Here is a 144179-nt window from a genome sequence, read left to right on the forward strand (position 1 = left end):
CTCAGTCAGCCGCTTATAAAACAAGCACCTTACCTACTATTCTATCTCCCCAGACTCCCCCCAAAATTTTATATAGTAAAAAATTTAAATGGGAGGAATAATCAAACATAACATGGAAAAATAGCTATATAATATATCTCAAAAAAAAAGAAATTTTTCCAAAGTTGGATAAAGAGACATTAATGTGTATTACATTTTGGCAAAAAAATAAGCTTTTGAGTAAGGAAATTTTCAATAGATTCTTATAGAAATAATGGAGCAATTCATGCAGGTAACAAATGTTCTGGCTGGAGCGATAGCACAGCGGGTAGGGCGTTCGCCTTACAAGCGGCCAACATGGCCGACCCGAGTTCGATTCCTCCGCCCCTCTCGGAGAGCCCGGCAAGCTACCGAGAGTATTCGATATGCCAGACACAGTAACAACAATGTAATTAAAAGAAGTCAATATTATATACGTTGAAAATCCAACATTTGAGGGAGCCATTACAGCATCTGAATAAAAATTTGTTCTGAATACTTGTACTATGACAGAGAATATTTTCCTAAGAAGTAGAGATGTTTGACATTCTGCAGACCTTTCTATTAATTATAATACTGATTTTATGCTGTCTACCACAAAAGAAAACTTACCTTTTGAGATCAAAGCTGATGTATTTAAATGTTTTTAGTATGAACTTGAAATGAGAAAAAATAAAGGGTCTGATGTTCAAGGCAAGCATGTGGCTTACCCATTTTTGCCTGAGGTGATGCCTTGCACAATCTCTGTGTGTAGACGTTGTATTCTGCTTTGCTTTCTGTTCTACCCCAGCAATCCTTCCCCAAGTCTGGACACTGGGGTGTCAGAGAGGATTACCAAGTTCCTGAAGACTCTTACAAAACTCTCCCAATGGTTCTTTTTTTGTTTGTTTGTTTCTGGTTTGGGAGTCACATCCAGTCAGTGCTCAGGGCTTATTCCTGACTCTGTGCTCAGGTACAAGAGGTAATTTGAGGATTGCTTATCACTATTGTTCAGATAAATCAGCTGTTTTCAATAACTCTCTTCTTTCAGTCACTAACACCAGGCTGATCTAGATGACCAAGGGTGGCATCACTCCAGGCCTTTGCTTTATGCTCTGCGTCCAGCTACCTGAATACTCAGCCCATTCTTTAGCTTTTCTCTTACTAAACTACACCAGATACATTAACATTAAGCTTTACTCCTCTTACCAAGTTGTCCCTTGTGAGAAACGTGGGGGAAACAAAGCGAAACGAGATCAAATTAATCATTCTGGTTAGAAGAAAAGCATGATTTAAAAAATAAGTGATAGAAGGAATTTATGAAATAGCTTGTTTACAAATTAAGCTAGCCTATGAAGTTCTTAGAAAAATAAATGACAAATTGGCCATTTGGAGATCTATTTTTTCAATAGATACTTCTTGAACATTTACTGTAAATTAAGTTTATGATGATATCTAGAATCAAATGTTTATTTCAGCATATATTCACTGTCTGTTGAGCTAATAGGTCACATAAACACATGAATTATTACAATATAGTTTTTGTAAACGCTCAGTTAAAAGTTTGTGTAGTGAAAGAGAGCTGCTTAGAATTTGATTAAGAATTCTGGTAATTTAGAGTGTCAAAGCCCAGGATATTCCCTTTCCAAAAATTTAAATTGCATAAATTTAAATTGTCCCATAATATGCATGTGCTCAGATGCCTGTCCTTTAATTGTGTCATTAATTATATCAAAACAAAGGGGGCAGCACCTCTTCCGGCCATTCCCAGAAGTGCTCACCTCCTCCTCCTCTTTCTTGGCCAGTGGTTTTTCCAGTAATAAATGACGACATGGTCTCAACTACTTACAATATATAAATTTGCAGACCCATTCCTGGAAATGCTACATATAGGGATTGACATATGATCAGAAGCCTGGGGAAGCAAATATTTCACTTGTTCTGCTTGGACCCCTGAAAATTATCTTTCAAAGCAGGAGCGTTGGTCTCTGGAGGGAACTTGATCAGACTTCTACAGTGAAGACACATTTCAACTAGATTCTAGGGTCCTGTTGATTTCTGCTGCGATTTTCATCTAAAGAGTGGATGAACATCAATAAAGGCTCATTCACGCTGAACTTTCAGTAATCGACTCATAAGGAACTTTAATGTAATTTGTTTTTACATAATGCAGGCTCATAAAATGCATCATTTTTCTTGCCCAATTCATAGTTGGAAGATTTATCATTAAGAGGTTTTATTCAAGGCCAGACCCTTTAAAAATATGAACTTTTTTTTTTCTCATTCTAGCCAAATCCTCCTGTTAAAGAACCGAAGTGCTTCAAACACTCTAGTAATGGTACAGTAAATTACATTTTCTCATTTGGAACATTGTAATAGATTTCTCTACAGAGTGATTTATCATGCAACAATTAGGAACCCAAGGGAATTAGATGACCATTTTAAATTTTATCAGCTTGTTTCAATAAACTGTTAATGTGACCCTAATGTTTGGGAAGCACTTTAATATAATCAGATTTTGGTTGTTCAATCTACTGACATTAATGGCTACCTCATTAATCATAGCGTTCTCGCTGAGACCTTGGAGGCTGAGCTAAGTTCAGTGGACCAATTCTTACAATAATAAAAACAGGCAATTTTCAACAGGGAAATATTCTCATTTTAGCTACAAAATGTGTTTTGTTATTTCTTAGGAATTGACAGGGGTAACTGGAAAGTCTAAAGGCTTAGAAAATAACAATTAAAAACCCTTTAGGCTTAATTCCCAAATTGGTCCATTAAACCAAGACCTCCTATAATCATTACCTGTAATGATTTTCTATTATTTAAAGGTACAGAACTGCACAATAAGATCTAAAATGGGCTAAATGAAAAATACCTAATAAATGTCTGTCTCCCACGTCAGGGAGCATCTGATCGTTTGCACAAATCCTGCAGAAGTGAAATGCGCCTTCATTTTTCAAAACCCCTTGCTTCGTCTCTCAGTGATCTTTTATGAGGAATATGAGAAAGGTACTACAAGGTGATTTTTAAGACTTCAGGAAATTGTGTGTAAATGTTGAGGTTGATTTTAGTACTTCTGACTTTTTGGACTGCAATAACAGACACTCTGTCAGTCTCTTAAATGTCTATGGAACTGAAAGAAACAAGTTGTTTTTTTTTTTAAACCACATCACTTTAGTTTCCTGCCTGGGTGACTGTTATAAAATGCCTTTGTATTATGTGTCATGACTGGGGAAATAGGACATAGTAACATCTGTTTCTAAAGTTATGGTTTTGTTTTATTAATTTTTCTTCTTACACTTAATAGGATATGATCTTATTGGAAATACAATTTATAAAGCCATTATACAGTGAACTGGAAGGAGGAAAAAATGGTTGTCTTAAAGTCAGCCTTTTAAAATAATGCTTTTTTTAAAAAGCATTTTTGGCTTTCAGGGTATCAAATCATTAAGTGTGTGGTTTGCATTCTGGGTGTTTTTTTTATTTTCCTCAAGGCGTAAACTATAGAAAACAACAGTCTAAAACCATAAAAATTGATAAAATGCAACTGAAATATCTCCTGAAGAGTTTTATTTTTTTAGAAATGTAGCATAATGAATTATTGTACATAACTTCTTTAGATTTCAAACTTTTTATTCACTTTGAGTATCTTATAACGAATGAAGATTCTGGGGTAGAGATGATTAAGATTTGTGTATCCTGGGGTAGTATGAGAGCTCAGCAAATGTTCTAGTGCAATGCATCTTTCAAGGTGATTGAATTTCATGGCACAGGATGCAGTTACCAAATAATAGTGGAACACTTAAGTTTTTCTGGTGAGTTGTTCCCTCAATTCTGTATTTTGAAAATAGCTAGCTAAGTTAAGTGCTTGCTTCTTAGTACATAAAAATATTTGATTTGATTTTTTAAAATTTTTTAAAATGGATCTTTTTGTTTTGTTTTGGGGGGGCCACAGAAGCAATGCTTAGGAATTACTCCTGGTTCTACATTCAGGAGTCACTTCTGGTGGTGTTCAGGGGACCATATGAGATTCTAAGGCTCGAACCCCAGTTGGCTATGTATGAGGCTCTACCCACCATATTATCCACTGTACTCCGGCCTCCAGAAAAAATATCTTAATAATTGGACAGAAGTGATATTTTTGCCTAGCAGCTGGCAATTATTTCAGTGTGTTGTGTCTATTCAGCAAATAAATATCTTACTGGAACAACTGATTTTATAAACCATGAACTATGTAACCCTCCATACTTCTAGAGTTCCCTAATCAAAAGACTCTGTTTTAGGACAACTTACTTGTCGAGAAAGATCATGCAACAAAAAACAAGAGAAAGGAGACTTATTATCCAGATGATTGCAAGACCTAGGTGAATTTATTGTCAGCCAAGTTCAAGTTTTTAACAGTTCTTCAAATGCAGTTTCCCTATTTAGAACATTCTGGTGAAAGAGGACGGCACTGCTTGGATAATTGGACAAGTTATTGGGGAATGAGCACCAGCCGACTGAACCTGCTCTGCCAAGACTCAGTTTCCCCAGATGCTCACACCTGGGATACCGTAGAGGTTTCATGGCCTATGGGCATCCCTGGAGACCAACACTGACTTGGCCTGGGTTAAAACTGTCTTGGAATATTTCTTCAGCAATCTGAAAAAATCTCTTTTGTTCATTTATTTATTTGTTTGAATTTTGAGGGACCGTATGTGATGTGGTGAGAAAAAAAAAACGGATCTGAGCCACGCAAATGCAGGGTCCCTACAGTATCTCTCTGGCCCTCATGGAAGCCTTTCTCTCTACCTCTCAGTTTCCAGGCCCTAGGCCGCCTTTGGTCAGCCCGCTCACCCCGTCCACTCCTGCTTTCTCCTCTTCATTCTTCTCCTAACCTCCCTACTGGGCATCCCACTCTGTTCTCTATGTGTCAGAGGAGTCAAGTGCAGAAAAATTGGTTAGTAATCCTTGCGAGTTCTTCGAACATATGTTAGGAAATTGGGCAACACTTTGTTTGAATGAGTACTAATTGCTATTGCAAGGGTGCAGTCCTAATAGTGAATTGTTTCTCTCCAAAATGTGAAATTAAAAATACTTATCCCTTAACCTTATACATTTTATTTCATTTTTATTAGTGAATTTTTTTCTTCTGGGAATATTTTCTATGTATTTTGTGCTGAAGTGAAGAGCACAAAAGGAAAACCATTTTCAGCCACATCATAAAATTCATGTTGATCAGTTTGAGATGCAGAGCTGACACGTAGCAAAATCACCTGCAGTTGCCAGTCTATGATCCACTTTAGGCTTCAGAAAACATAAATCTTAAAGAATACTGTAAACAGATAAAATGATTATTCTTATTAAACACGACTTCTATTCTGCTAATGCTTGTGTCATATAATTTCTATTGACAATATTTCTCTCATTACACCTCTCCGTGAATAAGTCCAGTGATTTTTCACAGCTTCCACCCACCCTCAAATAATCCTTACTCATGAAACAAAGTGTTAATAATTAAAGTCCTGGGCATTCAACCATTCAATCTCTCTTTTCCAGAGACTTGCAAATGTCTACCTTACACTTTGCAAACCACCATTTAGATTACTGCAATCTTTGGGATCACAAACTAAATTTATACTCCCACATGCTGTAGGAAGGTATTTACGGACCTTGTTCCATATGGTGTCTTTTTTCAACTGTGACAGAACTTTCTATGAATGACAGTGGGAATTACATCTCTGAAGTGGGAGAAAAACTAATCTCAGCTGGCACCAAAATTTTTCTTTGGAGATAATTGTCTTTGTTCTGGAAAATACTTTGATAGGTCTTTTAGAGAGTTCGGAGATCATCAAGTCCGGTACTTCAAAAAATTTAAAACAAACTGCTCTGCAAACCAAATATAAAAAGACAGGGGTACCAGGAGAGATGAAAGGATTGGGTGAGAACTGAGACAGAGAAGAATCAGGCAAAGAAATGGGGGATAGAAACCTGTGTTGTATTTGTAAAAGTCAAAATGTATATGACAGCCTATTTAAATTTCAATTACATATTATGATTACACGAACTCCTACTTTATGGGATGTAAGCTGTCAGGACAGAGGTTTAAATGGTTTGTTCAGTTTCTGATCTATGTAATAATCCCATAATGTATGGCACACTCTCGCTTCAAAGATAATATGATCAGGACTCTCCCTTTATGTATCCTCTACATCGAATAAATATTTATTGACCACTTGTACTAGTTGAGAGATACTCTGGAGTTAGTTGTTGGGGACAGCTAGCCGAGAACAAAGGAAGCAGGAGTTTCTGGTCTTGGGAAATTCACATTTATCTGTTTTCTGCTGCTGCTGAAAAATTCAGTTCTAAGTTGTTGGTTTTCTAATAGCCTCTAATTAGCCAAACTCTTCAAGCAAGGCCACGGTGTAAGAAGTTAACAATCTTGACTTTTCTACTTTTTTTTCCCCCTGTCTAATAATAGACCCGAGGTGGGTGGGTAACCTACTAGAACTGCATACCTTACCATGTGTTATTGATTACTTCAGGCACCTCTCATGGAGACTCACAGGACTTGGAACGGTGCTTTGAATTTCAAATGTCTTCTTCTGTGCTTGGTGTGCCTAATTATGTCAGCACCAGCTGGAAGGAGGTATTGACGAGAGAGTACAGCGCAGGGATGTTCCCCACGTAATTCAAATTCAGTGGCAGGCGCCCACCTCTTCCTCTCCCCATTCGCAGACAGTTGAGCAGACCAGTGCTCCATATTTAAATGCAGACGAAGAGAGGGCAGGCAAAGACAGGATCTTTTATGCTTTTAATACTTCAGTTGCAAAGGTCTCTTGTATCAAAATTAGCATTAATAATTAAATTACTTAATAGCCACAGGAAGTGGATAGCATGTTAGGTTACAAATGATATCTTAACACCTTATTAAATGTGTTCTTCTAATGACAAATTTTGATCTTTCCCCTTCCTGGGGTACAGCAGTGAAATATCCTGTCTGATTTCATCATCTTTGGAATATAATGACCTTCTAAGCCAACAGCGACTTAAGAAGCAGTTATTCAATGGGAGCATTTAGATCCTGACCCAAGCACACAAAGGAAGAATACCATTGACAGTTCTTTTAAAGGCTAGTTTCATAGATTTCGTTCAATTTTTTCTAAATATAGTGTAATTTAACAAATATTTAGTGAGTGCCTACTTTTCTCCCATTGATAGGAGTATAAGATATAGGAAACATAGCTATTCTATAGAAGTTTAAAACCCAGTCAGGGGACTAACAATTGGCTAATAAGTTAATCGTGTAGATAGAATTTCACAAAATGCTTAGGAGAGCACTTGAAAGGATAACCTACCCTTACAGTGTCTTCTTAATATTAAAATTTATTAAAGAGAAAATGTTAAAATACATATTCATCTAGGTTACAAAGCATTAGTTATTTAAATGGGATAGTCTTCAGAGAATAATTTTAAGTAAAAGAACAAAAACTTAGATTATGACTTCCTAATAAAGTTTGTCGAATATTTTATAGTATCTGAGATTAATTACTTTTCTAACATAGAAACTAAAGCACAATGGAACTGAAATAAATTCTGTATACTTAAATCTGCATAATCTTCACAGTGAAAATAAGGGTATTATTTTAAATGAAGGCAATAAGGCTAGAGATATCAAAAAAAGGGCTGAGCATAAGAACACATGCAGAAATCTGAGTTTTTAGTCCTTGCTGTTGTGTATCCCACGAAATCCACATGGAGTGACCCCTGAGTATGGATCTGCCAGAGGTGTCCAAAATACCAGAAATCAAAATAAATCATTGATACAGAATGAAACAGTTGCCCCAAGTGAAAATTAAATAAAGCTATATTAATAATTATAACTTGGAAAAAGTATAAAATGTCTATGCATTATATCTAAGGTTTTAAAAGGTGCACTGATTATCGAAATATACTCAAACCCCTCCCCTATAAATTAGGCATGGAAAGTAACCATTTACAATCTAAAAAGGATAAAAGACTGTCCAGTGTCAAAATGCCATAACTGAATCCTTTCATAGTTGAACATAAAGCACACTAATCAACTGCATTAATTTGTTATATATTCTCAGTCCCAAAGTTCACTGTTTTGAGCTATTTTAATTGCTATGTGGGAGCTTTTGTATTCAAAGAATGGAGACTCACTTGGGTCACCTCATCCGGGAATCCTTAAAAAAATCTGGAGAACGAGAATCTCAACCAATCCTCAAGGAAAGCAAAGAAAGAAACAAACAGAGAACAAGTTCTTTTTAGTCGGAATAAGAAGTGCATGTCATCTGGATCTGTGGCCAATGGAACGCATCCTTTGGAGGCAGCTGTAAGGGACACAGTGCTTCCTCAGAGACCTGGGCTCATTTCGCATTGCTCAGGGCTCAGTTTCTCCCTGGCCTGGTCTCTTTGTTGTGTCTCCTTCTGCCTTGGTCCCCCAGGGGTGACCTGTCTACCTGCCCGAGTCCAGGCCCATCCAGGAGGAAGTCCTGCTGAAGTCAGGTTCCCGTGCCCATGTGAGGGAAAACCCGCACAGTATGTCCACTCCAGCAGTGCAGGACTCAGTGAAATCACTGTGGGTCACCGGGGTCAAGAGGGAGAGGGCAAAATTTGCCATGGCTAAACTGTGCCTACAGTTCCTGCTTGTGGCCTTTAGTTAAATGACCACTATGAGATTCTAGTTCATCCAGGGTATTACACTGCTTCATTGTCATATGCCAAAAGGGTCATTCTTTATGTAATAAAATGGTGGATTATTCTCAAAAATCTTCAGTCGACTCAGGAAAGTCAAATGGCTTATAGACAAAATTGAACTAAAGCAACTTTATCTATATAGCACTGTAGCACTGTCGTCCCGTTGTTCATTGATTTGCTCAAGTGGGCACCAGTAACGTCTCCATTGTCTCCATTGTTGTTACCGTGTCTGGCATATCGAATACGCCACGGGGAGCTTGCCAGGCTCTGCCGTGCAGGCAGGATACTCTTGGTGGCTTGCCGGGCTCTCCAAGAGGGAGGGAGGAATCGAACCCCGGTTGGCTGCAGGCAAGGCAAAGGTCTTATCTGCTGTGCTATCATTCCAGCCCTAAGACATTTTTAGGTAAGATAATTATGTGACAATTTTAAAGACTTTTTTTTACATCTCAAAATCCTCAAAATCCAGATACAAGATCTCTTTTATTTTATGTTTTTGGACCACACCTGACAGTGCTCAGGAATTATGCGGGGGGATATGGGGGTGCCAGGGACCAAACCCCGGTGTCATGTGCAAGGTAAGGACCTTATCCTCTGTACTATGGCTCTGTCCCTAAAAGATGATTTAATATTTTAATTTTGTAGCATTAGACCTGGAACTTAATAATATTCTTCCACAAATGAAAAAAAAATCATCTATGGGGCCAGAGCAGTAAGAGAGCAAGCAGGGCATTTGCCTTACATATGGCCAACCTAGTTCAATCCCAGGTACCTTATATGGTCCCCTGGATCCACCAGGAATGATTCCTGAGTAGAGCCAGAAGCAAGCCCAGAGCACCGCTGGGTATGGCTCAAAAACACAAAACAATAAAAACAAAAAACAGCTAAATTAATAAACCAAGCTGTGTTTTACCAAAAAAAATTTCTAAGAGAAATAAATCATTACACTCATAAATCACTGCCTTTCAAAAATCTAACTTCAAAAGCGAAATGAAAATGAAAATAAATGATGCTTATAACAAATAGAAAAATTTTATTACCACAGTATAATCATTTTTCTCTTTTACTGGGGATTATCAAGCACTTTCAAGGAGCCTTGGGACCATTTCTACTGAAACTCAGCCAACCAGGTCAGATCTATATAAAATAACAAAAATAAATGGTAGTGAAATAGTAGTCATTAGCTGGAATTCTAATCGAGTAAATGAAATAAAGAATAGAACTTTAGGCTTGGGATTTACCAGAAAACTTTTTATTGATACAGAATGAGCTCCCCGCCCCCCCATGCCTGGCTGTCCTCACTGGGGCCCCTTGGAGGAGGGTGGGTTGAGTTTCCCTCCCCGCCCAAGCAGAGCCCCGGCAGCTGAAGTCCTCTGGAACCAGCCACAGCCATGCTTAAGACTACTCTCCACAGGCTTGGACGAGCCTCATGCATGAAGGAATGGCAGGGGAACCCAGATGTGCGGCACCCAGGGCTGAGACCTCCAAGCTTGATCGGATCGGGACTGGGCCTCCTTCACTCAGATCCCCCATCTTCCAGTAGCTAGGCGTTACACCCACAAACTCCCCCCCCCCCCCCCCACACACACCCAGCACTGTGTAATCCCAGCAACGGCCAAGACCCAGAGACTATAAAATCAAGCTCCCAAACATGAAAGCTTGTAACTATCTGACGGTGATTCAATAAAATTTAAAAAAAAAAAAAAGCTCCTGGAAGTACGCTGCCTCTTAATGTACATACCTCTTATTGTCTACTTCTTGCTCTTGGAGAACCCGGCAAAGGACCAAGAGTATCCTGCCCGCAAGGCAGAGTCTGGCAAGTCCCTGTGGCGTGTTTGATATGCTAAAACCCAGTAACAATGATGGGTTTCATTTCTCTCTCTCAGACTTTGAAAGAGCCTCCAATGTGGCACTTGCTAAAATCTCAGGGCTAGGACGAATGGAGACGTTACTGGTGCCTGCTCAAGGAAATTGATGAACAACAGGATGACAGTGAAACAGTGATACAGAATGAAACAAGTAGTTGCCTCAACTGAAAAAAACTAAAAAAGACCAAGAATATTGAATTTAAATCAGCATATTGGTTACTTCCTGTTTTCTTTGTGACTTATAAGCATGGCTGTTACAAATTCTCACTTAAAATAGCTGGTTCATAAATGTGTAAAGTCATATCATCTATTATTAATAATTAAAAATGTCAATAACTCACTTTATGACATTTATTCACTGTGAACCATGTGTTACATTCTCAACGAAGTTATTTTGATATGTTGATTTATTTCACATTTCACCCCAGTGAGTGGGCAAGTATAAATTAACCCCATTTTCAAGTGCAGAAACTAAGTCATAGAGAAGTTTAATTATTTGTTCAAGGTCAACTTTAAAAATATGTGAGTGTTGAGACCATCTAAGTTCAGACTCAATTTTCATCACAATCAGTCACTGTCACTGTCACTGTCCTCCTGTTGTTCATTGATTTGCTCAAGTGGGCCCAGTAACGTCTCCATCCTGAGAATTGTTACTGTGTTTGGCATATCAAATATGTCATGGGTAGCTTGCCAGGCTTTGCCATGAGGGTGAGATACTCTCGGTAGCTTGCCAGGCTCTCGGAGAGGGGCAGAGGAATCGAACTTGGGTTGGCCATGTTGGCTGTGTGCAAGGCAAACGCTCTACCCGCTGTGCTATCGTTCCAGCCCATCACAATCAGTATTCCATCTTAATTCTTACTAAGAAGATTTTAAAAGAATATCCCATCCGAATTCTTCTTGCTTCCCTGTGTGATGTTTCTTCCTTCAATTTTAAATATCTAAATGACAACTAGTGTGCAAGAAAAAAAAAAAGAAAGAAAAAGAGAACAAGACAAAAGCAGGAAACATTTGAAGAAATTTTAGAAAGATTAGGTTGGTCTTCCAGTATTAAAACTCTCCCCAATTTTTAGACTCTACACACACATACACACACATACACACACACACAAACACACATACACACACAGACGCATTATACCATACAAAGTACCTTCCTTTCATCATGCTATTATACAAGGGTCCAGTGACTCTAACTGTTGTTAAAAACCATTTTTTTTTTACTGACCTTGGCAGCACATACACTAAAATTGGAATAGCTCTCCATATGCTTAAAATTAATTAAAGCTAATCATTTCTCTATGCATAAGGTTTTTGCCTCATCTGCTATTAGTACTACTGAGTTCTGTATTCCCCAATTTGCTGAAACTGGTTCAACTCATTCAAGTTCCATTTTGAGATACAGAAGTAAGGGAAAGCAGACGCGAGGTTCCATGTGAGCGTTACTGGAAATAAAAAAGACGGATGCAGTGTTGGGTTCCCCACACAGACATCCATGATGGTGGTGAGTCTTGATTCAAGCAACCTCAGCTGACTTGAAAGAGAGGAATCAAAAGAAATGAAACTGTCAAAGCTGTGCATTTTGTAGAACTCATTCTACTATGAAAACCTGCTTTTCTTATCTTTGGGGTAAAATAAATCTTTATAATGGTCAGATTATTTCACATATTTTTTCTGGAATATTGACTATTTAGTCTCCAGCAAAACTAAATCACACACTAACTAGTCTCTGGCTATTTTGACAGTATTTTTGTTCCAATACCTAGCTGAAATCAGATGCCTTCAGGGGCCGCATCTTTCTCTACTCATGGTTTCCATGACGAGGGACTTTCCACAAGCACATGCCAAGAATGAGAGCAGGAAGGGTGCAAAAATAGCATCACACTTTGGGCCAAAATTATTTCACCCAAAGTCACTAGATTTCTTTTTCTTTCTCCTCATTTCTGTTCCCAGCAATCTCTAACCCAGGTCCATGAGGCTCAGCATAACTTTGCCTTCAGTTAAGTTCATTGGCTCTTCTTAGAATACAGCCCATCTAGAAAGCTTTCAAGATTTGTTCCAGGCCTACCTTTATGTGCAGCCTCAAAAGTTTTATGAGTAAACTCCAAATCTACAGGGTAAAAATGGTAAAGCAAGGGCTATAATACCTATATATCCCTCATCAAAATAAATGAGTGATAGCATTGTAATGTTTTCTTCTTCTTCTTTTTTTTTTAGTTAAATATTCATAGACAATTTTTTTGAGCACCTGAATGTGTCAGCAGCTCTTCTTGGTTGATGATGATGACTGTGAGCAATCTAGACCTTAATCTTTACTAGTCACAAAGCAGAAAGTGACTGAAAACTAAATTTTTTTTATTTTTAACTTAACTTTTATTTTTTTTTAAATTTTTATTAGTGAGACATCATGAGGTACAGTTGTAGACTTACAAACTTTTGTGCTTGGGTTTCAATTATACAATGATCAAATACCCATCCCTCCACCAGTGCCCATTTCCCACCACCACGATTCCCAGTATCCTTCCCACCCCCCATCCCACCCTGCCTCTGTGGCAGGGCATTGGGTGTTGTGGTTTGCAAAAGAGGCAATGGGTGACAATCATGTTTGGTCTATAGTGTACTTTCAGCATGCTTCTCCCATCATGGGAGGACCTCCCAACACCCTTTATTTGGTGTTCCCTTCTCTATCTGAGTTTCCTTTTACCCTAACATGTGTGGTTGGCCTCCAAGCCGTGGAGTAAAAATCCCTGGTACTAATCTCGGCCATTCTTGGGTAAAACTAAAATTTTTAAATCTTTTTTTTGGATGGTGGGGAGGAGCGTGACCTGGAGATGTGCAAGGGTTACTCCTGACTCTGTGCTCAGGGATTACTCCTGGCGGTGCTTAGGGGACAATATGGAATACCAGGGACAGAAACCAGGTTGGCCACATGCAAGGCAAGTATTCATTCCAGCCTCTAGAAAGTGTATTTTAAGTCTTCTGGAGGAGACACGGTTTTGCTCATTCCTAGTATTTTCTTCTAAGTGACGGTGAGGACCATTGACCATAACACAGCAACTTCCATCCTTTTCACCTCGTGCCTCTCCATTCAAGTGGGACCATTCATGCTGTACCTGAGTCGGGAGATTTGTGCTGGGTGAATGTGAGTAGGAGTCATGGAATACATTCCAACAATCCAACATTAATTTTACAAGTCGATGCTCTTTACCTGTAGGCATAAGAATCCTGGTCCAGAGATGTTCCTGACAGTGTGAGCGAAGCCTATTTAGAAGATTAATCAGCCTCTTTTGTAGCCCTCTTACGTCACAGCTCTGAACCCGTATTTGATTAAAACAGAGTCAATATTTTGCCTTTCAGTTGATACTCTTCTTGTTTGTTTGTTTGTTTGTTTGTTTGTTTTTACATAGTCTTTTAGTTAGCAAAAGAGGCAGCCAATTGTTGAGTGTTCCAAAACTCTCTGGATTGATTTCTCTTCCACCAAATAAAACACAGTACCCTAATATTGCTGCTCAAAGCTGGTCTATGTTTCTTTCCCTTTTTTGTTTCCCTTTTTTGTTTGCCACATTTGTGTAAAGCCATAAAATGCTCTCTTGTAATCTATGGATCTTAAACTTTACATATGTATATCATTATTATGATATATATTATCCTGTAGTCTTTTCCCAAAGAATTTTAGGTAATTAAATGGGAGCTATACTAACCTGTGACTAGCTAGTTTGTTTATACTTGATTTTAAACCCTGCATGATACAACTATAATATTTCCTTTGAGATAGCTCTTCCTTTGCTTGTCTTGGATTTTTCCTTAAGGTGTGACTCATTTCTCTCAATGCGCAGTACTCAGCCCACGACCTCTGCCCTTGCTGCCTTTTTTTTTTTTTGACCAGGGAAAACTTGTTCTCCACAGCCCAAATGTCTGCCACTTAGTTAATGCCAATATGTAACACGCAGCATTGACATCTGTCATTTCATGAAGTCTTCCTCGATCCACATCATGCCAGATATTGAAATCTGTGTTTCCAAAATGAACTTGGATTTGGAAATACTTTGCAAACTGAATTGGTTTCTTTACACAAATTCGCAGTACCTGTGAGGTAGGTTTTAAAAATTATCTACTTTAGATGTCAGCAAAGGAAAAAAGGAGAGGTTGCTGGCTCGTTGGTAAGTTGCATCTCCAAGACTCCATGAGAAGAAAGCTGTTTACTAATGTACCATATGCGTCTCACCTTCTCTCCTGTACACAACGCATGGAATCACTTCTGATTAGAATAGAAAAATACACGGTGATTTAAAAACTCTCAGTGAGATTAATGATGGAGGACACATGAAAAATCAAGAAATTTGTTGTTTTTCAATTAGCAATGAGCAACACTTAAAAAGAAAAAAAAACAGGGCCATTCGCTTTGCAAAATGTACTTTGTTCATGGATTGTGATGACTGTACTCTCATCTAAATTATTTATGATGATGCTTTATATTATATTTTATAGTCAGAGTAATATGAGTCCTCACTGAAGCTCTTTGCTATTAAATCTTTCTTTGTTGTGAAGCATCAAGATCACCAGTTTTTCAGTGAGGATTTCAAGAATTAGTAAAAGAAATGGTAAGTTTTTAGCATAGATGATGAATATGAAGTTGATTTTTGAAGAATACAAATCTATTCATAGCCCAGAGAAATTTTGTTTTGTTTTATTCTTTTTCATTTAGTAGAAAGAGATGTTTTTGTTTCTGATGCACAAGGTGTTTTGTGGGTAACACTCATTAGGGTTAATGGGAGTAAGATGCAAAAATCTCTCCTGCTTTGTGAGAAGTACAGGCCCATAATGTTTCCAGGAGGAATACTCTGAAACCTTCATAAAACATTTATATCAGTTGGATAGAAAAAAAATTTAAAAAACCTCCTTTAATAAAACATTTGCCCCTATTACACTACACTGCCATTAGATTTTATTTATTCAAGAATCACATGCAATAAATTTGCATTACATGTAAATTTTGCAAAGAATGAGAGAAAACCAATGTCTTCCACATTATATAAAGAACGAATTTCTGCAGAGTGAAATAGAAGATTTTGGTAGAAATCTGCACTTTTCTCTACTGTCTTGTTTTATCTGTATGCCATTCCTAGTATGCGTGATAAGGTTCAAAGTGTTGGTCTCAATATAATGATGCAAAGTCTTAAGAAATTTGTGCTTACTAAATTTTCTTAGTGACAGGTTAGTAAAAGTAAAATATGGTAGGAGTAAAAATAAGGAGTTGATTTTAGAAAATGAAATATTCACAGGATTTTGAAATAATCTTACTCTGTGATGTTAAAAATTGTAATTTCGTTGAGAATTTATAAATGTGCTGGAATTTTTTAGACAGTTTTTGAAATAATATAAGAGAGTGTTTAAAATAAAACAAATGCTTAAAAATCACAATAAAATCTATCCTTAGATATTGCTATGTGTGTGAAGAGCTTCCTAAAAATCTAATAAAGTGTTGTTTCTAGTCAGCTTTAGGTAGGGCAATATACAGTTAATGTTTATAAATTTCGATAGAAATATGCCCCCCTTCTTGAGGAAATGTTAAATGTTGAACATCTATGTTCTCCACAAGTAAATAACACATTATATGGCTACATTATGACCAGATTATATCTATTAGTTACTGCTGTGCACCATGTAAATCTCCAGATTCCCCTGGGAAATGAGAAAATCATTTCAGACTTCAATAACTAACAATCAGTTATTGCTCTGGGCAATAATAAAGCTGAATGCAATTACCTAAAGTGAAGTTAGCAGTGTAACAAATGAAATACAGATTTTTTTCCCCTCTCTTAAAATAAATGTAGCATCTCCTCATCTCACACTACTGTGTATTATAATGGGTCTTCAAAACAGTGGATTGTCTGCCTCATCTATTTAATATTTGAAATATATGTGATTAAAAGTTATAAAGTTACTTTTTATGGCATCACTTACTTATTTGGGATTATAAACACTAGCAATAACAAACAAACATTATGCAGTAAGATCCACAACATCAAAACCTGGAGCATTTATTTAACTGAAAAAATTTTACTAGACAAGTTTTGACTTAAGCAAAAACAAACCATATCAAATAAAATGTTAAAACTTTCCCCTAGTCTTTGTTCAGAAGGTGACAACAATAAAAAATTGTTAGCTACAATGGACATACGTGTACATCTTTGTTCAAAGTGCTTATGAAAATTAACATTGAAAATAAAAAGGTAGCTCATACTGGCTAATTCACAAATTTTACTTTTAGAATTTCCTTTCTTCTGTGGCATTATTTATTTATCCAAAATTGATTTCTAATTCATTATTTGCATATATTTCCTATTTGTCACAACAGAATGCAATTATACTGAAACAGATTTCCCAGTAGAAAGTTAATCCTGCTGTTTCACATTTTGTTTAACCATTTTTTATGTATAATTGTAGTCTGTGTTTTGGCATAGAGCACTCTTGAAACAGTAGATTTTCTGGCAATTTGGCTGTTAGCATACATTTGATGGTGAATATAGCCTTTCATTAGCTCTGTATTCAAATAGCACTGCCAAAGTATTTTTCATGTTCTTTACTCATTTCTGTTTATAATAAATCCTTGGAAGCTTGAAGCTGACATCTGTTTTCTGAAGTAATCCTTTCTCTTCCCTCTGCCTTGGCACACACTGACTTATTATTGTAGGGTTGTTTATTAGAGTTGGGCTGCTAGCAATTATTATTATTTAAGAAAAATGAATTGTTGAGCGGGAAGAAACACATAGGAAAACTACATGAATAATGTTACAAAAGGATATGTAAGAATTGGCACCTACAAATACTGACAACATCTGCTTAACCACATATTTACAGTCTGGAGTGGTATTATATGTTGTATGATTGGAGGGATGCCTCTATTTCATAGACCATACACTATTTGAAAAATCAAATTTATCTCTCCGAGTCAAATGCTTGTTAAATTTTCTTGTCTAAAAACACAGTTTAATTATGTTATCTCATGCAAGTTGTTCTTTCTCTTCCACCCTGTCTCTCTCCCTTTCCTCGAACTTCCTTCCTGCTATTAGCATTAATTGCGACATACTATGTCGACTCTATCGTAAACAATTGTCAGTCAGACATGGTCCCTAACCATGAGATGTTCACAATCTACTATGGACAATGGTTTCAGGAATAGACGATGACAAATTTTGTATATTGAGAAAGTAGAGTCCAGGGGCTAAAGCACTGCTCAATAAAGCCTTATTCAATAAGCTGAGAAGCTCTTTGAGAGTTTTCTGAAAATGGGACATTGGAGACATTGAGCATTTCCTTTTCCTCCATGATCTGAGTGGACAAAAGTTCTCCTAATTTAACATTTTTCCCCTCAGTGTATCAGGATAATTCTGGAGAGATTCCACCAAGCCTCTTAACATGACTGTAGGTCTGTTATTACCATCCTTGGCACCTTCACTGTGCTACACACACACACACACACACACACACACACACACACACACACACACAAATCCATTACACTGGAGATTTTCAAATTTATTGTATGATCACCTCGAGAGCTATGGTAAGGTCCGAAAATATGCTCAAGTTCTGTGGGTGCTGCTGGTTTGAATGCAACACTTTTGAGAACTTCTCTCCTGTGCCATTTAGGAACATTTTCTATCTTCTGATAGAGAGGGTTTGGTAAAGAAAACAAACCTATTGACAAAATGCCACTAGAGTTCAATATTTAAGCAAATGTATCACCTTACTGCAAATTACTGCCACTTTACTTTCTATTCTAATATCAATGTGAAATGAATGGCATGCTTCAAAATACAATTGCTTTGTATGAAAGTTAAAGAATTAGAAAAAAGCAGAGTAAAAAACCATACAATTTTTTCAATAGTCTGCCTTGTCCTATAAATATATAGAATATATTTATATGCTAGGATATAAGTACTCTAGAATAAAAGTTCTATCACATTTATAAAACTTTAGTGAAATTACAATATTTTAAAAGATTTTCTAAAGGTAACAAAATGCATACTGGATATTCATAATGATAACAAAATATGTTGCTCTCCAGAAACCACTGTGTTCATTTCCCTCCAGTGTAGGACATTTGGGTGCACTGTGTTTTTCCTGGTCACTAACAAGAATATCTGAAACTATACTGTAATATCTGCTTCCCCCTACTATGGTCTGGGAGACCCTTCAATCCTCCTCCTCTTGGGAGTTCAGTTCTGTAGACTTGTTCTCAGGTTCTATTTCCTTTGACCATTTGTTATTGCCATATTGTATCTTTATATCCAACGTAGGAGAGAGATAATTCTGTATTTGTGTAAGAGTAGATCACTGGATAAAGAAACTGGTATCTATTCACACAGTGGAATACTGTCTATAAGAAAAAAAAATCATGAAAGTTTTCACTACATGAATGGGATTCAAGATACCATGTTCACATCTGTAACACACTAATTTTCTTAGCTCTTGTTCATAATAATTTTATTTTCAAATAAAATTTAGAATACTGCTTTGAGGACCAGAGAGATGATAGTATAGCGGGTAAGGTGTTTGTTTGGCATGTGGCTGGCCCAAGTTCACTCCATAGCACTACATATGGTTCCCGGTGCACCACTAGGAATGTTTCGTGAGCACAGAGCAAGGAGTGAGCCCTGAGCACCACTAGGTGCGGTGCCAAACATCCTCCGCAACATACACCAAATAAAACTTAAAGTAGTTCTTGTAAGATCACTGTCAAGAATTAATAAATGGTCTGGTTAGAGTGGAATTAAAATTGCAAATATGGAGGAAAAGGAAAACTTCTTTATAATACTTATTTTATCCTGCATTCATTATTTAATAACGCAAGGTATAAAAAGTTGAATTTCCTCTCTAAAATGAAAATCAAAGTCACATTGATACATTAATTCCTGTTGGCAAGGATAACCTATTTTTTAAAAATCAATAATATATGTGGGCAAAAATATGAGAAAAAGGAATCGTTTCCTTCTATTAGTGTGAATACAGACCGGTGGTACGCTAATGTAAATAGTACAGAGGCTTCTCAAAAATTTAAGGCTAGATCTACCATGATGTTAAGCAATTCCCCTTCTAGTTATTTATTCAAAAATATGAAAACAATAATTCAAATGAATATATTTTCTCTTTATTATAACATTGTTCACAATAGCTAAGATAAGAGTCAACATAAACTTCAAAGGATGATGAGATTGCAGTTGTAATGTATATATACACGATGGAATGTATACATATATGATACATATGTTTTTATATATAAAGATTAATTTTATCCTTATATGCTATGGCATATCCTGTGGAATATTTATATATTTGTGATACATTTATATATTTTCCATGTGTGACGACTTACATGAAACGAGATGATTACACAAAGCAAAATAAGTCAAAAGAGAATGACAAAGACAAGATTTCACTCTTACGTGGAATGACGAAGACAAGATTTCACTCTTAGGTGGAATAGAAAGAAATAAAATCAAACCTTTTACAAAATGAAAGAAAAGCAACCTTTAGACTCTGACAATAAAGTGGTGGTTATCAGAGCTAGAGGGGCCAGGGGAGAGATTAAAGAAGTAGAGAGGTGTTGATTAGAAGGTTATTAGAAATTTGTTGGTAGAGGTTGAGTCACAGCATGTTTGAAGAAGTCTGAAATTGTACTCGAAAAACATGCAGTGATATAAACCAGTGTTACTTTGTTTGTTTGTTTTTAATGGATATAACCATTGATTTTCAAGAAGCTAATTGTGAATAAAATTTGCCAACTATTCAAACAAATGTAGTTTTTGGTACACTGAGAACATAGAAGACTGCTAAATGAGTCAAACTCAAGATTCTTGAAGCGTCTGGAAACATGTCGCTGGAGAAGGGCAATTTATCAGGTATAAATTGAACTCAGGTAAATGTTGGAGACCAAACAGAAGAGAAAAAGTGTGACGTGAACTAATACTAGATCATTTAATTTATTAAAAAAAATCTATAGCACTTGAAAATAAAGTTTAAGGGGTCAGACCCATAGTGCAGTGAGTAAGGGGTTTGCCTTGCACCTGGCTGGGGTTTGATCCCCAACATCCCATATGGTACCCTGAGTACCTCCAGGGGTGATCTATGAGTGCAGAGCCAGGAGCAAGCCCTGAGCACTGCTCCGTGTGCCCACTGACCTCAAAACAAACAAACAAAAACTGTGGTGTTGGGAAATGTCCACTGGTGAAGGGATGGATGTTGGAACATTAGATAACCAAAACCCAATCATGGACAACTTTGAAGTGTGTATCTCACTATGGTTCAATTAAAAATAAATAAATAAATAAATAAACAAACATCTGTCTTTCTGTTTTTCTGCTTGAAGCTATATATATATATATATATATATATATATATATATATATATATTATCTAATCAACCCTTGGGTCTTTTAAAATTCAAATGTCAGCTTTTTACAAATGTGGAAAGCTGTAAAGGAGAGCCCCAGCCGGCCGTCCCTGTGTTTAGGACACCTCCTGGCTCTGCACTTGGAAATCCCTTGGCTCAGGTGACTATATGGTGCTGGAAATTGAACCCAGGTCTGCCACATGCAAGGCAAGCACCTTCCCCATTGTACTACAATTTTCCCCACCCACACCCCCAAGTCCCCATTCTTTATATTTGACAAAGACCCACAATAGAACATAATTTCAGGCTGCCTAACATGAAGCATCATACAAATATCATTATAAAAGTGTCCATTGCTATTCAGTGTGGAAATAATGGCCATCTCTCAGGAAAGTCTGGAAAAAGAAAAGAATATATAATAGTCGGATACTAGTCTATTTTTCTTCTCAAAATACTTCATTTCTTGTTTAGAATATTAAGATAAAACACATTTACAAAATAGGAGAAAACGAAATGAGAAAATCCTGAGACTTTAAAGAAATGTTTTTTAAAGAGCCATGGTTTACAAAGTTAACTGATAATTGCATTTTAGGCATGAAATAATTCAACACCAATTCCTCCACCAATGACAACTTCCCTACACCTGTGTTTCCATATTCTGTCTCCCCCAAACCTCACTGTATTTCCTCCCCCGCCCCCGCTGGTATCAACTTGACAGGCACATTACGAAGTTCCAGTGGTTACCACTTAGATCTCATGTTTTCAGTTCTGCTGAGTCTGTGTTTTGGGTCTATGGCTCTACCCCTTACATCATTGGCATAACTGAAGCCCTAATGCCTATTTACCTGTTACTTCCCATTCTCTTCTTTCTCTCTTGATTTCTTTCTTTCTCTGTCCTTCTCCTTTCTGAACACAGGAGTCAAGGGTGATCTAAGCATCCCCTTTTACTACAGTACAATCAATCACAATCAATAACACATCCTGTTATTCGTCGATTGCCTTAAGCAGGCCCCAGTAACGTCTCCTTCGTCCTAGCCCTGAGATTTTTAAGAAAAGTGCCATATTCAAGGCTCTTTCAGAGTTAGGAGAATGAGACCCTTCATTGTTACTGGTATTTGGCATATTGGGTATGCCGCAGAGAGTTTGCCAGACTCTGCCGTGTGGGCAGGTTACATTCGGTAGCCTGCCAGTTTGTCCAAAGTAGGAATGAGATGATGAGATGCCGTGCAGCCGCAAATGCGGCCGCACGCTTCCGGGAGCTGAGTGTGATAATCTCTGGATCCTGGCCGTTGTTGGGGTTACACGGCAGTTGGTGTGTGTAACTGTCTAGCTACTGGCAGGTCCAGTCTCAAACATAGTCCGAAATGCACTACAGTACATTTAAGAGAAACGTACCGGGCCAGAGAGTTATTGCAATGAGTGAGAAACTTGCCTTGCAACCCAGGATCAGTCCTGGTACTGCTTATGGTCCCCTAAGCCCACCAAGATGATTCCTGAGCACAGCCAGGTATAATCCAATTCCTTCACAGCCCAAAGAGTAACTGGAAAACCTTCATGTATTGTGTAGTTTCAGAATTTCTTAAGTGATAATGGGAGAATGAGTTAGAAAGGTAATTATTATAAATTTTGAGAATCCTCATGTATCAGCTTGTCATTATTAAGAAAGACATGCCCACTTATTTTTACCAGTAACGAATTTGCTCCTACAAAGGTGGCAAAGATATTAATTTTATGAAACAATAATTAGATGTTTAGTTTGAAGATCATAAGACGAGAGCACAAAATGAGAAAATATAGAAGAAAAACTTAGAATCGCTGTTCTCATTCTACCACCTCATTAAATGACACCTGTGGCAAAAACAACGTTATATATTTATCATCCTTTGTTTTCTTTCCACCTGGTCACACAGATCTCTCTTTAGGCCTTCCTTCTCCTCATAAATAGATCCATATAACTGTGTTTTGGCCCATACAATCTAAAAAATTAGATTATATATATTAAATGTATATATAAATTATATATGTGTCAGATATGTATATATACACCGATTCTATGTAAGATCCTTGAAAAACAGCCAGGTGATTCTCTTTTCTTTTCATTTACTTCTGCTTTCCAGGTATGATATGTGTTCAAACCCTCAGGAATAGTACACTCAAAATATTTGTAGATTATAGCGTGCAGAATTGTCATTTTCTGAATGATTTCTTGGAACAGAAAGTTCATTGCCTTCCTGTGTCAACTGAGAAATCTGTTACTGTCCTGTCACTGTCCTCCTGTTGTTCATCGATTTACTCTAGCGGGCCCAGTAACGTCTCCATTTTGAGACTTGTTGTTATTGTAAGAAACACAATTTTTACCTTATTAAACCCTAAAGTTTGACACTTGTTTCTCACTGCAGTTCATCTTAGTATACATATGAAGTTATATCCTCTCACTTTAGTCTCTTACTATTATGTGCCTGCTATGACATTATTTCCAATAGATTAGTCTGATGAGACTAGCAGTGCTCTAGTACACAGGTAACAATCTTGTTCTTTTATGAGTCTAGAATTTCTAGTGTTAAAAAAAGTAATCAAAAGTCAGTTTAAACTTAAAAAAAATCTGTGATTCCTGGCTTAAGCCTCATTATACTTCTAGCTCCTCAAATCTTATCTAAATAAAAATTTTACAGCCCACTTATAAACTGGGTCTTATCTAAATTTTATGGATGATCATTCTAAGGCATGGAGACATTACATAACTTGACAAGTCTGTCACATATTGATTTGATCATACTAGCATTTAAATATCATTTGCACAAGTCTCCAAAGCATTTCAAAATGGATTGTAAAGGGAGCAGTGCTCTCTTAATATTTCTTTAGACCCCATGACTTTTCATCTAGGATAAGGTGGATAGAACCTCAGTTTCATAGCCTGCTTTATGCTGCTTCTAGGATTATAATTTGATCTTCAAGTGAGAAGATATTTGGCTCTATAGAAGAGTGTGTAAGTAGCTCCCACTGATATTTGAGATATCTGACTCCATAGAAATAATCAAGAGTTGCTATTTCCATGAGAAAATAAGTGACACTCTTGAAAACGGTATAAAGTTTCTTAACCTAAAAATACCACGACACACAAAGATCAAAAACTCGACTAGGTAAATACTACGTCTTGTGCTTTTATTTCTTGGATTTAAAAATGAAACTATTCTCTTTACTTTTCATGACTGTACTAGAAAATATAAACAAACAAACAAACAAACAAAAACCGGTTTTGGTCTAGAAAATATGTGAAATGACATTTTGTTTGTTTGGGCCACACCTGGTGGTGCTCAGTATGCTCTCCTGGTTTGACCCTCAGAAATCACTCCATTTGGCACTCGGGAACAGGTGAACTTCCAGTACTGAAACTGGGTCTGCCACATGAAAGGTAAGTACCACACTCGCTGTGCTATCACCTCAACCTTATAGAAAATATGTTAAATGTAAAGAACTAGCATTAAATTTGTATAGTGCTTTTGGCAGCATTGCCATTTTGATAATGTTAATCTTCCCTATCCATGAGCAGGGGATGTGTCTCCTTTTTCTTTTGCCCTCTTTTATTTCTTAAAGAAGTGTTTTTGTAACTTTCCTTGTATAGGTCCTTCACCTCTTTGGTTAAGATGATTCCAAGGTACTTGATTTTCTGAGGTACTATTGTGAATGGGATTGTTTTTTTAATGGCTCTTTCTTCTCTTTTGTTATTTGTATATAAGGAATCCATGGACTTTTGGATGTTGATTTTGTAGCCTGCCACTTTACTAAACTGACCTATTGTTTCTAGGAGCTTTCTGTAATCTTCTGCAAATAGTGATAGCTTGACCTCTTCCTTTTCTATCTGTATGCTCTTGATACCTTTCTCTTCCTAACTGCAATGGCCAGGACTTCCAGTACTATATTGAATAGGAGTGGCGAAAGTGGGCAACCTTGCCTTGTGCCCGATCTTAGAGGGAAGGCTTTTAGTTTTTCCCCATTGGGAATGATACTTGCCATGGGCTTGTGGGAGATGGCTTTGACTATATTGAGGAAAGTTCCTTCAATGCCTATTTTGCTGAGAGTTTTCATCATAAACGGGTGCTAGATCTTGGCAAATGCTTTCTCTGCATCTATTGATATGATCATGAAATTTGATTATAAATGGATAGACACGCAGAGTATCATGCTAAGTGAAATGAGTCAGAAAGAGAGGGACAGACATAGAAGAACTGCACTTATTTGTAGAGTATAAATAAAATTTTTAAAAAATAAAAAATAAAAATATTTTCAATATTTTATCTCTAAAAAAATAAATGAAAGAAAATATTCAACCACCAAAAAAAATGCTTCTGCTGTTAGATCAGACTATCTCAGACTTCTCTTTGGCATTAAATATTGTGATTAGTTTTTTTTTTTTAAATAACATGAGGCTGACTCCTAAGGATAGTAGATACACGGGATAGCTGGAAGCTATCCATAGCTGGAAGCCTGCCTCATGAGCAAAGGGGAGAAGGCAGTTGGAATAGAGAAGGGACCACTAAGAAAATGACAGCTTGAGGAACCGGTCAGGATGGAAGATGTGTGCTGAAAGTAGATAAAAGACCAAAAATGATAGCCTCTCAGTGTATTTCAAACCGTAATGCCCCAAAGTAGAGAGAGATTATGGGGAATATTGTCTGCCTTGGAGGCAGGGGTAGGGTGGGAAACTGGGGCTACACCAGGGAGATTGGTGGTGGGGAATGTGCACTGGTGGAGGGATGGGTGTTTGGTCATTGGGTGATTATAACCCAAACATGAAAGCTTGTAACTATCTCATGCTAATTCAATAAAATTTAAAAAAGATATAAGGAACTAGACAGATTAATTTAAATGGAAATACAAAACTCATCTGAGTCACAAAGATTCAGAACTGTTATGACTTCTGTTTTTAACTTGTTTTTGAACAGGATTTTCTCTTTTTTTCTAGATGAAACTAGAAAAAGATAGCATTTGTTAAACAAACTTTAAAATAAACCCCACAAACTATAGTCCAATACCATTGATGAACATTTGCAAAATACGCAACAAAATCTTGCAAATACATTGTAGCACATATCAAGAGAATCATTCATCATATCACATTAGGATTTGTTCCAGGGACATAAGGATGGTTTCCCATTACACAAGTATACAAATCAGTCAATACAATACAAATGCAAAAGACATAAAAGATAACAAGAAAGATAAAAATCACTTGATCATGTCAATAAATGCTAAAAAGGCTTTTAACACAATTCAGTACCTATTCATGATTTTAAAAGTCATTCAACATCAAGAAAAGCAGAACCTTCTCAAGTAAGTAAGTGTTCACATTCACTGCTACCCATCTCAATAGTTTTCCCTAATCAGAGTAATTGGGCAAGAAGAAAAATTTAAAAACCAAAAACAATTCAATAGGAAGAGCAAAACCACCGTTCTTTGCATATTAGAAGATGGTGCAATATACAAACTATAAGACTCACCACCAAACTTCCAGATATATTTAATGAGTAAAACAGAGTATCAGGTTACAAAAACAGCACCTCTCCAAATTTTGTATTTCTTTGCATAATGAGTTGGAAGAGAAATTAAGGAAATGATTCTAATAACAATATAAAAGCAATTCTGGGGCCAAAGAGATAGCACAGCAGGCTGGTGGACAAGATATTTGCAAGCAGGAAACTCCTGTTCAATCCCCACAGCACAAGGTATTCCACAAGTCCCAGGAATGAAACAGAGTTGACCTGAGAACAAGCCTTGAGCACTGCCAGAAAAAAAAATAGAAAAATAAACAAGTCTAGACAAGAACCGTTTGGATCCTAATATATCCAATAGAAAGGGTCTTGGGAAACAAGCCTATCCACAAATTCACCACAAAGAGTAAAGGGAGTCTAGTAAATGCAGTATGATTAGATACAACTGAGATACCTACTCGGGGAAAAAAAATCAATCTCAGAGAAACATAATAGAACCCAAAGTTTCAATAGTATGCATTCCACAATCCAGTAAATACATAAAATACACAAAAGTAGAACAGATGTTTAATTCTAGAAAATCTACAGAAGATTGAATAGAGTTGTCTTCTAAACAAATTTCCCAAAAGGGGCATTATAGAATCTCTCCAGGGGCGGCCGGAAGGGCCCCCACGGCTCTTCCCCTAGCTGCCCACATTTGGGATGAGCCTGGGCTGCTCCACCAGCCCGGGCAGCCCAGGCCACGGGGCAGATATGTACGAAATGAGGGCCAAGCCGGCTGGTTGATCCGATGCCGGTTATTCCATTCTCCCCACATGCCTGACTCAATCTCCCTGAGCCTCCCATTCTATTCCCTTCTCCTTCAGTCTCTCCCGCTCATGTTGCCTTCAGTCTTGCAGCCTGGGCTCTCTCTCCACCGTTCCTGCTCCTATGTTCTTCCACAATCTTCTCTCCCTGTCTCCCTTGCTAGCCTCTCCAAGGTCCAGACTGCCCTGCTCTCTCCCACTCTCTCCTCAGCTCTCTTGTCTCTCCAACGCCCCAGCACTCTGGGCTGACACAGCACCTAGTCTGGTAGCAAAATCAACTTAAGAAAGTCCTTCCTGAGAGCCCACCAAGTTCAAAGGGAACACTACCTAAAAGGTATTCCAAAGCCCTTCTTGATTGCCCAAGGGCAAAAATACCTTCTAAGGTGTTTTTCTCCTTTCCTCAGTCCAATATCTCTATCAACATCTCAATACTAGTTATTTTTGTATGAACACAATAAGAAGATACACCTAGGCTTGTAGGGCAGGTCTCCTGGGAACATCTTGCCACAGACTCAGACTATCACTCTCAGGCCAGATTAATCTTTCCTAACCCTAGCAGGGTCCAAATCTAGTTATTACTTTTTGGATCATGACAGCATTTGTCCATGACCAAGCTCTTAACTTATAGTTAAGCATTATGGCACTTTGGCCAGGCCCATCTCAATGCCAGGGTAGCACATAGCTTACCGCTTGCCCTGGTTCCATCCAGTCCCTCATCGGGACCCTGCTTGTGGGGGTGCTAGGAAGTAAGGGCAGCTGAGGCTTAGGTGAGAGAACAGATGCCCAGGAGGAAAATATCACTGAGAGTCACATGACAAAAGCATACTGTCTTCTTGTGTCCATACAAAAAGGACATTGCTCTGAATAAACTATGCAAAGCACTTAAGGAGAAGAGAAAAACAATATTTACAAGTCAACAGAGCACAAAGAAAGAAGTTACAAATAAACACAGGGGAATGGGAGTACTGTGATGGGAGCAACCCAATAAACCGAAACTACCTGAGGCTATGCAGGAAGGACAAAAACAGTGTTATCCTATAAGGCATGTTAAAGTCTAAGTGGGCATCTAACCTGAAGCACACAAAGTTAATACTTAAAACCTAACACGGCCTCATTGAGGGGCCGGGTAGGTAATGTAAGGGTTAAGGTACTTGCCTTACTGCTGTGGAACCGAAGCAGAGAGCAGGGACAATTCCAGGTCACAGGCAGTTCCCATTTCCTGTCCCCAAACAACAGCAGCCAACTCTCAGTGATGTAGGTGATACTTTTATTATTCAAGTAAGTACGATCCAGAATGAGATGATTGTTTTATAGGCATAACATTACTTTCAGAGTTATGAACAAAAAATTTCCAAGATGCTGACTTACAACAAACTCAAGTAATATAGCAAATTCAATTTAGATAAATGTCCAGAGAAGCATACCTATGCAGGACACTCAAAAGCCACAGGACTTGAAACTAAAAGTAACCCATTGGAAGGGGCAAATGCATAGATTGCAAATAAAATGAAGTAGAAAGCAAATTAACGGCTGATCTCGCAGAGAAACACGGAGGCCCAAAAGACAGATGAATGACATCTTAAAAGGACCCCAGGGAAAATGACTCTCCTCCCAGAATTCTAAGTAGTCTTCAAAAAGGTGACATTTTCCAAAAAAAAAAGAAAGCTGAGAAAAAAAACATTAACATTATTTAAAACAACAACAACAACAACATGCTAATTCTGCAGCTTGATGTGTTTTGGTATCTTGGAAGTGTAGAAACTAACAGTAAGGATCAAATATAGTACATATAGGAAACAATTGTCATAATTTATTTTAAAAATAGACCAATTAACAAAAAGGTGTTTGTTTTGATAAGGGTAGTGCTCCCCAGCTGTGCCCAGAGATATCCTGGTCCTATTCTTCTGAAACCAGGTTCAATATTGGCTGGTGGTGCTGGGGACCAGCAGGTCTCACTTGTTGATGCTGAGTACATGTGGTACAAGGAATCTAGTGGGGGATGCTGTCTGCCGTGTTCAAGTGGCCGTGAGGGGTGTGGTCAGGTGGGGAATGAATGAGCACCAGTTCTTTTGGCCCTGTACTATTTCCTTGTCCGGTAATTACATTTTCAGTTAAAATTGTATAATGTCTTTAATTTTTATAATGTCTTTAAAAGAAAAAAAATATGACTACAAAATATAAAGATGGGTGGGCCAGATAATAGATCATAGGATCACACAGTTACCAGGTTATATTTGTGATCTATGAAAGGGCAATAATTGAATGTGGTAACTGAAACCCTACGAATTCCAACATCATAGATGCTGTGGTTGGGGGAAAAATGAAGATAGAGTGATGTGGAGCGATAGCACAGCGGGTAGGGCGTTCGCCTTACAAACGGCCAACATGGCCGACCCGAGTTCGATTCCTCCGCCCCTCTCGGAGAGCCCGGCAAGCTACCGAGAGTATTCGATATGCCAGACACAGTAACAACAAAGTCTCCAATGGAGACGTTACTGGGCCCACTCGAGCAAATCGGGCCTAGAGTGATATGGGGGCAGAAGAGGATGTCTCTTAAATAACGATACATGACATTTTGTTAAGACTGAGGATACTTTGTTGTTTATTTTGGGGCCACACTCGGGGATTAATTCTGGCCCTGTGAGCAAGAATCACTCCTGGTAGGGCTCAGAGGTCCGACCATATGGAGTGTAGAAAATTGAACCCATGTCAGGAGACACTCACTGTATCTCCCTGGCCCCACTATTGAGATTTTTGACAATTTAAGGACACATACTACTAATTTAGAATAAGCACTAATAAAATAGCACTGTAGCACTGTCCTCCCATTGTTCATCGATTTGCTCGAGCGGGCCCAGTAATGTCTCCATGTAAAGTTTGTTGTTACTGTGTTTGGCATATTGAATACATCATGGGTAGCTTACCAGGACGAATAAAATAATTGGTTGACTTCACAATTTTTTATCTAATGAAATGAAAAATGGAAAGGTGAAATATATAGAAAATATAGAAAGGAAGAGAGAAGATGCATAGGAAAATGTTAGACATAAATGTGCATGTCAATATAACTACAATAAATGTAAATGGAGTAAACATTCCAATAAGAAACGAGCTTTCGTTTCTATACCGGCTGACAGCTAGCTCAACAGTATTGCCTATAAGAGACAGAATGAAATATAAAGACACAGATAACTTAAAAGTAGGAGTGTGGTAATTGATCTAGCAGAAAAATAAACATGAGAAAACTTTCAGCCAAAATAGAATTCAAAGCAGAGTACCAGTAACAGAGGTAGAAAACAGCATTTCATAATGATAAGAGTGGATTCATCAGGAAGTCATAGCAATTTCAGATTCTAAATTCTAAAAGCCTAATAATAGAGCTTCAAAATACATGTAGGGAGAATTAACATAACTAAAGGGAAAAATAAACACTGCATAAGCATAATTGGAGATTTAACACCTGTCTTTCAGCAAGTGATAGAATATGTTAAACACATTAGTAAGGATATAGAGGATAATTGACATTTATAGAACACTACCTGAAAAAAATTGCATAATACACATTCTTTTCAAATACATTGGGAATAGTCATTGAGATAAGCCATATGCTGAGTTATAAAATAAGTCTTAATTTTTGAAAAGTTTGAAATCTTACATAGTACATTCTCTAACAATTGCATTACAAGTCAATAACAACGTGCTGTTTAAAATTCTGAGTCTTGGAAACTAAACGGTCAATTTAAAAAATGATTAAGATAAGAACTCAGAAAACTGAAAAAATATTTCTAGCACTAATTGAAACACACATAACAAAAATTATGAGATCTCAGTAAAACAGTCCTTAGAGAAAATTTTCTAGCTTTAAGTGCTTATATTGCCAATGATACAAGTTTAAATCAATTATTTTGGTTTCTAACTTGAGGACATTTTTTAAAAGCTGAAAATTGAGTAAACGGAAAAATCAAAGAAGCAATAAAGATGAAGAGTGAAGTCAATGATACAGAAAACAATCAAGAAAATATTAACAAAGCCAACAGCCGATTTTCTAAAGAGATTGGTGTTTGAATCTCATAAAAACTTTTATTTTGAGGGGGGGAAATACAATACCTTGAGAAAATTAATTTGGTACTATATTTTCCCTTAGAACATGCACAGTTTACAAATCTGTTATTCTAATCTTATATTACAAACTGAAGAAGAAATCGCAAATCTGCATCAAGAAAGCTCACAGAAGACTGTTTGTTGACCACCCATTTGTTGTAAAACAAACCTAGAAATTGTTTAAAAGTTCTACAAGATAGGATAGGTTGGCCTAGATGCAACAACTTGCTTTGCATTTCTGAGATCCCAGGTTTCATCCTCCACCACCTCACACCTTCCAGCTCGCCACAGACACTAGGGTGTAGATGTAATCGGGCTGACACAGGTGCTTGAGTATTATGAGGACAGCTTTGGGGGAATCACAAGAATTTCTTAGATTCATATTCAAAACATTTAAAGTCATTCTTCCAAGTATTTTATTTTTCTTTTTGGGTCACACAGGGGTTACTCCTGCCTCTGCACTCAGGAATCACCCCTAGTGGTGCCCAGGGGACCATAGGAAATGCTGGGAATTGACAAACACCCAACCCGCTGTGCTATTGCTCCCGCCCCATTCTTCCAAGTATTTTAAACAAAACTAATCCGAATTACCTTTCTGATCTAGAATGAATCCAAAGAAACAGTGAGTCATGTGTCTTTGATCTATTAAGTAACCAATTCCAGTGTGAGAACTACATTGTATAAATCAATTAAAAAATTGAGACAGGGGCTGGAATATTAGCACAGCGGGTAGGGCGTTTGCCTTGCACGCAGCCAACATGACCGACACAGGTTCGATTCCCAGTACCCCATATGGTCCCCTGAGCACCGCCAGGAGCAATTTCTGAGTGCATGAGCCTGGAGTAACCCCCGAGCATCGCCGGGTGTGACCCAAAAAGCAAAAAAAAAAAAATAATTGAGACAAAGGACTGCGAAAAAAGATGGATGCATTTAAAATATTTATTATTTTTAATATATTCAATGTATATCAAATATTTTTGACTGTCAAGTTTCTAGAAATGACCCAAATCAGTTCATCCAAATTTTAAGCTTATGCATACTTCTTTGGAAGAGAGATGTTAGCATGTCAAATGATTAGATTTTCATTTAAATAACAATTTATAAAAATTTGAACTGAATGTCAAAATTGTCATGGCAAAGAAATAAGCATATTCATAGGGCTGGAGTGATAGCATAGAGGGTAGGGCATTTGCCTTGCACGTGACCGACCCAGGTTCGATTCCCAGCATCCCATATGGTCCACTGAGCACCACAGGAGTAATTTTTGAGTGCAGGAGGCAAGAGTAACCAGTGTACATCGCTGGGTGTGACCCAAAAAGAAAAAAAAAGCATATTCATAACATACCTTTGGCTCTTTTAATTTTACATTAAGCCGCTGACCTCTCTTCACTGTTACTAAGATATATTTTATTTGATGCCTGGCTAGTTTGTCTTCATAATTTCTTTTAATATACATTTATGCCTATAGGGAAATTTTAAATTATGTATGTTTAAGTACTGAGCATGAATTAAAAAATAAATAATTGTGGCTTGATAAATATGACATTCTCCTGCTCCAAAACTAGAAATATTAAGTGGTAAGTGTACTAAGGGGATTTTAATTATTTTGAAAGATTACTTTGCACTGGTGATATGCATATAGGATAAGTTGATTACTGTGCACTTTGTAGATTAATAAACTGCTTGTAATTTGTTGGTCAAGCAATCCTATAAGGATATGTTCATAAAATTCACTGGCAGCGACTCACTCACGTCCTTTTCTAATCTTATATTCTCGCTCAAGATAGAACTCTGTTATTTATTCCTGGGGTCCTGGGGATGACCCCATAGCAAAAGTTACTGCCTTGCAAGTTTGAGACCATGAGTTTAAACCTTTTTTTCTTTTAAGAAGTTTTATTGGATCGCCGTGAGACACAGTTACAAATGGGCATGATTACGTTTTAGTCACACAATGCTCAAGCACCCATCCCTTTACCAGTGCACATTTTCTACCACCATTGTTCTCATTGTTCCACCCGCCACCCCCACGCCATCCCACTCCCTGCCTCTGTGAGAGGTACCATCCTTCTTACTCTCTCTTTAATTTGGGGCATTATGGTTTGCAACACAGATACTCAGAGGCCATCGTGTTTGGTGCTTGGTCTACTTTCAGCACACATCTCCGATCCCCAAACCATCAGTTACTTAGTGGTTCCTTCTCCATCCCATCTGCTTCTCCCCCAGCATGTGGGGCCGACTTCCAGCACAAGTTTAATCCTTGATGCTGCCTCGATGCACTGAGCATGGCCCAGCAGCTCTGCTGTGTCAGACCCCCAACGTCCAAGGCAGTGGGCAATCCCCAGTGCACGGTAGCCAAGTGTGTGCGTGAGCACTGTGATGAAAAAGGTACATGCATCACAGTCAGGACTATCATCCCTAGATGGCTTGTGAGAGCCATCCTCAGCGCACATTACAACCAGCATGTGTGGAAGCACCTCAAGGAAAAAAGGTTTGACCTTGCAGTGAGATCCGGGCATGAGAACACCACACCTGGATATGCCTGCCTACGGCGAGAACCACAAGCACAAGTCTGATCCCCGTGATCTCAACAACTTTGACAGTAAGATGTATATGAAGTATAGTCCTAGGAATGTGTAGCACACTAGTTCCTACTAAATGTCTAACCAGATACTAAGGTGTGAGTTCCAGAAATTTGAATGTATGCTTCAAACATCTGGAGAGATCCATATGGTAGATATACAGCTGTGTTTATTTCAATGATTACTCATTTACATGCATACAATACATTTATTCAAATGTATACTCTTATATATGTGAGGATATTGAAACAAATGCAGATTTTACTTATCTGAAGCAATTGAAAAGAATTCAAATAAATAATTTACCACTTTTATTTTAATCTTAGTTATGTAATGTAATTATTAATATACAATCAACTTTTAAATTCTAAAGCCAAATATTTTTAAAAGATCAAAGAGAAATCATGGAAAATTTGAGTCATATAATTTTTTTGTATAGTTATTTTTTGTATAATTTTGAGAAGAATTGGAAAATTTTAAGTTTTTTGGTAATAAAGTCATTGCAATAGGTGTTTCTTTTAGATCAACAATTTTATCGTGCTGTAGTTGACATTTTAATTGACAATCAAAACACCCTATCCCTCCCTCCTTTCTTCCCTCCATTCTTTCTTGATTTCATTTCTTCTTCTGTTGGATCTGACAAGATAAACACTTTTGTGTGTTGTCTAATATAAAAGAGAGAAAACTTAAAATTATGCACAAAAATCTTATTAGGAATATTTAGATAATCTCATTTCGCTCTACCTTTATTTCTGGGAGAGGAACTAAAGATTAGTAAATGATTTAGAGGTCAGAAAACAAGATCATATTTTGGATTCAGTTCCTGGCCCTGATAATCATGGGAGACTTCAGAGAAACTTCTAGGTGATCTATAAATTTGTCTTAGTTATAATGAGTTGGGCTGGAGCGATAGCACAACAGGTAGGGTATTTGTCTTGTAACCCGGCCGACCCAGGTTTGATTTCTCTGCCCCTCTCTGAGAGCCAGGCAATCTACTGCGAGTATCTCGCCTGCATTGCAAAGCCTGGCAAACTACCTGTGACATACTCGATATGCCAAACACAGTAACAAGTGTCACAGTGGAGACGTTACTGGGTCTGCTGGAGAAAAATTGATGAACAATGGGAGGACAGTGACAGTATAATGAGTTATAATTATTTTTCTTTAACAACAAGTCTCACAATGGAGATATTACTGGTGCCCACTGGAGCAAACTGATGAACAATGAGAAGACAGTTCTAACAGTGCTAAATTATCTTTCTAAAGACTTGAAAAACAGACATGATAGTTTGGTCATTAGCAAAGTGACATACTTGGAGAAGAAAAAAATTAAAATTGGAAGTTGTGCACTTTTAAAAAGAATTTTAATTTTTACTCACTTCATGAAAATAATGTCCAAAAACACGTTTTACTTTTAATGATGAATAAATGTAACTTGTGAATCTCAGTCTTATTTGTCATAGGTCGCGGATAGTAACATCTTATGGATGTCATAAGACTTGCAAAAGGTATACATATGTCAAATGTTCGCTAAATAAGAGCCAATAAAGTAGTTTCATCCCCATTTAGTAGCTGGCACTGGGTACCTCCAAGTCATACTTGTTGATCCCATTTCAGGATTGACCTTTCTGAAATGGATTCATTTCTTAATAAAACACAGACAGACGCAGATGCACACTGCTTAAACTCTATTATTTTCATTAACGTGTAGGGACGCTACCAGAAGACCAATGTAGATCAATGGAGGTGGACGTCTTGAATATTAAAGATTATAATGTTAAATAACATTAAAGATGTTAAGGCTAATAATATCTTGACCATCAAAGATAGTGCGTTTTATAGATTTGAAACAAAACAAAACAAAACAAAAACCAAGCTGCGGTCCTTCTTTTCCACTCCCACCAACAGGCTGCGAGTTGGGACAGGTACCAGCGGCCCGGAGCAGCATCCAAAGGATGCGAGGCACCTGGGCCCGCGCGTGTGCCGGCAGGACCGCGGAGCGGGAGAGCGGCCGACCAATGGCAGCGCAGCGCGCGGCCTGGCCCCGCCCCTCTCCCGCGGGGCCCCGCCCCCTCCCCGGGCCGCCCACTGGGAGCCGCGGGAGTGCGGCTGCCTCGTCCCGCCCCCGCCCTTGAGTGACAGCACCGTGGACAGCACCGTTCCCAGCAGGACAAGAAGTTGGCGGGCCCTTTTCTTGGCTGCGCTGAGGTGTGTGTGTGTGAGTCCGGCAGGGGCGAGGGGACTGGACTGGGGGGCCCGGCTGTGATCGCGGGCCAAGCGTTTTCGGGGACGCTCAGTTCCGCCCCTGGCCGCGCGGAGGGACGCTTGGCCCCGGGCGCCCGGGCATCCCAGTCGGTCCCTCGAGGCGTCCAGGACCCAATCCCCGTGCCGAGGCAGCTCGCCGGGCCGCGGGTCCGAGCCCCGAGGGGGTGTGCCCGCCCGCGTCCCCGACGGTGCCCGGCTTCCCGCCCTGCCGGCGTGTCCGGCGCGGGCCGCGGGCCCTTGGCAACCGTAGCCCCGCCTACCGACCGCCCGGCTGCCGATTGGCCGCACGCGCTGTCCGTCAAGCCGCGGCCTGGCCTTTTCCCCTCCAGTGCCACGCTCCCGGCTTCCTAGTGGATGTCCCACCCCCCCACCCCGCGCCCCACGTTCTGCGTCCCCTCCTTGGGGTGGGGTGGATGGGGGGAGACAGATAGATGCGGACGTTTCCCTGGTGGGGGGCGGGGATGGAGGGGCGGGGTGGCTCTTCCGGCTGCCCAGTGATGCTGGTCCAGAGGGACGTGGCAGGAAGAGGGCAGAGAGGATACAGGTTGCGAGATGCAGAGTATCCCCTCTCCTTGACTTCGGTGGGCTTCCTAGGCTCTCAAGGCCATTCTCTCAGGACCTTCCTCGCCTCCCCGCTCATGTGAAAGGGGGGCGTGCCTGGTAACCCCCAAAGCCACTGCCCACTCCAGGCCTGCATTGTGCCCTTGCCCAGTGACTAATTGCACTGGGTGACTCCTGATCAGCATATCCCCAGGGTCCTCCTTGCCCCTAGCCCTTGGCCCCAGGGATGCAGCAGGACAAAGCCTTCCAAGAGAAGCCCATGGGAGCTTCGCTTTGATGTCCTCAGGTCGGCCCAATCCAGGAGAGGGAAACCTGCCCTGCTGGTTAACACCTGGGAGAACCTTGACCTGGAAGCCCCGGAGGTGGGCAGGGTTCTGTTTGCCCGCCTGGGTCAATAATCCTCAGAACTGGTTCTGCATCTGTAAAGTGAGGCCACTGATCTGCAAAATGTAAGGAGGGCTCATTGATTCTGAAGGTATTCAGGTAGTGAACTTCCTGGGTGTCAGGTTTGACTGGTACACTTGAGTCTTTGTGTGTAGGATCAGAGTTTGGAAGCACAATTAAGAGTAAAGAGCTTTGAGATTTTCCCTTTTTTTTTCTTCTTTTAATTGAATTTCTGGTTGACAGTTCCTCCCCTTAACTAGGTCTGTCACACCACCCTGCCTCAGTTTATCCAGACACCTTCCACCACAGGCAGTTCATTTCTGTATGTCTGTCTCCCAGCCCAGATATTTCCCCTCTGGTTTCTACCATTCTGCTTCAGAGTCTGAGTTTGCCTTGGTTTTTGTTTGTTTGCTTGCTTTGTTTCTTTATGTTCCACAAATGACTAAAATCATATGGTATTTGTTGTTTTCATCAAACTTATTTCATTTAGTGCAATTCCCTTAAGGTATATCCATGTTGTCTGTCCAGATGGCCAGATTTCACCCTTTTTTCTAGCTGAGTATAATTCCACTGTGTATAGATCCTACATCTTTATCCAGTTTTATTATAATTTTTTTTAAATCTTGGACACCCAGCTGTTTCTCTTTGCTGTTGTGAATAGTGCCGCTCTATATTGGGGTGCATATCTTTTTGAGTTAATGTTTTCATATTCTAATAAATACTCATAAATGAAGTTGAATCATTTGACAGTTTTTTTAAATTATTTTAAAAATAATTAGTTTGGTTTTATTAAAAAATTACTTTGTTCTTCCTCTGTTGGATTTGTACCTATTCACATTCCTGCAGCAGTGCATCAGGGTCAGACTGTGAAGAGTCGAAACCTGGGTGGGCAGTGTGCAGCCCCTTAAGCCCTGCCTGTTCTCCAACCCTGCATTTGAATCTTTCGTTTGTTGATTTTTAAAAAATCTTTCATTTGTGATGGATTTCTGCATTTTGAGCCATCTTTTTATGGCACCTGGAATGACTCCCACTTAATTGTGATATGCAACCTTTTTGATATGTTGTTGAATTTTGTTTGGAAAAAATTTGTTGGGAATTTTTGCGTCATTGATCTTCAAAGATATGACCTTTTGACCTGTAATTTCCTTCCTTCCTTCCTTCCTTCCTTCCTTCCTTCCTTCCTTCCTTCCTTCTTCCCTACCTCCCTCCCTTCCTTCCTTCCTTCCCTCCCTTTATTTATTTGTTTTGCATTGCACCCGACAATACTCAGGGGTTACTCCTTGCTCTGCACTCAGAAATTACTCCTGGCAGTGCTCAGGGATCCTGGGAATCGAACCTGGGTCGGCCTCATTCAAGGCAAACGTTCTACCCACTGTGCTATCACTTCAGACCTCCTTCCTTCCTTCCTTCCTTCCTTCCTTCCTTCCTTCCTTCCTTCCTTCCTTCCTTCCCTCCCTCCCTCCCTCCCTCCCTTCCTTCCTCCCTTCATCCACTTAATGCTGAGCTAATAATCTGAATTAGGAAACCTTTTCTCCTTTTTGATTTTATGAAAACGTTTGAGAAAGATGCCGTTAGGTCTTTGGATGTATGTTTGAATTCACCAGAGAAAACATCCAACCCTCAACTTTGTTTCTTGGAGGTTTGTGATAGATCTTTTATTTTCTTGTGAATTGGTTCTCTTGGTGAGTGAGTCTGAGTTCTCAGCCTTTTTCTGAGCTTTGCTGCGCTCACTTCCTTCTGGCCCTCAAAGCAGGAGTTCCCGGAACCTCTGCTATGCTGGGTTGGAGGTTTTCCGTGCAGTGCTAGCTACCAGACACAACTCTTCCCCAGCCCTCCAGAGAGAAATTCTACATGTTAGATCTCAGTTCTAGATTGAGCCTCGTTGCCCCTAGGTTGGTGCTTCTCGTTTGGTGAGACTATATCTTGTTTTTCTCTCCATCGGGTTGGTACTTTTTAATTTTTTGTTCTAGAGACTGTATTGTTCTGGGTGTATTTCTGAGCGGATGAATTCATATTGAGTTAAAGATTTGTCGTAATCGTGGGAGGAAGTAAACGCAAGTTCTTCCTAGTCCATCATCTTCTTCATATCTTCTTCATGCATCGTCTAACTTGTAATTTCTTCTTTTGTCCTTGGAACATTAATAAATGAGGAAAACTCTAATTTATCTGTTTTTCATTCTTTGTTGATTCTGATTAGGTAGCAGTCGGATATCGTCGATGATACTTTTCCCCTCGGATGACTGTTTTTATGCCTCCCCCCCCCCCCCCCCCCCAGCCTTCGAGTATCCATATGCCTGAAAGGATGGGAATGTTGATTTTCTTTTTTTTTTTTTTTTCCCCCTTTATTTTATTTTATTTTTTTTAAAGTTGTAGATTTACAATTTTTTGTGCTTTGGTTTCAATTATACAATAATCAGATACCCATCCCTCCACCAGTGCCCATTTTCCACCACCATGGATAATATCCCTCCCACCCCCATCCCCCCATCCCCCCGTCTCTGTGGCAGGGCAATCCCCTGTGTTCTCTCTCTCCTTTTGGGTGTTGTGGTCTGCAAAAGAGGCATTGAGTGGCAAACATGTTCAGTCCATAGTCTACTTTCGACATGCATCTCCCCTCCTGGGAGGATCCTCCAAACATCCTTTATTTGGTGCTCCCTTCTCTATCTGAATAGCCCTTTCCTCTAGGATACCCGGCTGGCCTCTAAGTTATGGAGTAATCCTCCTGGTGCTGATCTCAGCTATTCTTGGGTATTAATCTCATACTTTGTTACTTTATATCCCCCAGATGAATGCAATCTTTCTATGTCTATCCCTCTCTTTCTGACTCATTTCGCTTAGCATGATACTTTCCATATTGTACCACTTGTATGTAAATTTCATGACTTCATCTTTTCTAAGAGCTACATAGTACTCCATTGTGTAGATGTACCAAAGTTTCTTTAACCAGTCATCTGTTCTTGGGCATTCAGGTTTCTTCCAGTTTCTGGCTATTGTAAAGAGGGCTGCAATGAACAAACAAGTGCAGATGTCACTTCGACTATACATTTTTGCCTCTCTGGGATATATTCCCAGGAGTGGTATTGCTGGGTCAAATGGGAGCTCAATTTCTAATTTTTTGAGAATCGTCCATACTGTTTTCCAGAAGGGCTGAACCAGTGGACATTCCCACCAACAGTGAAGGAGTGTCCCTTTCTCGCCACATCCACGCCAGCATCGGTTGCTTTTGTTCTTTTGAATGTGGGCCAGTCTCTGAGGTGTGAGATGGTATCTCATTGTGGTTTTGATCTGCATCTCCCTGATGATTAATGATGTAGAGCATTTTCTCATGTGCTTTTTTGCCATTCGGATTTCTTCTTTGAGAAAGTTTCTGTTCATTTCATTGCCCCATTTTTGGATGGGGTTGGATGTTTTCTTCTTGTGGAGTTTAACCAGTATTTTGTATATCCTGGATATCAACCCCTTGTCAGATGTGTATTCGGTGAATATCCTTTCCCATTCTGTAGACTGTCTTTGTATTTTGGTCACTGTTTCTTTGGAGGTGCAGAAGCTTCTTAGTTTAAGATAGTCCCATTTATCTATCTCTGTTTTCACTTGGTCGGCCAGTGGCGTGGAATCTTTGAAGATACCATTAGCTTCAATGTCATGGAGGGTTTTGCCAACTTTATCTTCAATGTACCTTATGGTTTCTGGTCTGATGTTGAGGTCTTTAATCCATTTTGATCTTACTTTTGTACATGGTGTTAGGCAGAGTTCTGAGCCTATTTTTTTGCATGTAGCCGTCCAGTGATGCCAACACAATTTATTAAAGAGGCTTTCCTTACTCCACTTCACATTACTTGCACCTTTATCAAAGATTAGATGAGCATATGATTGAGGAGAGATGTCAGTGTATTCAACCCTGTTCCATTGGTCTGCAGTTCTGCCTTTGTTCCAGTACCATGCTGTTTTAATTATTACTGCTTTGTAGTACAGTTTGAAGTTCGGGAGGTTGATTCCTCCCATTTTCTTTTTCCCAAGAATTGCTTTAGCTATTCGTGGGGGCTTATTGTTCCATATAAATTTCAAGAGTGTTTGCTCCATTTCTTTGAAGAATGTCATGGGTATCCTTATAGGGATTGCATTGAATTTATACAATGCTTTCGGTAGTATTGCCATTTTGACAATGTTAAGTCTCCCGACCCATGAGCAGGGGATATCTTTCCATTTCCTCATGTCCTCTTTTATTTCCTGAAGTAGCGTTTTGTAGTTTTCTTTGTACAGGTCCTTTACTTCCTTAGTTAAGCTGATTCCTAGGTACTTGATTTTCTGGGGCACAATTGTGAATGGGATTGTTTTTTTCATGTTGCTTTCTTCTCTCTCACTGTTTGCGTATAGGAAAGCCATGGACTTTTGGGTATTGATTTTATAACCTGCAACTTTACTATACGAGTCTATTGTTTCTAAGAGTTTTTTGGTGGAAGTTATTGGGTTCTCTAAGTAGAGTATCATATCATCTGCGAATAGTGAGAGCTTGATTTCTTCCTTTCCTACCTGAATGCCCTTAATATCTTTTTCCTGCCTAATCGCTATTGCAAGTACTTCCAGTACTATATTGAACAGCAGTGGAGAGAGTGGGCATCCCTGTCTCGTCCCTGATCTTAGAGGGAAGGCTCTCAGTTTTTCCCCATTGAGGATGATGCTTGCTGTAGGCTTGTGGTAGATGGCTTTAATTATGTTGAGGAAGGTCCCCTCTATACCCATTTTGGCTAGGGTTTTCATCATAAAGGGGTGCTGGATCTTATCAAATGCTTTCTCTGCATCTATTGATATGATCATATGCTTTTTATCTTTTCTTTTGTTGATATGGTGGATTATGTTGATTGATTTCCGAATGTTGAACCATCCTTGCATCCCTGGGATGAATCCTACTTGGTCATGGTGTATGATCTTTTTGATGAGTAGTTGGATTCTATTTGCTAGTAGTTTGTTGAGGATCTTTGCATCTGTGTTCATCAGGGATATCGGCCTGTAATTCTCTTTCTTTGTGGTATCTCTGTCTGCTTTTGGTATCAGTGTGATATTTGCTTCGTAGAAACTGTTTGGAAGTGTTTTTGATATTTCAATTTCGTGGAAAAGCTTAAAGAGTATTGGGAGTAAGTCCTCTTTAAAGATTTGGAAGAATTCACTAGTGAATCCATCCGGGCCAGGACTTTTGTGCTTGGGGAGACTTTTTATTACCATTTCAATTTCCTTGATGGTGATAGGTCTGTTCAGGTATTCCAGGTCTTCTTGGTTCAGCCTTGGGAGTCTGTAGGAGTCTAGGAATTTATCCATTTCCTCGAGGTTTTGATGTTCCGTGGCATAAAGCTTCTCAAAGTACTCCCTGAGGATCCTCTGAATTTCTGTGGTTTCTGTTGTAATGACCCCCTTTTCATTTCTGATTCGGTTTATTAGGGTTTTCTCTCTCCCTTTCTTTGTGAGTTTTGCTAGAGGCTTATCGATCTTGTTAATTTTCTCAAAGAACCAGCTCTTGGTTTCATTGATCTTTCGGATTGTTTTTTGGGTTTCCATCCCGTTAATCTCTGCTCTGAGTTTTATTATTTCCTTTCTCCTGTTCGGGTTGTGCTCCTTTTTTTGGTCCTTCTCCAAGCTCTTAAGCTGTGAGGTTAGGTTACTTATGTGTGCTCGTTCCTCCTTCCTGAGGAATGCTTGTAGAGCTATAAACTTTCCTCTTAACACAGCCTTTGCTGTGTCCCATAAGTTTTGGTAACTCGTGTTCTCATTTTCATTCGTTTCTAGGAATCTTTTGATTTCCTCTTTGATTTCCTGTCTAATCCACTCGTTGTTCAATAGTGCACTGTTTAATTTCCAGGTGTTTGATTTAGTTTTCTGTTTTTGTGTGTGATTTACTTCTAATTTCAGCGCATTATGGTCTGAGAAGATTGTTGATACAATCTCTACCTTCTTAATTTTATGGAGGCATGTTTTGTGGCTCAGCATGTGGTCTATCTTGGAGAATGTTCCATGTACGCTTGAGAAGAATGTGTATTCAGCTTTTTGTGGATGAAGTGTCCTGTATATATCTACTAAGTCCCTTTCTTCCATTGTTTCCCTCAAATGAAGTATGTCCTTGCTAAGCTTGAGTCTGGTTGATCTATCAAGAGGTGACAAAGCAGTGTTGAAGTCTCCCACTAGTATTGTGTTGCTATTGATGTCTTTTTCCAAATCTATGAGTAGTTGTTTTAAGTACTTTGCTGGTCTCTCATTAGGTGCATATACATTTATTATTGTAAGTTCTTCCTGTTGTACAGATCCTCTGATCAATAAGTAATGGCCTTCACTGTCTCTTATGACCTTCCTCACTCTGAAATCAATGTGGTCTGATATAAGGATGGCTACCCCAGCTTTTTTATGGGAGCTGTTTGCCTGTAGGATTGTTTTCCAGCCTTTGACTCTGAGTCTGTGTTTGCTTTGACTATTGAGATGCGTTTCTTGCAGGCAGCAGAATGTTGGGTTCAATTTTCTAATCCATCCTGCCACTCTATGTCTTTTAATTGGTGCGTTTAGCCCATTGACATTGAGAGAGATTATTGTTATGGGATTTTGTCCCATTGTTCTGTTAAAATTTGGTGTATTTGAGGGGCCTTTCTTGCCTTAAAGTAGCCCATTTAGTTGTTCTTGTAACCATGGTTTTGAGTCTATGAAGTTCCTGAGCTGTTGTTTGTCTGTGAAACTGTGTGTTGTTCCTTCTATTATGAATGAGAATCTCGCTGGGTAAAGTATTTTTGGTGAGGCATTTATTTCATTGAGTTTTTTCACTATGTCCCACCACTGTTTTCGGGCCCTGAGGGTTTCATCAGAAAAATCAGCTGTGAATTTTAAGGATGCTCCTTTGTAAGAGATTTCTTTCTTCGATCTTGCTGCTTTCAGAATTTTGTCTCTGTCTAAGGTTTTGGTCATTTTGATCAGAATGTGTCTTGGGGTATTTTTATTCGGATTTCTTCTAGCTGGTACCCTTCGGGCCTCCTGAATGTGGTCACAAGTTTTCTTCAGCTCTGGAAATGTTGTAGCAGTGATGTCTTTGACAGTTTCTTCTTCATCGAGGTTTTCTTCCTGTCCCTCTGGGTCTCCAATAATTCTTATGTTACCCCTCTTGGCTTCATCACGATCTTCTCTTGCCATCTGTTCCCGAATTGTGAGTCTCTTTTCCATTTTCTGCTCTTTTCGGGAGAGTCTCTGAACTTCATCTTCGAGCTCACTGATTCTGTTCTCAGCCGCTGTTACTCTGCTGCTGAGGCCTTCCACTGAACTTTTCAATTCGCCTACGAGATTTTTCAGGTCTGACATTTCTGATTGCATTTTCCTCATTTCTGCCTTCAGATCCTCTTGTCTTCTATTGGCATTGCTTTCCATTGTTTCTTTTAATTCCCTAAGCATCCTAAGTAGCTCCCTTCTGAATTCCTTGTCAGAGAGGTTGTCTAACACTACAGTACTGTTGGTGTCATCTGGGCTAGACTCTTCAATATGAATGTTTGGTGGGCTTTTGCGTTACTTTACCATTGTGAGAGGTGTGGTTTAGTCCTTCACGTTCAGTGTTACTATTCTGCTTGATATGCAGTGTGAGTTAAGATAGGCTTATGAGTTATTGGCAACTGTATTTCTAGTGGCTGAGCTAAAATAGAGAAGTTTCCATCTAAGAAGTTAGCTTATGGTTCCTATGGCATATGTAGTGGGAAAATATTTTGCGGCCGAGTCAGCGGCCGCGGCTCCGGAAAGAGTCCCTGGCAGTGGGCGAGGAGTTGGGAATGTCTCCTGTTTGGAATTGGAGCCGTTCAGCTTTGTTGCCCAGAGCTGGGCCTCTGTGCCCGTCCCACGCGGCTCAGGGGTTGAAAACCGGCTGTCTCGGGGCTGTTTCTAGCTGCGCGTGCCCAGAGAGGAACCCAGGGCCTTGGGGGCGGGCTGTACCTGTTGGAATTGGAGCCGTTCAGCTTTGTTGCCCAGAGCTGGGCCTCTGTGCTCGTCCCACGCGGCTCAGGGGTTGAAAACCGGCTGTCTCGGGGCTGTTTCTAGCTGCGCGTGCCCAGAGAGGAACCCAGGCCCTCGGGGGCGGGCTGTACCTGTTGGAATTGGAGCCGTTCATCTTTGTTGCCCAGAGCTGGGCCTCTGTGCTCGTCCCACGCGGCTCAGGGGTTGAAAACCGGCTGTCTCGGGGCTGTTTCTAGCTGTGCGTGCCCAGAGAGGAACCCAGGCCCTTGGGGGCGGGCTGTACCTGTTGGAATTGGAGCCGTTCAGCTTTGTTGCCCAGAGCTGGGCCTCTGTGCTCGTCCCACGCGGCTCAGGGGTTGAAAACCGGCTGTCTCGGGGCTGTTTCTAGCTGCGCGTGCCCAGAGAGGAACCCAGGCCCTCGGGGGCGGGCTGTACCTGTTGGAATTGGAGCCGTTCAGCTTTGTTGCCCAGAGCTGGGCCTCTGTGCTCGTCCCACGCGGCTCAGGGGTTGAAAACCGGCTGTCTCGGGGCTGTTTCTAGCTGTGCGTGCCCAGAGAGGAACCCAGGCCCTCGGGGGCGGGCTGTACCTGTTGGAATTGGAGCCGTTCAGCTTTGTTGCCCAGAGCTGGGCCTCTGTGCTCGTCCCACGCGGCTCAGGGGTTGAAAACCGGCTGTCTCGGGGCTGTTTCTAGCTGCGCGTGCCCAGAGAGGAACCCAGGCCCTCGGGGGCGGGCTGTACCTGTTGGAATTGGAGCCGTTCAGCTTTGTTGCCCAGAGCTGGGCCTCTGTGCCCGTCCCACGCGGCTCAGGGGTTGAAAACCGGCTGTCTCGGGGCTGTTTCTAGCTGCGCGTGCCCAGAGAGGAACCCAGGCCCTTGGGGGCGGGCTGTACCTGTTGGAATTGGAGCCGTTCAGCTTTGTTGCCCAGAGCTGGGCCTCTGTGCTTGTCCCACGCGGCTCAGGGGTTGAAAACCGGCTGTCTCGGGGCTGTTTCTAGCTGCGCGTGCCCAGAGAGGAACCCAGGCCCTTGGGGGCGGGCTGTACCTGTTGGAATTGAATGTTGATTTTCTAATTTAATGGCGAATCACCTCGTTGGTGTCATAGCACTCTGAGAAGCCAACAGTTCCAGAGAGTTCTTAGAAAGACGCACACTCTGAAGCATATGTGGACCTTAGCTAAAGAAAACTCATTTTCAGTGTTTCTTGGGAGATAAGGAAAATTATTCTTTCTTGTCTCACCCAATAAGGTGACTGAGTAACATATCTGGAGCTTCATAGCTAGGAGCAAAGTTTGATTCTTTTTCTTCCTTCCAGTATCTTTTATCATAGTTTAACTTAATTCACAGTCTTCAGACACTATCTCTTAGCATCTAGCAAACAGGCGCTACCAATATTCAATAAATGGCTGCTGCCTTTGAAAACCATGAAAGCTTTTTTTTTTAAATTTTAATATAATTTTTATTAGTGAAACACCATGAGGTACAGTTGTAGACTTACAAACTTTTTTTGCTTGGGTTTCAATTATACAGTGATCAAATACCCATCCCTCCACCAGTGCCCATTTCCCACCACCACGGGTCCCAGTATCCCTCCTACCCCCATTCCCCCTCATCCCACCCTGCCACTGTGGCAAGGCTTTTCCTTTTGTTCTCTCTCTCCTTTTGGGTGTTGTGTTTTGCAAAAGAGGCATTGAGTGGCAGTCATGTTTGGTCTATAGTCTACTTTCAGCATACTTCTCCCATCCTGGGAGGATCCTCCCAACACCCTTCACTTGGTGCTCCCTTCTCTATCTGAGCTCCCTTTTCCCCTAGCATGTGTGGTTGGCCTCCAAGCCATAGAGTAAAATTCCTGGTACTAATCTCGGCCATTCTTGGGTGTTAGTCTCCTATTTTGTTACTTTATGTTCCCCAGGTGAATGAAAGCTGTTTTTATTCCAAATGCATTTTTACCATTCTTTTAAAGCATATTTTTATATTTAAATAAGTGAAAAGAGCAGTTATTGCCAAACATAGGAGAATGTTCACTTGTATTTTTGAGGTAAATATTAAACAAAACTTTCTCTTCTATCAGAGTGCATTTTAGAAAAACAAAAGCTGATTACTTTTTAGTACATGCTAGTGACTCTTAGAATATTTCTTCACCTAAGTGAATGATCATTTATAATTTTCTAATTTCTGTGGCTAAAGCATATTGTGGTTAATTCTGCACTTGCTCTTTTTCTATTTCTGTATTCAAATAGAAGACTGCAATATAGTTATTATCTTTGCTCAAATTCCTTCATCAAAGAAAGAAGATGACGTTATTAGCTATGATCTTTAGATAAGTTAAAAAAAACTGCAGAGAAAAATAGGTTGCTTGATAATAAATGTAAAAGTGTAAAAGGGTACCTGATGTTTCTTTATGTAATTTTCTTCCAGATGTCTATTATTTGACTTTATTTCCTTTATTCAAAGCACTTTAATTCCGGTAGAGAAATTGAAATAAAGACAAATGGGTTGGAGAAAGCTTTCCAATGAAATTAGAGTTTTTAGGGGATCAATACATAATAGCTAATGCCCTCTCTTAAATTTATAAGCAGGAATGCTTTATTATTGTCCTTGTGTACTGCTTTCGTAACAAATATTGCCTTGTTATTAAAGAACCGATTTAGGATAGTGCTTCAAGTGGGGATCCAAAAAAATAAAAGCTAGTACTTGTTTTCTGTTTCTTGCTCAGTTCACTTTATCAGAGTCTAGACTTTAGTCCAGCTGAGTGAAAATTTCAGTTTGCAGAGAAGATACATTTACTCAGATTACTGTTCTTTATGGTTCACAGAACAGAGGGAAATATAAGAGAGCAAACCTTGAGTGTTTACAGATTTATAATAGATTAGCAGTACTATTGGTTGAATAGAGAACAATAGATTTCAGCTGGGAACCAGATAGATCTGTTGAGAAGCAGGCAATATAGAATGGATCTGAGATCTGGTCCGTTATTGTGTTGCTGTTGCTTTCATGGGGGTGATGCCTTTGGCGTGTGTGTGTGTGTGTGTGTGTGTGTGTGTGTGTGTATCTGTCTTAAAATTCACATGTCTTAAAAGAAGGTGACAGTGACTTCTGAGAGCCTCAAGTTTTAGGGCTGTTAAATATCGTGTCACCTGGAGAGTTACCATCCTTTTTCACTCTGTTGCTCAGTGCCTCATTGAGAACAACGGTGTCAATGGGAGTTGGTTCATGCAGACGTGAGGGTGCCCCGATATCTCTCAAGGCTCGTTTATGCAGAGCTGTGTTTGGGTGCTCTGCAGATCAAGCTCCAAGTTTGATGGTCTGAGTAAAGGTACTCTTAGTAGAGGCTTATAGAGGATGAAAATTTTGTTTCCCAAATAACTAAAATAACTTAATGGAACTTTTATTGCATGATTGTCTGTGGTATCCTCATCACACTTATACCAAACAGATCACAGTCCTGGAGCTAAATCTTTTTACACCTATTACAGATGATTAATCCTTCCTCTTCATTTCTGTTTTTGGATGAATCTTGGCAGTGCTCAGTGGTCACTCCCAGACCTGTTGGGGAACCATGCAATGCCAGGGGTACAACCTGGGGCTCCTTCATGTAAAGCATTTGATCCGGCCATTTGAACCATCTCCCTGCCCCCTTAAGTCCTTTCTTAGATGGTAGAAATATAAGTATTTTGATAAATCTGAGTTACCTTATGGGGAGGGAGTTTTAGCTGTACCTGGTGTTGCTCAAGGCTTATTCCTGGCTCTGTGCTCAGAGATCACTCCTGGTGGTGCTCAGGGGACCATCAGCTGTTCCTGAGACCGAAGCAGTGTTAATTGGGTGCAAGGCATTGTGTGCAAGTTGAATCCTGCTGCTTTTCTCTGGCTGTTCACCTCTTGAGTTTTCAACGTTAAATAATAATAAAACAAATACTCTATACTCCAGGATAAATACTCTGTGTTTGAACAGCACTTGGCAACATAGAATATTAAATTAATAAAAACTAGCTGGTACATTTAGGATGAAGAAGGAAGTTTATTACGTGAATATTTAATTTCTGAAGAGGAGACTTCTTTCTTGGATCATCAGATGGAAGGTAAAGGTAAAGGCCCTCCCGTTGATCGTCTATTTGCTCGAGCGGGCCCAGTAACGTCTCCATTGGAGACTTTGTTTTTACTGTGTTTGACATATCGAATACTCTCAGTAGCTTGCCGGGCTCTCCGAGAGGGGTGGAGGAATCGAACTCGGGTTGGCCATGTTGGCCGCTTGTAAGGCGAACGCCCTACCGCTATGCTATAGCTCCAGATGGAAACGTAACATAAATTCACGACTCTTTTCTGTTTTGTAGTAACATAAAAGTTGCTGAAATGTAACTGTGACAGGAATAAAGTAGTTTATTTCTTTATTTTATTGTGAAAATAGTTGCAAAAATAGTAGGCCAAATAGATTAACAACATAACAAAATGCACAGGAAAGTTAAGTATATTCTACTGTTTTCCGATCTGTAATAATAAACTGAGGGCTGGAGTGATAGGCCAGCGGGTAGGGCATTTGCCTTGCACGTGGCTGACCTGGCCAACCTGGTTCGATTCCCCCGCCCCTCTTGGAGAGCCCGGCAAGCTACCAAGAGTATCTCGCCCGCAAGGCAAAGCTTGGCAAGCTACCCATGACTTATTTGATATGCCAAACACAGTATCAAGTGTCACAATGGATGTTACTGGGCCCGCTCGAGCAAATCGGTGAACAATGGGAGGACAGTGACAGTGACAGTGATGCATATCTGAGACAAAGTCCGAATTCTGCATTACAAGTTTACTTCAGCAATAGATACATTAGTTGTAAGTTTTTTAACATTTCCAGAAGTCAAGTTTCTTATCAGTAATAGAAAAGGGTCATAAAGATACAATTTCCTATCATTTTTCTGGCTAATATGCTTGAGTATCATAACATTTTTCTTATCACAGTGATTCAGTGCAGTGATTCTCTGGGGAGAAGCATGCCAGATTTTTCATAGGGGAAGGTATGCATTTAAAGGGGATCTTCTTGTTTCTCATTACAATTACAATTATTTTTCCTTGTGATGGTGGGGAATAGTTTGGGTTACACCCCACAGTGCTCAGGGTTTAATCCTGACTCTGCTCAGGGATCTCTTTAGCATTCCTCAGGATCCTTAAAGATGTACCAGTGACAATGTAGAAAGAATTTTAAGTCTAAGAAGAACTTTTCGGAAATCCTATGACATGTAACAGATATAAGAGTACATGACCTCCATGGAGAGGAAAATTCCATTAGAAATATCATTTAATAGCGGTAGGAAATTATTTAGGTAAAACAGTGACAGAAAATGACTGAAAGCACATGAACTACTTTTATTTAATGTTTTTGTTGTAATGTGATCCCTCAGAGTTAATGTTTTAAAACAGTACAAATTCCGTATCTTAGATTTTTGTAATTCAGAATTCTGACACTTTTTTCATTGTGCTAAACTTAATTCCTTTTTGGAGGTTCTGAGAGAGAATTTCTTGTCTTTACTAGGACTGGAACGATAGCACGGCAGGTAGGGCGTTTGCCTTGCATGGGGCAGACCTGGGTTCGATTCCTCTGTCCCTCTCAGAGAGCCCAGCAGGCTACCAAGAGTATCCCGCCCGCATGGCCGAGCCTGGCAAACTGCCCATGGCGTGCTTGATGTGCCCAAAACAGTAACAACAAGTCTCACAATGGAGACGTTACTGGTGCCCGCTTGAGCTAATTGATGAACAAGGGGATGACTGTGCTACAGTGCTGCTAGCTTCTAAAGATCTCCATACTCCATGGCCTTCTTCCATCTTTGTTGCATCTCTGACTATTCTGAAATAATGTTTTTCTCAGCCATAGTTATGAAAAGTTACCGATTTTTAAAATCCATCTGGATTATCCAGGATAATTTCCTTATTTCCAGATTCTTTAAGTACATTAACAAAGTTCATTTGCCATGGAAGGTAACATTTATACATTCTGGGAATTAGAATGTAGACCATGTGATTCTGCACACAATAACATTAAGACCAGTTTGGGGCAGTAAAGAGAAAAATTGCTGGGAAAGTTTAATCAATTTGAGGAATAGATCTCCAAACCAAAGTTTGCCCAGCTAGAATATTTAAGTAATAAAATGGTTGTCCAGGTGGAGTGAAGAATCAGGTCCTCTCTACGAATATATGAAGTTTCTGAAGAAGAGGTTAAAATATGGGTTAGTCGTTTCTAAAGGAGAGAACATAGTCTGTGAGGAAAAAAAAAATAAAGAGCTGGAAGTCAAAATGTTGATCTGAAGAAAGCCCACGAGCAGAAACCTGACTTTTATTTCAGGGAAGATGTAACAGACGATGCCAAGAAACATTCCCATCATAGTGAGAAAGAAGAAAATCCAGAGAGAGTGGCCTGGGGGTGAGGAGAAATACAGAGGAAAACGGATGGAGGGAGAAAGGAAGCGAGTATATGACTATCGGAGAGAAAAATCCGCCTTTCCAAATTCTGTCTTTGGCCAGAGGTTCGTTTCGTAGAGCGGGTGCAGGGGGCAGGCTGGAGGCTGACCCGGATGGATGGAAATGCTTTTCCCTGTGCGTCTCTCCTGCATGCGCCAGCCCTGTGGTGAAGGCCTCCGTCTCCTCATCAGGACTTTCCAGTACTCTTACTCCTCTCTGCTTTCTTTGGTTTTCTCCCCTCTCCTCCTTCCCCTTCTTGCCAGTTATCCTCTGCTCCAGGTAAGCTGACCCAAAGATGGACTCTGGGAACTTTACTTGGGTTTGTTTTTTAATTTTTGTTTTGGGGCCACACCCAGGCTGTTCTCCAGGTTTCCTCCTAGCTTGTGCTCAGGGTGAATCTACATCGTGCTCAGGGGGTCCCTGTGTGGTGCCAGGGCATGGGCGGGGGGCGGGGGTTGGCGGGCCTAGGGGCAGGGTGCATGGGAGGTGCTGTACTAATTTTCTATCCAGTTCCTCAGTTTTTCTGAGTCTTTCCCATGTACATGGAGGCATTACAGGAGGCATCCGCAGATGTATGTGGTTAATACATTTTTTTCTTTCTTACCGTGAGATGCTCATTCGATTATGTGCCTACCCTCCAAAGAACACTCCAAAGGACATTTTTCTTTTTGCACTCTGTCTTGATTATCAAGAAACAAAATCCAGATTGGCTTCAGACATTTTTAGGTAAGAAGAAACAGCCACATTTTAAAATTAAAGCATTTTTTTTTCTGTCACGCAGTTTGTATTTCTTGTGTGATGGCAACCTATAAACCACTCCGGAGGGACTCTGAGCTATTCTCTGTGTGCCTTTTGGGGAAGCACACAGACAAACAAGCAAAACATCAAAATCAAGACATAGAACAGTTTGCTATACAAGCTACACAGTGACTATGAAGGTCATGGTAGAGAAGATGAACCCAGGGTGTTGAAATGGGCCGCCACCCCCGAATTTGGAGTTGAACTCAGTGCCAGAGACCAGAAAAGCTGGTCCCTCACATCTCTCCCTCAGTGAAGCGACTGGAACCCTTATCAGAAATCTTCATTTGCTGTCACATTGCAAGTGTGCCTCCTGGGGTCCAGCCCGAGTGAATTTTCATTTTGTTGTATTCAAGCACCGCGTCTTGCAAAGTTCTTCACAGTTGAGCTTTTGACATGAATGTTCCAGAAGCAACTCCACCCCCCAGGGTCAGCATCCCTTCCTCAGCTCCCTATGGCCCGCCTCTCCTGCCTCTCCCACCCCCAGGCTGCCTTCTTCGCAGGAACCTTTTCAACTTGGGTTTTAAAGGCATTAAAGAGTTTGGCTTTAAAGGGTTTTCATCTCCTTTAAAATTTTGGGTGTCATGATTTCAGTGTTGTTGGCTTGGATATTTAAGCTCTCTCCTTCCGTAACACTGACCATGTACCTGAATCCCCTTGATCCCTGCCTTCCCTCCCCCTCCCCACCCCTTCCCCCCCATCTCTGTGATATGTTTGTCTCTTCTCCCCCTCCCATTCAGTTTCTTTCCTTCTCCTTCCTATGCCCCATGTCCAGGGGTAAACTGGGCACTCCTCCCCCCCATTAAATCATTGCCCTCCTTCATTCTCCTTCACCCTGTCATTCTAAATACTACATGTCAGTGATACCCTGTGTTTATCCTTATTCTGACTTTCTTCATTTAACACGATATCTTCCAGTTCTATCCGTGTTGCAGTGAATTGCCTGATTGCATCCTTCCTGACAGCTGCGTAATATTCCATTGTGCATCTGTATGTCTTCATGACCCACTCACTCACCTCAACATCTAGGTTGACTCCAAATCTTAGCAATTGTACTGAGTGCTGCAAGGAATATATCCTTTTGAATGAATCTTTTAAATGTTTTGATTACCCTGGCACCTACCAGCCTGTAACCCCCCCTTCCTAAAATGTGCTTCCTGTCTCTCCTTATGAAAACCCTTTTTGAGACCAGATAGTCGAGATGACTTTGAGGACCTAACTCCATTTCCTAATCTTGTCTATCTGCTGCCCCCAAAGCACTTTCTCTCCACCTGTCACTTTGTCTCATTTAACTGTCCTCCAGTGTTGGTGGAACCAAACCTTCACAGTTATGATACAACCTAGATGCAATACCAACTCCTACAATAAAGGAATAACTTTAAATGATTATTTAAAAATAGCCAGTGTTAAGCCATTTACAGCCAGTGATAAGTACTGCTTACATGAAATATGTAATGTAAAAATTAATTTGCTAACAACAATCTAAATTTAAATAAGATTTCATTATCTTTTGATTTTTTATGCTAACAATGAAGCCTTGTGATTCAAAACTTGAAGCAGATTTTAAAAATATGCCTAAGTCATTGATATACAAGCTCTTACCCATTGCCAAAATTATAATTTTATTACTTATAAGTAAAGTTTCAATGTAATAAGAGCCATGTTTTTAAATTTATTTCTTCCTTGGCAGCACAGTGATTTAAAATACTGCTATTGATAGGGCTCCATACCAGTTAATCAGCAAATATTATTTTGGCATATATTGATGGTTGAATTTTATAAAGAAAGTAACATTCAAAGCAAGTTTTCTCAATTCAGGGTAGATATGACTGGGATTAAAGTGACATCAGGGCAAGGTGAATATGTGTTTTTAAGCAACTAAGGATGCCAATAGGATCATGTATGTGGGCAAAAAAAATTTAGATGTTTAAGAAAATAGTGGACATGAATTGAGATGATAAAGGCCTGCTTGATTACACTATGCCAGGCAAGTCAGTTTTCAGTTTGTAATCAATGAAGATCCATTTTAGATTGTTGAGGACAATAGTAACCTGATCAGGTTAGTATTTTAGAAAATGATTCTTAAACTTTTTAAATGCAGCACACTCCAATAGACTTTTTTTTTCTTTTTTTTTTTTTTTTTTGCCTCTTTGCTGAACTTTACTGGGAAAAAAATCCCTAGGGTAGTTATATTTAAATTAGCCTTGAGAGTTAAAGCCCTCAAATCAAGAATTTGCATTTGTAGTAAAAACAGATTTTTTGCCTTAATTCTGCATTCATTCCTCTGTGCCCCATACACATAATAACTCTGACAGAGAGAATGGCAGAAAAAGGAAAGAGATGGGTCCTTCCACCTCTCCAGATATATTTCATTTTTCGTTTCCATAAAAAATGAAATAATAGTTTTTTAATTGTTGTGAAAGTAATACCTAATAATTTAAAATATATTAAATTTAGAAACTTCCCTAATAGTCTTTAATTCCATAATACTATCTTCAGGAATAAAAATTGCCCTGAGTTATACCTATTTATGTTGTATTTGTAGCATCAAATATTTTTCCTTGAGGAAAAAAATATATAAAGAAATCACTGCTAACCTTAGAAAGTTATGTGAACAGACTATGAAATAAGAAAATCATTATGCATTTTCAGATGATTAAAAAGTTACCTCTAGGGTAAAAAGATAATACATCTGGCTTCTCTTGAATATGTAAAAATGCTTTAAAATCAAATGCAGTGTATATGTTTGTATGCTGTCACCATCTTAGATATAGCTTATAAAAGGTTATGAGAATTGGAGGTGAACATGTTTTACTTAAATATTTTAAAAAGTGTTTAAATTAATGCTTGTAATTTCTCAAAATTTAACACATTTATTTTGAAAATCTCTATAGAATTTAAAATCACCTCTCATCTTAAGCCTTCGGATATAATAGTGTTCAAGGTAGTATTGTATATCTTATAGTAAAAAATACAGGCATATTATAAACTTATAATTATGTTATTTATAATATTTATATTTATAATAATTATAACACAGGAGTGCTAACTCCTGGCTCTGTGCCCAGCCCATGTCTTTTCACATTTTTGGCTGTGGCCTTTGGAGCACAAAAGTTGTTTTTTTTTTTTTTTAATTGCTTTGATAAACTGATCAATTTTTTTTTAATTTGTGAATGCTTTTGGTATCATAATTGATGACACCCAAGGTTAATAAGCTTTTGGTAAATTTTTGGTTTTTGGGCCACAACGTGGCTGTGCTCAGGGCTTATTCCTGGCTCTGGACACGGAATCATTCAGACAGACTTGGGGGGACCCTGTGGAGTGTTGGGGATCAGACCTGGGTCAATGCATGCGAGACGCGGCTACAGTCCCTCTGGCCCCAAGGTTATAGCTTAATTCCTGTATTTTCTTGTAAGCATTTGGTCATTTCAACCTATAGTGCTGTAATTTGCAGGCATTTTTTCTGTGATCGAAACTTTAGTCTTTTGCAGTAACCCTTTTTCCTTAGCACTATTTCAAAAATGATGCTTTCATATCGTCACTTGACCTGAATCGTGATCATTGCTTTCCAGGGTGGGCGTGGGGAAATTTCCCAAGGGGGACCCGAGGTGCTACTTGGCCCAGCTGTTGGACCAGATGGTTGGGTGCTCGAGTCTGGAGATTCAGTGCTGCTGGGAGCTAGCTGTTTGGGGGCTCCCTCGAGCTACCCCAGAGAGCTCAGGGTCCCCCAGGACTACACTCAGTGGTACTGGGGATTAGAGATGAGTTCTTGTGCATCTTACACATATTTTTTGGCCCTTGCAAGCTGTGCTTAGTGATAATGATTAGAATTAGCAAAATGTTCTTTAATACTTGGTGATACATTTTGAGCTGGCATTAGTATTAGAAATTAGCGTGGAATCATTTAATGTGACATTCTTTTCTATGTGAGAGCAGTCACAGTGAAAAACTAAATATAATTGTAGTTCCTCGCACTAACAGGTAAGTAGATTCAGTAAATACTCGACAGAAATAAATACATTATTCATAATGTGATTTTTTTTTAAATTGTTACTTTCACTGTTGTCTTATTGGACATGTAGAAAGTAAAATGTACTGAAAAGTTGATGGTTGGATAAACACAATTATTTTTACTATTGTAGAAGTGTTGTAAAAAAGTAAATTCCAGTCACCTACTTTTTGTTCATATTTGAATTGCAAATACTGTGGAATATTCTCTTACTGCTTTTAAGATTATCACTATAATGAACTATAATGAAATTGTGATCTGCAAAAAAGTGGAAAAGGGTTCTGTCTGAACTTAAATTTGGAATGCATTCAATCAAGTAAACTTAACAGGCTTCTCTATTATAAGGCTTATTTTAGAATTTTCTAAGAAAATTGGCCTGGTGAAAAACGGGGCAAGTATGCAATGTTTTACAAGTTTGTTTTATCATACAAGCTTAATTGCGTGGAACTTACAACAGATTTAGTAAAGGGAGAAACACCCTTTGGGAAGTGCTTCCTTGGGGATTTTATTTAGTGGACAATTAGGGACTTGGAGCTCATCCATTTAATAGTTGTATATATTCTGTTTTGAATTTCAGTAGGAAAAAGAGCAACCAAGAGCATTCTATTGGTATCTGGAACTGCAGTTTGCCAAGAATGCGAGCACAGCTTCCTCCGTAAAGATCTCGCCTTTGGAAGCCTCCTACCCCTTGGCAGGGCGCCAGAGTTCAGACTTGGCAGCATCCAGGACACAGCACAAGGTGCGTTTGTTTGATTAACATTTGGCAAAAGGTGTTTTGATTTGTGGTTTGTTTCAGTCACTTTCTTTCTTGTTTTGGTTTGTTTGCGTCTGGCAGTGAACTCGAGTTTGGAATCTAGTTCTTTCTTATGTTAGGCAGTATTGCAGTGGGGAAAACATTTATGCTTGTATTTATTTTGTGATACTTGGGCAAATCAAAATAAAGGAAACATGGGACCGAGAGCCACCGAGCTCTAAGTACGTATCTGATTTGCTTCTTATGTCGTTTAAGTATTGTTGCTTAAGAATTGGTTGCCGCCTTAAGTACTCCATCTCTCTTGGTGTTTGAAATATTAGAATGTCTTTTACTAAGTTTTACCTCTTCCTCCTCCTCTTCCTTCTCCTCCTCCTTCTTCTCCTCCTCCTCCTCCTTCTCCTCCTCCTCCCCTCCTCCTCCCCTCCTCCTTCTCCTCCTCCTCCCCCTCCTCCTCCTCTTCCATCCTCTCCTCCTCTTCCATCCTCCTCCTCCTCTTCGTCCTCCCCCTCCTCCTCCTCCTCCTCCTCTTCCTCCTCCACCTCCTTCATTTACTCCTCCTCCTCCTCCTCCCTCTCCTCCATATCCTCCTCCTCTTCCTCCTTCTCAGTTTTAGCTCTTCTTCTTCTTCTTCTTCTTCTTCTTCTTCTTCTTCTTCTTCTTCTTCTTCTTCTTCTTCTTCTTCTTCTTCTTCCTCCTCCTCCTCTTCCTCTTCCTCTTCTTCTTCTTCCTCCTCCTCCTCCTCCTCCTCCTCCTCCTCCTCCTCCTCCTCCTCTTCTTCTTCTTCTTCTTCTTCTTCTTCTTCTTCTTCTTCTTCTTCTTCTTCTTCTTCTTGTTCTTCTTCTTCTTCTTGTTCTTGTTCTTCTTCTTCTTCTTCTTCTTCTTCTTCTTCTTCTTCTTCTTCTTCTTCTTCTTCTTCTTCTTTCTCTTCTTCCTGCTCTTCTTTTTTTTGCCACACTGACAGTGCTCAGGGCTTATTCCTAGCTCTGTGTTTTTACTCCTAGCGGGGCTTAGTACTCCTGCTGTACTATCTTTCCAATCCCTTGTTTTGGTAATCGTATATATTGGGTATACTCAGTGCCCCTGTAATGAAGCACTGTAGTACTGTAGCACTGTCCTCCCACTGTTCATCGATTTGCTCTAGTGGGCACCAGTAATGTCTCCATTGTGAGACTTGTTGTTATGTTTTATGGCATATTGAATACGCATAAATATTAGCTATAAAACATTTATTTATGTTTTTTGATTAGTTTATTCTGCTTCACAGATATTGTGGGGAATGAAAAATGTGTCATAAAATGTTGACTATGGCACTAGATTCTGTCATGAATGACTGTTTTCTACCAAGAATTCTTTAATAGCTCTCCATTTCAGTCTGATTAAAGTTAAGGTGTTTAACCTGCCTGTATGTCTCTGTAAGCCCCGGCCCACTGCTAGCTCTTCAAATGCACCGGAGTTCCTTATTTGCTCAGCCGTGCTTGCTTCGTCATTCATTTTCAGACTTTCCCTTCTCAGAGTTTTCGCATTGTTCCCTCTGTTGGATTTTTCTTGTTTTAGGTCTCTGATGTTTTTTGCTGGGATCTTTTTTTAAAAAGTCTTTTTGATCTCTGGGATACTGATCATCATCTAAAGACCCTTGCTGTATATTTTCTCCTTAGCATTTGTCACTACCTTATAAAACAGATTCTAAAATTGTATTCAATTTTCATAAAGTTATCCTTTATGAGAATATTAGTCCTTACAAGGGCAGGTTTTTATTTGCTTTATCTTTAGCATCTAGCCTAGTTCTCGGCCCTGGCTGAATGAATAACGGAATGACTGAATGAGTAATTGTCAAGACTTGCCGTCAGCTAGACCCTGTTGGGGATGAACAGGGATGAAACACATCCCTGACCTCAGCGGTCAAGTGTGAAATGGGAAGGATGATCACAGCACCCCTTCTTTTACACAGTTGTGTTAGGATGAGAGTATACGAGAATCCTTATCACTTAAGAGAAGCAATATTTTAGGGGCTGGAGCAATAGCACAGCGGGTAGGGCATTTGCCTTGCACGCGGCCGACCCAGGTTCAATTCCCAGCATCCCATATGGTCCCTTGAGCACTGCCAGGGGTAATTCGCAGAGCCAGGAGTAACCTCTGTGCATTGCCGGGTATGACCCAAAAACCAAAAAAAAAAGAGAAGCAATATTTGATTCAGACTGTGTTGTCTTCATGAACGTTTCTAAAATAGAACCCTTTAGAAAAAGAATCCCAGTGTAGGCTGTCGGAACATGTAATCCCAAGTCAGCGTGCTACTCCAAGTGTCTGTCTCATACAGTCTACCCATTTCAGGTAGTTTGGTGTGAAAGGCTTGGGGAGCTCAGACATTGAGGCCTATACTCTGTGACCTCTGTAATAGCAGGGGAAAAAGTCGCAGTGGCATTTAGACATTCACTGGACAAAGCCAATTGTTTAATTTTATTATTTAAAAGTTATCTTTATTGGGCAGAGGTTTTGGGGCGCACCCTGCAGTGCTCAAGTGGAAGTTGTGGGAACTTTGTACAGAGCTGGGCTAGCTTCAGGCAAGGCAAAGGCCTTAACTCCGGCGCTGTCGTGTCTTGCTGGCCCAAATTGATTTTTATTATTATTAGTTTTTCACTTTTCCTTTTTTGGGTTTCAGGACCACACTCGGTAGTGCTCAGGACTTATTCCTGGCTCTGTGCTCAAGAATCACTCCTGTGCTAGCTTTCCAACCCAAGGACATCGCATGCAAGGCAGTTAACTTCCCCACAGTACTAGCTCTCTGGCTCCAAACTGCCGAATTTAGATGGAGGACCACAAAGTATAATGCTGCCTACTACGCATATGGAAAGGAAAATTGAAAAATATGTGAATCATCTCAGAGACCACCATTCATTTCTGCTTTAAAGGTGTATCACATAGGAACGGGGGAGATAATACAGTGGGTAGATCGCCTGATTTGCGTGCAGTTGACCTGGGTTCAATTCCTGGCTTCTCTGTGGTTCCCTGAACCCTGCCAAGAGTAACCTCTGAACTCAGAGCCAGGAGAAAGCCCCAAATGAGCGGGTGGGTGTGACCCCCCCCAAAGGAAAAAAAAACAAAAAGAAAGGAAAAGAAGGAATAAAGAGTAGAAGGTATTTTCAGTGAAATGAAGACCATGGTCAAAAGCATATCTGTTATGTTAATTTCAAAGTACTGTATAATTTAAAGCCATTGGGGTGTGTGTGTGTGTGTGTGTGTGTGTGTGTGTGTGTGTGTGTGTGTGCGTGCAAAGATTGATTTAGAGATTAGAGAGAAAATAGGGCTTAGATGATACTATAAACTTTGGAATTAGAGTTCTATCTTAAACGGATATTGGGAAACCTTGACTGATCTGTTTCAGAATTTTATTTTTTCTTTTTGGGTCACACCCGGCGATGGTCAGGGATTCCTTCTGGCTCTGCACTCAGCAATTACTCCTGGTGGTTCTCGGGGGACCATGTGGGATGCTGTAAATCGAACCCTGGTCGGCCGCGTGCAAGGCAGAGGCCCTACCCCCTTTGCTACCACTCCAGCCCCTGTTTCAGAATGTCTTGATGGGAGTTAATTCGTGAGCATATTTTGGAAGCAGTGTTGGAGGACAGATTGCGGGTAGAGGAAGCCCTGAGACATTAAGGACAGACTTGATGGTGAGACCCTGGATGAAAGAAGGGGGAGAGGAGATGAGAGCGAACAGAGGGCAAAAAGGCGAGGGAGATTGTAGTAGCCTGAATTCCAGGGCCTGGCAGAAATCTTGGCAAGAAACATTCCGTTCGTCACACTGATATTTAAGTACTGATTTGTGCTTTATCTGTGTCTGAGCAAATTGATAGAGACGTTTAAGTGTATGCATTCGTTTGTGTGCCTAAGAGGGTGAAAAGAAGCTTCTGATATGAACGATCTGAGTTTTCTCTGTGACTTGGGAAAACTGACTTATGTGATGAGAGGAAGATGACGTGGGGAGAAGCCCTGAGGAGAACTCTACGTTAGCTGCTGGGAAGGAAGGGCCTACCGGTTCGGGCAGGATGCCGGGCAGTGGGAATACTTAGAGCTGTAGTACAGATTGTAGTGGCTCTGAGAAATTTATGATTTTCAAAACTTATTTGGTATCCAGCAGTAATTTCAAAATATAGCACTATAGCACTGTCCTCCCGTTGTTCATCGATTTGCTCGGGTGGGCACCAGTAACGTCTCCATCGTGAGACTTGTTGTTACTGTGTTTGGTTTATCGGATATGCCACAGGGAGCTTGCCAGGCTTTGCCATGCAGGCGGGATACTCTTGGTAGCTTGCCAGGCTCTCCGAGAGGGATGGAGGAATGGAACCCGGGTGGGCCGCATGCAAGGCAAATGCCATATCCATGTGCTGTCGCTCCAGTCCAAATAAAATGTATAGATTTCAAAATATATACATTTTAAATGAATTTTGCAAGTGCTATTTCCATTAGAAAACATAATAGAACATAATCTGTCCTCCTCATCTTTTAGTGAATGTGATAATTTATTTTTTTAAAAAAGGGATAGTCTATTAAAGTAGTTTTTCAGTGCCTTTAGGAATTACTACATTTTTGAAATTATAGATTTCTAAATACAATAGGTATGCTGTGATAATAAAATTTAGTTTTTAAAAAGGAAATATAGAAAATATTTGAATGCTTACTTTTTAATGACTTTCTTTAAAATTTTTACAAGTGATTTTTTGGATTGTTAATTTAAAAAAATAAACAGCTACACTAAAATGATGTTTCTTGTCGGTCATTAAATCTGAAGCCCAAGGTTATTTAAACATCTGGGATGTTAAATTAATTATTGCAAATTAAACATTTGAGGCTTAGATTACAGAACCAGCTTTATAAAGTTTTAGACTGTCGCTCTACAGAAGAAACCACATCGACCTACTTTATATACGGGAGAAATAAGAGAAAAGTCAGGTGGGAAGTGAGAAATCCCATCAACATTACAACTTCTGAGTACAGAAAATGTAATACTAGAACTGTTGACCTGAAAAAATGATTTTCTTGGGCTTAAAAAAAATGTGTGACTTCAGAAGAAAAAGTAACTTGTGCCTCATTTTTATTGTTGTTGCTATCCAGAAGTCTTTTTGTGTAGCAGGGATGTCTGTCTGTATCTCTCTGTCTATTGTGTTGTTTGAGGGTTGGGGGAGAGGCATCCCTCCAGTACTCAGGACTTACTCCTGAGTCTGTCCTGGGGGTCCACATACAGGTGTGTGTGTGGGTGGGTGGGGGGACATGCAGGGGTATATGTGTGTAGGAGGGTATTAAATTGGGTTGGGCCACATACAAGGCAAGTACCTTATAGTACAAGTACCCTGTACTGTTTCTCTGGCTCAAGGAAATATTTTTTACTGCTGATCCTAAGCATATACCGTGACCATATATAATAACTCTATTAATTCCCGGCTGGGCACTAGCCCCAAGTGAACAGGCCTGAAGCCGGATTAAGGAAAGCTGAGAGGATTAAGAAAAGAGACAGAAATAAGAGAGAAAAAGCTTGGGGTCAGGGGCTAGCAGCCTCCAGGCCTGAGAGCCCAGAATGTCCTCCAAGCTTAGTATTTATTGTTTAGAACCAGGAACAGAAAAAGAAGAATGTTCTTTGCTCACAAGCCTCTCTCTGGGCGATGTTTATATATCTAAGAGTCTTAAGTAATAGTGGTCATCATTTATCTAAAGAGCTTTCTCAGGAAGAAGGAAGACTGGTGAGGTGAGGGGCTGCATCTCTTCCTGTTTGTTTTTGTTTGTCTAGCTCTCAGCGTTTTCCAGTGCTGTTTACACTTTAAAAGTTATTAGGGGGATGGGGGGTGGGAGGGATACTGGGACCCGTGGTGGTGGAGAATGGGCACTTGTGGAGCGATGGGTATTTGATCATTGTGTAATTGAAACCCAAGCACAAAAATTTGTAAGTCTACAACTGTACCTCATGGTGTTTCACTCATAAAAATAAAAAAAAAAGTTATTCAGTAACTTTTTTTTTTTGACCACTGTTGGTGGTACTCAGGGCTTCCTGACTCTGTGCTCAGGGGCTCCTCCTGATGGTGCTCTGGGGACCATATGGGGTGCTGGGGATTGGGCCCATGTCTGTGGTGTGCAAAGCACGTGCCCTACCAGACTGTACTAGTGCTCTGGGCCCTGTTACCTAGGTACTTTTGATGAAGACATTGGAACTTATGCTAGAAGATGGATAGCAGAGCAAATAATAGAATATATATATATATATTATAATTAAGTTATTACAAGCTTAGTATGGTCTGTGATCACTCTTATACTCCAAGAACCTTAAATATAAGGAAGCTCATTGACTTTTTAATTGAATATTCAGTATTAGTTGCTTTTGCCGAAGATAGCTATTTGAATGGTATGGCATTTCACCACATAAGTAACTTATTAAAATACTATGGTTTTATAAAATTAATGATAGTTATTGAGAATGGCAATGTGAGCAAAACCGTGTTCCATACTTTCAATTGCTGTAGGCAATAGAATTCCTGGGAAGTACAAACCACCAGGGCTGGAGCGATAGCACGGCAGGTAGGGCGTTTGCCTTCTATGGCCGATCCGGGTTCCATTCCTCTGTCCCTCTTGGAGAGCTCGGCAAGCTACTGAGAGTATCCCGCCCGCATGGCAGAGCCTGACAAGCTACCCTTGGCGTATTCAATATGCCAAAAACTGTCACAACAAGTCTCACAATGGAGACATTACTGGTGCCCGCTAGAGCAAATTGATAAGCAACAGGAGGACAGTGCTACAGTGCTACAAACCATCTAAGCCTAAGGAACTAAGATCTGATAAGATCTTTACCTGGAACTAGCCAGGACCTGAGAAGGCTGGACTCATCCTCAAAGAGAAGCTCCATCAGGAAAAATAGTCAAGAAAAGGAGTTCAAAGAAGATCCTCGCATCCAGTTAGCTAAGAGTCCCTTGCTAGGGTGGTTGCCAAGAAGGGTTAGAGTTGGGATTATTTGATGGCACTATACACTAGTGGAGAGAAATCAGAAAATAGTAGGCGAAATTTCATCTTAAAAAGTCTTGAATTTTAAAATAATAGTCATATCTAGGTCTGGAGCGATAGCACAGTAGGTAGGGCATTTGCCTTGCATGCGGCTGACCCAGGTTTGATTCCTCTGCCCCTTTCGGCGAGCCTGGCAAGCTACTGAGAGTAACTCACCTGCACGGCAGAGCCTGGTTAGCTATCAGTTTTATTGGTATTCAGTATGCCAAAAACAGTAACAACAAGTCTCACAATTTGCTGTGAGACGTTACTGGTGCCCGCTCGAGCAAATCAATGAACATTGGGAGGACAGTGCTTCAGTGCTACAGGTCAGTCATATTTAAAGTAAAATAATTTTTGGTGCAACATGAATTATCTATTTGCTTGTATCATTTTATAATGCTTATGTCAAATCCTGAACAAAATACTGATTCTTGTGACATGTTTGTTTTAAATAATAAATTCCAGATTTGTTATCATTGGTTGTTACTTTGAAGAAATCTCTTTTTTTATATATACTAAAGGCAAAGCATTTCAAGTGAGCAATTGTATGTCATTAGGCATTCATAAAAATATTTTTTTATTAATACTGATTTAGTTGGTGCATGACTGAAATAGAATGAAACTGAATAAAAAATATTTTAAGAGAGATTTTCATATAAAAGGTGTACTTAGCTACAGACTTAGGTCCCAGCCCTCAGAGAAATCAGTGCTCATAATCAAAGATTAAGCTTTATTCTTTGTTTTCAATCTATAGGTTGTTTTTAATGTACGTGTGAGTAAAAGGGGAGAGAGTTGATATGAGAATGCCTTTTCCCCAGTTAGTTGCTTTACAGAGTACTAGCTTTGGAGTTCATGGAATTGACTAAACACACACACACACACACACACACACACACGCACACACACGCACACTCGCACGCACACAAACACGAAATATTTTCACCTGATCTAGGTTAGCTCTCTATTGGCACAATGCATATATGTCTTCTACTTTTTGTCAAGTGGCCTCAGTGTTACTATAATGGATATTCCTTAATGTCAGAGCCTCCTGGATGCCCCCGGAAGTATTGTTTGGTAGACCATCTTGCATTAATTCTTTCTTATAAATGCTTTAAGGAGTTAAATAATGGATGTGGTTTATGGACTTCATTATTAAAGTAGTAATGATGTGGTACAGTGAAAAATTAAAATGTTCCATCACAAGGTCATTAACAAAGAATGAAAAAATAATTAAGGGCAAAGAAGAAGGAAGGTTTTAAGATAAAATTCAAACTCGAGCATAAAAAGACTACTGTATTCAAAGAGGCAAAGGGAAGATTTTTGCAGAGGATAGGATCTTTATTAAAAGAAAAATCCAGTTCTGTTACTAACTAGGTTTTTGTACTGAAAAAGATAACATTAAAGTCTCTTGAATTGGCTCTAAAAAGTTTTGGAAGAAGCAGAGGTAACAGAAGTGACAAATGCAGTTTAAAAATAGACCATAAGAGAATATGGTGCATTAAGTACAATGCGGTCCAATCAAAGATTGTGGTTGTGGCCAGGAATGTGAAGAGAATTAAAAATAACTATAAAAAAATCAGGTAATTTATTCATCTACCAAGAATATTTACTTTTGTAAAGTGTTGTTTTCTGAACTGAGCTAAACAGGACAAGTTAAAAAAGCAGAGGCTCGAAGAAATTTATAGCTTTTTTACTACGTTTCATTTTAAATGCCTTGTTTGAAAGAGATTGTCCTGGTTTATGATTTTCATATTTTTTCTTTTAGAAAGAGGCAGATGGCATGAAAACTGGACTCCCTTATTTAAAGGAAATGTTGATATTTATAACCAAGCTTATCTCCAGCAAGATTTTTTTTTTTTTGCAGCTGTTCCAGGTTGGAAAAAAATATTATATTAAAACCCTGGCTTGTTTTTCCTTCCATATTTGGGGGGGGGGGGAGTATTCAGAATGTGAAAAAGTGATGTTTGATTTTAAGCATGAATGCGATGTAAACTGTGATTTTTTGCTTCTATATGTGAATTTTCTGTTTGTATGCTGTGATGATATTACTCTTTTTGTTTCACTGATCTATTTCCTAGATATATCACACTTGGGAAATAATTTACTCATCATTTCATATCATCGAAGTAGTCTAGGAAATGTAGTAGATTTTTCATTAAGAGTTAGCCTATGATTTTTTTTTGTTTTGATAATTTTGTCTTTTTTTGCTATGATATATTTTTCCTTTGCCAGGATTTTTTTTTGGTATTTCTCATAGTTATTTCTATAAGTTTTTCTTCTATTTTTTCTACTATTTATTTCTATATTTAATTATGAATGCTACTATTTTTCTGTGGGCATATATTAGAAACTTCCTTTTATAATTCAGTTGAAAATTATACATTAGATCCTAAAATTTATGCACGGACCTATCTCTTTGGGCATATATTAACTCTAGTATGAATATCTATGTCTATATACTCATATAATCATTATACACATACGTTCTGTATATGTATCTCTATGTAGGAAATTTATGCAAAGAATAGTATGTGGTATATTGATCTATTGAGAATGAGAGATTATTGATTTGTATGGTGATACCTTACATAGCTTGCTTGTAATTTATTAAGGCAGGCCCCAACAAGTCATAGAGATTGGCTTCTGAATATAACATACTCTGCAAATTATTATGATGACCTGAATATATTATTATTTTTTTTTCTTTTTGGGTCACACTCAGTGATGCTCAGGGGTTATTCCTGGCTCTGCACTCAGGAATTACTCCTGGCGGTGCTTGGGGGACCATATGGGATGCCGGGGATTGAACCCAGGTCAGCTGCGTGCAAGGCAAACACCCTACCCGCTATGCTGTCACTCCGGCCCCAGAGTATATTATTTTTTAATGATTAAAACCAAAGTTTTATTTAGACATTTTTATTGCCTACAGCCCCCCCCCCCCCCCGGCTCCTAGAATTAACAGTTTTACTACTTAGTTTTATGTCAAGGACCCTAGATTATTCCTTATGTCTTTGCAAATAATTTTATTACCTCTGAGAGATTTCTGATTGTTTTCTGGCTAACCCTTTAAACTACAATACTCAGTTCACAAAATAAAGTATCAGTCTCTCTCTTTTATCATAAAGAACATGAATACCTTTACTAGATTTTATCAGTTCAGTTTGTTACCCATGTTTTACTCTTCCTGTACTTGCTGTATACCTTATAATTATTTTTCATAGTTAAAAGTGTCAAATGGAGACTGTGAAAACTCACTTTTGGTGCTTTACATTTGTTTATATTCTTGTAAAAAAGACTTTTCACTTCACTCTAGTTCATGGCACAAGTGCCATTATTTCCTCGTATGCATGTTGGCCTGATATGGGTTTAGTATGAATGGAAATGGGATTCTCAAAATTAAAAAACAAATTGGTGTGGAGCAGTCAAAATTGTCAGCATTTTATTAGTTTGTAGACTCACCATGTACAAAGCAACTGATTCTATAAGTGGCATGAAAATGTATCAATGAAAATCTTGAACCTTGAGCCAAGGAGAGATCGTTTAGTCACCTGAATGCATTCCTTGCCTTTGGTATGTCCAGGTTCAGTCCCTGGAACCACATGGTCCCCGAGCACTGTGTCCCTCACTATTCCTGTGGGTTGTTAACCACTGCATGTTTCCAGTGAAAAGCAGTATAACTGAGCATTAAGAACTATGTTAGGTGGGGGTTGTCTAGATTGATTTTCTACTTCTGCAGGTGAGAGTTTCAAAGTTTGTGTTTCTCAGATTTAGTGAAAAGACTAAAGATGGAATGGCTTTTTTTCATTTGGTACCTTACATTCCTGAATGGTAAATTCAGAAATAAAAACATCAGAGAGAGGAATAAGGTACATTCTTTTAGTACATGATGTAAATGAAAGAGATGCTGTTTAGTCATATTATAGAACTAACAGTGTCAATGTCACTGTCCTCCTGTTGTTCATTGATTTGCTTGAGTGACCCCAGTAACGTCTCCATTGTGAGACTTGTTGTTACTGTTTTTGGCATATCAAATACGCCCCAGGGAGCTTGCCAGACTCTGCCATGTGGGTAGGATACTCTCAGTAGCTTGCCCGGCTCTCCGAGAGGGGCGGAGGAATCGATCCCAGGTCGGCCGGGTCGGCCACGCACAAGGCACATGCCCTCCACGGACAGTGGTGGGGCGTTTGCCTTGTGTGTGGCTGACTCGACCAACCTGGGTATTCCATTGTGTGTATGTGTCATACAACATAATCTCATTGGACTTTATATAATACATTAATTTAGTGCAGTTCCTAGTAAGTTGTATGGTAACTTGCTTTGAAACAAAGCTCTCTTGTAGAATTTTTTGTTTTGGTTTGGATTTTTTAAGCTCTGACTGTGCCTATTGCTTATTTCTCGCTATGTGCTCAGGGGTCATTGCTGGCGGGGCTTGGGGCATCTTATGGGGTGCTGGCAATTGAACCCAGCTTGGTTATGTGAAGGCTAATGACCCACCCCGCTGTACTTTCTCTCCAACCCAAAGCTAGTTTTATTAAGTCATCGTACATACATACTACGCCCTTGAGTAATTAATAATTAGCATTAGTGGATGCTTGGCATTTAAGTAGGTCAGAGAAATTCAGTGAATTGCCTTTATGTTTTGCAGTTGGAAAATTAGTGAGAATTACTATTTTTAATGTGGTGAATTGATAAGCATATGCATAATTTCACAATATAGTTCATAAGTGTTGGAAAATTGGTATATGGCATTTATTTCATAAGTAAACCACAATTTAAGAATCTTAAATAGTACTCTCTGTAGCACTGTCCTCCCATTGTTCATCAATTCACTTGAGTGGGCCCAGTAACGTTTCCATTGTGACTTGTTACTATTTTTTGGCATATTGAATATGCCACGGGGAGCTTGCCAGGTTTTGCCGTGAGGGCATTTTACTCTTGGTAGCTTGCTGGGCTCTCCAAGAGGGGCCGAGGAATCGAACCTGGGTCGGCCGCATGTAAGGCAAACACCCTACCCCAGTATTATGGCTCTAGCCCAAGAATCTTAAGTATTAACTTTTTCTTGCTAAATATTGTAAAAAATTAAATGTAGTAAATTTCCATTGCTAGAGCAGCAATTTGCAAACATAAATGTAGAAAGAATAAAACTATAGTAAATTGGATGGGAAATTGATCAGATTTCATTCACAGCAATATATATTCCCTAACTATCCACTGAGAAGATGGGGACATAGAGTTATTCCAGTGTAATTAGTGTATCTTATTCCCAAATTTTGATTTCAGAATAATAGAACTTACTGAAAGGGAATTGGACTTCTTACAGAAATGTCATAGTCATTTCAAGGATAAGAGCTGGGAAAGTTTAAGATGATAACCTGCTGGTAGTAAATAAACCTCTTGAAAGATCTTCCACAAAGAAAAACAGGACAATTTGAGCGTCAAAATAAAGAAATTATTTACTTGGATCCCATTTATTGAGTAAAATGGTAATTTATGAAAACTAAAAGTTACAGAAATGAATGAATCAAGAAGACACTTTTTCAAATGGTGGGATTAAAGCTAGTAAATGTAGCAATAATAATGAAATGAGTAAATACTGTTCAGAGTCTAGAGAGATAGCACAGTGGGTAGGGCACTTGCCTGGACCTGGGTTTGATCCCAGGCACCCCGTTGTTATACTCCAAACCCTGCCAGGAGTGATCTCTGTGTAGACGTACCTGAGCACCACCGGGTGTGACACCAAGAAACAACAAAATTACTATTTGGCTAAAGCATCATTAATTTAACCAAAAGAGACCAAGAAATGTGAAACTAGAAGTTGCACATTTGATGAAGGACAGGGCTGTTTATGTAGTTCAAATCCCTCCACACCACATACTTATTTAATCACAAACAACAAAGACTAAATGCACAGTGGAACAATCAGGTAGGTATCACTTTAATTACGTTTCTCACTTGTGAAAAGCAATTCCGTTAGAAAAGCAAGACCTTGCTCAGTATCTCTGGTGTTCCCCGCAGTTTAGTTTAAAAACAGATGAGGTAGAAAAGAGGAAAACGAAGCTAGTTATAGAGCGAAATAAATGCAACGTGGTCATGGTTGCTTAGAGTGATTCTAATGTATGATTGAAGAAATTAGGACTAGAGCTCTAGATTCTTTTTATATATTATATGTCTATCTGACAAAACATTTTTTTAATGTGACAAAACAGGCTTTCATTGCTGAATGGGAGCAGAATATTCTTATTTAGTGTGATTTGGTGTTATTTGGGGGGTCTGGGAATGCTCCGGAGTATTTTCATGTTCTAAATTAATGGTAATGGTGCTTCTAGATCCAAAAATAATTAAATAAGAGTGTTTTACTTTTACAAGCAGGGAAAACATGTAGCAATTAGTGAAAATGTTTGTGCGTGCATCAATAAAACAGTTTGCAGGATTGAAACACTCAAAAGCACGGAATGAGGCTCAGATATTGTTAAAAAAGCAGCTTATAGTAAGAAGGCTGTGGTTACTCTTTATAATAGCTTTTTGCAATAATGATTTATTTTCCTTTAAATGACCAGGAATTGGTCAATCATTACCTCATTCCAACTTATAGAAGCAGTTTAAGTCTTGGTTATTATTTCCAGAGGCCTCTGCAAGAAATCACCCTCCGCAACTTAGCCTTGCAAATGAACAATTTTTGCATGACTAAAGAGGTTTGATCTGATTAGGGAACTTTCAAGGCTCACTTTCCTTTTTTTTTTTCTAATTGAACATATATATCTTCAAGAGAACACAGAACCCCATGAAAACACATATGGATAAAGTATGGGAGAAAACAGTTTTCACAGCAGAGGGAGAAAAGTGCTGAAGAAAGACATGAAAAAATGCAGCTAGAGGAGAGTTCGGTGCGTGCTGATGTTGAAACCTGTGGTTTAGGGCTTCATGACTAGTGGACTCAGTGGACTAGCGTCCCGTGTTCACAGAGATTTCATTAAAAAACAATGGCTTGGTACTAATCTCAGAGGCCAGCCACACATGCTAGGGGAAAAAGGAGCTCAGATAGAGAAGGGAGCACCAAATAAAGGGTGTTGGGAGGATCCTCCCAGGATGGGAGAAGCATGCTGAATATGATTGCCACTCAATGCCTCTTTTGCAAACCACAACACCCAAAAGGAGAGAGAGAACAGAGGGGAATGCCCTGCCACAGAGGAAGGGTGGGATGGCGGGGGGGGGGGTTGGAGGGGGAGGGATACTGGGACCCGTGGTGCTGGAAAATGGGCACTGGTGGAGGGACGGGTACTTGACCATTGTATAATAGAAACCCAAGCACAAAATTTGTAAGTCTACAACTGTACCTCATGGTGTTTCACTCATAAAAATTAAAAAAAAAACCTAGACACTCAAAATTAAAAAAATACAAAACCAAAACCAATGGCTTGTTCTGTAGCGAGACGTTTGTTTCATAGAGAATCTTCTGCCCCTGCTCTTAGGGTGTTCTCAGGAGGCTGATGCTGTCCAGATACTCGCCTCTCCTGGAATGAAGGTAACCTAAGAGAAGGTTTGCCATTCTTTCCGTGGCCTGCAGCACTCTAGGAATGACTATTGATTATCGATGACTATTGATGATCTTTGTGGCCTTTTTAGTCGGGGCTGGAGTATATCCAGTTGGCAAGGACTGTTCTGGTTTTAATGCTGACCTGTGAGCATGGGGCAGACTTTCTCAGCAGTGCCCTGGTTTGGATGAAAAACCAAAGCACCTTATTCTAGGTTTCTATCGACAGAATGTTCTTTTATTCCTGAAGCTAAAATATGTCTTTCAGCCAACTCTTCATCTTTTGTCCTACTACCAAATAAATGCTCATTCCTTTCAGTTAATATCCTTCCAAATCAGTTTTCCAGGAATCTGGGCTTCTAATTCACCAACCTTGACGTAAAACGAAGGCTTCATGAAATACTATGTGCAAAATCTGTAAAGCTAGACAAGTAACACTTGGAAACACGTTGGTCAAAGTTCTGTCTTACAGACCAAGCTGGGACATGCATGCAGAAGGGAGGGTTTTCAGCAAGGCTCTCCAAATTTAATGTCAATAGAAAGCTACCATGTTTGGGATTCTACCTTCACATTAACTCCTCTGTCAGAAACATATAAATTAAGAAAAATCAGGGCTGGGGAGCTGGCACAAGCAGTAGAACACAAACCTAGCTTTTGTGAGGTCTCAGCGTACTTTCTGTGTACCTGAGTGTGAGGCTGGAATTTTTAGGTACCGTGGCCTTGTAACTGTGCTGACATGCCCATGCATTGGACGGCATCCCTGTACCACGGTTCTGGACCAGGCCAGGAATGTTTCCTGGACTATGAAACAGCCTTGACCATGGCTCCTTCTCAAGAATAAAAGCAAGAAAAATCGACATTTGATCTCCATTGAACACATGTATTAGACATTTCCAGCCAAATGCATTTTAAACATGTGGGCTAAATATAAAAAATAAAACCCACTTTTTATAGTCAACCTTTGATCTCAATAACATGGAAATTTTAATTCTAAAATATTAGCTTATATATCGGTAGAGGAAGAGAAATTCATACTTAAAACCTGTGACAGAATAGATGAAATCTGACTGGCTAGAATCACCGAGAGAAGAATGGATGCTGTCTGAAATATTTGCATCTAGAGCTGGTTGTTTTCCTTCATCCTCTAACCACCAGTTTTGGGCACCATCTGGACAACACAAAGGGTTTTTTGGGATACAATAATTAGAACAATCTTTGTTTTCATAAAACTCCATTTATAGAACCCAGTTTAAAGGGATTTAAGCATTGACAAAGCAAGGTTCGTGACATTTATATCCGTAAGCCTGTTTTCTTGACTCTTCGTCTCATCAGGAGAAACATTCTGTCGGAATGCTGGTTAACAGGCAAGGTGGGTCTAAAACTTCTCTTTCTCTCAGATTCCCAGAAGCCAAACTCACCCTCGCTGTTTCCTATGTTCCATTATTCAGTGAACTCGAGTGTGAGTCTACAGCTGTCTTTTTTCCTGGGCTTACACCAGACTAGAAGTCTTTGCTCTTCCACATGATTCATTCTTAAATTATTATTGTGCAATAGTAAGAACTTCAACTTCTCTTTCATTTGCTTGATACTCTATTATTGTCATCTTTATTCTGTTTTTTTGTTTTTCTTCAATTTTTGGCATGTGGGGTCTGCTTCCAGCCGTGCTCGGTGCTGCTCCTGACTCTGTGTTTAGGGGTTGTCCCTGGTGGCACTCGGGGACAAAGCAAGGGGTTCTCGGGACCAGAGCCAGGCCTCCTTCCTCCCAAATGCCATGTGCTCAGCTTCCTGAACTATTCCCTCCGGCAGCAAACAGTATTGGAATAATTAAAAAAAATTTTTTTTTTAAAGTACACGTTCCGTAAACTAACCTTTATGTGAAAAAGTATCTTTTATGTCATTAAGAACTTTTGTAAAAGACGGCTTTGTCATCTGTCGATCCTAGCCGAACTCCTTTTGCAAATATAGCAAGGTAACAAAGCACGTTTCTGGTTTTTTTTTTTTTTTTTTTTTTTTTGCTGAATTTAAACTCTTGTGAACGGGCACTGATCATTTTTCTGCTAAGGAAAATGGTTATTCCATAAAAATTTGCTCCTTCCCAGAATCAAAGGGCCTCTCTCTTTGATATTTGTGCAAAGTTGAGAATTTTTTTTTTAAAGAAAGTAATTTAAAAACAATGGGATCTAGCTAATGTGACGCCCCTCCCCCCACCCCCCCACAATGATGAGTGTTGTTGATGGTACATGAAAGGCAGCTTTTTGTCTATTCTGGGCAGTATAAATTTAATGTGTTGTTTTCAAGTATGTCATGTGTCCAGATGCCTCAACAATCTGTGCATTAAAAAGGCATTAAAATAAAAGTAAGTAAAATATTTGTGGGTATTTTTTGGTGGGGGCCAGTGAATTATGACAATTATATTTGGATCGACGACTTCTAATAAGTTTTACGGAAAACAAGTTCATCATTTTCTTATAGCAATTATAAACATTTTAGCATGTCGGTTTATAATAGTGTTACCTATTTCTGATTCCATCTGTCTGATCCAATAGTTTGCCAAGAATGGTTCACAAACCACCTGAGTTTGAAAACCCTGGCAGGAAGTCAATTCTGAAAGTATAGCTTCCTTGGCCCTTCCCAGCCTGGACTGCCTACTTTGGAAGAGTAAATCCAACCCCGGGGCTCAGTATTTCAGTTATCTTTAGAGTTTCAAGCAGCAGCATTCTTGGACTTGTGTGGGTCTTAGATACAGAAGTTGGAAAACGACTAGCCTGCGTGGTTACGATTGCCACTGTGTGTACCTGCATCATTATTACCTTGTAGATTGCCTTTGGAACACACACACACACACACACACACACACACACACGTACACACACATACAAAGAATGTAATATATAAAAATTAGTATATAAAATAACTGAGAAGCATATATATTTATATAAGTAGATATGAATATGCATATATTTGTAGATATATGTATATAAATATGTAAAGGTACATATTTACATATGTATATACGTTATTTTTTTTTTTCCTTTTTGGATCACACCCGGCAATGCACAGGGGTTACTCCTGGCTCTGCACTCAGGAATTGCTCCTGGCAGTGCTCAGGGGACCATATGGGATGTTGGGAATCAAACCTGGGTCGGTTGCGTGCAAGGCAACCGCCCTACCTGCTGTGCTATCGCTCCAGCCCCAATATACGTTATTTTTAAACCACCAAAACTTTCTAATCTTGCGTCTCATTTTATTATTTCATGCACAGTATCCTTTTATGGTTTCCTGTTGGATCCAGAAATAAAGTTTCGATGAATCATTCAGAAGCGTCCACGTTTGTGGGCCTGAGTGATAGTGCAGGTAGGGCGTTTGCCTAGCATGCAGCCCACCCAGGTTCCGTCATCCTTGGCCCCTCTAGAGGGTCCCCCAAGTCTGCCAGGTGTGATCCCTGAGCGCAGAGCCCGGAGTAAACCCTGGTCATCTCCTGTGTGGCCTCCAAACAGAAAAGCAAACAAAAACGCTCCCGCCTCTGTAGCCTTCCTACACTTGGGCATCTCCCAGGGGACTGGAGAATCCCACAGTCTCCTCCATCCCCTCTCTGTGACCAGCAGTGTTCCTCAGAATGCTCCACACAGGACAGTGAAGAGTTCCTAAAAGAGAAAAGCAGTGCTCCCACGCTGATGGCCACGGCAATCATCCAGGAACGCTGAAACCAAGAACGTGGGGCATTGCTCCTTCAGATGCCCATTGGCTGGGACCAGCAGGGGTCCAGGAACCTGACAAATGCTGACTCGGAGCGGCTCCTAACTCTGAGTCAGTGTGCTTAATTTCACGACTGAGATCTGAAATTTTCCTGGGAAAACCGCAGATCCTGCCCGCTGACCTTTCCCAGACTTACCGGGACTGGACTTCCTCTTGTGAGTCTCTTGGTGCAGCTGTGAGATGGGCTAGTTCCAGGTACAATGCAGGCTTGTTGCTTTTATTCAGTGCTCATTTGATGGGCTGTTAAACACGTGTGTGTGTGTGTGTGTGTGTGTGTGTGTGTGTGTGTTATTCTCCAGATTCCCAGAATCCCTTTCCTATTCATTTTTTTCTGTCTCTCTTTTTGAATCCCATCTACTCTCAAACACTTCATTGATGCTTCCTTTATCTCTTGACATTCATCGAAAACCAGTTCTTGTTATAAACATCATTTGACTGAAGCCTTGTTAAGTGGAGCCTTGTCCTTTCTTTAATTCTCTGCATGCCCTTAAATCAGAAGCTACTTTCAGAGCATTTACTTTTCATGCATATAAAGACAGATTAGGGGCTGGAACAATAGTACAGCGGGTAGGGCAGTTGCCTTGCGTGCGGCCAACCCAGGTTCGATTCCCAGCATCCCAGCATCCCATATGGTCCCCTGAGCACCGCCAGGAGTGATTCCTGAGTGCAGAGCCAGAAGTAACCCCTGAGCATCGCCAGGTGTGACCCCCTCCCAAAAAAAGACAGATCAAATAAGATACTTACGCTTCGTTATGGTGCTTTTTATTTGACCAGAGTCTTGTAGACCTCTTTTTGGGGACTGTCTACAGACACCTAACTCATCCCTCAGTCTTCCCAACTCACGGGTGACTCTTTTCCTCTCCTGGCCCTATCTCGGCACCTCCTCTCCTCACTCATATGCTTTATGTATTATCCTCTTGTTTCATTCCCTTGCTCATTTGCCATATTATTTCCTGTCACTTTCGTCACCTGGATTATATAACCTGTGAGAGATCAGCATTAACACTAATTGCCAGACTTTGTTATTAGTTCTCTAGAACCTCTAGTTCTGTTTCCCTCAACATTTTCATTTTTACCTTATCCAAATTTTTAAATAAAAAAAAATCCCCTCTTTTTGCCTACATCTAAACCTTTGTTGTCTTTCCTTCTGTTTATAGCATTAGACTCCAAGGCACATGGCCACGTTTTTATAGAGTCTTAAACTTCTTTGCCCCTTTGCTTTCTGTGATGGCCGTCTGGGAAAGCCTAGTCTTTGGATGTTTACTCTTTCCATACGCCAGCACCGAGCAATTGAGCTATCGGAAAAATGCATAATATTTTATATATTTTAAATCACGTGGTTGGATGCTACACAAATTTATGATAATCAAATTTATTTGAGCTCAGTAGTTCTTATGAAGTTTTTCCCCTGGACAAGTTTTTTTTTTCTCCCACAGAATAAATTTTAGTCTCTGAACTCAAATCTCCAAATTTTGTACCTCCCATTTCACTCTCAGAACGTGATTCTTGCCTCCTATGTCACAGTGATCGTTGAATAACCAGCTGGAACTCTGTTTTGGGCCAACAAAAATAAAATCTTAGACGTACTTTTACCCTAATTTTATCCTAATTTGCTGTTAAAATAAAAAGGAAGTCTGCTATAATTGTGTTTTCAAGTTGCACTTAATTTGTCCGTTCCTGTGCATTTAGAAATCCCAATAATTCTTAATTTCCTTTCTTATTCTTCCCCGTTCACTATTTATCTTCCATACGATCAACTAAAGTTCTATTCTTTATTAGCAAGTTCGTAAATAAAATGAAAGAAAGCAACAATAACTATCTCTCAACCTTAGTTTTTCTCTTTTTACTCTTCATTATTTCCTTTTTCTTAATGTGTTATACATTTGCCTGTATTTTTAATCTCTCTTTCCCCTCCGTTTTATTATTCAACTGTGTTTAGGAGGTGAGTGGTTAGGTGTGAGTACCAGGGAGAGAAACAGGACCACTGGATCCTGGAACATGGTGTTACAAACATGTGTACCATTGATGAGTGCACATTTGATTGAGGGCCAAAGGGGGTGTCATTTCTTTTGCCCTGCACATGAATATTTATAAACATAAAACTTATAAATATAAAAATATAAATGTTTTAATATTCATATGCATGTTGCAGGTTTCAGTGTGTGTTTTTTTAATTTTTGGTATTATTACAATACCCTTTAATGTTTCTTCTGTTGCTGAGTTTTGAATTAGCAAAGCAGGTACAAGAATCTTTGAACAGGTTTTTTTTTTTTTCCGGTGACTCTATGCCTTTGTCTCTCTTAGGTAAGCACCTCGGAGTAGCACTGGCCTAATAAGTAGGTACCAGGATTCAGAGTGCTTGTGTGATTTTTACAGGACCACCAGTGATACATGAGAATTTCTCTTCACAACCCGCCAGTGTTCTAGATAGGAAATCTTCCTTAGAGTTCTAACATCTCAGTTCTAATTGTATTTCGTATTCTGATGATTACTATTAGCATTATGAACTTTGTCGTGTATTTGTCTATAATATATAGATGTGAAATTTCTTTTCACAAGAATTTGACCTTCTTTTGTTATGTTTACTATCTTTTCTCTGTACGTTCTGAATCTGTTTCCTTTCCTCGGTTGCAGGTATTCAGACCTCCTCCCTCACCCCCTCTCAGCCCTCCTTTCTTCCCCTCTCCTCTCCTCCCCTCCCCCCTGCGCCCTCCTGGCCCTTTCTTCCCTGTCTTCTCCTCTCCACACACCCTATCTCTCTTCCTCTTCCCTTTAAGTCCACTCCCATTCTCTGTAAAGTTGGTCACCTTTCTCGGTAATCTGTCTTCTCACTCTCTCTCCCACCCAGGAATTCTTCTCTGTGCTAAAACACAAAGAGCCTAAATCCAAGTGGAGATGGGGACTGACTTCCTTTCTTACCCCGAGGCCTCATCGCAGCTGCAGTGACAATTCTGGGCATGGAGACCAGCAGCCCTAGCGGAGGGTCTAGGGTGCCCTGTGCTCGAGAAAGCTGGTGGGTCTGTGTTCATGCAGCCAAACCCCAGCCTCCCCAAGCACCTGTGCCACCACCCACAGCATCACACGAGCAAAGCGATGCCTCCACGTATGGCTCTCCTCTCACTCACATCCCATTCTCCTCTGGTAACCACATTTCTAAGAATTGTTTTTGTTGTTTTTTCTTGCCACTTCACTTGCTTTATTTATATTCTCCTTTGAGTGTAAGCATTTGGTAATTGTCTTTCACTTCTGACTTATTATGCATAGGATGATGTCCTTAAACTCTGTCCATGTTGTCCTGGAAGGTGTGACAACCTTTTTCAGTAGTTAATAGTGTTTCACTCACTGTGTTTATGGCGCTGGCTTGTGGAAGTAGTTGTTATGTATAGTGATGTCAGCTCTGTTATGCCTGCCTTTGGCTCTGTTACTGCCTTTAAGTACCTTACTCTAGATGGCCACAAAGAATCTGAATTTGCCTTAATATAGTACATGAGTTTCTTTTATGCAGATGGATCCTGGGTTTTTAAATTATTATTATTTTTATCCATACAGCCTCCCTATCTTTTGATTGGTGTGGGTTCAGATTATCTACATTTGGGGTGATTTTTGATACATAGAGGTTGATTACCCTCATGGTTTCTTATTTTCTGATTGTTTTGTGTTTCTGCTGTTTCTTTTTTTCCCTCGAGTTTCTACCTGCCCTTTTCTTTGGATTGTTTTCCCAGGTGACGCTCTTAATTTCTTCACTCTTTCTTCTAAATGTTCTGGTGCATATTTTCGTTTTGTGTTGGTCATGAAGTTTGACTCCGTAAAATTTATGTGTCTAAGGGAATTATTTTATTTTATTTTTTATTGGATCTCTGTGAGATACACAGTTACAGATACACAGATACACAGTTGCAGTTACTCATGATTGGGTTTCAATCAAATCATGTTCCAACACCCATTCCTTTTCCAGTGTACATTTCCCACCACCGGTGTCCTCAGTTTCCCTCTCTCCACCCCCCCCAACCATTACTGCCAGTCTGCCTCTATGAAGAGCATTTTCCTTCTCTCTCTTTCTCTCTCTCTCTCTCTCTCTCTCTCTCTCTCTCTCTCTCTCTCTTCCCCACCCTTCTCTCTCTCTCCCCCCTCAGAGAATTATTTTTGTGTATTTTTATAAGCTTCTCTTTAAACTAAACAGAGTCCATCCCATTCTTCCTTTCCATTTGAAGTTTTGTTGTCTCATTTTCATCTTATCTGTTTCTAATTTTTCATTACTCTTTATAACCAAACTCAAGATTTTATATTCTTTTTGTTTGTTTGTTTGCTGTAAAGGGACTTTCAACATTTCTTACGTTGTAGTCTGATGGTGATAAACTCCATTAACTTTATTAGTAAGAGGATGCTTTTATTTTTCTATCATAATGATAATTACAGTGTAGAGTATTCTTGGCTGGAAGTTTTTATCTTTTAGAATTATGTATATGTTATTTTGTTTTCTCTTTGTCTGTAGACTTCCAACTGAGAAATTTGTTAATAGCTTGCTTGTTTTTATGCTACATACCATTTTTCTCCCTAGCCGCCAGTGTTTTTTTCTTTTGACAATTGAATAATGGTGTCTTATTTTTCTTTTAAATTTAAATTTTTTCAGTGACTTTTTATTAACTACAATATTATGGAATTTTAGGGATTTAAGTTAATCTCTCTCTCTCTCTCTCTAGATAATTGTTACTAAAATTCCATTGCCGTATTCCACAGAAAAGACATTTGCATTTCATATTTGGGTGTTACAGATTTGTCTTTTGGATCAGGAAGTTCTCAAGTACCTCTGTCTCTTTGTCTCTGTCTCTGTCTCTCTCTCTCTACTAGACTCTTTGCTTCCTTCTTCAGTTTTTGTTATACCTGTTATATTTTTCTTTCATCCTGAATTCTGGTAGACATCAAAGGGATTATTGGTTTTCTAAATTTTCCTTTTTTCTCCTCCGTCTGAGTCTTGACTGAATTTTATCTTCAGTTTCACTTATTCTGCAAGATTGAGCCTGTTATGCTTTTCATGAAGGTTTAAATTTTATCCTTTGTATTTTTTCATATGCATCTTTTGATTTTTGTTTTTCTTTTTAATTTTTGGGCCACAGCTTGTTGTTACTCAGGATTACTCCTGGCCTCTGTGCTCTGGGAACATTCCTGGCAGGGTTCAGGGGACCAAATTTGGTGCCAGGGATCGAACCCACTCTGCTGTCACTCAGGCCTCTGTCTTTTCTTTCTTTTTTATTTCTAGTTTCAGTCTCTTTGGTAAGAACCCCTTCCACTCCTATAATTCGTTTCTTATTTGATTATTATTTCATTTTATGTTAGTGTATTATTGATCTCTCTCTCTCTCTCTCTCTCTCTCTCTCTCTCTCTCTCTCTCTCTCTCTCGTTGGAGTAACTCTTGGTGGTGCTCGGTGCTGGGAATCAGACTGGGGTCAGCGGTATGCAAGGCAGTTTGTCTTACTTCCTGTACTGTCTCTCCAACCCCAGCTTTTACTTTCTTTATATTAGGTATTTTAAATCCACTGACTAATAGAATTTCATGCCACTAACATTGACATCTGAGTTATGTGTCATGATAACTTTCCTTTCCTTTTCTTTGCATTTGCTTTGCTTTTCCGGTGGGAGCCGTGGACTCGAGGTGTGACATTCTACTCTGCTTCCTAAGGCGTTTGGGTCTAAGGTGGATCGGGCTGGGCTCTCTGTGGGTTCCTTAATCTCTCGGTGGGTGGATAATGAGAAATCCTCTTTTGCTCTTTCCTTGTGATCAATGCTTTTCTCTCTCTGGGCTCAGCAGGCATTCTGTGCTAATCTACTTCCGCTGGAAGTTCTCCAGTGGTAGGCTAACCTGGATTTCTGATAAAGGGGTGAGAGGGGTCTCAGTCTCGGAGAATCTTCCAAGTGTTCTTCTACAGGGCCTGAGCTCCTGGTGGGCTTTGTTTGCTAAGATGATGGCGTAGATGCTTATGAGTCACAGGGTGAGGGAGAAGTGGGGGAGGCTTCACCTGTGTCAGGTCTGTTGCAATCCTGGGGACCTTTGTCTATCTATAATCCTCACCTTTGCAGTTTCTCCTCCTCTCTGAACTAGTCTTCCAGTGCTCTAGAAACTTCCACGTCCTGAAAACCCAGACCATGCTCCCTGTTGGACTGACTCACAGAACAGTACGGCCACGGCGAGGCCTCTGCTGGGCTGGGAAGTGAGAAAATCGGAGCATTTCGATTGCCAATTCCAAAGGGAAAGAGATGAAGTCGTTTAGCCTCAGCATTTTCTTTGGAAAATATGCTTTAAACATGTATTGGGGGGGGGGGGTATTGGCTAAAAAAAATCCGATCCAGGGACTCCACTGTCTGCCCCCGTGACCAGTATTCCGAGTCGCGTGGGAGCACCCAGGCGTGGAAGTCACACGTGTCTTTCCTGTCCTGGGGCCGGGAGCCCCCGCTGCCTGCCCTGCAGTGCTGTGTCCAGGTCTCATTGGTCCAGTCTGCGTCACTGAGGGGTGCTGGACCAACGGCTTCCCTGTCCCCTCCTGAGCATCACAGGGCCCCGGCCACTTATTTTCCGAAACCAGGGTGTTGGATGGTCAGATGTTCTCTCTTATAAACTGCCATGAGCCCAGGGACTATTGGGTTGATTTCTGTTATTTTTGGTAGGGAGTCTTCCCCCCCTCTCTAAAGGCCTATATCTTCAAGATCTGTGGATTTGGATGATTTTTTTTTTAACTTTCTGGATTTTTGCTTTCTTCTAGAAAATCAGCCATCATTTGAATGCTTTAAGTGTACCAATTCCACGAATAGAGTTGAGCTTTTAGAATGTTGCTCTGAAAATAATGAATTCACCTTAAAAACATAGACATATATCTCCTTTATGTGCTACTTTATATATGTTTTCATGATTGACTTTTTGATCCGGTCATAATCAAATATCTTTCCTGTGTATATACCAGTTTGTGTTTAAGTAAGGATATTTCTTTCTTTTTATTTTTCTTTCTTTCTTTTCTTTTTTTTCTCTTTCTGTTTTTGTGGACCACACCCAGCTGTGCTCAGGTCCCATTCCTTGCTTCGTGCTCAGGGTTCAGCTGGTGGGCTTGGAACCATATGGACCGCTGGGTTTCAAATCCAGGTCGGCCAGGTACAAAGCAAGCACCCTAGTTTCACTCTAGTCCAGCATCTTTATTTTAAGCCTTAAGAACCAAGATAAATTCTTCCCCTGTGGTCATGGGTTGAATTTTTTAATAACCTGTGTTTTGATCTATATTTAAATGTCACAGTCTGGATTGAATGCTTTTTCTGGAAGCAGAGACATATGCGAAGACTTCACGTTTCTTATTTCTTTACTTGTTCTTTCTGGATTTCATAAAAAAAAGATATAAATGAGCAGTAAAAAACTCACTTGGAATGTGATTACATTTATGAAAAAACTACCTTTGTTTGTTTTTAAAGGTCATGTATTATGCTTAAAAAATGTGTGTGGCAGGATTGCCGTGCAGAATTGAAGTTTGGAAAGGAGTCTAAAAACAAAAACATTATCTTTAATCTTAAAGTTGTAAATAATGTAAAGTCTTAATTAAAATGTTTTTGAATGATTTTAATATGCAATTTAAGTATTGAAAAATTAGCATTTTCTCCCTTAAATATGTATCACGTTTCAAGAATGTTAAAACTTCTCTGATGATTTAATTTGAAATTATTCCTACAGCAAAATTCATAAATAATAAATATTAACTTATTAATCCATATTTTAGAGTTTAGCTGATCTCAGGGCAAGTTAGTTCCTCAGGGAATGCAGCGTTCTTTATAAAAGAAGGTGATGAGATGTAATCTCCAAGGAATTAAATTGTGAAAACAATCTTGATATTGTACATACTAATATAAATCTGCTATTCCCTTTCCACATCTATCACAACACGTTTTAAATTGTGGCTGATCTCAGTATGCAAATAGCTGTCTTATTAGAAATTGCGACTGTACTTGCTACTGTCTCTCTGGATTTCTTGGGAGTTTGCTAGCTAACCATGAAAGCAATTGAAATGAATGATGATCACGGCAAGGCTTTGAAGAACAAAGAAAAGTCAGAACGTTTTAGAGGTTCTAGACGTGAGACTCTGACAGTTTGCACCTAACGCATTAATGGGTCGCTTTAGATCATTTAAAATGACCTCAATGTGTTTATTAAGAAAGTGAAATATTTACCACCATCTCATGCTTGTTGAAATTAATAAACGTTAATAAAATTGGGGCATTTGTGTATGTCTGTGTACTATAGGCTTTTTCTTTTTCTTTCCTCTCTCAACCATTGGTAAAATGTTATTTTCCTCACAGAGTAAACTACTTTCAAAGATAATAAATTATATACTTTTGAATTTTGATTAAGGATTAGGATTATCACTAAAATAGTTGGCGAAAAAATTTAAAACTGTACTCTTTAATGCATCTCCCATGTTGAATTTTTTTTTCAGTTCCTGAATTTCTGAATATATACCTGTATACGTATGTGTAATGCATATACGTATATACATCTCATTTCATATAGGCCCTTAGAAAATTTAGATTTAGCACTTTTGGTATAGTATTAGTTAAAATATGTTTTATTTTGCTTTATTCGCATTTGGTTTGGGGGCTGCACCCAGTAATATTTAGAGCTTATTCCTAGCTGGCGCTCAGAGATCACTCTTGGTACTTCCATATGCAGTACTGGGAATTGGACTGGGGCTGACTGTGTCCAAGATAAGTGCCTTAATCCCTGTACTGTCTCTGACATCCCTAACTTACATTTTAAAAAAGTAAATCCAGTTTACTTTGTGGAAGAGACAGTCTCAATGATGTCTTACTTTAAATTTGCTATAGGTAACAAAGTGTTTAAATACAAGTCTTGGAAAGTATTATCTTTGTTGGTGTGATGGTTTACGTGAGCAAGAAGGAGTTTCTGGAAGTGTTGTGAATGGGCATTTTGATAAAGTGCATTAATAATTTCGTTTATAAGAATCGGGCATATCCTTGAAGGCATAGAACAAAACTAAGTTGTGGAGGGAATAACATTTATTCATTTAGACTAAATTCTCTTCTGAAATGGAGTGATGCCTTTTCTGGACTAAGGTGTAAAGCGCCCTGCAAATTGATAGCTATGCAAATTGTGCTGTTGTAATAATAGAATAAATTTGAATTGTAACAGGTAAGATATAGGATTAGGTAATGTTTTGGTTTCTCTCTGAGGTCTCAAGGATGGTTATACATGTTGGACAAGGTAAAAACTTAAATTTGTTGACATTTACTTTTCTGTCTTTTAAAATAATATAATATTGCATTTGGCAATTATTTTGAATAGTAGCACTGTAGCACTGCCCACCCCCATCCCGTTGCTCATCGATTTGCTCAAGCAGGCACCAGTAACATCTCCAGTATGAGACCTGTTACGCTTTTGGCATATTGAATATGCCACGGGGAGCTTGCCAGGCTCTGCTGTGCAGGCGGGATACTCTTGGTAGCTTTGTGGGCTTTCCAAGAGGGATGGAGGAGTCGAACGTGGGTTGGTTGTTTGCAAGACAAATGCCCTACCCACTGTGCTATCGCTCCAGCCTGCATTTATAATTTTTTGATAATTTACCTTTCTCTATTTTAAAATAATATAATATTGCATTTGGCAATTATTTTGAGTAAAGATAGATTTTTTTCTGAATTTATAATTTTTTTTTTACTGGGCCCTCTTGAGCAAATCGATGAAAAACAGGAGGACAGTGACAGTGACAGTTTATAATTTCTCTTTCTGTATTTTTGAATATTGCATTTGGAAATTATTTTGAATAAAGATAGATTTTTTTCTGAATTTATAATTGTTTTGAATAAAGATAGATTTTTTTTCTGAATTTATGCTCAGGGATTACTCATGATTCTGTGCTTCTTGGGGGTCAGTCCTGGCAGTCCTCAGCGACCATTAGTGGTGCCAGGAATAGAATTGGCATCTGCCACTTGCAAGGTAACCCGTGTAACTCTCTAGCCCCTTACCATGGTCCTGCTGTGTGACCAAGTATATGGAGAGGCAATGCAATTTTATGTGAACAAATTTTAAAGGAATTGACATTTTAGAATTTTAGAATGTTCATAAGGAAGATCTTAGAACAGTCATACACGCTGTAGCCTATTTTGCTGTTGTGGTTGGGGGGGTGTCACGCCCCGCAGTGCTCAGGACTTTCTCCTGGTGGTACCTGGGAGCTGTCGGGGGTCCCAGGGATCAGCCCCAGGTCAGTCACATGCAAGGCAAACTCCCTACCCGCTCTGCGATCTCTCCATCCCCTAAACTCTGTCATCTTTATCGTATTCATTCTCCTGCCACTCTGGCGTCATTTCTATTTTAGCTGAATGAACACATAAGACAGAGTTTTCTTGTGGACTGATTTAGAAGTTACAATCATTTACGTAGTCACATTCCATTAGTCGGTGTTGAGTCACGTGCCCTTACCTGGTATACTAGTAGGGAAAGTAGCCAAGTTTGACAGGGATTGGGTGTGGTGGGAAACGGTAGGGAAGCATGAATTTTAGTGAGTAGCAAAGATTTTTTTTCCCCTGATTTGCTTCTTGGCCATGGAATATGCATCACACTCCCCCCCACTTCCCTATTTGGAAGAGTCTAAAACAGTGCTCTGCCAGGATCTAGCATCCAACAGTGACTTCACTTCTGTATGCACCCCTCAAGGGGAAGGCTGTGAAAGTGACCTCTGCTCCCCACTCTCCCCAAATCACTGATGAATCATGCCGAGCAGGGGCCGAGAGATAGTACAGGGGTTAAGGGGCTCATCTTCCAGGCTGTGGACCCAGGTGGTTTCCTGAACACGGGCAGGAGTGATCCCGGAGTGTGGAGCCAGGAGTCAGACCAGAGCAAGGCCAGGTGTGGCCCACAAACAAAACGAAACAAAAAATAAACGAATGCTGGTGAAGTAGAGCATGTGTGGTTCCTGTCTGCAGTGAACGTTCCCGCTCTCATGGGAAGTGAGAATAGCGGCTCCCACTGCAGGCGTGGGGCTGGCAGAGGAAACTCCCACAAGAACCCATCCTACTGATGTGGGTGTTTTTTGCTTAGGTGCTTACTCTGGTCTTTCCTGGCCGCGCCTGTGATGGGCATCCTGAATCTACAGCCTTCCTTTGCTGGCGCCTCTCTGCTGGTTCAACTTGAGAGGCAGAAGGGTTGGTTTTTCTTCCCAGACATTTTTAGACCAAGTGTCTGGTTTTCTTGTTAATCCATTTTCCTCCAATTTTAGTAATCTTACCATTTCTAGCTAGATCCCCGTGCCAGTAAGCACAGTGCGCTTTCGTAGACATAGTTTCAGAAATATTTTTCTTTCTCTCCTTCTTTCCCTCTTTGTTTCTTTCTTCTTCTCTGCCTCCTTTTCTCCCTCATTGTCTCCCTCTCTCTTGCTCTTACCTTTCTTTCTCTTACCTTTCTCTCTTCTTTCTTTCTTTCTTTCTTTCTTTCTTTCTTTCTTTCTTTCTTTCTTTCTTTCTTTCTTCCTTCCTTCTTTTCTCTTTCTTTCTTTCTTTCTTTCTTTCTTTCTTTCTCTCTCTCTTTCTTTCTTCTCCTTCTCTTCCTCCTTTTCTCCCTCATTCTCTCCCTCTCTCTTGCTACCTTACCTTTCTTTCTCTTACCTTTCTCTCTTCTTTCTTTCTTTCTTTCTTTCTTTCTTTCTTTCTTTCTTTCTTTCTTCCTTCCTTCTTTTCTCTTTCTTTCTTTCTTTCTTTCTTTCTTTCTTTCTTTCTTTCTTTCTTTCTTTCTTCTTCTCTTCCTCCTTTTCTCCCTCATTCTCTCCCTCTCTCTTGCTACCTTACCTTTCTTTCTCTCCTTCCTTCCTTCCTTCCTTCCTTCCTTCCTTCCTTCCTTCCTTCCTTCCTTCCTTCCTTCCTTTCTTCCTTCCTTCTTCTTTTCTTTCCCTCTTTGTTTTTGCTTCTCCCTCTCCTATCCCCCTTCTTTCCCTCCCTCCCTCCTTCCCTCCCTCCCTCCCTTCCTCCCTCCCTCCCTCCCTCCCTTCTTTCCTTCTTTCCTGTATTTCTCTCTCTTTACCTAATAGTGAGTTCCCATTTATTAGACACCACTGGCTACAGTCGGGAAGGAATATCCACAGTGGCTACAGTGCAAACTGGACTAGAGGTCATCATGTCCAGTTATATAGATGAGAGGGAGAACAAATATAGGGTGATGTCACGCATCTGTGGAATATAGAGTCAGAACTGGGCCTTGGGTCCCCTAACTTATTCACAAACTGTGGGGGCGTGGGGTGAGGTGGTGGTGTGGGGTTGAAGCTGAGCTCAGAGGTGACACAGTGCTGCTGTGCGGTAACTGCCCCTCAGTGCTGAGAACCTGCATCCGTCCATAACCATATTAATGAAACTAATGAAAACTTCAAAGAAGAAAAACAAAAGGACCATAGTTCGCCCACTAGGTTTCTGTAAACATCTAGAACTTTGAATGCGCCTTTGTACTGGGAAGCCCTCTTAGCTTCTGTCCACGGTTGCTTTCCTTTGCTGTGTTTTTGCTTTGTTTTGCTCCATTTTTTTTTAACTCTTGGAAACAGGCATTTCCAATCGTGCTCGCCCCCGAGGTGTGGGCTCTGTTCCCTTCTATTTTTGCTTGTGAAGTAGCTAACTCTTCGTCGGCCTCATCATTATCTTGTCACTTTTTACTTGAAGCAGTGAAGAAAGACAATGTCCAGGCACCACTCTGGTGACCGCAATAGACCCCACCATTAGTCAGAGGCCCAGTCATATTGGAATGTGTTTCTTCTTCAGTGGAGTACTCTGGCCGCAGCTGAGTTAGAGTCCTTCCCTCTTTCGCAGGCTTACCCACTACTGACTCTTTGTGTTGTCTGCGATTCCTTTGAACTGTAGTTTATAGGAAAAGCAAAGGAAGTGCAGGATTTTCCTTGCAAATATTTCTTGCTCGGGTCTAAAAGTGACACGTGTCATTTCCATTAATATTATATCGACAAGATCGCAACTCAGTTGAACCGAGGCTAGGAAATAGCGTCTAACTCTGTGTCAGGACACAGTCCTTCCTATCCTGCCTGATTAACTTCACTCACCATGATATTCTGCAGATCCATTCTTGTATGCAATTTCAAAGAATGTATGACATTGATTATGAGACTGATCCATTGATGAGCTGGAGCAATACCAACAAGTCTCACAATGGAGACGTTACTGGGCCCGCTCGAGCAAATCTATGAACAACAGGAGGACAGTGCTACAGTGCTACTTCCTATCTATGGAAATAATAGATACTTCCATTGGTTTGTAAGATATGCTGTGATTGAAATAATATGCATATAATGAAATACAAATAAATTGATATATGCATATAATGTACGCGGGATAATATTAGTAAATGGTAGCACTGTCGTCCCATTGTTCATCGATTTACTCGAGCAAATATTTTCTCAACAAATTGTGAGACTTGTTACTGTGTTTGGCATATCGAATACATCACGGGGAGCTTGCCAGGTTTTGCCGTGAGGGCAAGATACTCTCGGTAGCTTGCTGGGCTCTCCGAGAGGGGCAGAGCAATCGAACCCGGATAGGCCATGTTGGCCGTGTGCAAGGCAAACACCTTACCTGCTGTACTATCGCTCCAGCCCTAGTAAATGGTTTACATATATAATGTAGCATATATGAGACTATTAGTAAATCATATACCATATGCCTGAGATGTGCTCTGTATACAATGCATGCATGAGAGTATCAGGAGATGTTAGAGGAAAGACGAATTAGAACCCAAATTCATTTAATTTTTTTATGTCATGATTTCTTTTTTTTTTTTTTTTGCATCACACCCAGTGATGCTCAGGCGTTATTCCTGGCTCTGCACTCAGGAATTACTCCTGGTGGTGCTTGGGGGACCATAAGGGATGCTGGGAATCAACCCTGGGTTGACTGTGTGCAAAAGTAAATACCCTACCCGCTGTGCTATCACTCCAGCCTCAGTGTCATGATTTTTTAAAACAAAATATGAACTACTTGGTTTCAAATTTTAGCCTTTCACTTTTTGTGTAGCATTGTAGGTAATTGAAAACAACATACTGCCAAGGGGCTTGAGAAGTAGTACAGTGGGTTGGGTACTTACCTTGCGTGCAAACGATCCAGGTTTGATCCCTGGCACCCCATTAGGTCTCTTGAGCACTTCCAGAGTAATCCCTGAACACAAGGTGAGGAGTAAACCCTGAACACTGCTGGGTACATCCCAACCAAAGAACCTCCTCCCTCCAAAAAAAAACACACTGCCTAGAACATGATTACAGCCAATTTAAATAAGTAGCACAATTTTTTTTTTATTTTTAAGTGTTTTTAATAGCACATTTAAAAAAATTCTTTAATGTTTAGTGTTTTCTCATTTACAGAAAATGCTCTCCCTAACAGTGTGGTTTGATTAAGACTTGATAGTACCTGATAAAATGAATGTTACCAAGAACAAATGATTGGGAAATTTAATTACTGACAATTGTCTCCTTGATATTTTATTTGAGAGAATTTTGCATTCTTTACTGATCTAATGGGAGTAAGTCAAAGACATTTTTACCCATTGATTTAAAAAAATGAGTTTTATGGGATAAATTATTCCTGAAGTTTATAGATCGCCCTTTGGATTTTGAAAGACTTCACCATAATTATTTTCTTTCTTTGCAGCAGGCATTTTGGAGATCAAAGATGGGTAGAAAAGACGCCTCTACTGTAAAGCTTCCTGTTGATCAGTACAGAAAGCAAATTGGTAAGCGATGAATTCCCTTTGATATATTGCTGTGAATTAAGATTTGAAAAAAAAAAGCAATTATGCATAACATTGAGAAAATAACTTTTTTCTAGCATGCATGCATTACAAACTTTGAATAATAATTGTTTTCAAGAGGAAGAGATAAGTGTGTCCTACGTGCCAGTTAAGAAAGACATTTTATGTGCTTGAGTGTTTTTTCAAAGTTCTTATGATTTTTATTAGTATTTAAAAATATATTTTGTTATTATTCTGAAGTTTGGATGTTTTTATGTAGTCAGCATTTTTTGTTATGAGCCTTTGTTTTTGCTTTTTCCCTTTTTTTAAATTTTATTTTATTTTTAGAAAGTTGTTCTCAGTAATTTATTACCTTAAATATTTCAGCACTAACCCCACAATTACACCTTCCCAATGCCATTATTTTGAATTTTCCCAACCACCACCCAAGCCTGCCCAAATAGCAGCCCCTAAATGATTTATTTTGTATTGCTTGTTATGAATAATTCTCTAAAAATGATCAAAAAGGTTTCCTCAGAAGAAAGTATGTGAAGATTGTTGTATCTCACCCTGGAGCCATTGAACCCTTATATAAGAGATTAATAATGTGTTGTTACAGGTTGATCCTTGTATGATAATGTATTTTTTTAATCGAGATAGGTTGCCTCATACATTATATTCTACCTAATGTTACATCTGTGGTATAGAGTAGGAGATATCATGCTACTACATGCTCCAGGAATTCTAAAATTTTGAATAAGGTGATATATCTGGAGTTAAATTTTTAACGGGAAGGTGTATTTGGGGGGCAGAGCTTTCTCTGCAGAGTTTCACTCTCTTCTGAGATTTATTTGTGAATCTCTGGGACCTGGCTGTTAATCAGCTTAGATGGTGCCAGAGGCAGTTCTTGGGCGTGACTGCCAGGCTTCCAGAAGAACAGGGGGAGGTGGGAGGTCACCTATCCCCGACTCTGTGAGAGCCTGGAGATTTGGGTCACCGGTCCTGCATAACTGGGTTTTTCAGCAGACTCATTCTCCTGGATTAGGCTCCTCCGAGCCTGTGGAGAATGAGTTCTGATAGTTCTCGGCTGCCGGGGCTCACTCTGGGCAGGTGGGGAACTCACCCACCTCCCTCCAGGGTGTCCAGGATATGAGGTTCAGCCTGGCGTGGAGTCTGGAGGCATCTCTGCAGTGTGTTGCTCTCTTTCAGGATTTGTTTGTGCCTCTTTACTATGGGCTTTTGTAAAATAAATTCTTTTCATTTAAGACTTTTACTTTGCAGGGCTGGAGCAACAGCACAGCAGGTAGGGCATTCGCCTTGAACGCAGCCGACCCAGGTTCAATTCCCAGCATCCCACATGGTCCCCTGAGCACTGCCAGGAGTGATTCCTGAGTGAAGAGCCAGGAGGAACCCCTGTGTATCACTGGGTGTGACCCCAAAAGTAAAAAGAAATAGATAAATGAATAAATAAATAAAACTTTTACTTTGCCCCTCCTCTGTTTTGTGTGGGGACTGTGCCTGGTGGCACTTTGACACAGCTCCCGGCTCTGTACAGCCAGGCAGTCACTCCAGGGCCACAACGCAGCAAAGAAAGCATGCATAGCACTTACCTTGCACATCTCTGACCCCGGTTTGATGGGGAACCCTGCCAGGAATGACGGCACCATGGCATGCATCGGCACAGAGCCAGGAGTAAGCCCAGGGCACAGACAGGTTATAGGGTTTCGACCCCAAGCCCGAAATAAAGAAATTCAGGAAGTAGAATAAAATGTTTAATGACAATCATTTGAAAACTCCAGAATTCTTTTTTTGTTTGTTTTTTTAAATTTTTCTAAGTGGCACTAAGGGGGGCCCCGGGGCCCTATGATCATAGGGGCCCCGGGCCCCTATGATGCCTGAGGTCCAAAGCGGTGGCTCAGTGCTGAGGACGCAGTTTCTTGGTGTCCCAGTGCCTGGGACCACCAGGGCAGCGTGTGCAGTGCTCAGGGGTGTGGGTGTCTGGGCTGTGCCTCCCGGTGTGGATTCAGGGGAAGCGGCATCTGGGTTGGCTCCCAGAGCCCCGGGGGCTTGACCCCCATGCTGCATCCCCAGCCTGCGAACACATCGACACTCTTTATTAAACTTCTGTCTTAGTAAAAGTATGAAACAGGACAAGGTCCATTCATCGGGATAGAAAGATAACAGCAAGAATATTTGTTCTAGATGGTGCTTCAGGCTTTTCCATATTCATTCTTTGCAAGGAGACATGGAGGACGGAATAAAAACTACCTATGTTCTAAGTCTTGAACCAGTGTAAAAGAATGAAGGTTCTAAAAACCACATTTCAAATAAAGCATAGTGTATCAGGAATTAGAAGCCAAAGGTTAATTTCCTCCCCTGCCCCCCCTTTTTTAAAACACATTTCTTTCTCATTCCTTTTTATTTCTACTCCTTCGGGGAAAAAAAAATAGAAATTAACAACAACAACAACAAAACCACCTCTCCTCCATTAACTGAGGGATAGACAAAAAAGTTACTATAGAATTTAGAAAGAAAAAGCATAAATATTGATACAAATATAATATTTCCCTATTTTGCCATGTGATACACAGTAGACTCAAGAAAACCATTTTTACAGAATAAAAGACATGTAAACAAAGTACCAAGGTATTGAAATACACATAAGTAGTTAAAAACTTACAGATAGGGGCGATCAATTGTTGCTGTAAACAAATGCAATGATCTGGACTCCTAAAATTAAAGTGCACCCATACATGAGGGGACAGGTCACAACAGGAGATCTATGTAGGAAACCAGAAGCAATAACCATTACAATAACCATTACAATACAAGTTGAAATCTAAGAGCCCAATGGTAACTTATTCGACGTCTAAACGAAGGACTCTCGTGGGGTTAGTTTCTTGACGAAGGTTTGGTGTTCTTGGATTTGATGCTTAGCAGGGGCCTCCCAACCGTTCCTTACATGCCCAGAGGCCTCTCCTGCCATGCTTGGTTGCCCGCTCTCATTTCCTGGACGTTTGGTACCCTCGCCCTGCACTGTTGTGTCGTGCTGTTGCGTCAGGGTTGCTGGGAGAGCCCAGGTTCCTCAGCTGCTCCCAGGAGCCTGCAGGAGATCACCCATGAGTCCCTGTCCGTCGGGGTAGTGCTGGAGCTCAGAGCTGGGCCAGGCAAGGCATGGGTGCTGTCCTATGAGTTATCTATCTTCATGACCCACCTGATTCCTTCTGTATAACCCTTTTCTTTTCTTTTTTTTTTTTTCTTTTTGGGTCACACCTGGTGATGCTCAGGGGTTACTCCTGACTTTGCACTCAGGAATTACTCCTGGTGGTGCTTAGGGGACCATATGGGATGCTGGGGATCGAACCCGGGTCTGCTGCATGCAAAGCAAATGCCCTACCTGCCGGACTATCGATCCAGCCCCCATGTGTAACTCTTTTATGTATAACTTTTTCTCCTGTGTAACTCTTTATTCTGTACAACCCTTTCCTGTATAACCCTTTTCTGTATAACCCTTTCTTCTCCGTAACCCTTTCTTAATTTATAGTTTTCCTAAATATATAAACTGTGTATTATTTTATGTGTTTATAGGAATGATTGATTATGAAAGTGTCTGAATAAGGAAACACAGTAGGTAGGGTGTTTCCTTGCACATGGTAGGCCTGGGTTCAATCCCTAGGACCCTCTATGGCCCCCTGAACCCTGCCAGGAGTAAGCCATGAGCACTGCTCAATAGGGCCTCAAGAGAAAAATGTAAAAAAATAATAATAAAGTGTCTGACCCAAAGGGATGTGCTTATAACTTAAAGAATGATCATATTGTCAATCAACTTACAATCCAATTCTTAAATAGACAGTTCTTAGAATATTCTAACTAGAGGGCTGGAAAGATAGTACAGTGGGTAGGACACTTGCCTTGCATACAGCAGCTAATCTGGACTCTATCTCTGGCATCCCATATGGTCCCCAAGCACCAGGAGTAATTTCTGAGGGCAGAGCTAGGAGTAAGCCCTGAGCATCACCAGGCCCCCCCAAAGAAACAAACAAATTTGTAAGTATGTTCTCCCTTATAATCACATGCCAATCAAAGTACATTTCCTTTTTCCCAAGAAACGTCCTAGGCTCTACTCTCTGCTTCGTTTAGTCCCTATCCACCAATATATACAATTATTATTATGATTTCTATCTCACAATCACTTTTCTACAAGGAAAAAGCAAAGGTTTTTCTGGACCAAATTGAATTTAATCTTCCATTATGAAGCATAGAGATATTAAAATACAAAGTTTAAAGAATCACAAGAATTAATTGAGAAATAACGAATTTAAGGAGTTTTTATTTAGAGTTAGAATATACCAGAAACCTAGGTTTATATTAGCGATATGTCTCTTGTAATTTGCACTATTTTGTTTAAATGGGGTGTTGTGGTTCGCAGTAGAGGTATTGAGCAGCTATCATGTTCCATCTGTAGTCTACTTTCAGCACGCTTCTTTCAACCCGAATGGGTCCTCCCAACATCCTTTACTTGGAATTCCCTTCTCTATCTGAGCTGGCTCTTCCCCCAGCATGTGAGGCCTGTTTTCAAGCCAGGGAGCAGACCTCCTGGTCCTTATCTCTACTACTCTTGGGTGTTAGTCTCCCATTCTGTTACTTTATGGAATGTTGTCTGTCTTAAGTTTTAAAAGACTTTGCTCTTGAAGTTTTCTATTTTAGTAATGATCCTCCCTCTTCCCTTTGGTCTCCTTGTAGAATCCTTGCTATAATATTCACATTACATCATTATTTCTTGGAATCACTTTTATTTCCTTATGTTTCTATCTTACCTTAGGTATTTTACTTCTCAATTTATTTTCCTTTGATTAGTGTTTTTCCTTTCTATTTCCCTCTTCTTCATCTTTCTTACACACACAAGCACACACATGCATATGCACACACGTACACACACACGCACACGCACACACACACACTCATTACTATACTTGCAACTGTGGATACATATTCAATGAACATTTTTGGTTACATATAAAGATTTATTATATGGTATAAAATCATGGCATATGTTCCAAATAATATATATAAACATATATATGTATATGCCACCCAGATACCCCATCTTCCAGTAGCTAGAAAGTTACACCCACCAACTACTCCCAGTGCTGTGTAATCTCATCAGTAGCCAAGATCGAGAGACTATAAAACCAAGCTCCTGGAAGAGAACAACGCAGAAAGATTTATTAGTTTATAAAATAATTCTGCTATTCATTCTATTTTCCATATTTTTGCTCTTTAAAACAACATTATTAATTCTTGCAGACGCTTCTTTATCGTATCAACTTTCTCTTTTTTGGTATTGGCTTATTCTGTTTCATGCTATTCATGCCTGTTTCAATTCCTTTATACTTTATATTTTTGTGTGATTGTGTATGTATGTGTTCAACTTAAATACAGGTTACTTTTCTTTCCTGTTTTCTTCTCTTTTGAGAGTCCCAGAAGACAGAATTGTGAAATATTCTCCCAGAGCAGTGTTGTGTTTACTTACTGACAGTAATGATTGTACGGATTTTGAGCCGTCCTTTGGGGCTTATTTCTATGTACAGGATTCCTATAGAGTAATTTGTACCTCACACTCTGTTTTGTATCTAACAGGCTTAAGATTCATATTTCTCATAGTGTCTTTCTTCTGTACCCAGAGCTTAAGAGGAAGCTGAAATGTTCCTTAAAGTTTCTCAAACAAGATGCAGAGTAGTTTTCTCTTCTCTTCCTGTGGGTCAGTTGAGAACGTCCCCGTTATTCCTTTATCTCAGCTTCAGCTCCTTTCTTACAGTGATACCATGCATTTCTAGGCCTTCGGAGTCAGTAGCAATTCTCTTGGCATCTAGAACCAGGTCTTGGTGTTCTTTGATGTTCTGCCTTCTGCCTCGACATGCCCGAGTACCAGGAGAGCTGCTGGAACTAACCGCCTTGCTTTGAGTTCTTTCTCTCTGTTCCAGATAAACATTTTTATTCCCTTTTATAATCATAGGCAGATGTATGTATGTATCTGGTATATTATACATGTGTCTATATGCATCGTAATGAATATAACTTTATAAAATGTTTCATTCCTAATACATGTGCTTACATCAAAGTTTTCACCTCAGCTCAGTCTACCAAATTTTCCAAAATGAAAGTCCTCTGAACATTTTAATTCTCTGATTTCATGTAACAATTAAAAACCAGTAACACTGTTTTGATGTATATATGTGTATCTACTGGGATTTAACCATTCTTGTAAGTAGAATCACTATATAATTTTTATTTTTTATTCCTTCATGAATCTCATAGAAGGCACTAAAATGTTAACATAACAAAGAAATCTTTCTAGTTCTGTAATTAAAATCCTGTATACTGTTTGTTAACTTACTCGATTTGTATTTGTCTCAAGTGCTCTATCATTGCTCCTGAAATAATCAAACTTTGTTTAACTTACTTGAATACCTACTTAATGCTGTGAGTTTTGTTTACTTACTTTCTGTCTTCTATATGATAAATTTTAGTGTTTTCCTTTTATTTTATGTCTCAAAGGACCTCTTTAAAATGTTTTTTTGCTAAATGCAAGCTAAAAATTAATATTCTTATAACTTCTTTTGAACCACATTTCCCCCTTATATGTTATTGCTTTGTAGCATTTGTAATAATAAAAAATTTAGCATTATCATAAACAACTTCTTGGCTTACTTTTGTTGTAATTATATTTCTATAAAAATATTAAAAACTTAATTTCCTATTATGAATAACTTGTTGGTTGATTTGTAGTAATGATATTTACTACAAAAGTAGTATTAAAATATAAAATTTCTGTTATTAAAAATTTAGTTTATATTATGAAGAACTTGGGTTATTTTTGTACCAACTCAAAATTTTACCAATACTTGTTTTTGAGTACATAGTATTACATGTAGTATTACATGGTGGTGCAACCTTTGTAATATATGACCGAATTCAACTATTCTTACCAAGTATTGGAAAATTGTTAGAGGTTTGTGTTACCACTACAGCATAATAAAATTTTGCATGATTTAAAATTTTTGAAGTGTGGATTTTTCAACTTCTAAGACCAGGTATTCCTGAATAATTTTAGATATGCAATAAAAATATCAAAAAACCCTTTTCCGGGCACAGGTTCTTTTAGACTTTTAGACAGGTTGCGTTTTGCTTTTCGTTAAGGAAATATGTGACATGATTTTCTACCATAGTACTGGCTAATTATAAAGGTGTAGCATCTTAGAGGAGTTCACTCGATTTAGTTCTTGGTCTTGTTTTGGGGCCAGCCCCAGAGGTGCTCAGGGCTTTCTCATGGCTGTGTGCTCTGGGATAACTTTTGGCAGTGCTTCGAGACATTATGGGTTGCCGGGGATCGAACCTTGCCCACTATACTATCTCTCTGGCCTCTTTATTTGTGATTGTTCTGACTTTGTAATACTTTTCTTTTGATCAACTTGATTAATATATTTTGGGGGTGGGGGGTGACAGGGGTGGTCATGCTGGTGTTGTGTAGGCGCGACTCTTAGCTTGGTGCTTGTGGCCCAGTCTTGGTGATGCTCCAAGGACCAGGGGATGCTGGGGATCAAAACAAGGAGTCCCAAACATGTGCTCAACCCTTTGGATCACCTCACTGGCCCTTATTCATATTTCAATTATTATTTGCCTTCGATCATGCCATTTGTGAATTTATGCATCTTCCAGCTATCGAAATGTGAACCATTTGTTTACTGATGTAGCTAGTAGAGTTTGCTACAGGATTCAATTAGAAGGCTATTAACTCTCATTTTTTGTAATGAGTTTTCTACAGTTATCTGTAGCTTGTAATACAATAGCTAAAATTTGCGTTCCTATGACAGTTGGAAAATAACCTTATATGTATGCCAAATTGCGTTCTTCTTTTCTATGTCATTTTGATAACTTGAGCAAAGTAGGATTCCAGATAGTGTTTTGCTGAAGAGGAAGGGCGGAGGGATTTGAAGTTGTTGATGAGAAATTATTCTAAAATTGTTGAAGTAAATATCAGTCTCTGCCGTTGATTAGCAAATTTTATTATTTGTATTTTTGGCATGCTGTAAATAACTCATCTTCCAATAATTCATTTGTGTAATTAAATTTAGATTGCAAATTTTTCTTTTCAAATATTTTGACTCTTATCTGTTTGCTTTTCTATTGTATCTTAATTGGTGTGGTCTATAGAAATGGACAATAAATTATATATCTTTGTTACAGAGATCAGACAGTGAATAGAACTTGGTATTCATCCCAGAGAGAATTATGATTGAATGTATTTGCAAGATTAAAGCACTGAATTTACTTTTTTTTCTAATTAAAGGCAATTAAAGATTTCCAGACACAAATAAAAGACAATGAATTGAGGAATAAGTGTAGGCGCAAGTCCATTTGCAGGTGAAAAGATGTGTCTTTGAAGCAGAACCAGCTGTATTTTCATTGAAAGAATAACAGTTTAGGAAGCTTTTCTGCATGGGCTTGCTTGATAGCATAATGTACTCCTAAGCAGCTTATGCAGTATTCAGAAAATAACAGTGCATTAATTTTTAAAGCAGCAAAAGCAGAGGAAGAGCAGGGCGCTGCCACGGGACGATAATGAGCGTGGCTAGCGTGAGGGCAACTGCTGAGGAAGGGAGGGCAGGAAGATTCTGGAAAATGAACATTTATAAAACAATAACCAGATATTCACATGATAATGAGCTTAGGCAGTCATATCAACAAAGGGCAGAGATGCAGTCTTGTTTCTGGAGAAAGCCAAAGAAATGAAAAGCAAAAAGCCAGGAGCTGTGAAGTAATCTATGCGTTCATTAAAGAAATCCTCCGTAAAACCGTGACATCATTTAAACGGACTATTGTTTTCTATAAGAAATCATTTCACGTAAATCTAGGTCATATGTTAATTAAGCAGAGCAGATTGCACTCACCTTCCCCAAATTACTCTGTCAGTTCTTAAGGTAATGTAACATGAGAAATGGATAACTGATCATTTTAGGTATCAAAGTATCATGATATTTATTAAATATGTGATTTTGTGTCTACTTTGGGTTACTTCTAGAAATGGTATCCATGCCAGAAATTCAGTGTTTCAAATTTTCTGAAGAAGGAACTTGAACAGAGAACTTTTTACAAGTTAGAAATTCTGACAGAATAGATTTTTAAAATACTGTTTAAGAAGCAGAAACGATATAGATTGGAATGTATGTATAAACAAACATTAGGCGTATGTAGTATATTCATTATCAAAATGTAGGTATAAATAAAAATTCTTTGTAGCGTTGTTTACTTTTTACGTATGATTTTGCTTTTAGTTGATACTCAATTTTTTTTAGGACCAAAGGCTGTAAAATTTGTTATTATGTGTTTTCAAGTATGTATTTTCAATCATGTTATTAGTTGTATCTTCACTTTCTGTAACTGGAACTTGATTTGTAATCATTTTGACCATAAAAATGATTAAAATGGTCCCAAGGCAAGGTATGTATCTAAATAAAAATGGGAGATAGAATAGTAAAAAGCCATAATTCAGAGTGAAACAGGGAAAGAGAAAGTCCTTTGTGAATTACAAGACTAGAACTCACATTAATCCCAGAGAAATTGATATTCTTTTTTTTTCATTTATTTTATTTTTATTTTATTTTTTAAATTTTATTAGTGAAACACCATGAGGTACAGTTGTAGACTTACAAATTTTTGTGCTTGGGTTTCAGAGAAATTGATATTCTTTCCATTTCTCCCGGAATCAGTGTTCAATCATTATGCATTCTATTAACTTTTCCCATCCATTTTCCTATTTTCCAACCTAAATTTCTGTCATTTGTAATGAAAATAATTTTGGTCCCAGTATAAGATTCCTGGCATCCTCTGTAACCAGATATTTCTTATCAGTTCTGGAATTGTTATCTTCTAAATCTAGGATCTAAAATGATACAGTTTTTCTTTTTTTTTTTTTGTGATCGATTCTAAAGGAAAAAGGGAAGTGTTTTTTAATTAATTCTTTAACTGCACCACTGTGAAGTATTTACCAAGCTGTTTGTGATTGGGTTTTGGTCCTACAGTGTCCTAACATGTCCCTGATGGTGGACATTTCCCACCTTCAGTGTCCCTCGTTTTCCTCTCGTCCCCCCTCCCCAGCCTGCCCGAATGGCAGACACTTTTCTTTTCTCCCTCTCCTTCTTTTTTCCCTTTTAGTCACTGTGGTTCGCAATACTTGACTGAAAGATGATCACGTGTCTCCCTTCGCCTCCTTTCAGCACTCAGTTCTTGTCCAGAATGATCACTTCCAGCTGCAGTTGTCATAGTGGGCCCTGCTCTTCTCCTAACTGCCCGCCCCTCCCCCACACTGGGGCACGCTTCCTACAATGGAAAAGTTGAGTCTTTTTTTGTTTACTTTTTTTTTTTCTTATAGTATCAGGGAGACAAAGGTCAACGGTCAGAGGTGCATTCCTTCCATACACAAGGACTTGAGTTCAGTCCCTATGTGGCAGGTCCCTGCCCCCAGCACTGCTGGTTCCTCCCCTGTGACCCCTGGTCAGTGCCAGGGTGAGTCAGGAGGTCCCCAGGACCACTGGGTGGAGCGGCTACATCACTGGGCCCTGCCCTTGTTGGCGGGGCATGATTAGGAATGGCTCCAGGATGCCCTGAGAATTTCTAGGGAGCCCATCCGGTGTTGGTTTGGGGGCTACACTTGACTGAGTTCAGGACTCTGCATTCAGTTATGACTCCTGGTGGACTCCATCACCATATGTGGGACTCAGGTCAGCAGAGTGCAGGGCACTCACGTTGCGTGCTGTACTATCTCCTCCCCACTCCACCCCCAAGCACACACAAAGTTCTTTTAATGGTGGTCGCACACAGAACTGTGTCATGTAGAGAGAACATCACACTCTAGGGGCAAACAGAGACATACAGGTTCAGGTGCCATTTTCAAATTTGTAGGTGGTTATTATAGTTCTGTGAGAAATTGCAATTAATATGTGTTTTCTCCCTGCTCCAAATGTATCCTGTCACTTCTTTTCCCTACAAAGCATATCCGTGTGGCCTTTAGTGGATAGCCTAAATCTTTATTCCGGAAGCCTTGTGCTGGTTATAAAGTTACAGTGCAGATGTTTTATTCAGTGTTAACATTGGTTCAAGGAGTCCATGAGATTACTCCAGGAGTGCCCTCACATCTTCACGTATTCCTTTTGACCTTCACTATATGCATTAATACGCCATTGTATCTTTGGTAACCCATACCCATCGCCCCATCCAGTACTGTGATTCGCCCACTTGGCTTGCTTACAGAAATGTATAAAAAAAAGAAATCTAAACTTGGGCCAGGGAAATAGCTCAGTACGGTGAAGTGTATGGATTGTATACACAAAACCTAAATGCAGTTCCCATCACTGAATAAATTCCCCACCCGCACCCCTGAGAGTGATCTCTACAGCCCCAGTACCCACCAGCTTCAGGAGCACTGCATTGCTGGGTTGTAACATTCAGATTTCTGAGCACTGTTCAGGAGTTCCTGATAAAGAAAGAAGTAGAAAAAAGAGTAAAACCTAAGCTTACTAGTTGGCAGGCTCAGCTTTCAACTGAGGAGGGTACTGCATCTTCTCTTAGGTTGCTTCAGGTACTGCATCTTCTCTTAGGTTGTTTCTCTCTGCAGGTAAAATGCCCAGCAAAATATACTAGTCAAACATTGACCATCAGGAGGATTTCCCTTACCAAAGGTGTTTTGGGGTCACCGCTGGCGGATACAGTCTACTTCCAATTGGTATCATTCTAATATATATACAATATCTATGTATTCTAATCTATCCACTTATATATATATATATTTTTTTCTAATCTATCTATGTTAGAATGATACCTCTCTAAAGCATTTCTTTCTGATTCCTAATCTGGAACACCCAATTTCCTGGTTTGTTGATCTCAAGAACCCCACAGTTTGTGACTCTTCCTGATTCTTCACTCTCATGACCAGTTGATAGTCTCTATCAGCACTTAGGAGTAATCTAGGCGTTGTTTCACGGCAGCTGTTACCTACGGAAGGAGAATGGCACTCTTCCAAAACCCTAGTCACCACCAGTCTTTCCTGAGTGGAACCTACTGAAGTTCTGTCTCTTTGTCCTGTTTGATTAAAGCCGCTGCAGGCACCACTGACGCTGCCTTAACCAGCTTTTAAGAAGGAGCGGAGTTCACACAATGTTCTATTGGAGACCGATTGTTCCTCAACCTACTCAGTTCGTTCCAGTAACTTACCAGATATAAAACACGTGTATATGTATATATACATATAAGTGTGTGTCTTTGTGTGTGTGTGTGTGTGGAGAGCATATATACAGATATACAAAATATTCGAAGACACTAATATCTTGCACTACTATAAAACATTGGGCTAGAGTGATAGTGCAACGGATAGGGCGTTTGCCTTGCATGCAGCCAGCCCGGCTGAGCCAGGTTCGATTCCTCCGCCCCTCTCGGAGAGCTCGGCATAGTTAGTGAGAGTATCTCACCCACACGGCAAAGCCTGGCAAGCTCCCTGTGACGTATTCGTTATGCCACACAGTAACAACAAGTCTCACAATGTTACTGGGCCTGCTAGAGTAAATCGATGAACAACGGGAGGACAGTGCTACAGTGCTACCATAAAGCACTGCACTGTAGAACTGTCGTCCCATTGTTCATCCATTTGCTCAAGTGGGCACCAGTAACGTCTCCATTGTGAGACTTATTATTACTGTTTTTGGCATTTCGAATATGCCACGGGGAGCTTGCCAGGCTCTGCTGTGCGGGCGGGATACTCTCGGTAGCTTGCCAACACCAATCCTACCACCATTGTGACCTTCCCTCCACCGCTGTCCGAATTTCTATTCACCTTTCAAGCCTGCCTGGGGGCACAAAATAATTTATTTTATATTGATTACTAGAATAAAATGGCAAATAGAATTATCCCCCTGAAATAGTGTAAAGGGCTTTTATATTCTGCCACAGTAAAAACAATTATGTAAGTTTAAGTTATGTAGTACTCAGTTTATTTCTAAGACCAACTAGCCCCATATGGAAAACCCACAGAGGTCTGAAACTAATCTGTGGCCGCATATTTAGTTTCTGATGATACAGTCAATCTCTGAAACATCTCTAGGAATGTGCTTTCTTTTTCGTTTACCGTTTTAGAACGAAGGGGAAATACTGGTACGTCAGTCCTAACTTTCAGAATAGCCATTGCATCACATAGCAGGGAACCCAGTTAAGGTCGTGTCTGATTCCCAGGTCGCTGATTAAACCCATGGACCCAGAAATTGACAAGGAAGCAGAGTGTCAGCCCTAGGTTACGAGGCCTGCCATCAGGAAATTGAATATTTTTATCACTTCTTAAAATTTCTTTTTGACTTCAGAGACTTTCATGACATTTTGGCGCTCAGGTAGTATTTTTATGAGTCTTTACATTTTGATATTCTAAGTACTTGGAATTGCATCTAGTTGATATATTCATGATTTCTAAGTTTAATCAGCTGTTGGGTCAAGTGACATTAAGGGAAATTTTCCTTGACCTGAAACAGTTTCTAAAATAATATAATTCCATCCGTTACTTTCTGCCTTTTGCCAGCTACATTTTTCCTTTTTAGTACTTTTCATCACCTGGAAAATTAAACAAGTTTTATATATTATTTACTTTTTTACAGATCTCAAAGTAACAAAACTACTATTCATACTGCTGTTGGCTCTGGATTTTGAACACTTAAAAAAATAGTGCTTAATAAATAGTTATTAACTAATGAAATGTTCAAAGAAAATACTCTTTAAGATTCCTTCTCCCTCAAAGAAATGATTTTAATTATGCTTAGGAACAAAGTTAACTACAAAAAAAATCAAAATCATTGATATATTCTAATGTTAAATTATTATGCTAGCAACACTCTGAGCCAATCATAAAGAATTATGGATTAAGTAATTTAAACCTAATTTACGGATGGAAACAGAAAACTGCCATGTCTAATAGTTTATACACTATATAATTTTTTATATTTTTTATAAATACATATATGTATAGCTACCCGTGACGTATTCGAGATGCCAAACACAGTAACAACAAGTCTCACATGTTACTGGGCCTGCTCGAGCAAATCGATGAACAACGGGAAGACAGTGACAGTGACATACATGTATATATTTGCTTGTAGTTTGGAATTATATTTTTATCACATTGGGCAAGTCTTTTTTTCTTTTTTTTTTTCTCAAGAATTATCTTAAATTTTGAATGTAGAGCGGACAGGATGTAAAGGATAATTCACACTGACAGAAACACACTTATTAAGATTTCAACTTTATTTGAATGAACTTTAACTCTCAATGTCTTGGTTTTCAGAGAAATTTTCCATTTGAATTGTGATTAGTCATGTGCATACATCTATTTCCATTTTAAGAATAATGGGTAATATAATATGGATGGCTGGAGCGATAGCACAGCGGGTAGGGCGTTCGCCTTACAAGCGGCCAACATGGCCGACCCGAGTTCGATTCCTCCGCCCCTCTCGGAGAGCCCGGCAAGCTACCGAGAGTATTCGATATGCCAGACACAGTAACAACAAAGTCTCCAATGGAGACGTTACTGGGCCCGCTCGAGCAATAATATGGATACCAGGGCCGGAGAGGTAGTACAGCACATAAGGCACTGTCTTGCACATAGCTGATCCAGGTTTGATCCCTGACATCCTATATGTTCCCCCAAGCCCAGCCAGAAATGACCCCTGAGCACAGAACCAGAAGTAATCCCTGAGCACCATCAGGTATGGTCCCAAAACAAAACTGAACAATCTTCTTATTCTATCATAAAAGCTACTTCTCAAGTAATTTTCTATTGAAATATTAATTTTAAAATTTGATTTAACCATATCAAGATAGTTTTATTATTGTAAATATGTGTCACTATAAATTATAGCATCTAGTTTTATTTTTTGTTTTATTGTGTCTTGGGCTAGGACTGGAGCGATATCACAGTGAATAGGGTGTTTTCCTTGCGTGCGGCCGACCCGAGTTCAATTCCTCCACCCCTCTTGGAGGGCCCGGCAAGCTACCGAAAGTATCTTGCTTGCGCAGCAAAGCCTGGCTGGGCAAGCTACCTATGACGTATTCGATATGCCAAACACAGTAACAACAAGCCTCACAATGTTACTGGGCCCGCTCGAGCAAATCGATGAACACAGGAGGACAGTGCTACAGTGTGTTTTGGGCTACATCCATTGCTCAGGACTTACTCCTGGTTGTGCTCAGAGGAACATAGGTACTGGGTCTTGAACCTGGGTCTGCCATATGCAAGGCAACCCTGCTGTAGTATCTCTCCTTCCCTTCATTTTAAAGAAAATCAAAGAGCAGGTTCTGACTACCGAATATTAGGGATTAAGCATATTTGTGATCGGGGCTAGAGCAATAGCACAGCTTGTAGGGTGTTGCACGCGGCCAATTCAGGTTCGATTCCCAGCATCCCATATGGTCCCTTGAGCACCACCAGAGGTAATTCCTGAGTGCAGAGCCAGGAGTAACCCCTGTGCATCACCAGGTATAACCCAAAAAGCCAAAATATAAAAGAATATTTGTGATCATTAATCAACTTGATTATTGCAATTATTTCTGTACTTTATTTTTGTTTCACAGAATTAATAAATTTATCAATTAAAATAGTTTATTGCTGGAGCAATAGCACAGCGGGTAGGGCGTTCGCCTTACAAGCGGCCAACATGGCCGACCCGAGTTCGATTCCTCCGCCCCTCTCGGAGAGCCCGGCAAGCTACCGAGAGTATTCGATATGCCAGACACAGTAACAACAAAGTCTCCAATGGAGACGTTACTGGGCCCGCTCGAGCAAATCGACGATCAACGGGAGGGCCTTTACCTTCTCTTTTTACCTTTATTAGTGAAACACCATGAGGTACAGTTATAGACTTAGAAATTTTGTGCTTGGGTTTCAGTTATACAATGACCAAGTACCCATACCCATTTTTTTTAATACAGATGTAACAATTTAAAATACTTCATAATTAAACTGATCACAGTACTCAAGAGTAGTAGACAGGAACTAAATCACAAATATTAGTAACTAAAGACAACTTTAAGTGTCATGAATATGAAGTGGGAATGTCAAATTATATAATTCTTCTTACTATGCATACATAATTTTTTATATTGCAACCTATTAAATAAGAATATGAACTTGCATCAAAGAATTATGTTAGTGTCTCTCTTGGTATTTGTTTTTAAAGCAAAACATCTCTCTGCTATAATAGTTTGCTTACTTGTGTAATTCTTTGAATACTTAAAGAGCTGAATTTCTGCAAGCTCATTATTGCCATTATATGGGAATATGGAATGGCTTGTATATATTAATTTTTAATAATTTAGAATTATATTTTAACATAAAATTGAATAAAATATTGATTTGTATTGACTGGAAGTTAAGTGTATATCTTGGATCATATAGGAAATCATTATCATTATATATATATGTGTGTATCTGTATCAGAATCAAGATATATACTCTTAATGAAGACCAAAATTTTGTTATGAAGTAATAAAAAAAGAAAAATGAAATAGTAACAAAATCAAGGGGAACAAAGAGATCACAGTAATAAATTGGCAAGCCCAATTAAAATAGATTAAGATTTCATTAAGTGTGAATGATCTAATCATACCAAGGTACTGGCAGAGGACTTTGATATATCACTTACTATGCATTGTAGATAAGAAATTCACTCATATACAAGAATAGTAGGTGCAAAAGGACAGAGGACAAGCAATTCTTGAGTTGAAAGGATTTCTGAAAATTAGTTCCTTCCTAAAATCAATAGGAGCAAAGACAGAGAATGTCAGAACCAACTTTTTCTGAAATACAGAAATTAACAAAATTATTCAATAGCCTGTATTTTTATTCAAACAAAATAACTGAATCTAAATAAAAATATATGACTTGCACTTTCAATTACATAAATTCTATCTTCCTCTCCTGATACTTGGAGCTATAATAGTTTCAAAAACAAAACAAAACAAAACAAAACAAAAAAAACAAAAAAAACAGCAACATTTAGACACAGGAAAAAATAGAAAGGGTTCTGAGTGGGAATTCTCGGGAAATTTTTACCTCTGAGAATTCCCACTGCTTACCCTGTCTGGCTGGAGCGATAGCACAGCGGGTAGGGCGTCTGCCTTGCACGCAGCCAACATGGGCGACCCGAGTTCGATTCCTCCGCCCCTCTCGGAGAGCCCGGCAAGCTACCGAGAGTATTCGATATGCCAGACACAATAACAACAAAGTCTCCAATGGAGACGTTACTGGGCCCGCTCGAGCAAATCGACGATCAACGGGAGGGCCTTTACCTTTACCTTTACCCTGTCTGGCAACTTACTCGAGCATCCCCCTCTCAGAATTTGTCTTTATTTGGGGCCAGAGAGATAAAACCCGTAGGGTATTTGCCTTGTGTGTGCCTGACCCAAGTTTGGTCTTCATCATTCCATATGGTCCCCCAGGCCTGCCAGGAGTGATCTCTGAGCACGGAGTCAGGAGTAAGCCCTGAGCACTGTTGATGTGGCCCTCAAGCAAAACAGAACAGAAGTTTGTTTTTATTTGATTTGACTCTGTACTCCTTTTTTTAATGAAGAGCTCATTTCCCAGTGCTACTTTTTCAGAAACAATCAGTGGCGAGTGGCAGCATTATGCGAGTTGCATCTAACGTAATGCTGTTGTAAAAACTGGAGTCTGGACAGTGAGATATCCACAATGTCTTTCAAAGCTCGGACAGGTTCCTGGGGATACAGCAGGTCATGCTAAGAAGAATTGTGTCTTGGGGCTGGAAGTATAGTACAGCAGGTAAGACACTTGCCTTGCACAGGGCTGACCCAGGTTTGATCCCTGGCACCCCACGTGATCCACCAAATCCCACCAGGAGTAAGCCCTGCGCACTGCGTAGTGTGACCCCCCCTTAAAAAAAGCAGAACCAAAAAGTAAGAATTGTATCGTGTACATGAAAGAATTTTTATTGAGTTTGAGGAGGCCAGCTGGAAGTGAAGACTATAATAGAAATATAATCTCCTGTCATAGTAGGAAATAATTTTATTTCATTTATTTTATTTCATTTATTTCATCATCCTGTTATTCGTCGATTGCCTCGAGCAGGCCCCAGTAACGTCTCTTTCATCCAAGCCCTGAGATTATATTCAAGGCTATTTAGGAGAATGAGACCCATCAATGTTACTGGTATTTGGCATATTTGGTACGCCACGGGGAGTTTGCCAGACTCTGCCCTGTGGGCAGGCTACATTCGATAGCCTGCAAGTTTGTCCAAAGTAGGAATAAGACAATAAAATGTCATAAAAAAAAGTTCTGTTAATTAATATATATTAAGTAGGAAATAATATATATTATAATATATATAATATATATTATAATTATATTATTATAAAATAAATTAAAAAAACCCACTGTCCTCCCGTTGTTTATCGATTTGCTCAGTAACGTCTCCATTGTGAGACTTCTTGTTACTGTGTCTGGCATATTGAATACTCTCGGTAGCTTGCCAGGCTCTCTGAGAGGGGCGGAGGAATCGAACCTGGCTCAGCTGGGCTGGCTGCACACAAGGCAAATGCCCTACCGCTGTGCTATCACTCCAGCCCTGTATTATTATAATAATATATTATAACACACACATACACACTCATCCCCTTAGAAAACCTGGAAGACTTACTGTTTCAAGGCATATAAGAAAATAATGTTTGGTCATTAGATGAGCTTTAAACTATGTGACTGCATATGGCAGTAACTGTCACCGTCACTATCCTCCCATTGTTCATCGATTTGCTCAAGCGGGCCCAGTAACGTCTCCATTGTGAGATTTGTTGTTACTGTGTTTGGCATATTGAATGTGTCGGGTAGCTTGCCAGGCTTTGCGGCAAGGGTAGTATACTCTCGGTAGCTTGCCAGGCTCTCCGAGAGGGGCAGAGGAATCGAACCCGGCTCAGCCGGGCTGGCTGCGTGCAAGGCAAACGCCCTACCACTGTGCTATCACTTCATGCAAGTAATAGACTATAGAATTAGAAAGTTAACAAAAAATAATAAGAATTAAACACTAATGTCACCAAAACAAACAGAAGTAATGCTTCTTAGAGGAGATCTGATTTGTACAGTTGCCACATTGTACCACATATATCCACTTCCTCACAAAAATCATGGATCATGTGAAAAAAAAATCATGCTAGCCTGGTTTATATGCAGAACAAATCACAAGAGAAGTCTCAAAGAGAAGTTGACACAATCTAGTGGAATGACCAGAGAAAAGGAGTACAGAGAATTAAAAAAAGAAACAGACATGAAGTCTAGAATACTTTCAAGGACATCAATGTCTGCTCAATAATAAATACTGAAATGAGAGGAGAGGAACAAGGAGTCAGAATGTTTTAAAAATTAATGTCCAAAAATGATCTAATTTGATTTTAAAAAATCCAGTTTGTATAACAAAGGATCTCAACAGTCTGAAAAGATAAATTCAGAGAGATCTATATTTGGCCATGTTCTAGTTAAGCTCTTGAAGCATAAGAGTGTGTGAATCATAGAGAAAAGGTGAGCATAGAAAAGTTGCCCATTTACCTATAGCAAGACTCTCAGCCTAAAATTTACCATTAAACACTTCCACAAAGGGGTGAGCATAAGACATCATTAGATACACCAAACAAGATGGTTTTTCAGTAGCAGATCTGCTGTGCAAGAAAATAAGGAAAAAGCTATTGTAGACTGAAATGAAAATATACAAGGCCATGAATTGCCTGTGTGCTCTGACCCCAAATTGGCACACATGTAAGATAACCGGATGGGTAGAAAAGAAATAAATCCACATACTTACTTTAAAATGTAACCTTTTTCTTTTTCTTTATAATTTAATAGATGCTGGGAAAGTAGTGTTTTGATGGTTGTATGTAGCTGCGGATGAAAAATATTAGTCAAGAAGAAATACTTCAAATCAGTTGCCTGACTTTCTACTTAAACAAAAATAAGATAGAAAAACTAAGTGCAAAGAGAAATGAAAGAATTATTATGTTATCAGGCTAGACAATTTTGATAAAATAATACCAGATATTAGTGAGGATAAGAAAGTTTTATTACCAGTGAGTTTGTAGGCGATCAACTTGGGTTCAATCCTCAGCACCCCATGTGCTCCCCTGAGTCCCACCATTATTATATGATTAGTTTGCACCAAGAAAGCATAAATCATACAATCAGAAGAGGTGATATAAAGAAAATAGGTTGTTTTTTTCCCTTAGTTTCTTGGGAAACAAAAAGAAAGTGATGATGGTGTCATTTGTAATAAGCTAGATGATAGAAATTTGGTTTGGTAGATTTGAATAATTCAGATTTGCTCACGTATTCACACGTAATCAATAAATGCTAACTAGCTTCTCTGGTTTGGGGGTTCAAATCCAGCTGCATTCAAGAAATCCTCTCTGTATAAAATGTAGAATATCCGTGTGTGTCTTTTCTAGACATAAGCATTCAAATGGGCTTTTGTAGATTTTTATTTTTATAGTCACATGAACATGTGTATCTTTCTTGAAGCTTTAATTCAAGTATTGAAGGGGCAAGAAAGAAAGTATAAAGATTAAGGTGCTTCCCTAGCTTGCGGCGGTGACCACAAGTGACCTTGGTTCGAATCCCAGCACGGAATGTGGCTTGGGAGCAACTGCAGGCATGGCCCACGAGCAGAGACCCAGGAATGACCCCCGGTCACTGCCTGGTGTTGCCCGCCCTCCTCCCCCAGAGGCATTCAGTTTCTGTCAAATAGTTGGGTTCGTTGGAAAGATCTAGTCATAAAGAAATTAATGGATACCCTTGGGAACATTTTCACTTAAAGTCTCAAAGAATATAGTTTCAATATATAGACGTTAGCAAGGAGAATGCTAAACGCATGATGAATGAATTGTTTGGAGAAATATCAGGCGAACAGTAATTTTTAACGCCTATTTGTTATAAATACAGTTAGAAACATTCACATCAACTTACATGTAGACACTTAGAAGCATGTGATGAGATCATGAAAATTAAGTCTAATAAGAAAATATTATTTAACCCAAAGGTTACAAAACTTCTTTGGTCCACCACCCCCTTTTTCAGAAAAAGAAATCAGTCAGCACCCCCACCTTGGAAATTTATGTTCTGTAACAAAGAGAATGTGTCCCCCATTTGTCTCTGACTATTCCTCTGAACCCCACGAATAATCCCAGTGGCCCTGTTCCCAGTGGGATCACCCACTCTGGGAAATACTGACTTAACCAACAATTCCCTTGCAAGTGAAAAAAAAAAGAGTGACGATTCTTGAAGTATGTGTATTTGAATCTATCATGAAAAGGCATCATCTAACATTCTGTATATGTGTATAAAGAGAATATAGGTTAATACAATAATTGCCTGTTTTTCTCTATTAATTACAGGTTATTTCAAGACATGTACCAAAGAAAATATAACAATAAGACAGTTGGGCCTAAATCTCTAATCTTAAATTTCGGTTTAGATTCTCATTGGAAAGTTGCTTTGTAGCACTGAGGGGAGGCTTTTGATGTGTCACCCTTTCCATTGTTCCGAACTGTTTATAACTCAGCAAGAGTAAAGACATGAATAGTTTAACTGTTGAGATGTGAAATCAGAGTGAACACTTGTCACAATTTTTTTTCAGTAGAATTAAACGTTGCTAATTTAAAATGGGCCAGAGTATTATTTTTCTGTATTTTGTTCATTCCATCCTTTAAATGTAGATAATTTACTATAAAGTTTCACAACTGGCTCATTTCTGGATCCTTAAATCCCATTATCAAAGAATATTTTTTAGGGCTCTACATGTTCATAGACTTAAAATGGTTTCAATACAATAGCAGTTCAGGAAGCAGCATATACTCCTTTAAAAAAAATTTCTTCAGCCAAAGAAGCACTTTTATGTTTGTTTTGTATGGAACATAAATATAACATTTCTTCATTGCTTCCATCTGTTTGCTTCACTTCTCCATCCTACTTCTAATCCTAAAATATTATATGGGATTTTAAAGGGACACTCGAATTATCGGCAGATACATACAAATTAAAATTTTATGATATTCTTTAGATTAACTGCTTGAGATCTATGTCAGTGTAAGATGTGGAAATTGAACTTACACTTTATATTATTTAGATTTTAAAAACATAAGGGTACATTAAAGAAAGAAATTTAGCACTGAATATAAAGGGAGTTAGGATGAAAAAAAGAAAGCAAAAAAAAAGGGGGGGGGGGACAGAAAATATAAAACAGCTGGGGAGATTATTTGCTGGTGTGTTAACTCCTAGTCAGAAAAACACATTGCATTTGCGATTCCTCTGACCCACTTCTCAAGAGTTTATTATTCTAGTCAATATTTTTGTTGTTATTATTGTTAAATCTATTTTCTTCACAGGCTGTGTAATAGCTCTTTTGTTACTCATTAGTGGGGTCACCAGATGGCACACACAAAAGGAAATTTGGTGACACTTGCTGAGTTTTGTTCCTTTTGGGCTGTGGAATGTGGTAAAGAATATTGAAAGTATTATCTAAATATAGTATCTCGGCAGCACTTCTCACCTGTCTGTAAATATTCTACCCTCATTAACAGTTGAAAGTTCCAGATAAATTCAGTGACTAAACGTTAATTATGTATTTTTTAAATAAATTCCATGATAATAATTCTTTCTTCTTTGACTGTAAAGAAACCTGAGAATACTTCCCAAATTGATTATTATGTACTTAGATAGCGGTGATAATATCTACGCATATTTACAATCTATTCTTCTATCACCAAGACAGTTCACTTTAATAATTATATCTTATATATATGCTTTTTTTTAATGTGTTTGTTTCTAAATGCTTTCGAAAGGTTAACTCTCTTTAAACATTTTAGTTCTAAAATAAATTTGTCATTTTTCATATGTACTGTACAGCAAACCAAAGATGTCTGCCAAAATTTCAGAAAGAAACTAGGAAAAGTTGACTTTAGGGAAGCAAGACTATGGTTTCCATAATGGGAACTTCTTTGCAACTTTGTGTCTAAGCTTTCCACCACGCGTTCTTTGACATTTCATATGGCTGTTAGAGCAGAATTAAATATGTCAATATAGCTCACTGAATCATTTTCTTCTAGGTAAACAGGATTACAAGAAAACCAAACCTATTTTACGAGCAACCAAATTAAAAGCAGAAGCAAAGAAAACAGCAATTGGCATAAAGGTACCTGTAGTCACTAACTTTCATTTTGATGGCACGTGCCATTTCATTTTCTAAAACTGATTACATAAATGTTGAATTCTGAATGTTTGATGACATTTCAAAATCCAACTCAATGCCAGAATTGAAGGTTTTTAATTTTAAAAAGATTTTTTTATTAAAAAAAAAAGTAAGAATGCAAGCATCCTTAGTATCCAGAGATTTTTAGGAGGTGTTAAGACACAGTTTATGCAAACCAGTTATTTATTTTTTTGGTAATTTTTAAATTTTTTAAAATTTTATAAAGTAGTTCACAGTATTTGATCACATTTAATATTCAAACACCGGTCCCACCATCATTACACCTTCCCACCATCATATTTCGGGTGTTTCCATCCCCAGCCCCAATCCCTGTCCCAAAACAGAACTGAAATATTATAATATTTCTCTCTAAGGTTGATGGCCTCTCAGCATACCAGTTATGACAGAGGTTGTCCTTTTGTTTCCCTCTGACCACTATATATTGTTAAAACATGTCAGTGTTTTCTGTAGCCTGAATCAAAAACTGGTAATTTTCTGTACATTTTAGATGTGGAGAACTTCTCCACTTTTCATGCACAGCCCAGTGTGGGGCCAGATGGATTAGAACTTAGATCCCGAGTTTCAGGCAAATGCTGGAGGGGTGGTGAGGTGACGTGGGGACCAAACTGTGGGCCCACCATGCTAGGCTTGTGCTCTGCCACTCAAGTTCTATTTCTTGTCCGTAGTTCAGGACATTTTATTTTAAGGTTCTTAGTTTATTCATACTGACATATACATTGGTATATTTACCTTTATATTGCGTATTATCCTTGTCATCAGTACTCTGTGTGCTGAAATTCTGAATGACAGTCTCCCCAAATTCTTCTTTTAGCAAGAAGTGTTTAAAATGCTTAGCAGGGATAAATACAACTCCGAACGATGTTAACAGATATTAATCCAATGTGCTCGCACAATAAAGTCCAACGGAATTACATTGACCATATTACCCATGTCAGTCTGTTGCCAGGTATTTAGAGTTGAATTAAAGTATAAATAGGAAAATTAATTTGGCAATTCTCTTGTCGGTTGTGTAGCGTTAAAAGTGACTAGCACATATATTTTATTTATATATTAAAATGTTAAAAGAAGATTTTGGGTTTGATCTGGCAGATGAAAAATCAATTTCTCTAAGTTATAGCTTATAGCAAATGCCAAGGTATTACTACCAGGCTGTAACAGCTGTCGAGCTGCCAGATGACATACTTGGTTGTCGTCCAGAATTCGCTATTACCGTCAGTAGACGCTGCCCTCCTTTTACTCCTGATCGCTGGTTCTGATCAAGCTTTGCTGTGTGCCGTGTATGTTTTCACAACACAGTCTCCTCTGTTTGTGCTGTGCATTTGTGTTTAATGAAGCAAAACAATCCCCCAACATAAAATCTAACAAACGCTAAGTCATCCTTTCTGTTTAAAAGAGAGACAATCGGACTGATTGATGCTTTTTTTTTCCCTTTTTGGGTCACACCCAGTGATGCTCAGGGGTTACTCCTGGCTCTGCACTCAGGAGTCACTCCTGGCGGTGCTCCAGGGACCTTAAGAGGTGCTGGGAATCGAACCCAGGTGGGCCGCATGCAAGGCAAACACCCTCCCCACTGTGCTATCGCTCCAGCCCCATATTTGATGACTTTGACCAACCGTTACTGAATCTGATCACATAAAGAGCGAATAGTATTGTTTTCAGTGACAGCAGTTCACACAGGAGTGTGTTTAGACATTTTCTGAAACAGTTGGGTCTCTTGTGTCTTCTAGGGCTTACTAATAATAAAATCAGAGCATGTCTGTGTCAGTATAATAAGAAAAATAAATAAATAAAAAAAAATGAAAGACGAGTGTAGGACTGAGGAGCGAGTACCGGGCCTACAGTACTTGCCTTGATGTGACCCACCCAGGTTGGATCCCAGACATCACATGGTCCCTCCAGCATCTCTGGATGCAACACTCAAGCCTCTACGCATTGCAGGGGTAGACTGGGTTCTCCCTGGTCTCCCAGAGCAGGTGCCCCGCCATCTCCTGCCCTGCTTGGAAATGCAGACCCGTCTGGCAGATAGCAACAGGGAAGTCCCCTCCCTCCACCACCACCACCCCCCCCCCCCCCGCCTCCAATATTGCCCAGGAGGCCACCCTGGAGATAGAGGTAGAGACATGGATAAATCGTTCATCTTATATTTTCCTTGAAAAATTGTATAAGAAATTTTATTCATTGCAAAACTATTTTCCTCACCCCAGATGTCTAAAAGCAGTGGTCCCTTTTCTCAAAGTTTGTAATTGGTTACTTTCTACGGTCTCTTATAGTGAAACCATTGCCATGCCCTATCAAGACAAAAATATTCCTTTTTATCTTGCTAGCACAGTGTTTTTGAGAAATGCACCGTCATCTGTTTACTTACTTGTTTTACACTGTTCTTTGTGTGTATAGCTATTGCTATTGTTTTAATTTGAGCAAATAATAATATTCCCAGATGCTAAGTTTACCTTAATTATTGTGTATAATAACTATTAAATAGCATTAATAGTGTTATACAGTGTTTTTTAAACAGTGTCGCATTTATCTTTCTTATGAGCAAATAGTTTCAGATTTCATTTATGACTTGGATTTCTAAAAGACATCAGAAGAGAGCTTCTTTTTAAATGGTCTAGTATATATGCCTGTGGAAACCATTTATAAAGAAACCTTAACTTTAAACATTGTTTAATTTGCTTGAAAATTTATGTTAGGCGCCTATTAAAATGATAGGAAACTTTTTAGAATCAAAACCAGGGAGGTGTTTTACATTTCAAATCTGGCATTCTAATTAGTTTGCCCTGTCAAACTTTGATTGCCTTGTCATTTTAGCATAGGATTTTAAATAACGAAGTTTCTTTCAGCAATTGCCACTTAATGCTGTTTAATTTCCCCAGTGAGTGATTTTATCCATATTGATAATGTCAGAGAAGCAACTAAGGACTAATGAACATCAAACATATTTGACTCTTATCTAGTTGACACAGGATGACCATAATATTCTAATATTTTACTGCTTTACTACTTATTCTTTAGAATGAAAAATCTTATGCTCTAAAAATAATTTAAACAGACAGAAAAAATATGAGCAGCTGCATAGAGTAGGAAATAATAAAATGACAACACCACTGAACACAAAGTAGGGAGACCTAGAAAGATGTCCTTCTTACCTCTTACTATCCAGATCTGTCTGACTATAAGCTGGCATCTTTGCAAAACAGAGATTGTGCCATTTACTTCAAAATTTTGTTAAGCTACACAACTAAAATATTTACACCAGCACAGTTTTCTTAAATTGGTAGTATATTAAGAAATTATTTTTAATTAGTCATTACATTTTTAATTAGTTGTATGCTAATTAGCATACACAGAAACAGTAAAGCAAATTTACGTTATAAATTGTGTAAGTAAAATTCCCATTATGTTTGTTATTTGCCTAAAATTTCCCAACTTCAAGTAAATCCACATTTTATTTTGTATTTTATATTACAAAACAGTTTTATTGTGACGATAGTCAAGTGGATATTGCTGTAAAGTCCTCAAAGCATTACATAATTTTTATATACTTCTGTAAAAATGATCTAAATCTTATACAATCCTTCATTATTTATTTGAAAATTGCAAGCGTTATAGAACTTGAAGGAAGATATTATAACCACCTTAAAGGAATTTAGTCCCCAAATTACTTTCAAATATAATGACTGTATCAAGTCAGTAATAGTGATTGAGAAATCATGTACTGGGTATATAAAAAAGTAATATATAACAAGGTCTTTACTCACAAAGATTTACAGTGCTTCTTAGTAAATGCGTATGTACTAATAGAGAATGAGGGAACGGTTAATGATCAGAGTAAAGTATGAATTTGTCAAAATCTGTAATTAATTTCCATTGAGAAGCTATCTTTATTTCTGATGCCTTAAAATGGGTCATTTCCCTAGCATCTTTGACTATGACTCTGGGAGACCCGGGGCACCCCAGGAGCCCAGGATTCGTGAGATGCTCATAGAACCATCACTCCAGCCCCCGAGCAAGCGTCGTAGGGGGGCATTTGTCTCCAAACTGTCCGGATTTACACTCCGGGATGAAATAGATGTCGCACCAAAGCATTTGCATAACATCTTTGTTTGATGCTTCCTTTTTTTTTTTTTTTGGCTTTTCCCCCAATTATTTTATAAGAATTGTATCACTAAATAAATTTTATTGTTTTATTTGGTTTTTGTTTGAGCTCTGGGGTCACACCCAGCTGCGCTCAGGGCATCTTCCCAGTGGTACTCGGGGAAACCGTTGGTGTTGCGGAGGATCCAACTGGGGTCGGCCACCTGCAAGGCCAGCACCTTAATGCCTGCACGGCCCTGTCTCTCGGACCCTAGACTCCGTTGAGAATAAAAATATCCATCCTAGGGTTTGCAAGAGGGAAGAGCATTCTGTATGTGCCAATTAGTTCTTCTGTGGGGGCTTTGGAGCAGTCTGCGCTCTGCCGGTGGGCTGGGCACGGGTTCGGGATGCAAGAGTCCCAATTCAGGCCCACAACAGCTCGGTCGTCCAAGCGACCAGGGAGCACCCAAGCACCGAGTCGAAAAGAGCTTCAAGCGCTGGTGCTGTGGCTCCCCTCAAATAAATAAGTCAAAGCTCACTTTTAAATGTATTAAGGGGTGTGGGGCCACCCCCACAGTGCTCCGGAGCATTTTCAGGTGGGGCCGGGGATAAAAGTCGGCTCACCTGCATGCAGAGAATGCACCACTCGCCCCTTGGACTATCATCCCTGGCACACACGGTTTAGTAGGAAATAAAAAGAAAGCAATTCTCTGCTACAGAAATGAAATGTGTAAGGGTCGGAGGGCGACTTGTGTTACGTCTCAGTCTGGCTGAAACTTTTTAATTCCGTCTCCACTGCTGATTAAAAGCTTCAAATGGCCAGGCTGGAGCAATAGCATAGCAGATAGGGCATTTGCCTTGCGGGCAGCCAAACCGGTTCGATCCCCAGCATCTCTTATGGTCCCCTGAGCACCGCCAGGAGTAATTCCCGAGTGCAGAGCCAGGAGTAACCCCTGAGCATTGCTGGGTGAAAAAAGCTTCAAATGGCCAAGAAGTGGGTGTGGGAAGTCATTAGTGCTTCCTGGTTTCCAAGTTAGCTATCGCACCAATATCCTGAAAGCAGGATTCTCAGATTTTACCTTTTTTTGTTTTTTCCAAAGGTTCAGTCTTCAAAATGCTCATACACCACATTGACGGGAGGATGGGTGGGGAGCGCTAGTGCCTTTGCTGTATCCTCCACTCACGACTTTTTAAAACACTGACTCCCCAATGATCTGAATGGACAGTAGGCTTCATGAGTTAACGGATCTTTTGAAACTTGGTACCGTGAATGACCCCTGCAGCCACCTTTGGGCACTGGTGGAGGAATGGGTATTCGATCACTGTATAAATGAAACCCAAGCACAAAAATTTGTAAGTCTACGACTGTACCTCATGTTGTTTCACTAATAAAAATTTTTTAAAAAAACCAAAAAACTTCTTGTCCTGCCTCCGGCTATTCTGGACGTCTACGATATCTGTAATCTAGACGGTCCAGAGTCGCTTGAGAGGCCAAGACATTGACGCGTAATTCTCAATGGGAGGAGGGGGGCGAGGATGGCTATTTTCAACCCAGAGTGCCAACTTTTGTTCTTGCACTGAGCTCTTGTGAGTGGCTGTTGCTGCTGTCCAGTCTACAGAGCAGATGGAGTTTGCAGTTGTGTGTCACTTGTTTATTACATCCTCTTAAAATTAGTAGCTGTGTAGCCAGATGGGTCTGGGAGCACAGCTGTGAGTATAAGAAAATAAATGAAACCTGTCTGGTACCGCCATGCCCTTTTGAGATGCCAAGTGCTCCAACTGCAACAAAGGAAAATTCACTTTCATATGACATTATATTGATATATTAGGTTTTAAAAAATCAAATGTTACAAAAATAATTGACACTGGCTCTTTCGACCCCATGATTTTCATTAACATTTATTTTTTATGGTTTGGAGCTCTAAGTAAAGATGAAGGAAAAGCTATTCCTTTGTAATTTCAGCATCTCGAGGCAAAAATTCCATGTTGGGTTTAAACCTTATTCATGTTGATGCTTTTCAGCTTTATTAGGTGCCATGTGTGGAATTACTGATTTTTATTTTCCTGTTCATACAAAGGCAGATAAATTGCTTCTTCATAAAACAATGTGAGTAAGGTGCAGATAACACAGGTAAAATCAGAAAGGAATATTAGGGCTTTTAGGTACTGAACTGACAGTTTTCTGTTTTTCCAAATGTAAGTTAGTATTGAAAACACTCCACATAAATAGATTTGAGGCTTTTAGTTTTAGAAAAAGATATTAAAAATAAGTTCTTACCATTATATATTATAAAAGTAGTAAACTGGAGTGATGCTATGTAAGTATAATTTATTGAAAAGATCCACCTTAAACAACCAAATGGCATAACCAGGATCATCTGTGCTGGTTATGGTTATGATAAATTATATTGGATTATCCTTCATGAGCTGAGTTGTTCTGTTCCTCCAAATTGTAAATGATTGAATTTGAAATTTTGATAAAATATTACTTAATAAAGTATTTACAGACTGTTAGAATAGTTCCATTAGAAAATACATGTTTATGAGTATTTTAAGATATATAGCTGACTGTGATAATTAATAAACTTACTGATACAACAAATAAAGTTAAACCTATGTGAGTAGAGACTAGATTAGCACAAACTGTTCCTTACACCCCAAATTTTGATATCCAGATTATGGGTATATTTTGCAATGGTGGATATTTTGTTGTATTCTAGGAAATAGAAATTATAATAGAAATTGTTCAGCCACCTCTTCTGAAATTTTAATGGGTATTGTCAAGTGTGCGTTAAATTTCTTTTTAATGAGAAGTAAAAAAAACTTTAAGCATAAGGAATTTGATTATTGTGTTCAGATTATTTACTTGTTCTCCTGTAGAATTGTATGGTTACTTAATGTAATAAAACTGTTAATATTAACCAGTCTCTCATCAGCGGTTTCACAACTCCGTTTTTCCCTTCCTCAGGAGGTTGGTCTTGTCCTAGCAGCTATCTTGGCCCTCCTACTGGCTTTCTATGCTTTCTTCTACCTCAGACTCTCCACACGCGTCGCCCCTGATCTGGGCCCAGGAGAAGATTGACAGCGCTGCGACACACATGAAAGGAAAATCATTTTTTTAAAATCACTTCTCGGGACCAGAACTTTCTGAAGTATTGAGACTGAAGCATCTTGAATTCTTTCTACCGCTCTTTGCAAAAATCTCTTTTTAAATAGTTGTGCAGGATTGTTTCAAGCAAGAACCTTACCTGGCAATGTAAGGATTACATGGATCATCAGATACTTTGATAAGGTTGTGTTCTTGGACTTTTGAGTGGCATCCCATTTATAGCGCATTTAAATAAAATAAAAACCACATCCTGAATTCTTCCCATGGGTTAGCCAATCCATTTGTGTAACTCTCTCACAGATTACTAAATCTATTTTTGCTTCGTACACATGAGAAATAAAAGTATATGTTCTCATTTACAAAAACATACTCAGATCATTTTCAGAACCGAAGAAGGAATGAAAGTCATGAGAAATTTTTTCATTTTTCAAAGAAAGCTTGCTTGCTTTCCAGACGTATTTTATGTCATTAGAGATACTATCTGCATATACATCTACAGTAATCTTTTTCCTTCTTGCCACCTGTTCAGTGCACATGTGCTCCATCAGAAATGGCACCTGGATGACAGAAGCTCAAAGAGTCACATATGTCTCGAAAATAGAGTTCCTTTCCTCTTGGGCTGTCTAAACTGGAGAAAACAGAAAGTTCAGTTGATCTTGATTTTAATTAACTTATTACTCTGTTAATATAAACTTGGAATTCTGTTTTAATTATGTTGTTCAGGCTGCTTACAGTATCAGTTGGCTCCACTTGTTATGGAGATGTGGACAGTCTGTCACTTCACTGTGCAGTTTTTCTCATATCATAGTAATAGCCACAGCCCTAACCTAAAAATCACTTATGGGTTGGGTTGTCCCTTAAAATCGAACAATATGAAGTTGCTTAACAAAATTGAATTTTGTGTCTTGAGAGGTAATCCATTAGTGTTCTTTCATGGAAAACAATACAAGAAAATAGATGCCTCATCTTATTCACATGTCAAGTTTTCTATCTAGCTTTTTTTTTAAGGCATTGAATTTTTCAGAGCCTCATAATCAATTTGTTCATTTTTAACTTGGAATTGAGTTTTGAGATACTTTTTTAAAGCATAGGAACATATAGAAAATGCAAAAATGTGCCCACAGACTGCAGTAGCAGAATTGTTAGCTCTGGCTTTATATAAAGATGTATAGATAACAAGCACAGTGATTTTTAATATTTATATATTTTATCTATAGAAAGTAAATAAATGTTAACTTTGTTTCCATAGTACCCAAAGAAAGAAAGGTTTTTAATATATGCCCTAGATATTCCGTGGTGTTTTTGCAAATAGCTGCATATGAATGTGTAGCATTATGTTCTGTAAGAATGTATTCAAGAAGCACAATTTTTCCTCTTCAGTGTGAAAACAACCGAAAGTTCCAATAGCCTCACAGATAATTATGCCAAACATCTTGAGCAAAATTTAACCAGTGTTATTTACTGGATTCTTCGCTTTTGAAGTCACAAACTCAAGAAGCAGACCCAGAGTTCTTCTATACTCACCACAGGAGACCCATCCAAGTGGCATTTTTAGGAAAGGTTGCAGCATTTAATGCCATGTGGTATGTCTGTTCGAGAAGTGGGAGGCAAAGGAATATCCAAGCTGGCATTTTGGATATGATGGGCCTTTTACTTTCCTGAGTGACGTGCCACATGTCAAGAAATACTGCTTTCTCCCATTCCTATCACATGGACGTGAACGATTTTTCACTTAGTTATTTCCCCTTCCATATGGTGTTAAAAATAGTCATCTTAAATAAAGATTATTTCTAATTTCAATGGTAATTTGAATTGGAGGATATCTAATCATTGTTTGTCAGACACCTACCTAAATGGGATGTAAAAAAAATTCAGTATTTAAGATAAGTAATTAAAAATAATAAAATAGATAATTATACTGCTGGAAATATTTGAAAATTCATTATCATTATGTTCTACTGGTTAGTTGCTATTTAGGGAATCAGATGTTCCTAATAGTAAGAAATATTACTCTAAATAGGATGCAGTTCCAGGCAAGTTTAATTTCATAGTTTTATTAATATTGAGACTATGGTTAATCCCTTTTTCCTGACTGGTTGGCTTAAGCAGACTCCAAGAGTCACAAAGACTACAGGCTACGTTCTGATGTTGAGAAACAGCAGGTAGAGTGACAATACATGTTTACACAATCATGTTTTCATAAAGTACAAACTTTCAAACTCAACATTAACTGGGAATCAGCCAATCTTTGCTTGGGAATCACAGATTGAAACATGATTTGAATTTCTGATGATAGAAAGGTATTTCATAAGCTACCATTTGAACGGAGAGTGATGTTGGCACAAATGTGAGAGAGGCACAACACATAAATTTTAAGGATGGGTCTCTTTCCCTCTGAAAATTCACTGCTTAGAGTAGTTCAGAAGACAAAAAGAGAAATTTTATTAAGAGTTTTGGAATGTTACAGTCTAGTCAAGGTTAACAGAGATGCAAAACAGAGTTTGATTACTGCTTGTGGCAGAGATAACATGAAGCCCAGTGGAATGCTGTGAAAACTTGAAGAGCTGTTGGTTCTTGTTGCAACAAAATTAAAGAACATATATAAATTAATTGTAGAAGACTGTTACAAGATATAACCACATCTAAGATTTTTTAAAACAAAATAAAGCCTTTCTTAGTGTCAGTATAAGGGTTATTATTTAAAGGTGAGAAAATATTTGAAGTTTATTTTTATCTTTTCATAAAAATAGTTAAAAATACTCACCAACCAATGAGTCTCACATTTTAAGAGTATGTTCTTGTTAATTCCTATCATTTTAATTGTTTCATGATCTGCACACACTTAATGTGTGTTAAAAATTTAAGTTAATCTCTTCAGTCCTCTCAGAGTTTGAAATAGTTTATGCATGTCATGATGTCAAAAATTGTTTGCATTTAATAAACGTTTAAAATCATGGTATTGATCACCTCTTAGCATTAAGCATTAATGACCGTATGACCATTGGTTATCTGGGGACATATACATATTTCAGACTCACCCTCATTAAGTCCATGATAGCTAGCATTAAGGTTACTATAAAACAAAAACATTTGTTGTATATTAAATAAAATAGGCTATTGCATCACAGTATTACTAAAAACTATAGTCTGTGTTTCAAGTTTAACAGAATACTTACCCACCACTAAAATAAAGCTGAATTTTCATATTTATATAATGAAAGCACTATATCTTCTGGATTCTAAAATTATAATTCAGTAGAGCAAATCATTTTTTTATAAACTTCAGGAATAAACTTCTAAAAGCTGAAGCTCAAAGTTCAGTGTATTTGATGTGTATTGAAGGTGGCTGAGCCAGAAATTATATTCAATAAGTCTCCTTACCAACAATTAGGTTTCTTTACACTTACCCGAGGCTTCTCAGGAGGGAAATTCCCATTACTTCTCCCTCAGCAGCACTTCAAGCTTTTATTAGAATTGTTCCAAGGCAGCCTGGATAGAATGAGTTATATTTGCTAGATTTTTGTTAGATTAATATATCTAGAACCAAAGCACCCCACAAGAAAACAAAGCAAAACAAAAAGACAGTGAAAAACCTACAGCCGCTCATTCAGTTCCTACGGAAACCGCCTTCCTGTTTTATTTTATACAGGTGTTAGTTACACAATTAAGCAGAGAAGAAACTGAGAGTCATTTAAAGAACTCTACCAGTGTGGAAATAGCCATCGTGGGTCAATAAATTCACTTCGAACAATTGAACTGCTGCAGTGTTCGACACAGTACCTCCTTGTTAAACTTTTTTTTTTTAAGTCCCTAGCAACAGACTTGAGATCCTTATTTCAAGAAAAATAAGATACTTCACATGCCAGAAGATTTTCTGATGACAGTACCCCCTCCTATTCTTCATTTTGAAAAACAACAACCAAATTGGTGGGGAGGAAGCCAAAATTTGAGGTACCAATGCCTCTCGAACAGATGTCGCACCATTATTTTTGAGCTCGTTTGGATGAATAAACATGTTAAACTGTGAAGTATTACATTCTAGATTTTTTTCATTAAAAAAAGAGACAATCTGTTTACTGTCCTAATTGAGACAACAATCCTGGTGGTTGCCAGTTTTGGCAGTCATAACAATGAACTATAAATATTTGGACCAACCAAATAAATGGGGACTAGGAAGGCTATAGCGTGTGTAAAGTTGTGCTTTCACGGGCAGTCATCGTAATGTGGTTCCCCCCCACCCCTCCCCCTCTTCTACAGTTGTTTGTGTAAATAGGCTTCCTGGGAAGCCTCAGAGAAGTGTATTTCAATCTCTAATTTCTCTCTAGTTTATCATCGTTTTTGGTTTTCAACTATCCATCTGCTTTTAACAAATTGTTTCTGCAGTTGCTCTATTGAATATGGCAAGATCTTCATTCGCCTGCCTTCACTGTACATCCTAGATAATACGTGAAAACAACTCAGAAGGGTTTTTGGTGTTTATGAGACGAAAGGAAAGAGATTGTAAAATCTCTTCAAGTGCCACACTAGGCTTTGTTAAAGTCAAAAATAAATAATATGTGCACAGAAGTTCTTGTCATCTCAAGTAAGGTCTTGAACTCTTTGCCTTTCGTGGGGTGCTATACACAAAACAGAGGACAAAATGTTGCTAGACTAAAGGAAGTCCAAAGATTAAAAAAAATGTTAATAATTTCCAGACAGCAAGTGCCTTTCTTATTTGAGCATCCTCGTTTCTCTCTTCTGCCCGTCACCTTGTGCCCTCTCTGTCTCCATTATAAATTTCAGACCATCTATAACATTCCTCCCCAGAATTTATATGAACCTCACTTCTGCTTTAAATCACATTTAGTGCTATATAGTTACTGTTTTAACTGCCTCTGTTCTTTTACTTAGAATCTTCCTTGAGTTTCACCAGTTTCACCACTATCTCCCACCTGTTTCTCTTTCTCCTTTTCGTTTTTTTCTCCTTTCTCTGATTGGTGGTCCTCTTCAGTTCTCTGTTGGGAAAGGTTGTGACTCCCAGTGCTGCACTATACACAGTAGGATGTCGAACTTTGATCTTTGAAACTGTGAACATGTGGGGTGTTTTTCTTTTCTCCTTTGATTCTAGGTAACGTGGTTTTAGTAGTGTTAAAGCAAATGTTACAATGGACTGGAATTGTAATATACACTGTTACTGCATCCCACAATCTTATGACCCTCCACCATTGTCTCTCCATCACCCCAGTCCAATCTCCATTACCCCAACCCACCTCCCAGCCACTCCCCAACTACTTGGTAATAAGTTTTGTAATCCAAGGTCAAGAGCTTGTTATTCTTTGGTACTGTTTATTCATTTGTTTTGTCTCCTGTTTCAACCACATGTATTGGTGCACACATACACACACACACACACACACACACACACACATACACACACACACACAAACCAGAAAGAGAATAGTATAATAAACCTCAATCTACTCATCAGCAATTTTTAAAACTTATAACGTATTTCGAACCAAAGTATTTTGCCATTCTCCCTACTGTTTTGTAACCTGAAGTACATTTAACTGAGCCTCGGGTATGCTGGCATTTTACTTGTAAATATTTTTCTATTATTATTATAATTCTTAAATTTTAAAAATTTAATTTAATTTTTTCTTTTTCTTTTTTAAATTTTTATTAGTGAAATACCATGAGGTACAGCTGCAGACTCACAAATCCTTGTGCTTGGGTTTCAGTTATGCAATTTACTTGTAAATATCTTAGTGCATATCTGTGATGTAACTTTGATTATGTTTGTTGATGCTGTTGTTATTTACATTACCAAGGACCTATTATTACAGCTAATAGAATCTTCTTTTTATTAATAGCATTTAAACCCAAGACCATATTCAAATGTCCCTGATGGTCTCCAGGATAGTTATTTATAATAGGTTTTAAATCAAGATCTACACTGCATTTCATTACATGATTCTTAAATTTTATTTTCCTATATAATCTCTTTGTTTTCATACCATTGATTTGCTGAAAAACAATTGTTCTTTGTCCGGTAGTCTAGATTTGAACTTTTTGTCGCTGTGTTTATTTTATTGCCCTTTTTTTTCCTCCCTCTTTTCTGCAGACTAGGACTTAGATCTTAGGCTCAATTAGATCTAGACAGTCTTGGTTATTTGTTTTTCAGGCCAGAGTATTTCCTAGTACTTAATGAGACAGATAAGCTCCAGTTGTCTCACTATTCTGCTGATATTTATCAGTGGGTTCATGTGCTAATGATCTTATTCCCTCCAAAATAAGGTTATACGTCAGTAATTTACCTAAAGCTTTTAGCATGTATTCTTGATGGTTTTCTTCTGAAGTTATCTCATTATGCATTGCAAAATAGTGATCTTCTACTTAGGATATCACCGTGATTTACAGTAGTGTGAATAATAATGTCTTAGGAGTACAATGGCACCGCACCACACTAGACACCAGAGTGCCAGCGTTTTCCCTACACACAATGTCTCGAGATCCCCTTTCATGTGTCGCCCTACCCCCCATTTAGCTGACTTAGTTCTCTAAAATACAGACTCTACTGACTTAGTTCTCTAATATACAGACTCTAGAGGGTCTGTTGTCATCGGTCATACAGTCAGTTTGAAAACAAAAATTTGGAGGGACAGAGAGGTAGTAGTATAGCTGACCAGGTTTGGGGGGTCTATTCCCAGATTGTATATGTTCCCAAGTCCTCCAGCCATGATTCCTGGGCACAGAGCCAGGAGTAAACCCTGATGAAGCTGAGTGTATCCCCAAACCTAGATTTAAAAAAAATGGAATACGTGATAAATGAGAAAAATATATATAATACGTACTGTCTGATTGAGAAATTAAGTTGTGCTGAGATTTTTGTAACTTGCTCCATTAGAAAATAACTGAAAATCAATAATTTTGTCAATCTCAAAGTTACATAAATAAATAAAAGGAAAATATCTTACAGCTGCAATATTTATGAGCGATCTGAAAAATCAAATAATATGAAGTCTCCACTGGAAAAAGTAACATTATGGAGTAACCTGACTTTTATTTTTAAAAAGTCCATCTCCAGATGAAAGATTCAATATTGTACAATACATTTCCCTCTAGTCTAGAAAAATAGAATAGAACATTAATCTTCCAGATACTAAGGAACATTATAACATTATAATAAAGTAGTATCACAGTTAGTTGGTCATATTAGAAAAACAATAAAATTCAGTGTCTAGAAATAGAACTGTAGAACTGTCCTCCGTTGTTCATAGATTTGCTCTAGTGGGCCCAGTAACGTCTCCATCGTGAGACTTGTTACTGTGTTTGGCATATCAAATATGTCATGAGTAGCTTGCCAGGCTTTGCCGCGTGGCCGAGATACTCACGGTAGCTTGCCAGGCTCTCTGAGAGGGGTGGAGGAATTGAACTCAGGTCGGCTGCGTGGGTCGCGTGCAAGGCAAATGCCCTACCCACTGTGCTATCACTCCAGCCCACCTAGAAATAGATTCAAATATAAATATTTAGTAAATACTATGTAATTTAACAAAACTAAAAGAACAAGCTATTGATTCAATTTCAAGTGTCCTCTATCATAATTAAGAATTGCTTTTCAGGAAAAAAAAGAATTACTTTCCATGGAATTTCTGATTTATAATAAATCAAACTAAAGCCTTAGAAAAAATTTTAGAAATTTTAGAATGCTATAGAAATTATTTATAAGTATTCGTTAATGAGTTGTAATCCATAAGGGAAATATTGTTAAACTATAATTAATTAAATTAAAATTTACAAATTTTCAATACCTTGTTAATTATGGATGTGACAATCCAACCTCTTTCATATGCTGCTTGTGGGAATGGTATTCTCACTTTCCTGAAGGCACTTTTGGAATATATTTTAAAAGTCCTAAATTTCATGTCTACTTTAGAAATTTCTGTCAAGATAACAATGCCAGTAGTGTTCAAAAATTTACAAAATATGTTAATTGCAGAATTGTTCATAACATATAAAAGCGTAAAAGAAATTTAAATGTCCATCATAAAAGTTTTTAAAGGGATTATGTTACATAAATAAAATGTGATGGAATAATTAAAATAATGCACACTTATTTATATTTAATGACACGAACAAGGTGAAAAACTACACATAAAAGATTAACTATTATATTCTATATTGTTTGCATATACATATGTCTATGTGGGTATGTGTGCACTGAGTGTATTGGGAGAATAGCATGGAATGAAGAGTTTTTTGGGGAATTGGACTACAAGTGACTTTTCTTTATATTGAATGACTTTCAGTAGCCACTAATCTGGAAACAAAAGAAAAGGAATGTTTTACTGAAGTATGTCAGTAGTCTAAAAACCTAGAGATTCTTTTTCTTTCTCATAATGGTCTATTTTTCATTAATTTTTTGTTTTGGATTGCTTGCTTGTTTTTATTTTGTGTTTTTCATTAATTTCATAACTTTAAACACTGTTAAGTGCTAATAAATCATCTTTTATTATGCCCCCTCTATATGCAATGTAAGTAGAATGGAAACAAGAGTTCTGCTTATCTGCTTATTCATTGTTTATCAAAAAATGCAACCTGAACCAATGCTGCTGAACCACCTCGGATTCATTACACCATTGTTTTTGGACTGAGTTTTGATCTTTGCACATTCAAAAAGCTCTTACTGTTGCCAAGGTTTTTAGACTCCCATCTTCAGTTACATAGAAACATATGGGGTCATGGCCCACAAGTGCAAGAAATCAGAGTATATACCACAAGAAATAGCTTGAATGACTAATTATTGTACCTCATTCCCCAGAAAGTTTTCTCATTGTTTATATTATTAATATTTTGAGCCACATGGTACTTTGCTGTGATTACTTGTCTTATCCATTCTAGGCTTGAACTTATAGAGAGTAGGAATGTAACTAAATTCCAGTAGCACCTCAGTTTTCCAATTGTGACCACATCTCCAGACGTCCCCAAGAATCCGGAGACCAGGTCCACCCCTTTTTATACTGCCCTCAAACACTGAGCCATCACCATTCTGAGAAGTGTGATACATTAATAAATATATTGATATATTATGCATTAATACGTTAATAAAATTTTAATATTTCTGTTTTTTAAGTATACAAATGATTTTTTCATTTTCCTAAGTGAATTTGTTTCTTTCCCTATTTTCACTTGTAGGTTTCAAGTATAGTATATATACAGTCATCTGTAATGAGAGATAACTTAAGATTTTTTTTCCAATTGCTACTGTTTGTATTTTCCAAATTAATCTATTCTTTAATAGGATATAAAAGTATAAAGAATTGATTTAAATTTTAATTTTAAGTTGAAGTTTTTTTACTTTGGAATCAACTTGTTAATAATAGTTTTGCTTTACAGAACTTTTTGATGTTTTTGACTTAGTAGATAATAAGTTTCTAAATGATTAATGTTCACTTAAAAAGATGCTATATTCTATTCTAAGGTATCATTGATACAAAAATTTAATTTATTCTATATAGACCTTTCATGTTCTTACTTATTTTTCATCTATTTTACTTGCCTTGTACTGAGAGTGGTATGTTAAAGGTTCATGAAAAAGTGCTCATCATCAACTGATTATCACTGCAATTAAATGGCAGTATGATAGCACCTCATACTAATGAGAATGGCTCATATAAAAAAAAATTACCGGAAACAAGTACTGATAGGAATGTGCCCTCATTCACGGTTGGTGGGATTGTAAATTGATTCAGTCTACAAGGAAACCAGTATGGACATTTTTTTTTTTCACAAAATTAGAAGCAATCATTACCCATAAAAAGGCTTCAATGCCTTAAAACAAATAATCTAGCACTGGAGGATTTTGCCGACCTTGTCTTCAATGTACCTTATGGATTCTGGTCTGGTGTTGAGGTCCTGAATCCATTTTGATCCTACTTTTGTGCATGGGATGTGTGCAGGAAGTGGACTATAGATCAAATACAATGGCCACTCAGTACCTGTATTGCAACCCGCAACACCCAAAAGGAGAGAGAGAACAAAAGGGAATGCACTGCCCCAGAGGCAGGGTGGGATGGGGGGAGGGGGTTGGGTGAGGGGATGGAAGGGATACTGGGATCATCAGTGGTAGAGAATGGGCACTGGTGGAGGGATGGGTACTCGAGCATTGTATGACTGAAACACAAGCACGAAAGGTTGTAAGTCTGTAACTTTACCTCACAATGATTCACTAATAATTTTTTTAAATGTTAAACAGTTTCCAAATTAAAAAAAAAATCTAACACTCGGTCTCTACCAAAAAACACTGATTGTAAATGATCAATAGACACCGATGTTCAAGGCAGTGTTGTTTACAATAGCCCAAATCGAGAAATCCAAATGCTCAGTGACCAGTCAGTGGATCCTTATATGCACACAATGGACTACTAGTCCAGTTCAAAGAAGGATGGACTCTTACGTTTTGCCACAAAGCAGATGGAGCTCAAAGTGTGTTGCTAAGCAAAAAGAACTGAAGAAGAAAGACAAATAGCCTAGTTGGCCTCTCTCCTCTGGGGTTTGTGAGGGAACAAAGAAAGGTAACAGGCAGTGCTTCCTTCCTTCAGTCCTAACAGTCCGTCCTTCCTTCCTCCCTTCCTTCCTTCTTTCCTTCCTTCCTTCCTTCCTTCCTTCCTTCCTTCCTTCCTTCCTTCCTTCCTTCCTTTCTTCCTTCCTTCCTTCCTTCCTTCCTTCCCTCCTTCCTTCCTTCCCTCCTTCCTTCCTTCTTCCTCCCTTCCTCCCTCCCTCCCTCCTTTCCCTCCCTTCCTCCCTGCTTCCTTCCTTCCTTCCTTCCTTCCTTCCTTCCTTCCTTCCTTCCTTCCTTCCTTCCCTCCTTCCTTCCTTCTTCCTCCCTTCCTCCCTCCCTCCCTCCTTTCCCTCCCTTCCTCCCTGCTTCCTTCCTTCCTTCCTTCCTTTCTCCCTCCCTCCCTCCCTCCCTCCCTCCCTCCCTCCCTCCGTCCCTACTTTCCCTCCCTTCCTTCCTCCTATCCTTCCTTCCTTCCTTCCTTCCTTCCTTCCTTTCTCCCTCCCTCCCTCCCTCTCTCCCTACTTTCCCTTCCTTCCTCCTTCCTTCCTTCCTTCCTTCCTTCCTTCCTCCCTCCCTCCCTCCCTACTTTCCCTCCCTTCCTTCCTCCTATCCTTCCTTCCTTCCTTCCTTCCTTCCTTCCTTTCTCCCTCCCTCCCTCCCTCCCTCCCTCTCTCCCTACTTTCCCTTCCTTCCTCCTTCTTTCCTTCCTTCCTTCCTTCCTTCCTTCCTCCCTCCCTCCCTACTTTCCCTCCCTTCCTTCCTCCCTCCCTCACTTCTTCCTTCCTTCCTTCCTTCCTTCCTTCCTTCCTTCCTTCCTTCCTTCCTTTCTCCCTCCCTCCCTCCCTCCCTCCTTCCCTCCCTCTCTCCCTACTTTCCCTTCCTTCCTCCTTCCTTCCTTCCTTCCTTCCTTCCTTCCTTCCTTCCTTCCTCCCTCCCTCCCTCCCTCCCCCTCCCTCCCTCCCTACTTTCCCTCCCTTCCTTCTTCCTTCTTTCCTTCCTTCCTTCCTTCCTCCCTCCCTCCCTCCCTCTCTCCCTACTTTCCCTTCCTTCCTCCTTTCCTTCCTTCCTTCCTTCCTTCCTTCCTTCCTTCCTTCCTTCCTCCCTCCCTCCCTACTTTCCCTCCCTTCCTTCCTCCCTCCCTCACTTCTTCCTTCCTTCCTTCCTTCCTTCCTTCCTTCCTTCCTTCCTTCCTTCCTTCCTTCCTTCCTTCCTTTCTCCCTCCCTCCCTCCCTCCCTCCTTCCCTCCCTCTCTCCCTACTTTCCCTTCCTTCCTCCTTCCTTCCTTCCTTCCTTCCTTCCTCCCTCCCTCCCTCCCTCCCTCCCTCCCTCCCTTTCTTCCTTCTTTGCTTTCTCCTTCAGGTTCCAAACCCTTGGCCTCTCAGTCAAGGCAAATGCTCTGAAAATGACCTGCATCTTGAGGCTAATAATGCCTCTTAAGCATTCCCTTCCCTTCCCTAGTCTCCCAAGGGTTATAAAAGTCTGGGAATGTCTGTTGGAATGTGATATTTATATCTCTACTTGCAGATAAAAACATTTTCAGTATTCTAATAAGGTTAAAAGACTTGAATCATTTGTGATCTTATTTGCACTATTTTTAATAGTACTTTTTTTGAGAAAGACTGAGGAGAGATTTGAGTACTGAAGCCCAAGATCTGACATAACACAATTTCCTTGTAAATAGTACCTTGTAATTGGCCATTTTCTAGGTTAATGGGTAAATAAATTCATCTAGATTTTGTTTTCTATGGCTTTATTATAGTTTGCATTTAGAACTGATTTTGTGTCTTTAAATCAGATGTCCCTAAATGGACTGATAACTTTGAGAAGAGGAATCTTGGAGTTTTAAATTTCACCATATACCGGATACAATAACTCACACATAATATTGGTTCAGCAAATAGAAATTATGTAATTAATAAGATTAGTATTTATTGAGAAAAGCAAACCTTTATATATAGGAAATTGTAAACAAAAATTTGGATTATTGGATTATTTGGATATATTTGGATAATATATATATACATATATATATATATTTGGCAGAGCCATGCCAAAAAATCCAAGTACTCGGATTTTTCCTAGCTCTGTGCTTAGGAATCATTACTAGTGGGAATTGGGGAGCACATGTGCCAGGGATGGAAACACAGTGGTGATGCAACTGCTTTACCTACTTACTATCTTTCTGGAACCCCTTTACATATCTTAAAGTATTTTCTTACATAGATAACCATTGAGAACTATTTTGTAAAGCCACTATAGTGCAACTTCTTTTTTTTCTCCCACAAAGCCTTACTTTAAGGGGTAACGCCCACCATGAGCAAGGACTCATGAAAAAACTACCATTCAAATAAAGTAATCTCTCCGATTCATATTTTTTGAGAACATTCTCTCTATGAGGCAAATGACAACCCATACATTTTCTTTATTGTAGCACGGATAAAAACTAAAGTTGCAACAATAAGAAAATGTAACACATTATTATAATCTGCTATTTATTAATTCATTTAATTTAAATGCAAATTATATGTTTTAATAATCATAAATTGCTTGGCATCAGGTCGTTCCTGGTAATGAGCAGTTTGAGAGATGACACTTTTTGAAATTCTAATAAAGCATTCCATGGAGCTCTCTTTCTTTGTTGCACGCGGTTACCCCTTGAAATCTCTGAAATACAGAGCCAAAATGATTTCAAAATCTCAGAAGGTTTTTAAGTTTGAGAACGGAAGCCACTCCTGGATTCATTGCTAGATCAGAACATTGTAGTTAAGACACAATATCAAATCAATCTATAGAAAGAATTTACCTCTGATCATGAGCAAACAGAACCTCTCTCAGGCAGGTGCCAGGCGTCATGCGATGGACACTAATGATGTCGGCTGCCTTTTATCATCTGTCAGGAACAAGTCACATTGATTTCCACACAGACAGTGAGAACATTTAATGAAACAAAACAGTATTATTGAACTCCGGGCTCCCCAGTCCTTTTTGGTTCTAGAAATGAGCCTCCGTGTTCATTAAATTGTTGCTTGTAGAGGTATAGCACAATTACAGCATGCAGGACCAAGAATTATAATAAGATCCCAAAGCAAATCTTTAATATACACTCACCTCTTTTTTATGTTTCAAAGGTAGAAATCAATTCACCACGTATCTAAGGTTTACATTAAATACGCATTTATGCATGTATTTTATATATGTGTATCTGTACACACATACATGACTTTAACATATGACTATAAATTATTTATTAATAAAGTGACAGCTCAAATCATACTCACTAGAAATCTCCATTTTATATATGTGTATATATATATTTTTTGCCTTTATCCCTGTAGACATTATAACACCTTCATCTCCTTATAAAATGTGCAACTTACTTGTTCCCAGGCTTCAATCACCTTTGACTCCGGTACCACGTTTGCTCTGACTTTAATCTCAGCATCACAATTGTAGCAGATGTGGGCCTACTGTATTGTCGTACACTTCCACATTTCTTAATTCAGTCAACAATTAAGAGTTATGGATTGCGTTTTGACTACATCCAAGACACCTTTTAAATGAGTGTAATTGCATTTGTGAACTAAAACTATTAAGAATTTTTGTCTAAAAGCAAAGGTCATATTCTGGAAGAGTAGATAAGCAGAGGTAGGAAATAAACTAATGGAAAATACATATAAATATATACCATTCCAGATGATGAAAAGGACTGGGGGGGTTGGAGGGGAAGAAAACAGGAACTGGGGAATCATTGTTCCTTTTGTCTCATTCAACTCTTTCACCAAATATACTGCTGTCTGCACTCACCTCTGTTTTATAGGACTCACCTCTTCCTAATGTTCAAATGTCACCTTGGCAATGGGATCTACCTTAACTATACCATTAAAATTGCAACTTGGATGTAATCAACTATTGGGAACTACCTTATAAAATAAAAATAAAATAAAATTACAACTTGATATGTGTGATTTTATTTCAGGGCTCACTTCCCAATCCTGGGGAAATGGTCCTCCATCTCTCCACTTGGGATGTGTGCTTGCTTTTTTCCACTATGAAAAGCCTGTGCCTTCTCTTGAGTCTTGAGCATCTCTCTCTCTCTCTCTTTCTCTCTGTCTCTGTCTCTGTGTCTCTGTCTGTCTCTGTCTCTCTATATCTGTCTGTCTGTCTGTCTGTCTCTCTCTCTCTCTCTCTCTCCCCTCCTTCCCTCCCTCCCCTTATTTCCAAACCTATTTTACTCCAAGATCAATATGATGAAATTGCAACTTGATGATGCTGTCCAGCCACTGCACCCCAGGTCACTAGCCATGTATTATCTCATTATCTCTTCACTGCTTTATAATTATCGCTTTTAGAGATCCCTTACATTTAGTGACACGAATACTATCTATAGGTAGTATCCTCTACCTGAACGTAAGCATCATAAGAACAATGATTTTCACCTGGTCACTAAGATTTGCTCGAGCGGGCCCAGTAAAGTCTCCATTGGAGACTTTGTTGTTACTGTGACTGGCATATCGAATACATCACGGGAAGCTTGACAGGCTCTGCCGTGTTGGCGAGATACTCTCAGTAGCTTGCCGGGCTCTCCGAGAGGGACGGAGGAATCGAACTCGGGTCGGCCATGTTGGCTGCGTGCAAGGCAAACGCCCTACCGCTGTGCTATCGCTCTAGCCCGTGTTAGATAGCCCATGTTCTGAAGCTAGAGTGGGGCTTAGAATCGTGTTCAGAAATATCTGTTCTGAGCCCCTGGGTTCCATCTGTATAATGACAAAATATTGACAAAAGTGGCGATATTAAATAGACAACTGAATATCTAGGACTCAAATTTTGGGGTCAAAGTTTAGGCTAGAGATAAATTTAGAAGTCATAGAGTTCGGCATTTAAAGATAAAGTTGGAACTTATCTTTAAGGAATGAATAAAACTAGAGAAGGGGAAAAATCCTTTTAAAAAATCTGTAGTCATGTCAATAGAAATAAATCATCAAGATGAGAAAAGTTCAAGGAACAAAGTTAGGAGAAGCAGGTAGGAAAGGAAGTAAGTGTGTGACCCTTCATGACTCAGACAAAGAGGGCCTCAGTGAAGAAAACAGCTAATTCGGAAATGTATGTTTTGGTAAAAGATAACCAAAAGCATCTGGTTTCACCATTCTTATTTTTATGGACTGTAATGCAAAATAAGCTCTGGAATTCAGAGTGGTACAAAATAGATCAACTTCAACTTTATCTCGCTACTCTAAATTTTATAAACTTGGGTATGAACAATACATGCATATAAGTTGCATGAACTAGCCTGGTAAATGAACAGCAAACATCTTAAATGCCTTAAAATGCATGAACTACAATTTAGAAATCACTGCTGTATAAAACAACACTCATAGTGGACAGACTGAGAACTCAAAAAAAAAAAATTCATCACCTACTTTCTGAAATCTTTTCTTCCTTAAATGTTGTCTGGGGCTGAAGCAATAGCCCAGTGGGTAGGGCGTTTGCCTTGCATATGACCCACCTGGTTGACCCAGGTTCGATTCCTCCGCCCCTCTTGGAGAGCCCGGAAAGCTACTGAGAGTGTCTCGCCCACACGGCCAAGCCTGGCAAGCTACCTGTGATGTATTCGATATGCCGAACACAGTAACAAGTGTCACAATGGAGACGTTACTGTGCCCACTCAAGCAAATCGATGAACAATGGAAGAACAGTGACAGTGAATGTTTTCTGCAACCTTTCTCTAAAACCCTTCATGTCACATATGGCAGCAGTTCCCTTTCACGGCACCATTTGTGATGGCTTCTTTGCTGCCCACTTCTCTGCCCTCTCTTGCTCACACTTATCCTTTCTGCAGCTAACGTGAGCATCTTAAGACCTTAACACCACCATTTTTCTATCAAGTATCATGTAAGCCAACCCTCTTGAAGTTCATCTACACCAACCTGTTCTCCGTTTCAACCCTATTTTTAGTTGTCATCTTAAAAGTTTCATTTTATTAAAGCACTGTGACTTATAATAGTTTTAGACATACAATATTCCAGTACCAATCCCACCAGCAGTGTCAACTTCCCTCCAACAGTATCCCCAGGTTCTCTCCTACATCCCCTCAGCACCCCCAGTGCCCCTGCCCTGCCCCACAGCCTGCCACTCCGACAGGCACAATTTAAAATTTGACTACGTGGTTTGGATCTTACGTTAGTGTTGAGTTTGTGGTTCGGATGTATAACGCTCCACCACCACCGACCCACCTCATTCTTCACCTCTTAACACACTGACTCAGTGTCTTCACATCTCAAACTCATCTGCTCTAGATGACAATACAAATCATTCTCCCGTGATCCACACCAAAGGCCACCTCTTATACCTCTGCCTGCAGGTGGCACTTGGCACTGGGAAAACACTTCTACTAGATAGCTTTTCTTCTCAGAGTTCCTGTGATACCATGTTATCCTGCCTTTTCACTTCTGGTTCCTTGTGATCTCTCTATCTTGAATTTTCTCTTTCCTCTATCAGGCTCCGAATTCACTTTCCTCACAGTCTCATCCGCAGTCCTCTTAGTATTCCTGTCTTGAGTCAACCTAATCTCTTGTGTTAACCTACTTAATATAACTGGTTCATTTCCCCAATGCAGACATGTTGCCTTCTCTTTTCTCCATTCCTAGATCCCTTCTCTGTCTTAGCATCGATCCACTCACACATCTATGGTCCTGGTGCTTCATACCTCACCGAAAATTTTATGTCCCCTTTCATTGCAGAGTAACTGAGGCATGCCTTTATTCTGTTCCTTACTACTGCTCATCAGACATTAGAATTATTTATGTAGCTTTTTATCTCCCTGTAGACTGGCTTCATGTATAATTTATCTTTTTCTACATTGATTGACCTTGAATAGTTGAAGCTCAATAAATGGACTAAATCAAGAATAAATAAATAGGAATAACCTAATACTAAAATGACAGAGTACAATCAATAGGAAAAGATTATTTAGTTAGCAACTTCCAGGATTACTGCTCACACTCACATTAAGAACTGAGCAAACTAATCCCTTTCCTGTGGAAAACGCTATATCTGACAGGACATCTTAGTAAGTGACAAGTATGGCATAGATTTAACTGAAAAGTAGGTTACTTTTCACAATTATGAGTAACTGGGCACTAAAATATAGAAACGCATTTACACATATGCAAATCATGGTTATCTTTCCTTACTTTCAATGCACCATTTACATCTATATCAATACTGTTATTTCACATGTTTTTATAATGTTTTAGACATTTATTATGTATGACTTCACAGTTCTCAGAGTACCTTGGCAGAGCTCACTCTGTAATAAAATTAACATTAATGATTATTAAAAGCACTTTAATGGAGCATTATATTAACATGTGAGATTAGGACTTATTATGCTTATTACTAATATTCCTCATATGATAATTTTAGCAGTTTTAAAATTTATTATGCCTTTATATTGGTCCCTTTGCCGTGAACATTGCTTGGGCTAATAACTACCCAAGTCACTATATTTAATGAGTAGAAATGCTAATAGCAACAAAGGTTATCATTCATTCTCTATGTATCATTTTCTTTGATTCTCATGGATCCCTAGGAGGTAGATAATTATGTTATACCCATTTTATATTAAAACTGAGGTTTAGGAAAGTCATATATTTTCAAGCTTAGAATTCAGAAGTAATGGATATAGATTTCAAAAATTTAAATGTCTAATTCTAGAGTTGATTCTGCAATGCTGCTGATTTACCTTCAGTAAGATATACTTGCATAGGTAATTCCACTTCCATTTAACTTGGAAATTTTCCTATTTAACAACTATAAGATCATATTTCACTTTAGAAAGAACCAAACGTTCCCAAATTAGGATTTTATTAAACATATATGGTAGTGTGCTTATTTCACTTTTATAATTCTTAATTTGAGAAACTCTCAAAATGAAAATTGAAATTCAGAAATGTTTACCTTCTTTCTAATGTTGATTTCTTTTTTGTACTCATGATACATATATTTGGGGGGATGAGGGTCACACCCAGTGGTACTTGGGAATTCTGCCTCTGTGCTCAAGGATCATCCTGGTGAAGCTCAGGGAACCACATGGGAGGCTGGAGATTTAACCCAGGCTGGCTGCGTGCAAAGCAAGTGCCCTACCTTCTATAGTATCACCCTGGCTCTCATGAGAGAGACTTTAAGCAACTAATTCAGATTCTTGTTCTCATCAGGTTGTTTTTACTTCTTTCAAACACTGGGGGAAAAATTCCAGGTCTTCCTCCTTTCTTAAAGATACCCAAACTGCATTGATAAACTGGTAAGACTTTATTGAAGGTCGAGATAATATTTGAACACTAAGACAAATGCAATTAAAACAGGTGATTAATGCCATCTTGTAGATTTCATGGTTCAATTTTATCTTACAAATATATTTCCTATTTTCCAATCCAAGATCACACATTTTTGACAATCAGTGCTGACCAATCATCAGCCTTATCAGATCTGTTCTGTTTGTCTTTTGCTGTTTCAGGTGTGGCTGCTTCTGAAAATAATGTCTCAGAAAACATTTTATCAGTCAAAATGATATAAAGAGAAGAACAATTCCCACTGGTTTATAAGAGGGAAACATATTTTTAGTGTTTCTCCGTAGATTACTTCACAAGTCAATGTTAAAGTCTAAATTAATGCTGACATATAGTATAATCATTTTTTTAATTATTATTCTACACAACCTGTAAAATGAATGTAGTGCCCAGAAAAAGAGTTGGCTGGTGCCAGTCCAGATACTTGAAGTGTCAACAGTCTCCTTTTCGACCACATAATAAAAGTGAATGTACCGCTTAGGCACTTTTCCTTTAGAGAAATTGGGTACTTCTATAAAAATGAAGTGTTTTAACTCATAGACTTTTGAAAATTGGGAGATACCTGAATTTTACAATTAATTCTGAACCACGGCAAATCTAGACTTTCCCTGCACTTTTTTTAGAAAATAAACAAAAACAATTTTATATCTGTCCTTCATAACATTCACTCACCTCAGTTTAGTTAGGGCCTTAGACTTCCTGACAGTATTCTCTAGAAGATGTTACATTCAGAGTTACTTTTCTTCTTTAATACATGTTTTTGTATTCAGAGCTATTGGAATGTTTTCATTGGAGTACCTGTAAGCTCTAAATTGATGGTTCTAGACTGTAGAACTAGAGTCTGATGAAAACTCTGGGCCTCTCGTCCCCAAAGAATGCACCTACATGTTCCAATTTTTAAAGAATGTTCAGGAAGTTTATAACAAATGGCTTTTATCCTTGAGCCTTTGTGAACAAAATCTTGAGTCAGAGAAATAAATAACTCAGTGGAAGGGCCAGGGCAATAATATAGTGGACAGGAAACATCTAGCAACAACAAATGTGAGAAAACCAAAGAAGGCTAACATAACAGAGAATTATGGGATGAATTTGAGAAGAATAGTATAAGACTCATCAGAGTTTCCAAGTAGTAGAAAGGTAAATTTAATTAAGAAATACTGATTTGAAAAATCATAACTAAGAATTTCCCAAAGTAAGGATCACATGGACCTGGCATCAAGAAGCTCAAAGGAAACTCAAAAAACAGTCCCAAGACATATTGTGATCAAATGGGGAAAAAAAAGTAATTTCTGAGTGCAGAGCCAGGAGTGACTCGAGCATTTCCGGGTACAGCCCCAAAACCAAAACAATAAAATAGAAAAAACTAGAGACTGAATACTGAACCCGCGTGGCTTTGTCCCTCTGCCAGTACCTTCAGGTGTGCGGAGAGTGGTCTCAGCATGGTGGTGGCTGGTCCTGGAGGTCTCCGGCTGCCGTAGCCCTGGCCGGGGCGGGGAGGAAAGCTCAACCCGCTCCCCTCCAAGGGACTCCGGGAAGGAACACCGAGGCGCGGGGGCAGAGACGCGGGTTCCGGGGCCGAGACCTCCAAGCCTACTCGAATTGGAGTTGAGCATCTTCCACCCAGATCCTCCAAATTCCAGTAGGCGGGGGTCACACCCACCACCTGGCCCCCTGGCGCCGTGTAATCCCATCAGCGGCCAAGACTCAGAGACTATAAAATCCAGATCCCGGACGAGAGCAGTGCAGTCTCTGCCCCCGCGCCTCGGTGTTCCTTCCCGGAGTCCCTTGGAGGGGAGCGGGTTGAGCTTTCCTCCCCGCCCCGGCCAGGGCTACGGCAGCCGGAGACCTCCAGGACCAGCCACCACCATGCTGAGACCACTCTCCGCACACCTGAAGGTACTGGCAGAGGGACAAAGCCACGCGGGTTCCAGGGCCGAGACCTCCAAGCCTACTCGAATTGGAGTCGAGCATCTTCCACCCAGATCCTCCAAATTCCAGTAGGCGGGGGTCACACCCACCACCTGGCCCCCTGGCGCCGTGTAATCCCATCAGCGGCCAAGACTCAGAGACTATAAAATCCAGATCCTGGAACCGCGCGGCCGCATTCGCGGCCTCGCGACATCTTATTATCTCATTCCTACTTTGGACAAACTTGCAGGCTGTCGAATGTAGCCTGCCCACAGGGCAGAGTCTGGCAAACTCCCCGTGGCGTACCAAATATGCCAAATACCAGTAACAATGGTGGGTCTCTTTTCTCCTAAAGAGCCTTGAATATAATCTCAGGGCTAGGATGAAAGAGACGTTACTGGGGCCTGCTCGAGGCAATCGACGATTAACAGGATGATGAAATGAAATGAAATGAATACTGAAAGTACCAAAATTTAAAAAAAGGGATTTACACACATATTCTCCCTTTCTTTCTCTCTCCTCTCTCTCCTCTCTCCTCTCTCTGTCGCTCTCTGTCTCTCTCTGTCTCTTTCTCTCCTCTCTCTGTCTCTCTCTGTCTCTCTCTCCTCTCTCCTCTCTCTGTCTCTCTCTCTCCTCTCTCCTCTCTGTCTCTCTCTGTCTCTCGCTCTCTCCTCTCTCCTATCTGTCTGTCTCTCTGCCTCTTCCCCTCCCCCCCCGCCCTACTCTAAATATTGCTTATGATTCTGGAGACAAAGAGGTAATTCAGCGGGTAGGACATTTATCCATCCAAACTGGGTTTGATTCTCAGCACTACATATGGTACCCCAAGCCTCGCAGAAAGTGATCCATGAGCACAGAACCAGAAGTAAGCCCTGAGCACTGTTGGGTGTGGCCCCCAAACCACATTTAAAAAAATTCTTATGATCTTTTTGGTAGAGGAGACTACTAGATGCTGACCCAGAGGTCTTTTCACCATTACTCCTTTATAAGAGCACCCACGTTATGTTCAGGCATCCAACTTTTATCACACATCATCTATTGCTTAAGGGAGGTTAGCCCCATATCCAGGGAATAGATCCCAATTGCAGAGTCTCCTGCCCCCGTGCCTGGCTGTCCTGGCCGGGGCCCCTTGGAGGGGAGCGGGTTGAGTTTTCCTCCCCGCCCCGGCAAGGGCTCCGGTAGTCGAAGACCTCCAGAACCAGCCACCACCATGCTGAGACCACTCTCCGCACAAATGGAAGTACAGGCAGAGTAACAAAGGCACGTGGGTCCTGGGGCTGAGATCTCCAAGCCTACTCGGATCAGGGCTGAGCATCCTCCACCCAGATCCTCCAAATTCCAGTAGGCAGGGGTCACACCCACCAATGGCCCCCTGGCGCCGTGTAATCCCATCAACGGCCAAGACTCAGAGACTATAAAACCCAGCTCCTGGAAGCGCACAGCCGCGACATCTTATCATCTCATTTCTACTTTGGACAAACTGGCAGGCTACCGAATGTAACCTGCCCACATGGCAGAGTCTGGCAAACTCCCCGTGGCGTACCCAATATGCCAAATACCAGTAACAATGAAGGGTCTCATTCTCCTAACCCTGATAGAGCCTTGAATATGGCACTTTTAAAAAAAAATCTCAGGGCTAGGATGAAGGAGACGTTACTGGGGCCTGCTCGAGGCAATCGACGAAAAACAGGATGGTTGTGATTGATTGATTGAAATCCCAATTAATCAATTTGTATGGTCTCATTCTTGTTTGTCGTTTTATTTGTAATCTATTTAACTATCTAAAATCATAGTTAGATTCTGCGTTGGCCAGTAAAATGTGCAAGGCATTTTGTGAAATTTACATGAATCAGCAGTGTCACAGATGTAAGTCCATATGCTAATTCAAACAGGAGAAGACGGAAGAGTACCAAAGATGGAGGGAAGCAATGAACCCACATAAAAGACGAAGGAAATAAGAGGTGAATGAGGATGAGACCTCATATAAAAGAGAGACTGAGATATAGTGCCTCAATAGAATTTGGAATAATAGACAAATAAATAGCAAGAGCGTATTGGGGAAGGAGAGTTACTGCAGAAAGTAAGCAGGTAGGTATTCCAGCAGTAGCCCTGATCTATTAAAAAAAAGGATCATTTGAATTTTTTTAAAAAAGGAAATAGTGCACATAAAAATCAGTTACCTGAAAAGTCATAACTGTACTACTATTTTCCAAGAGGATGAACAAATAATAAAAATATATTTTCTCCTATTGAATTGGCAGCAGGCAGCTTCCTACAGAGGCAGTGCATTCAAAGTAGATGTTTCAGCTATATCTTGCCACTACATGATTATATGGTAAAATTTGATTCAATTTCTTATGTTATCTTGGTGACTGTAAACGTGCATTGGAATGTCTTAAATATTCAGAACATTGGAGTTTTTACAGAAAAGTGTGTGTGTGTGTGTGTGTGTGTGTGTGTGTGTGTGTGTGTGACTCCCCGCATCTGTCTATTTGCTTGATATCATTATACACTCTCTGTGAGGAATGCCAAGGAATGGCCACAGGTGTCTGGCATGTGAGACTATGGCCAGGAGACCCATATCATTAGGATAATGACCACAAGTCATCCTGCTTGGCGATGTGTTTGAAATCAAAACAAGAGGCAAAACCAACATAAGTGCAGTTAATTTAAGGCACTTTCTCTC

At 39.2% G+C, this 144179-nt stretch overlaps 1 protein-coding gene across 3 annotated transcripts; it reads left to right on the top strand.

Annotated features, from left to right (window-relative positions):
• The first annotated feature begins 36031 nt into the window (after window positions 1–36031).
• Window positions 36032–120767, top strand: TRIQK (triple QxxK/R motif containing). Of its 3 annotated transcripts, XM_056112079.1 has the most exons (5): window positions 36048–36145; window positions 56934–57092; window positions 90088–90166; window positions 113351–113436; window positions 120560–120767. In XM_056112079.1, exons 3-5 carry the CDS (start codon window positions 90106–90108, stop codon window positions 120671–120673), a joined length of 261 nt encoding a protein of 86 aa, XP_055968054.1. In that variant the 5' UTR covers window positions 36048–36145; window positions 56934–57092; window positions 90088–90105; the 3' UTR covers window positions 120674–120767. The 3 variants fall into 3 exon arrangements, with proteins under 3 accessions (XP_055968045.1, XP_055968054.1, XP_055968037.1); XM_056112070.1 differs by lacking the exon at window positions 56934–57092 and having other exon boundaries at window positions 36032–36141; XM_056112062.1 differs by lacking the exon at window positions 56934–57092 and having other exon boundaries at window positions 36062–36141; window positions 90085–90166.
• Window positions 120768–144179: the final 23412 nt, after the last annotated feature.

The sequence above is a fragment of the Sorex fumeus genome, unplaced genomic scaffold (assembly GCF_029834395.1).
Source record: "Sorex fumeus unplaced genomic scaffold, SorFum_2.1 ptg000002l, whole genome shotgun sequence".
NCBI classification, from domain to species: domain Eukaryota; kingdom Metazoa; phylum Chordata; class Mammalia; order Eulipotyphla; family Soricidae; genus Sorex; species Sorex fumeus.

Coding starts and splice junctions, on each gene's coding strand:
- TRIQK (XM_056112070.1), top strand. CDS start 90,106: ATGGGTAGAAAAGACGCCTCTACTGTAAAGCTTCCTGTTGATCAGTAC. Junction 90,167..113,350: donor TCAGTACAGAAAGCAAATTG/GTAAGCGATGAA, acceptor ATTTTCTTCTAG/GTAAACAGGATTACAAGAAA. Junction 113,437..120,559: donor AAACAGCAATTGGCATAAAG/GTACCTGTAGTC, acceptor TCCCTTCCTCAG/GAGGTTGGTCTTGTCCTAGC.